The sequence below is a fragment of the Sinohyriopsis cumingii genome, chromosome 6 (assembly GCF_028554795.1).
Source record: "Sinohyriopsis cumingii isolate HCF-2022 chromosome 6, ASM2855479v2, whole genome shotgun sequence".
NCBI classification, from domain to species: Eukaryota; Metazoa; Mollusca; class Bivalvia; order Unionida; family Unionidae; genus Sinohyriopsis; species Sinohyriopsis cumingii.
Window position 1 is genome coordinate 46091823 of NC_142966.1, and position 144179 is coordinate 46236001.

Sequence of the window (144179 nt, forward strand, 5' to 3'; positions counted from 1 at the left end):
CGAAACAGATCATGCGTACACAGAAACAACACGTTTCTTTGTCTTTACTACCGAAATAATCTTTAGACTTTTTACAGATCTTCCTCCAGCAACTATTTTGCAATAATGGCGGCATTTTTAATTTGGTCCACAATGCTACGAAACTGCATGGCATTCCAGGTTAACTTGATATGAAAGCTACCGATACTACTGTTATGATAAGGGATTTTTGTATATCATACCTTCTTTTCATTTCTTGCTATGAGAAGGAATTACTCATTAGTTAAGAAATGTCTTTGCCCATGGTGAGAGAGACTGGAAGATAACTCCATAGTTCAACCTTTCTCATCTACTGCAGACCCAAAGCAGCTACCTGCAGGAAATGAGAAAATGTCGTTCTACCTCATTAGTACATATTTTGGTAAAAGGAGCCTTAAAAACTGGCCGTATGAAACAGGTGACCGTTTAATATTGCTAACGTTCAAATCATGGAATCGCTGAAATTAGGATGTAATGCAACACATGAAGGGGACGAAGGACAGAGTACATTGTCACTAGGAATAAAAACAACCTGTTCAGAATATGCCGGTTTATTTCGTTGGTAAAGGTCAAATAATAACGAAACGTCTTTAATGTGCGCCTTATTCTGTCGATCATGTAAGAAAATTGGAAACATGAATCATACATGTTTCTTTGTGTGTATTCGACACGTTTATTTAAGTTTTACCTTCATGCATGATGCAATAGTGTGACTTAGCATATTTACGGGAGGACAATGAGGGATAATATTTGATCAGTTGTATAATAAAATGTAATTAAATCATACTTAACTTCCTTGTGTTGATTTCATTATACAATCACGTGCAAGATATTTGAAGAAATGATCTAATTGTATAATGTTGATATTTAATAGTCAAAGTCCACGCCACATGTCTGTAATATGCAATAATCTGCTGATGCAATACGGAATACAAAATTTTAAGTTTCTCTTTTTTGTTGCAGACGCTCGTACTTTTTCGCACTTCGAACAATAATAATTTCTTCAAGAGTCCAATATTTATTTTCCCCATAAGTTAACTCCATTAAGATCTAATTCTTTTATATGGGGCTCATTACTTCCATATAAATTTACTCCCCTCTTGCTTATATGTAAATCTAGAGAGCTTGTGCCAGGATCGATTTTAAAACTTTATGAAAGATAGTACCAGCCTACATATTCATAGTAATTATCAAGGAAAAGTTTAAGATTTTTTTATTCTGAACTCAATCATTAGAAATCTCTACCTTCATGAAGGTCTTTCAAATTTGCAGGAAAAGTGGGAGAAAATAGTCAAAGCCTAAACACTTGTTAAATCGTCACCAATAACTTTGGATATGTCGCATTTCAATATGTTGTTTTAAATCATCATCAAAAGCGGTGGACATCACATTTCAAACTTTTTATTTTTAAATTATCACTAATAGTTTTGGAGATGTCTTATTTCAAACATTGTTTTTAAAAAAAATCATTATTATTATATTTTCATTTGAAACATTTTAAAATCATTACCAATATCGTTGAAGATGTCTCATTTCCAAACTTTTAAATTGTCACCACTATCTTTGGTGATGTCTCATCTCAAACGTTTTAAGACTATGACCATAAGCTTTGGACATCTCATACAAAAGGTTCAAGTAAATTCTAAGTCTAATTCTGGATTAATTACACAATTATTCACAATTGAAACGCATCTATGTGCACTGACTGCTAACATTCGCAGCAGCTGCAGGTGGAAACAACAAAGAATGTATTGCAGCAATCGATAAGTTGTTTGCAAAACATCATGTATCGGTTCTTAGCGGACATAACAGCAAAGATCACAATCAGGTGGTTGTGGAACGATTAACCATACAATTGCGGAACAATTATTTGGGAAAGAATAGTTGACTCATTATCGGTCTCTCCAATGGGTGACATTACTTCGGTAGGTCACAGCATAGTTGGGTAATGAAACCACATGCGCAACCACACTGAAACAGTTTCGTTCGGTATCTATCTTGGTTGGACTATGGAAAGGAAGAAAGTGCTTGTAAGGATTAAATGATCATAATGGAGTATTTATCTAAGTGTAAATTTGACCTAATCACACTCAGCTTAACAAAAAGTCATTCCTGCACTACTAAATAGTTCAACTACACAAGACGTAGAACTCAAATTTTCGCATTCGAGTCCTAATATCTTGCATTTAAGTATCGATGTTAAACTGTTCCAGTTTCCAGCCTATTTCATATGTCTTTTAGTTATGAATGCTGGAAAATTAACAATCGTCAGTTACTTTTCAGATGATTATTTTAAGAAACGTAGAGTTTGTATCACATATTATGTCTTATATAGTAATAAAACATAACCGTTCTTGTTGCCACAGTTAGGCTTAAATATTTATTCACTAAATACCTGTCAAGAATTTTGTTTTACAAATTATCTTCAATTTTTCTCTCTCTGTATGAATGATTGGACTTTTTAGTGCACGTACATTGGATGGTTTGCTCCTTCTTACCAAAATGTGCTTAAAAATGATTGGATTTGAAAATCTAGCATTTCTAAGGAAATTAATACAGTGACAAGCTATAACACAGAATTACATCAAATTAATCAAACGTTAGAGATTTACAATCTAGGACCAGTGTCGCTAATAGCGGCAGCTATCTCCTGCATTGTTTATACCAGTCGTCACAGCTCCTTGCCAAAATAACAAATAAAAAGACCAACTAAAGTGCTCTAAAGGAATGGAAACTCCTAACCTTGGTAAACAGAACTTGAAACTTAATTCCCACGTCAACGCACAAACCTCTTTAATATTCCACTATAAAATGAAATGAAAACGAATTTTCAGACATGCGCAATCTTTGTTCCAAGCAAGGATGACACACTCCTTTGTTCTGTATCTAAATCTTTCATAGAATATTTACTATTGCTACAATGACCATTGTATAACAACACTAAACAAAACTGGCTTCCACAGGTTTTACATGCTTAAAATGGACATCTCTGAAAGAACATTTTTAGTTTATCAATTAAAATTGTAAGTTGTTAGTAATTTTAGTACTTGGCTTTGAATTTAATCTATGAATGTCATTAAAAGTGAGATAATTAACACGCAAAATACAAGCCTCTGGAATAATATTATCGAGTTTTCATTTGCTTATTACTAACTATAAAATATATTTGGACCTATGCCAATATTACTTTCCTTGACGCTTTATCCCAGATAAATAAAGAGATGCGGTTTAGTTTTCAAGGTCATCTTTATTTTCGACAAATGTTTGGATGTTTGCCAGAACCGTCTTATCAGTGATGAACATCCCTAGGAAAGGATGTGAGTTTCGACTTCTAATGGCATAATTTCTTTAGTGAAGATTGCACACTTGCAATACTCAGTATGACCGCACTGTTGTTTGTGCAATACACATGTGTGGGCACTCGCACACACAAACACATACAAAGAGGCATAAAGAGAGAAAAATGTAAACTGACAGATGCCATGACATAGCAAACTGCCAGGGAAGCATCATCTTTTGTTATTGTCTGAATACAAAATATGTTAGCAAACTCTGCATTGCCTAGCTATGAAATTTTAACGGACATTGATGTTGAACAATATTATCTCATTAGAATTCGCCATTAGAAATTTGATATTATCTTCATTCTCGGCATCATCAGGGTGTATGGTCTCATCTAATGGGTCCTAAAAACCGGTAGCATTGTAACGCTCTCCAATTATATGTGTATTTTATTTTACACTGTATGGCTTTGTGAATTATCATATTGATTCATGGAAAGAAAGACGGAAGTTATTATTCTTCCAGATTTGTGCAAAGGCACATAAAGAAACAATGATTAAATTCGTAAAATATTGCACATGTAGTATTGGTGGTGGTGGCGGTGTAATTACATATATTGGTCTTTGATTTAAACAAATGTTCACCGACATGCAAATGATATCCAATTATATGCTAAGATAATAACAAAATGTACATTGAGATGGCAAATTATATCTAACTCTATACAAAGCGAAAAATCAAGGAGAAAAACCATATCAATAAAGAAAGCCTGTCGCATAAGATTTAAAATGCACATATATTTATTTTTTTCATTATGAAACATTCATTTTCATTTTCAGAAATCTTATGCGATTCTTTAATCCAATAATATAAGACACGAATATGACGTGTTTCATGATTATCATGTTTATTGTAAAACAGGTACAAAGGTGCTGTACCAATCTCTCGTAACAAGATTATTGTACACCTGTATATTTTCTTGGAGTTCCTTCTTGTTCCTGCTTTGCTTTGAGGGGTTTTGTGTGTACGGTATAGATGACATAATTCGGTTCATCCTTGAGGTTTCAGCAGCACAATATTGGGATTAGAATGACACCAGATGTTTCATCAGTACAAGGTTAATAATAGCTGTTGTGTTACATTTATACAAAAGTTAGTGCCGATGAATTTCTAAAAAGAAAAAAGCGAAAGTTGCAACGTATACCAAATTTTGTACGCATGTTTTGTCTAAATGAGTAGTAAAATTGAAATAGTCTTGGTGCATATGAACTGAACATCATTAAAAATGTTGTCAAAGTAAGAAAATACAACCAAAAAAAACATAATGCAACTCTGGTCACGTAATTTACGGGTCCATGCGCCGAGGAATGTTGATATGAATAGACTATTTTTAAGCATGTGTAATAAGAATCACTAAGGTATCTTGAACTGATTAATAATGCATACATTTTTCATTTTAAATATTTTATGGAACTCAAGAGGGTGTTGTTGTTGTTAATGGGTTTAACGTCATATTTCGGCACAAGATAGGCTATACATGGCGGCCAGCATAAGTGGTGGAGGAAGAGCCCTGGAAAACTCCGGGAAGAACCACCGACCCACGAGAAGATCCTGGTAAGCTTTCTCACGTACCCACGTTAGCCGAGCCTGAGAATCGAATCCACGCAGACAGAGCAGAGATGACAGTGATAATGAACGGTGAGCGCATTTGACCATTCGGCCACTCGGAGCCCCCAACTCAAGAGGAAATATTTGAATCTGAAGATTATAATGATTTCTAGGGTGTCCTTTAAATCTTTAATTCTCAGGGTTAATAGTATTTCTATAGTGTCCGGTAAATCATTAATTCTTAAAGTTGATAGCATTTCCAGTGTGTCCAGTAAATTTTTAATTCTCAAGGTTAATAGTATTTCCAGTGTGTCCAGTAAATCTTTAAATATTGCAACCGTGAATGCCAGTCATCCTAAAATAATCATTCACTATGACGGCCTTATATTTACAACTTGCCAGTAAAAATCTATGCCACAATTAGACACTTAAAAAATTAACTAAGTAAATAATGAATAATTAAGTTCAGTGCTATTTGTTATAGAGATGATGTTCGTGCGAGGGAACAGCGGAATTACCATATCTTTCTAAATTACAGGACTTTTTCAATTCCTTGAAAGCTTAATTCTAATATGAGATAATTTCTGTCTGAAAACATCTTTAAAATGGATAATACATCACTAAATCTAATTTAAATTTAATTTTAAAGAAAAAATATAAATTTATGAAAAACGTTTAAAACTTAAATTACGTTTTACGTGCAAATTTAAAACACACAACTAGCAAATTTTAGGCAACAAAATGGATCAATGATATTTAAGACAATTGGTAGCTTGCATGTTATAACACGTGATCCAACAGCAGAGAAGCGTGTTAGCTCATAGTAACCTTTTCTCTTTTTCTATTAAAGCAAATTGCAATATGCATGTTCAAAAGTCAATAGGTGTACATACTAAAGAAACAATGACAACTGCTATGTTCAAGATTTATTGTGTCGGGTACTCAATCCATTTGTTTTCATAAGTAATAATATTGTCAGATAACTCATTGTCTTCGAACCAGTTTCATGCTTAATAGCACAATTGTTATTCATTTGTTAAAGTCAGTAACGGTAAAGGGTGGCAACTGCAGTTCTCAGGAGGTTCTTTCTCTCTAAACAGTAGTGTTAATCTCTCTGATGATGACAAAAGCAAAGTCTTTCAGATACTCTATCACACTGATGATGACATAAAACAAAGTCTGTCAGGTTCTCCATCATATTGATGATGACATATAGCATTGTCTTTCAGGTACTCTATCACACTGATGATGACATAAAGCGGTGTATTTCAGGTACTCTACCACACTGATGATGACATAAAGCGGTGTATTTCAGGTACTCCATCACACTGATGATGACATAAAGCAGTGTCTTTCAGGTATTCAATCACACTGATGATGACACAAAACAAAGTCTGTCAGGTACTCTATCACAATGACGATGTCATAAAGCAGTGTATTTCAGGTACTCTATCACACTGATGATGACATAAACAGTGTCTTTCAGGTACTCCATCACACTGATGATGACAAAGCAGTGTCTTTCAGGTATTCTATCACACTGATGATGACATAAAAGCAAAGTCTGTCAGGTACTCCATCACATTGATGATGACATAAAAGCAAAGTCTGTCAGGTACTCCATCACACTGATGATGACATAAAGTAGTCTCTTTCAGGTAATTAATCCCAGTTTTTAGTACTAACTAATCCTGCTGACTTTTGCCGGACATATTGGATATTTCCGAATGAGGTTTTGGTAGCTATCTCACTGCCGAGGAGCATTTTAAGTCAATCCAACTCTTCAACCTTGTTCCAAATACCAAGCCAGACCTGAAAAGAGATAAGGAATGTTTCTTTAATCTCAAATATGACTAATATTTAGATTAATGAAGTAAGCACGTGCTGATGTGGAGATTGTAAATTATATTAAGTGTTCCTGCACACACCAAAAAAAAAAAGGAAAAAAATATTAAACTTCGCATAATGCCACTCAGAAATGTGAATCAATGAACGTGTATTAAAGTGAATATACATCCCGAACATATATGAGGTTCCCAAAAATATGCTTATCATAAAATGTAGGGAGGGGGAGTTTGATCATATATGCATCAATTTGTACATAACAGTATAGAGGGAGATTGAATAAAAAAAGTACTAAATTAAAAAATATAAACCATTAGTAAGCTAAGTCATGACACATTAAATGTCGACCTATCAAGTAAGGATACAGTCAGAGATCCTACATCATCAATTAAATGTGAAATTGTTTCCAACATATCTTAAAAATGATGTACAATGTTCATGCAGGGTGTGTCCAAATGTACTTGCTATAATTAATTGTAGAGAGTTAAGTCAACTGATTCGTTCGAACGTTCATAATATATATATATATATATATATATATATATATATATATATATATATATATATATATATATATATATATATAAGAGTGTTATTGATTACTATGTAAAATGGTTAATTAAAATGGGATGATAGCTTATGCCACAGTTCCGCAATCTGTCAATCACTGACTTAAGCAATATTGACCACGAACAGGAATGTATTTTGTGTTACACTTGCTTCATTTTGCCATTTTCCTTCACCCAAGTTAAGTGCATCTTATCTCTTTGACATATATTATATTCTATTTCTAAATTAACTTACACTACAAAATGGCTTATGAGACTGACGGAAAGTGCGTACAGATAGTATTGTTAAACTGACCGAAAGGGCGTACAGATAGTATTATTAGACTGACCGAAAGTGCGTACATATAGTATTATTGACTGACCGAAAGGGCGTACAGATAGTATTATTAGACTGACCGAAAGGACGTACAGATAGTATTATTGACTGACCGAAAGGGCGTACAGATAGTATTATTAGACTGACCGAAAGGACGTACAGATAGTATTATTAGACTGACCGAAAGGACGTACAGATAGTATTATTAGACTGACCGAAAGGACGTACAGATAGTATTATTAGACTGACCGAAAGGACGTACATATAGTATTATTAGACTGACCGAAAGGACGTACAGATAGTATTATTAGACTGACCGAAAGGACGTACAGATAGTATTATTAGACTGACCGAAAAGGTTACACTATCAGGTATTCATCTCCAGCACCTCCTCAAATGCCAGATACATTTAGCTATGTTTATACACAATTATTATACGGTATATAATCAGGTATGCATTATTAACACTTGACTCCATCAACATCACATAATTTAAAGACCTGATTCCTTAATAAACGATGTAAATGACCATCATACACGATGTTAAGTAGAGTCATATTTTATGTTCTTTGAATAAATCTCCCATCCTGACCTTTAGAAGATGAAAAACTGAAAATGTGGCTGTAAAATGAGAGTAGAAAAACAAAACAATATCACTTAACTTTATAACGATACAAATAAAATGAAGCAATGCTGTTAATATTTCAATATTTAATATTTTTTAATTTTTCAATTAACAAATTTATTTTTGTTTAAATATCAATGTATACAGTTTTAGTGATGAAATATGCAATAAATTTGCGAATATTCTGGTTTGTGGCTTCCGTAGTGAGCTCAGAATATGAGATTTTAGGACCGTGTTCAGCCATCCCTACCCTTTAAAGTACCACTGCCACGTCTCAGTGCACAATTATTGTCCCCATAGATTTGAACTCTTTGTTTTATGCAAGCCTGTGAATTAGTGGATTTTTCAAGAGACATAATTTTATTAAATGATTGAAGTGAAACATCAAAATTATTTTTTCACTGCAGTTAATATATAAATGCGTTTGCTTGTACTAAGTGAATAAGGTATTCACAGAGTGGGTAAAGAAAATGTCAGTATTTTTGCCAGTGGTGAACATGTTGTCATGTTTAGTTTATACTTATCCGTAAAATAGTGGGTTTTCCAAGAAAAATAATTTTGACAATTCACTAGAGTGCAGTGAATTATCAAAAACAGTCTTGTCACTTTGGTCTATAGACATCGAGATCATTATGACCCAGCAACTTGATGCGCCATTGTGTCACCTAGCGCAGTTGTAAGCCTGACACTTGTATCAAGGTGAAAATCCCGCGATATACTGATTTTTTCTTCAATTCTTTCTTTCCGTGATGTTTCACGTTGCGTTAGAAAAGACAGTTATCTTACTAATGCTAGTTTATGTACGAATATACATAAAACACAACAGAACATAAACCGTAAACAGCTTTTGGTGACATTAACACGAAGAATACCGGAAGAAACTTGCTACATCAATCAATCGGTAACACGCTTTAGCTAGCCGATACGCTTGAGCATAAAATAAAAATTAAATTGCTTGTATCTAGTGAATAATTGTGTGAGCGGCGGAGCCACGTGTGAAAATACTCGAGTATTTCAAACACGCGACGAAATATGTCCGTCATTCACTTTTCTATATATTCTCCTCGTTTGCGTTTCAGTGCTGAAATTCCCAGTGTGTCCAAATCCAAATAATGTATTAACCAAAAGTACCTTCATAGACAGATTTCCATTTAGCTTCTTGAAGTATGTTATAGACCATTCTTAATGAGATCCTCATGAATATTAATATATCGCGAAAACGAGGCTACGGTAGGCAGACTGAGAAAAAAATATTGCGTCTTACTGTACATCGAGTAACGATCTGAGCTGTTTGCCAGATATTTCTTTTACATTCGTTGAGAATTTCATCACGGGTGTCTCCAGCAGTTCAGGGAATGAACAGATGACAAAAGGATTCAAGTATTACAGTGAGGGATATGTCCATTCTCTTAAAGGTAAGTTGATTTACGTCCTATCTTGAGTGTACTTTTTCTCTACTGCACACAAAACACAAGTTAACGATATAGAAATGAAACTATTTAAAGCATAATTTTTTTTTCTGAGTAGGTCTGATTTAAATGTACAGCTGACAGTCAGTACTGTGGTCAAAACACGCGGTCAAAATAAAACATTTACAAAACGTGCATAGTGACACAAACTGCCCTTTTAACCAACCACGCCCCCTTCCATCACCAGTAGAGACTTTGTGGTGCGCTTTAAATAGTTTTGGGTACATACCTTGCATTTTAATATGTATCAAAAGTACACAACCTGACATTTTTATATTTACCGACAAAACAGCAGGATTATTTGTTCAAAGCTGTTTTATATCCATTCATATATATATATATATATATATATATATATATATATATATATATATATATATATATATATATATATATATATATATATATATTATCAAAGAGCACCCTGCCCCCAAACACACAAATTGGTCCCTTATTTATGTGAACTTCTTCATTGTTCATTGATTATAATTATTATTAGTTTTGTGGTGTTGGTAGATGGATGAATTTTAACACCCAGTATGTAACTGCACACATTAGATCAAGTAAACATAATAGGGAATAATCGTGTCTAAACAATATAACATTTTGTCATTTTATGTATGGGATATTATGTCAATCTGTTTATTAAACTGAGTTTCTCTTTTATTTTCACTTTATAGAGATGGAAATGAATGCCTTGTCAAGGGACAGTGTTTTAGATCACAAAAGAAGAACGAGTCACCACATGTTGTTGAGGTCATTTTCATTCATATTTATATTATAAATTATTAAAATTATATTCAACATGCACAAATATTTTTAATATTTCAACACTTAAAATATTATTGAAATTCAGATCTTGCATAAATGCTGTCCACGATACAGTTTGGCCATATCATATTTCTTCAAATAAACTTTCCTGGGCTGTCTATTTTCCTAAATTAGGATTGCTTTTGGAATACAAAATGAATATGCTGTAAAGAAAAGAAGAAAAGAAAATTATCCGATTTGTATCCTTTTTAAAAGAAATTTCAACAACAAAAATTTGTAAAACCTGCTTAAGAAATCAAGGAAAATAATTTGTATTACATAAATGACACCCCATTGTGTAGGAACATTTTATTTGAATAAGAAACAAAACCACCCTTTAAATTATTGCGATTTATGATTTTGGTTTGTTTTTATATATAAAAAAATAACTTTTTTCTTCTAGAGAATGAATGACAATGTCAATCTGTACCCAAGTGGCATAATTGTGAGCCCATTTTGTTATTGGCTTGCTGCAACTCCTGATCGTAAAGTCTACAACCCCAACAGGACCCCCCCCCCCTTTATGGTTTGTTGGAGATTAAATGTCCAGTTGCAGACACTTTACTATCTCTGAAGTACCTTGCGGTCTCTAATGATGCCTTGAAATTGAAGACAAACCACAACTACTACTACCAAGTTCAAATGCAGTTGGCAGTTACAGGACTGGAATGGTGTGATTTTTGTGTGTGGTTGGAAAATGACTTTCATGTTAAGACTATTCTGTTTGACAGGGAATTTTGGCAAGCTGTCAAGGACAAGCTTGATCTCTTCTGTTATAGATTCTACCTCAACTAGTACGTTCTCCTGTTTGTATATATGCATATGAATGTTTTGTAAGATATATTAAAATGAATTTTCTATGCCTTTACATTATTAAATCATTCTGACAACTCCAAGCAAAATGGCTGCAAGTCAGTTGCCAATGTGGACTTTGTTGCACTGCTTTTAAAATCTACTTACATAAATTGTCAATTTTAAATTCAGCGTAGCTGGTTTTGCTTACTATATATGTATATAGGCCGGAACAGTCACACATAGATGCATTATAGAATTGTGTATCATTTTCACATGAACCCTTTGAGTAATTGTGTGTGTGTATATATATATATATATATATATATATATATATATATATATATATATATATCGACATACACACATCTTACCAAAGGTATTTGCATGAAATTCAAGATGTCATTGAAATATTACACGATGTTACTAAAGGTGTTTTAAAAAAACTTGTATATTACTGAAATGTTAATAAAATGAACAAGATTCACACATCTAAAAGGTATTTGCATGACAAGATGCCAATGAAATGTGGCATGATTTTAAGGTCTAAAAATAAACTACTGAAATGTCAATAAAATGAACCTTATGTGGTACTTTCATAATGTCTCAGTATCTTTGTTTTCATTCACAAGTTCTACATGATACTTCCATGTCACAAAATGCTATTTCTTTTGTTTAATTAGTGGTCATTTGAACAAAGTCAGTACATTTGCTACTGTCCACAACTGATTTATTGACCCAGAAATTGTCAAAGGCACCACAGACTGTAATAACTTTGTATTCTTTCACCCTCTTAATGTATCTTTACACATGTATCCTCAGGCTTGCAATTTTTTGATTGGTTTCCACCTGGGAAGCTGTGAACTGCCCATCACTACACCGAAAGTGTGGTGTTGCAATGGAAACACCAGTACCTTCTAAAACTTTATGTAAAACAAAACCTTTATCTGCCATGATTTGGTCCCCTGGTTCTAACAAATCTATAAGCCCTGACAGCTTTGTGATCTCCACATCACTCATGCATCCCGAGTGCAAGGAAGACACACGTGATTGCACCGTGTGGGGCTGTCCCTACCAAACCTTTTCAGGTGTTGTTTGTTTTGTAGTTTGAATAAGTCTTTGATGCAAGCACTAGAGATGAGGGTCTTTCTGTAAATATTTCTGTGCAGTCAATAATAATTCTAGTTCCTGGGTAGGACAGTTGAAAATCGAGAGGCATATTTGCTTGAACCTGCTCACGACTTGGTAAAAAATACAAATAATTTGTCCAGATGATTATTATCCGACTTACAGAATACCTGTGAATATTAAATCGAACAGACATATCTTCAATCGGAAATCCACATCTCAATCTACACAAAAACATCAAAAGTTCATCCACTGGGTCCATTGCCTTTTGCCGTCCCCTGATGTTGATGTCATTCCCTGTGCTGTAATATAAGCTCTTCATTCTAAATGCAGTAGGTTTGATGCTATTGAAGAAGGTTATAAAAACCTCATATGTGGGAAAACCAGTGTAAAATTCTATCATTTCATCATCATCTGTAAATCTGTTTAATCCAAGCTTCTCCATGTTTATTTTTTTATTAAAATCTTGCAGTTGCCTTTCCTTCTCTTCCAATTCTGTTACTGCTTTCCTCAGTCTCTTCTCCAGCTCTGTAATTTTACTTTTGCATGCTATATGCAACTCACAGGATCTGAAGAAGATAAAATAATAATGTAGCTTTTCATCAACATTTGTTAACTATAATGGAGACAAAAAAATATAACTAGCAAAGTTACCAGCTTCACTATAATTTAAAATTATACAAGAGTTTTAACAGAGGCTGCTTTCCACTGATTGTCTGCTCTCTCTCTCTCTCTCTCTCTCTCTCATACACATAAACACACTGTGTCATGCACACACACACCATGCACACACTATGAAATAAATGTGTAAAACAAAAGTTACAAAGCTATGGTTTGATTAAATATCAGTGCCATCTGGAGGAGAACAGCAAGCAAAATAAGCCCCACATAAATCAGGTCTTTTCAGAGTAAATAAGAGAAATTATGCAGTGATGTTTTATCAACAGCTTCATTAATTCTAATCCTCTCTCTCTCTCTCTCTCTCTCGTAATTTCATTCAACTTGCACTCTCATCATTTTCATTGTACTGGTGCTATCTCTCTTCTCTATCGTGGTCATTTACATTCTACTTGTTTTTTTAACGAGGTAATAACTTTACCTTTTCTGTACTTACTACTCCTACGCAAAATTCATAATTTCTTATAAAAATGCGCTGCTTGGCGGTACGCCCAGTTTTCGATGACCCCGTTATGTGGAATGGGACTAGGGGTAACATTTTTAGAAACCTGTCATTATAAAACACACATACATACAATCATTTACTTCATCGACAGAATCTATTTTGCGTTTGGAATTCTTATTCTTACATCATTCAGTTGCAAGAAAATATAAACACACCAACAATCATCCAGTTTTCTTGCCTTAAAATTCAGCCCCTCATCACCACGTATTGCAACAATCCATTTTCTACGAAGCTCCATCTTCTTCACTGATGGGATATGGTGGAAGCTTAAATCTATGTGAATTCTAGCATTCCCATTGCACAACGGAACACAACAATAATTGTCACGATTTTTTCTGTTGCCGGTATCAACTGTAGCAGCCATGGTTGCGAGGTAAAATGAAACTGGTGCCTATATTAGCCTCGTTTTGGATTCGCTGACCCAGGGTCACATGAATATATGAATACATTTTAAGAATGGTCTATAGAGCTATATTTGTGAGAGTCTGAACTGTGAACAAAACATCGTGTTATGAGTCACATATTTCACTTCCGGGACAGCATCAGTGCCAGATTACTTGCTATGCACTGTAGAGACAAAAACACACAATCACACTAAAATCTTCATATTCTACGAAATAAATCTATTTCTTTTAAATCATTGTCAAGAATGCCAAATTGTAATCCACAGATCTCCTTCAAAAATGAAGGGAATACCTATTGTACAAAAATAGATCGTTCGTTGGTACTGATCCAGCAGTAATAAGCGTGATCCATAAACATACCTATAACCGAAAATATGTTCAATCAGCACGTGAAATTCGTATATTTAAAATTGGGATACATTACTAATCAATACGTGCCACTGTCACGGAATTAAACTCTTTTATTTATTGAATACATACATGTACTCGGGTTTCGTTTTTTGTGTTCAATGAAAACCGATACTGATTTATGTATATTGTGTCGTATTTCGAAATAGTGAGTTCGGTTCATCCCATGCCGCAAGTGCGAAGTGCTCTCGATGGGACGAACCGAATTCCTACAATGCACAGACTGTCTGTGTATAAATACATCACCGTATGTACATTTCTTTACAATACGAAATAGTCTTGTCAGCGGGCAGTCTGCTTCAAGGACATGCGTTTCGATCCTGTGCAACATAGAAAATGCCACCTAAACAGGCTGCCGGTAGCATGGGAGCGAAGAAATTATGCAGCTGCCTACCACAAGCAAACAGGAATGAACAGGATCACAACGAACGGACACGAACACGGACAACGATTTATGACTACGGACTACAACCCACAGATGGATATCATTCACTAAATAACCCACTGAAACAAAACGGACTACTAAAAACAATGACGACTTGGAAATGGACTTGGACTCTGAAGTGAACATGGATATTATTAACAAAAAAAAAACACTTAAACAAAATGGACTGCCAAAAACAACGACGACCTGGAAATGTAATTGGACTCTGAAGTGAACATGAAATTTACCTACGCATGGATACTATTAACAAAATAATCCACTTAAACAAAATGGACTGATAAAAACAATGACGACTTGGAAATGGAATTGGATTCTGAAGTGAACATGGACTTTACTCACACATGGATCTTATTAATAACAAAAACCTAAAAACAGAATAAGAAACACGGACTACATATATTCAATGCTTTTTTTATAACGAAAAACAATAATTATGGAATGAAAGTGGACTACGAATGAGGACACGGACTGACTATATGAAAGGAAATTAAATCAATACTAAACAAACCATTTGATAGTACCTCATAGAGGTATAACCAGTAACGAAGACTCTGTAACTGAGCCACACCCAGCATCACATATAAACCATTAACAACACACAGAGGGGAACGATAAACCGTACAGAAAAATAAAATCGACACAAGGGAGGAAAAGACTGTCATGTATAATGGCTAACAACGGCTTCTGCAACCTACGCCGCAAGCGAGACATGAACGAGACTAACCAGAGCAGAGGAAAGGAGAATGAGTACAAACCGGGACAACAGACGAACTATACCAATAAATAATACCTGATTACTTACTAAATGACCACATTTTATAAATCTTAATAGGACTTGAGAATAACGCTAAGGTGCAGAAAAGCTAATTAACACAGATTGGAAAACAGTATACCAAGATATACAGAACAACTAACTAAAAAACAACAAAAAACACTCATACACACAGAAACAAAAATACTCACACCTCAAAAACTTACTAAAAAATACTGTTTCGGCAATAATAATTTTTCAAATTATACACCAGGATTACACAGGTAATAAAACCAAAATGAATATGAACTAAATAGCGCTGTCCAACATAGAAACTGGGAACAATAACAACAACACTCTCACAACCAAGCACCACATATGGACAAAAATGACTCTGGCAAAGTCACCGCGCGAAGATATAATACCCACATCAAAAGGGAGGGAAACCAACCCTGAGACTTGAATGCTCTGGGGGATGGGGGGGGGGGGGGTAGTACCAACCTAAGTTCCAGGCTAGGATGACCTTGACCCAGGCCCATTGCCAGCTCAGGCATAGGGAAAGGACTTCGTCACCCAGCCTATACTGGGATAAAGAAACTTAGAAATTTTACGAACAAAACTGAAATAAACCTTTACAAAGTTCTTCAACTAACCGAAAACAAAAACACAAGCAATACAATTGGCTGGACAGGGAAACCTACACCTACACACTTTGTTTTGGCTAAATAAGGGTGCCACATCTGTGTCCTTACTAGCTGTATGTTCTGGGACGGGAACCAGAAGTGCCAACACTCGCTTCAAGGACTTGCACATCTTCAGCTGTAGAGGTATGTACGTTTATTAATTTCTAGTCTATAAGTTATAACTACTGTATTAAAACGTTTATTTTTGTATGTTTGCTATGTAGCTTTGGTTTACGCAGTATAATGCACATATTTCTATTCTTGTTTTCGACCTAGCTAGGGAGTTTTATTAGTAATGTAAAGCTACACCTTTTTTTAGAACTGTTTAATATAGTAGGATTCTTATCGAACATGATTAGGTTTATTGTTGAACCTGTCATTTAATAATTATTGTGCTGATAATGTAATCTATATAACTGTAATCTATATAACTTACCGTGTATAACGTCAATACGTTATTATGCCCGTGTCATGTATAGTACACAGTATTGGATATATTTTCAGCTGTCTGTGACCGGGGTGTCCGGAGTATCCGGAATGTCTACTGTCTACTATCTGATGTCCTGGGTGTCCGGAATGTCTACTGTCTGTGACTGGAGTGTCCAGTGTCTGGAGGGTCTAATGTCCGGGGTGTCCGGAATGTCTGTGTGTGACCGGGGTGTCCGGAATGTCTAGTGTCCGGTGTGTCCGGAATGTATTGTGTCTGTGACTGGAGTGTCTCTGTCTGTGACCAGAGAGTCTCTGTCTGTGACCAGTGTGTCTGTGTCTGGAGTGACCAGAGTGTCTGTCTGTGTCTGTGTCTGGAGTGACCAGAGTGTCTGTGTTTGAAGTGACCAGAGCGTTTAATGTCCGGGGTGTCCGGAGTGTCTAATATCCGGGGCGTCCGGAGTGTCTAATGTCCAGAGGGTCTAATGTTCGGAGTGTTCCGAAATATTCCGAGTGTCAGGAGTCTGTAGCAGCTGTGAAGCTGAACTGAAGCAGCTGTGGAGCTGAAACAGTGTACTGATGACGGAGTGTATCTCCGTACATGTAATTTGTTAGCCTTTTGGGGTTCGTAAAACCCGGTCTATTTTTCGGGATAGACCAACAAGTTGTTCTCCACCTTTTTTTTTTTTTTTTTTTTTTTTTTTTTTTGTTTGACTGGCGGCGGAGACCAATGTTATTATGCACTACTTGTGCTAAAGCCGTCTGCAGATGTATCTGCGGATGATCGGGCCGCGCGCTATTAATTAATAAATTGTTTAGACTAACCTTTGTATCCAGACGGTAAGTATAATCCCTCTTCTAATGATCCACAGCGTTAAATTTAGGACACACTTTTTTAGTATAAATCCCTGTCAGAACAGAACACCTGTGTATTCATCGGCTGTTGACCTCAGATTTGAATTACCCACGCATGCGTGTAAAGCAGCATCACCACATGGAAAGAGTAACGCGTGGAAACCGTCTTGCGAGGCATATATCACTGGGAACTTAAAAATGCTTGGGTGGGAACTGAATCGTTACGGCAGAAATTTAGGAGAGAGTCAGACAGCGACGTCATGTCAGAAATGTGAGATAGAGTGAATGATAAATAAATTGTTTTTCAGGACCGGCATGGCAAGTTAAAAACCAGCAATATCAAATGGAATGACATAGTTCGCAGCGTTCTTGGAGCTACCTCGGATAACATCCCTGTGTTTACTGACAGCGGAAAAATCAGAGACTCAAGTATGTCATTTATAACCATCAGAGATGAAATAATACAGAGAGTTGCTAATCGTTTAAAAAATACCGGTGACACAATGACAGGTGAACTCAACATGAACGGAAATAAAATAGTGGTGTTAAGAGATCCAACATCCGACGAAGATGTCGCAGCAAAAAAATGTGGACGTTAACCACAGCACCGTTGACGGTAAATTATCCACGTTGCGGGCCGAGTATGACGTTCACGTCAGGATGTTTACAAATCTCCGCAGAAACTTTAGAAAAATTAATGAAACCGCAGAAGAATTCTTTGGTACTCTGCTCACCGTTGACGCCACGCAAAACTCTCTGATATCAAAACTAACATTAACACGATCAAGAAAACACTCGAAGATGTCGTAAGTGGAATTCCTGAGATTGTTAACAAAATTAGTCTGATTAAAATCTCACCCGGAGTTACTGCCGGGCACATTATCAACATCGTATACACGACATCATCTGGATTCGCAACATGGTCTAAACAAAATAATAATATCAAACATACCGCAACAGTTACTGGTGTGTATAGACTGTCTTTGTTCAGTGCTGCAAAATTTGAGATATTTACAACGTATCCATGGCGGCATTGCACCGACAAGTTTTCCGGGGTTGTGTCTATCATATTAAATAGCGGAACCGAAGAAACATTTATACTGGAAGCAGCTGATAAGAAATTAACTGCAGCATCTTACTGGTGGTGTCTAGAATTTGTAGCTGAAACACCTCATATGTTTACTGCGTAAAAAATATAATGGCCCTGACGAAGTCAATGACAGCGTCAACAACAACATTAGATGCACAACAATATAGATACGATCAAGTACGCGAATGGCAATCAGAGTTAAAATATATCATCAACGAGTATACGTTGAAAGTAAAAAAAATACAAACGGCGTGCAGTTGTCATCGATGTTGCAGTATACTTGGTATCTGCGTTTGTTGCGTCCACCGGGGCAATATTATCAGCGCTAACTGCAGTAACAACTGCAGTAGCAGTAACAATATGTGTTTCATCATCAGCGGCATTTGCAGGTGTTTTTAATATTATCGCGAAAAAGATATCAACGTGCATGAGCACCAAAATACACGATTATGTCACGCGGCTAAACACAGCCACGAAATTATCGTCGCTGATATCATCAAGCATCGACGATACAACCATATCATATTCCGAATTCGCGCTCATGGTTAAGACATACAATGAAGACCACGTTTTGAAGGAAAAAAAATATAAATAATGACAGAACTACTTCAGCAGATAGACGCAAATACAAGTCCGGTGAAAACCACGAAGATAACAACAAGCTCAACCAAGCCTAAATTCAGCATTAATTTTCCAACTGCGACTCCGGTAAGCGAGATCGCGCTAGCACAGTTGCGAGTATATCACAGCTGGCCAAATATCAGATCAAAATCATTTGGTGGATTACCAGCAAATAATCCGTTTGTGTTTGCAAATAAAAATAAACAAGATGGTACTCCCGACTGGAATGTTGTTGGAATACTAACCGGGAGCTATCAAATCGAAGAAATCAATGAGAAATTACAACGTCGAATAAAAAATATCACAGGAAAGGAATCCAAAATAGCAAAAACCGCTCATGAACCAACTCTGTCATCTGCAATCGAGATAAACTCTCCCGATTACGCCGTGGATATATATCAGAGTTCGATCAGAACAGTGTTAGGATGGCCTGAAATTCCACCACCTGAGAAATCGATACCAACCGAACCAAAAAAGTCTGATTATACCAAAGACAATAAATCATATCATGAAACTATTCCACATTACAAACCACATTTACTTAACATAAAAAATGCAACTATAGTTAGTAATTTTGACTTATATGATAAAGACCGTATAAATTGGGAGTTTATTTATGACCGTGGTGACATGGGGGGGGGGGGGCACTTCAAGCATATATATTCACCTAGGTCAGATTATTGAATATTTTCAAGAAATTAATCAAGAACGTAAAACACGACAAGAAAAACAACGGCAAAATTTCCAAGAACATCTTTTTGTTATAGCAAGTTCACGCAAAGAAATCATCAAACAAATAGAAATATTAAATCAGCTTGTATCCGACATGGAATATATTCATCAGCGATTAATCCAGGCAATAATTGATTACACTGACGATATAAATTTTATAAAGAAAGAGTTTTAACTGCATACAAGATAACAGAAGCTGGTCTGTAAATTTCAAATTAATTGGTATAACCCAGCTGAGTTTAAAAAAATCAGTCAGTGATGTAATCAACGAAAACTTCCCTGATATAATTGAACAGTGGAGAAAAACACTACCACCGGCAACCATTCTCCGGCACAACAATAATCCACAGGGAGAAGGACGATATGTATCCCCGGAAATCGTAAATATAACCCCGGTGGTCGCGGTCAATTTTGTGTGTGATGTAATCGATGGACGTTACAGCACGGACACAACAATGTCAAATCAAGCGCAGCAAGGATTTATTCTTTATTCGTTCACACTGAAAGAACCACCCGGATTTTTGATTGTACAAGAACCGATCAATCCGGTCTATCTACGATGCCATAATCCACTGTTATCAAGAATAAATTTCAAACTAACTGACCAGTCCGGCCACTCGCTGGATTTGAGGATTGAGACTGCAAATAATAATTTACTTGTGAAGTCCTGAGGATTTCCAATCGCAAAGATCTCATCTTAAGATTTTCAGTGATCTTCAATCGCAAAGATTTTCAATCTTCAAATCTACGATTTTCAAGGATTTTCAATCGTAAAAATTAGGCTTATTTCTCAACGTTGATGGGTATTTATGTAGTTAAAATCATGCAAATCTAAAATTTCAGTAAAAAAAAAAAAAATAATATTTTACTGAAATCTGTAAGTGTACAAAAATATTATAAGAAATTTATTTTTTACTGGAAATCAGGCTGATTTGTTAATTCTGAAGGGGTAAAGGGTAGTCAAAATCGTGTGCATCGACTGATTTCTCAACGTTGAAGGGTATTTAGGTAGTCAAAATCATGCAAATCCAACAATTTCCTGCCGTGTCTCAAAATCAGAAATAAATTTTTCAGGATTTAATTCATCTGATATATTTATACCGTCGTGTTCTACTTTTTTAATAGCAGAAACTACATCATTGATATTTTCGTAATTCATTATATTATCTATTATATATTTAAAACAAAAAGAAATTTACACCAAAAATAAACAGTACATGATGAGCGGTTATCATTCACGGGTCCACTTCACTGGCCTGTGTGTCTTTCATAGGGTTACTTTTCTCTTTTTTTGAGACTTTTCTTCTATCTCTTTTTGAGACCCTTCTCGTACCCTATGACCGTTTCTTTTTGGCCGACATTCTTTCTGAATGCTTTTTGTGGGGTACCCAAGTGACTTAGAGCTTATGCATCCACGCTACTGTTTATTTTGGGGGCGTCACAAACATGCCTCCAGCGAAACGGAACGTCAGAATATTCAGAAGGTTGTCTGTGCATTTCAGTTCATTTGCACATGATTTGCCGCCCCCCACTATATAGAAAAACCCTATTATCGGTATCGTCGACAATAGGTCCGTTACGAGATTCGAACCACTGACCCCCAGAACGAGAATCAGTCACTCCACCACTGCGCCATTGTTCCAATCTACTGGTATATGATTCAAAAATTATTATAAAGTTACCTTTATGGGGAATGTGATACAGACAGTACTGAATAAAATTACCAATTTCTGCACTGATAAAATAACAGTTACATCATGATACATTTGTGAGTCTCGAAGTCCATATACCTCCGGCTGTTTCATCAAATGATTCAGATTGATAAAATACATTGTATATTTCTGCAACGGATCTAAAAAATAGCTCACTGTATTGTACTGTACAATGTAACCGCAGTTATTTTTTCTGTTTGTAAGTTAGAAACCATAAATATCCTTCTACGTTACATCACTGATATTAATTACGACGTAGATAGATAATTAATTAATTACGACTACAAAATAAAACACGATCTACGGTGAAAGCTATGTTACAGAATTATCTCCCTTTTTCTGGTCGAAAAAGAAGTAGTATGTAAATAGGAATTTTTGACCAAAAAAATAAAAAATTAAATAGTTAGTAAATATTATCGAGGTAACTACATCTTAGCTTGACAGTTATCTCTCTTAACGATAATGAAAACTAATTTTTTGTTTATATTTTTTTGAGAATGTGGATTTGTATATATTTTTGCGACTTTTCGTACTGAAGGTTTGCAAATATCAAAAATATTTGCCATCTGCATTCATTGATTGAAAAATTCTCTCTTCGCCAGTCTCTAAATTTATGGATACAACTGCTTTGGTGCTCTTATCATTACAGCCAGTATTACCAGACTTACAATTCTGACTTTGCGTGACAACTCTCAGATTGGATAAAGAATTGTTCTGAGGGTTTGGGTCAATATGATCGATCACAAGACCATCTTTGATCACCCCAAAGAAACATTCGTATGTGAATCGATGACAGAGATCCCTTTATACCCAACACTTAATCTAAGATAATCAGCATTATTAACTACACCAACTGGTTTCTTCAACCTACAATGTCTGATGGTACCATCACCATTTGCTTCATAATCCTTGATGATGGGATGTCTGACAAATTCTTTTTTCTCCATTTATATATAATTTTATTTGTCTAAATTATAACTTATCTTCAAATCTAGCTATATAGTCTTCAGGAGTTCTTATAACTTTGTCCTTGACAGAGTTGTTATTTTTCTTGTCATAATAACGTTTTAACTCTCTATACCGTTTACCACCACAACGCGCGCACAGCTGTGTTTTACTCTAACTCCGACACCACATCTTAAACACGGTTGTGGACCAAGACTGCCTTTCCTCACAATTTGCGAATGTTGCCCACAGAATTCATTTACACATGATTTGCCACATGGAATTGAAGATCCTACCATAAGCCATTTACACTGATTAATTATATATCATATTTTTTATTTAAATGCTTGTCTGAAATATAGCATGGATGAGTTTGAGAGATTATCCATGATCAAGCCTTGGAAAGCTTCAAGATTCGATGTTGACAGACTAACCCCTGACTCGCGGAGGCGATCTCTGACTGATTTGATTGACATTATTAGGGATGCCAAAAACGAATTTCGTGATGATGGTGCATCTCACACGTGGTCGACATTTAAAATTGTACCGAAGACAAAGTCATTGATGCTACAATGAACGATACACGAGCGAAAACGATTAACGATTACCTCCTTGAGATTCAGAAATATTTTTTCAGAATAAAGTTTATTGTACTAGCAGAAGATTCCGATAATTGGATTATCCGTGACAAACGTGACCCTGTCCTTGCTGGTGGAAAAACCGTTTTGTTAAGTAAAATTCCAAGCCAGGAACACTTAGTGGTATTGACAGACCATATTACGCTCGAGCGTATCCTGTGACCGCAGTTGTTTATGGAATTTATCAGCTAAATGATAAACCCAACATCGATGATCTTGCACCAATGAGATTTTCAAAGTTGAATTGTGTAGCCGAACGAGTAATGGAATATTTTACAAATGCGAAACGTGGAAATGGTCTGACTGATCAGCGACGTGAAAAAATAGCGAAGTGGGCTGAATCGGTCAAAGATACCGGAGCTACAATAAATGATGTTGCCGAGTTATCAGGTAAATTAAAATTTCCAATGATAGTTAAAACGTTAACCGGAGAGATTTTATATGAATCGCCGAATAAATCGAGAGGAGCTCCTATTGAAATTATTGATCATAATGCGCACGCGTGGACTAGCGCAGTAACAATATTTCCACGAGATCGAACTGTAAGATTTTACCCGTCGGAAAACATGTTTGATTTTATTCACGCGTTAAGTAAAACCTATCTTGTGTCAGTATAAGTCTTCCCGATGGAAAGTATGATCAATTTGTAAGACCCAACGGTGATTTATATCGTCAAGAATCTCTTTACGAGGAAATGAAAAAACTCGCGCAGACATTTTCAACAGAAAACACCGAGCAATTATTAACAAATTGTTTCACATTTCCGTCAGTCGCGGCTCATTTTGCCAAAGAGAATAATTCGTGGAAACCAACTCGAACTCGATTTCTCGAGGATGTTCAAGCTAGTTGTGTCGAATAAGGGCATGGCGGTTTGTGGAATACCAAGTATGATCGTGACGGTATGATATCCGTTGACATGATTGCCTGTTATCCTGGAAGTTTTCTTGGTTACGGAGAATGCGCTAGGTATTTTAAAAGATTTGGACATCCCATGAACGAGATGACGAGAGTTGCCATAAACGGATCGTTACCTGATTTTGACCTAACTGGATTCGCTTGTGTAGTGTCGTTCGAATTTGCTAGGGATCTTCATCCGTGCTGTTATGTTTGGTTTGGCAGACATTTCTCGGAGCGACGCTGGGCACCAATAGTGTTATTACGATATATGATTGATTGTAAAATACTTATATCGATGACGGTCAATGAGGCAAATATATCATATCGGAAACAAACCGAAGTTTGGTTACCTACACCACAACGTATCAGTCTTGATGAGGTTACTGAAGAATATAAACAAGCGTGTCCAAATCTCCTATTGATGTCATCGTCGATGATGCTCATAATATTCTTAAGATTAAACTCGGTAACAGTGAAAAAACCGCAAAGGATCTCGGTAGAAGAATAATCGGTAAGTTTACTCAAGGCGCTGCATTTGATCATCAACGACATTGTTCAAGATTGATTATGGATCCCGCCGAATATAAATTCGTGGTCGCTGATGCAACAGCAAAGGATATATATTGTAATCGGGAAGATGTTTACTTATCCAACGGAAAAACGTTAGGCACAATTGTTAGTTACACTGATGGAGAATCTCCTCAGTATACTCATTTAAGATCTTCAATACTTGATTATGTTTCTATAAATTTATTATCGATGATAAATAGATTCCCCGACACCGCGGTCAGAGTTACCACGGATTCATTTTAATTGAATAAAAAATATTTAGAATTACTGGATCGTTTTACGAGTACTGATGCATCATGGGGTTCTTGGAGAATAAAAGAAGAAACGTTACATGATTATGATTTATCCGCGGATGTTACGATTAAAGATAGCTATCGCAGCGATCAGATATCAGAATTGTCGTTGGCGCCATCCGTGTATGATCCACTATCCTTGCACAAGACGGTTTATTTAAGCGGACCGGGATGTTCTGGTAAGACAACTCGGGTGATCGAATTATTTCGACGTAACCGCGATGATGTGATTGTGCTAACACCAACACATAGACTGACCAGGGAGATGAAACAACGAGGAGTTAACTCTTGTATTTATCACAACTTTTTCAAATACAGCGGTGGCATATGGACTCCCGACCGAATGGGAGAGAAATATATTCCTGGCAGCATTATTTGGAACGAGATATGCACGGTGTCGTTGTAAATATTAAAAACATTTCTTGATTGGTTATTAACAAAAAAAAATACAGCTGTGATAATGTGCGGCGATCACTGTCAACCACCTCCGTTTGTTGGACCATCTCCACATCATTGGCTAAAGGATTTTGTAGATTATTACTCGAATATAACTGATGATCACAAAGCACTTGATGAAGAATTAAAAGAGTTAAAAATATTAATCAGACTACAACCGAATAAAATTCAGAGTGAAATAGCGCGTAAAATAATTCCAGAAACTTCTTTGAACGACTTTTGGGAAAGGTGGAGACCAAACGATTTGATAGTGGCAAGTAGAAAGATAGTCAGAGACACACTTCAACGGGAGTTGTTTGAAACGCATAAAGAAAAATTCTCAGCGTTACGTATACCGTTGTGTTATAGACCAACTAATACACGACTACAGAATATCGACGTTGATATACCAGGACAACCCGAGAAACAGAATCTTGTATTAAATGATATTGGTTTGGTTCCTGTCAATGTTGTTGAAGATGCGATACGCGCTGACGAATCTCTGTGGATGCTAGGATACGCAACGACCATTCACTCATCTCAAGGACGAACTTTTTCTGATACAGTTGTTTGGATTGTTGATGATCGTATCGAATGGTCAAACTTAGTTTATCTCGCAGTGTCTCGAGTCAGAAGAATTTTTCAGTTTGCGAAGAATTGTCATGGACGCGTCAGAAACCATTCATGATGATATTGACAAGGATATAATGAGAAAAAAATTAGCTAGTTATAAACAAAGTGACAAAAAAATAATCTGGAATTTGATATCGATGCTGAATTTATTAACACGTTGAAACAGCAGCAGAATAATTATTGTGCAAGTTGCAATTGTATAATGATGTGGCAGTACTCGAGTAATAATCAAAGACAATTTACCGTGGATAGAAAAGATAGTAGTCGCGGTCATACACGAGAAAATGTGATGCTGACCTGTCCTGAATGTAATTGACGTCGAGGTGCTAGCGCCTTTGGTGCTAGTTAAGTGATTGCGGTGGTAATTAAGTGTCTTCGGGAATTACTTGTAATTGTTCACGTGTGAATCCACGTTGAGAAGCAGTTGAATCCAGTCTGTAGATTGCTGGCCTACCCAAGCATCTTACTATGTTAGAATCTTGTGTGTGGTAATACTCCAAATAGGATCTGTCGCTCTTTTTTGCCACCTTCAAGTTCACCGGGCTCATATAAATATCTTACAGTCACATTGCCCAGTACTGGCTGTGCTGAAAGATCACTTCGTTGTACGGTTATATGTTTTTGTTGTGATTACATTAATTGGTTTCAACGCACTTGTTCGAGTTATTTCATTATTTAACGCAACTATAACACTTGGTAATCTTGCAACCCATTCGCGTGATCTCCTGTCTTGAATGAATTCCTTCGCGTACTGATATCCAAATAACCGCTCAGCAAGTGTTCGATTAAATCATTCAACAATTGCCTGATCACGATGAATTGCAGTATGTCCTCGTCCGATGGTGACGTTATGTTGCTTCATAAGCGATGATACCGCACCCTGAAATTCTTTGCCAGGATCAACTTGTAGCAGATGTGGCCATCGTAGACCACCACGTTGATAAATTCGTTCAAACACAGAAGCAACTTCAGATGATGTTTTCGTTGATAGCGGCTCTGCATCTTTATATCTACTTGCAAAGTCAACGACAGTTAGCACGTATTTATATGTTATTTGACGTCTTCGGATTTTAATGGTATCATGTGGTAAAAATAATATATCAGCTTGATGAACTTCATTAGGAACACTAACATTCAAAATGCGCAAAGTGAATTTGCTTAGGTGGTGGTAGATAAAATTTTCCATATTGCCTGTTTGGATAATCATTTTTTAGCAGTAACACGTGTAACCTTTGCTGCTTCAGCGAGTTTACTAATTGCTGCGTTACCCTTCCAGTATCCTCTTGGGGAATAATAAATCGATTCCATTATAATAAGAATCGGTTGATCAATTACTAACGCGGGAAGTTCCACTTCCAAGCACTAATTTACCTTTCATTGCGGATCTTACTAACCAATTAGCCAATGATTCCTTGAAAGATTTATTCGTAATGGAATTTAACGCGTGAATTAATTTCACATCTGCTATGTGCCTGTGCTGCAAATGTTTACTTTTATAAGCTACATCATGAGCATGACACGCTTTATCAATAGCGTTTATCGGATATTCACCTGGTTTTGGTTGTACTTGGTTGTCAAGTCTGATATCAAGTCGTGTTCCAGGCCACAGTAATTATATCCTGGGAGATGTTTTTCTCCTGGGTATTTAGCCCACGGTTCCCCTGGTAACTTTGTTAATTTTGCTGCATTATCACCTCCTCGTTTTTTTGTTTAAATAATATTATTTGACTTTGATTGTGAGGGAATAAATTTAATTTTTTTTGTACCACATCGTTCACATTTACCCGTAACCGCGGATCTGTTATTTTTTGTTGTAATAGTTGTTAGATCACCTGTTGGTGTACGCGCCCTGCATTTCACACAATATAAATCCATATTCTTTTCATATACCATGAATGTAATTGATTGTTCTGCGACAAGAAAACAAAAGTCAGTCAAGCATCATGCTGCTCTACCAAATTATGTTCGTATGATTATTATAGGACCATCTGGAAGTGGTAAAACACAACTGCAACTTAATTTGATAATGAGATGGCTCAGGTGGGATAAGTTGTATTTGATTGCTCCGTCTGTAGATGACCAGTGGTGCTATGATGTACTTAAAGATTTTAATGAAAATGCAAAATCTTTGGATGAGTCCGGAGACGATGTTATCGAGTTTATCACTGCTATTGATGAAGCGCCATCTGTAGACGATCTTGATAGAGTCGTTAACAATTTAGTCGTGTACGATGACATAATGCTGGACAAACAGTCCAATCCAGCTAGAATATTTTCTCGAGGTAGACACAAAAACACTGATGTGATTTATGTAACCCAGCGATATACACAAATTCCTATAGTGATCAGGCATTATTGTAATATTCTTGCTGTGTTTAACTGAGTGGATACACATACGCTGAAAAATATTCATCAGACCTGGTGTAGGGGTGATATGGACATAATTAAGTTTAGAAATTTATTTAGTCAGGCTCAGTAGCAGCAGAGAGACTGAGCCCACCAACTATTCCGTCCAACAGAACCCTCTATCGAGAACACTCTTGATAGAGGGTCTTATTTCACAAAAAAAAACCCTCTATTCAGAAAACTATGATAAATAAGCCTTCTCTGCTGACTAAAAAAGTTATTTCATGAAAAATAACTAACTATAAAAATACTTCTTGACTCCGGGGTCTACTAGACGAAGCACTTGGTGGCCTAGTCTCTCTGCTGCTATTGATTTAAAAATTCTAGGATTTCTGCTGTGAATTAAAAATTTAAGTTAACAATAATGGCTAACATTGAAGAAGCACATTCTGCTAGACTAGCTCGAGAGCGACTAGAAGCAATAAAAAATTTATTCCTGTGCGAGACAGTGTAAGACAAAAATTACAAGCGAGGCAACAAGCATAAATTGAATTTGCAACAGGTGCAGAAGAATTATTTAACCCAATTACTGAGCCAACCTTAAAGATCGCTGAAGCCTCAACAGCAACACAGCAAGTTATCGCGGAATTACCAAAACAGATCAGCGAAGCAATGGAGTCTGCTAATAAAACACGTGCTGAAATCAAAGACGTTAAAAATATTGTCGAGAATCTATCTACTAAACCAGAATTAAAAACTAAATATTTTGCTCAGCAGGGTTATGCAGAAGTTATAGCCGATCATGTTAAGGTCGTTGCAGCGGGATATCAAATGCGTCATCAGCTTCTAAAGCCAGAATTTTATAATACTCCAGAACATGAGTGGAACGCGAGGGTATTTCGTGAGTATAAAGGTATTTCACAGATGAGCAAAAAATATAAGCGCGAATATGATAATTTTGTTGAGCGAGTTAATGAAATGAAAGGGGGTATTTCAACACCAACGAAGCAGCGATCTCGACCACGAAGACAACCATCGCCTGACCCGGGTGTAACCGGTAGTGGTTTGGGGGGGGGTAATTTTATTCCCTGCCCTGATAATATCATCAATGATGTATCACGGCTAGAAGTTCTCTTAGGAGGAAGGCGTGCCGGAAATAACTCACCAGAAATAATTAATGAAGCGGCTGATATCTGTCAGCGATTATTTCAAGGCGGCATCATGGATACTCACATCTATCAAGAACTTATTGATGAACTCGTGGACAGCGACTAAAATGTCTTTGACATTTTCAAAGTCGTCGCGATTAGATAAATAACTAATTAAATAAAATGATCGTACACAATTCTCATCGTAGACCAGTCATGGTCAGGGTGGTAAATTCACGAGTACCCGTATACAGGATGACTTATGGAAACGGATTAGGCGATGTTGTTCAGGGTTTATTTGCGAGAATGGCACCTAAAGCAATACCGATCGCAAAACAATTATCAATGAAAGCCATTGATGTTATTAAAGATAAAGCTATTGGCGCTGTTGGTAGCGCTGCCAGTAAAGCATTCCTGGCAATCAAGGACAGACTAGCATGACTGATACGTAGAAAACCTCCGCCGGTAAAATTACCAGCCACCGCAGACATGCCAGCAAATGTTAGTAAAGTAATGAATGAAGCCGCAAATCAAAAACTAGCAGCGCTGATAAATCCTGAACAAATAAACACAAGTTTGATTGCGGGAAGTGGTCTTCGTTTTAGACGATAGCTTTTATAATAAAATGTTTAAACGGGAATCCGACCCAGCATTCGACATAGACGAACCGGTTCTTAAAAATGAATCAGTGCGTGATTATCAGTATTATTCTTATGACGCACGAGAACCAAATAAACGAGGACGAATTGAATTGCAAGTTCAGGATACAAGTAGATATTTCCTGCCCGCTGAAGCATTTATTGAGGTAGAAGGTGAAATTATAAAAACCGATGACACAGAATACGGACCCAATGTTAAAATCGGTTTTGTCAATAACGGAATTATGGCCTTGTTTGATAGTGCTATCTACATGATTGATGGAAAAAATATTGAATCAATTCAAAAGGATGTCGATGTTGCTACGACAATAATTGGTCTAGCGAGATATTCTGATGATTATACAAGATCAGCCGGTCCATCAATGATGTTTGCCAAGGACACTTCTAATTTTGCTAACAGTGATCAGTACGATATTAGACGACCAAGAAACTTTGCTGATAATGCTGACGCTGATGTGTGGCCGGTGGTTCGTGGTGCTAATGCAGAATTTAATTTAGGTTTCGCTGCACGTAGACAAATGCTAAAAGGTGATCGTAGAAATGTTTCATGTGCCATTCCGCTGTCGCATATCTTTGGATTTTGCAGAGATGTCAGAAAGGTGATTTTTGGAGCAAAACATACAGTCGTGCTTGTTAGAAAAGCCGACGACAATGATGCGCTATGGCGACGCTGGTAAGGTAAACATAACAAAACTATCACTGTGGATGCCGGTAATGACTCCTGCAATTACTGAAGAACAGCGACTGCTTTCTTTTATGGATCAAGGTGGTAAAGTGCTGCTATCGTGGCTTACAACAACCACAGATAGTATTCAAAGTACCAATAACGGTTTATTCACGTGGCATATAGCATCACAGCAGGGGGTTGCCGCGCCGCGACATACTTTCATTGCTCTTCAGGATGTTGCACGGGTGGGTAATGAAACACGTTCGCATATGATATTTGATCAACTTGGTATCACTGACGTTTCTCTGAGAATAAACGGACATCAGGAACCATCTGAGAACATACTGTTAAATTTTGGTAATAATCATGTTGCACGTGCATATCAACGATTGACAAAATATCTAGCGCGTGATCTAAATATCGACACTGGTTTGCAAATATCACAATTGGATTTTATATCTCATTGTCCAATCTATTACTTCTCGCTGGAGCATCTTGATTTAACCAGACAGTCTGTCGTTGATATTCACTTTCGGGCTACCGTGAATAGAGACGCAGGAGTTATAGCTAATTACAGAGCAATCGCGGTCATACTTTCCGATAAAGCAATGTTGCTTGAAGGTGCTGGCTGCCGAATGATACTCGTTGATGCTCCAGTAGAAAACTTGTAGTTTTCCGAAAATATGTAACAATTAGATCAATCTCGTATTAAATAAAATGTCATACAGTCATGTTAATGTTACTCTGACTCCTGGTCAGATCAAGAAATTAAAATCAAAGCAAGCATCAGCGTCAGGAACGTCAATAACACTTAAACATGAACAACTTAGTGGTGGTCAAAATAAGTTATCGGTTACTCAAACACAGCTTAATCAAATCAACAAGGCTAAATCGACAGGAAAAGGAATCAGACTTGATTTTAGTGCCGCAGCTGTCCATGATATGATTAAATCCGGTGGAATATTTCCACTTATTCCAATATTACTCATTTCACTTGCCGCAGCGGCGCCGGCGTTAGCAGCAAAAGCTGCAGGAGCCGCAGCACTTGGAGCACTTGGATATGCGGGTAAAAAAATAGCAGAGAAAGCAACTGGGGGAAAATATAAGAAACAAGGAAATATACTCTTGCCACTCATGGCAACAAGTGCACTAATGGGTAACAGAGGAAGAATATTCTCACCAGGAGCTTTAGCTCCTGCGATACGAAATGTATTTTCCATGCCTGAAGTAGTGTCAAAAATGCAACAACTTCCTGGCCTCATAAAAACACTACAAGCTACAACTACAACAGGATCCGGATATAGAAAAAAAACAGGCCGAGGTCTCATACTTCCAGGAACTCCGCCATCATGGTACCCAAAAAGGTTTTGAAAACACAAGGTGTTTCTGTTTCACTTCCAGCGTCCAACTTTGATCTACTTGATGCCGCTAAACGATTACGCGTAAAACATTTCAGAGGTGTCTTTATGCGAGATCAATTACCAGCACGACCGAATAATACAGAAACCGGAATTATTAATCTTGATAACAGTGATGGTCAAGGAACTCACTGGGTTGCTTACGCGATCGATCCACGTGGAATTATCTATTTTGATTCGTACGGGCTAGCACCGCCAGTTGAATTCATCCGATATGTATCTCCGTTGACTTCGTCAGCAAAGGTTTGGTACTCAACGCTGCCAACACAAACTCTGACCGATCCTCCGATATGTGGCCGTGAAGTATTAAATGTTCTTGATGCAATCTCGAAATCAGCGAGTTCTCCTCACAAAGTCGTGCATGAATACACGTTGAAATCACAGATGTGATTTCCAAATTTAAACAACCCCATAACTAATAATGGTTGATATTTACGGAAGATCAAGCACAACAAAGGAAGAAAAAAAAGATATCGATTTATCGAAGTATGCGACCAAAGATGAAATTGATAATCTTTTAACGTTAACCGGGATAGACCCAGATGAGGTTGTAATTTTTCAAGATCGACATGGCAAGCTAAAAACCAGTAACATTAAGTGGAATGACATAATTCGCACAGTTATTGGAGCTACCACGGACAACATCGTTGTATTCACTGACAGCGGCAGAATCAGAGATTCGCTGATATCAATCGCGGCGCTTCGAGATGACACACGAAAAGCCGCAGGGGAACGTGTAGCGAAGACCGGTGATACAATGACAGGTGAACTCAGCATGAACGGTAACAAAATAAGCGTTTTAAGAGATCCAACCTCGCCGGAAGATGCCGCAAACAAACAATATGTAGACACGAGTGTCCACACAAGCACTATCACCGTTGACAGTAAACTAACCACGTTGCGGGCAGAGTATGATGTTCACGTGGGCGCGTTTACAAGACTTCGAAGAAACTTCGCAAAAACTGGTGAGGCCGTGGATAAGTTCTTTGGGACTCCTCCAGTCATCGACATGAAACTTTCTGAAATCATACCAAATCTTACTAATAACGCCAACGATATCAATAAGATTAATACCTGGTTAGGTGTAGTCAGAACAGATAGAAGTTTTTCAGATCAAATCGCGTTGATACAACAAACACAGCAGGATATCGTATCGGGAATTCCTGAGATCGTTAACAAAACCAGTCTGATTACAGTCCCCACTGGAGTTACTTCTGGGCATATCACCAACATCGTATATACAGTATCATCGGGATTTGCAACATGGTCCAAACAAAATAATACTATCAAATATACAGCAACAGCCACTGGCGTGTATAGACTGTTTGTATTCAGTGCTGCAAAATTTGAAATCTTCACAACATATCCCTGGAGATATTCCACTGACAAATATTCCGGGGTTGTGACTATCATACTAAACAAGGAAACCGAAGAAATATTTATACTTGAAGCCGCAGACAAGAAATTAACCGCAACATCTTACTGGTGGTGTTTGGAATTTGTAGCTGAAACGCCTCAGTTGGTTACCGCGTAAAATAATAAATGCAAAGTGTTTCGGCATCAACGACAACACTAAATGCTCAGCAATATAGGTATGATCAAGTACGCGAATGGCAGTCAGAGTTAGAAACCGCTATTGACAATTGTGCAACAAAGATAAAAAAAATACAAACGGCGTGTAACTGTATTAGACACAATAGTGTATTCGGTATCCGCGGTAGTTGCATCCACGGGTGTCCTATTATCAGCGCTGACACCAGTGACAACTGCAATCGCGATTACAATCAGAATTTCAACATCAACGACAATTGCAGGAGTTGCTAATATAATTGCGAAAAAAATATCCTCGTGTGCGCTAACAAAATTGCACTAGTATGAAAAGTTAAACAACGCGGCCACAAGCACCTACTCGAAATTGTCCTCTTTGATATCATCCAGCCTTGACGATACAACAATATCCGATTCCGAATTCACGTTGATGTCCAGCGCATACAACGATTACAAAAACACAAAGTGTTTTTCAAAGTACTTTGATTTGAAAACGATGAAGATAAATAATGACGGAATTACTTCAGCAGATAGCCGCAAACACAGCTCCGGCAAAAATATCAATGATAACAATATCTTCAACGCAACCAGAGTTTAATATTAATTTTCCAACTGCAATTCCAGTAAAAGAAATCGCACTGGCTCAATTACGAGTATATCACAGTTGGCCCAACATCAGGTCGACATCATTTCACAGACAGTTGCCAAAAAATTCATTTGTATTTTCGTATCAGAATAAACCTGACGGTACCCCCGACTGGAACGTTGTCACGTTACCAACAGGGTCTTATCAGATAGAAGAAATCAACAAAGAAATACAGCGTCAAATGAAGCGTATCACCGGAAAAGAAGCAAAAATATCAATAACCGCCCACGAGCCAACGTTGTCAACGATCATCGAAGTCGCTTCACCGGGTTACCACGTAGACATTTATAACAGTTCAATCAGAACAGTATTAGGATGGCCTGAATCAAAACCCCCTGATACACCGATACCACCTGAACCTAAAAAGTCTGATTATGTCACTAACGAGGAGGAATATCATGACCTTAGCAAAGATGATAAAAGACGTTTCATCCCGGTAATAACGCTTTTTGATCGTGATCCAGAATATTATTTTTACTCCAGAACAGGCAAAACCAACTGGGTGGTAAGATACGATAAAGAATTTAAATATTCGCTGGATGATATTACTGATCTATTTAATTATTATCGTGAATTGCTCAATCAACGACTAAAGAATTTACGTTCGCATTTTCAATCACATATCAGCGATATAACAAGGTTCACGTGATAATATCATCAATGAGATCAAAGTATTAAATAAAGTCGCGAGTTACATGGACATTTTGAACAACAGAGCAGTTACTGCTATAGTCGAAACGATCGAGCAACAAAAAAGAACAGTAAGGGATGCTTTAGAAAGTGAAGAATTCCACAAGACTATTTTTAAAGAAAAAGATCGTCCACAGGGATTACTAGAAGCTGTGGAAAGAAGAAAAAAAGAAGAAGATGAACTGCGTGATATCCGAAAAGCATTAGATAGACTTAAAATCAAAGAGGATGAACTTGCAAATTATAAACTACCAGGATATATTTCTCCGGACATCTTGAAAAAATCAGTTACTGATGTCATCGATGAATACTTCGATGACATACTTGACCAGCACAAGCGAATATTGCCATCGCCAACTATCCTCAGACATGGCAATTCCACAGCGAGCGATGGCAGACATATTTCTCCGGGAATCGTAAATATCACTGATGTCGTCGCGGTCAATCTTGTGTGTGACGTAATCGATGGCAGTTACAACATAGACACAACAATATCAAATCAAGCCCAGCAAGGGTTTATATTATATTCATTTACTCCTAAAGAACCACCTGGGTTTTTGATTGTACAAGAGCCAATCAATCCAGTATTTCTGCAGTGTTTGAGTCCAACACTGACAAGGATGAATTTTAAAGTCACTGACCAGCAGGGTAGACTTTTGGACCTGAGAAATGCAACTATTAGTATTAATTTGCTGGTAAAATCCTGAAAAATCTTCGATTTTCGGGACTTTCAATCGTGAAACGATTTTCAATTAATAATATCATATCATAATAATGTCCCAAAAATCTTCGACTTACAAGAAATGCAAAGCGTTTCCGAGAAATTCGAAGAATTACCAGAAGTATGATGATGATGATGAAAATGTCTCTGACAGTGAAACACAAAGTGTTTCTGGAAACGCTAGCGTTTCCGACGACAGTGATTTTATTGTTAGTGACAGTGAAACACAAAGTGTTTCTGGAAACGCTAGCGTTTCCGACGACAGTGATTTTATTGTTAGTGACGACGATGAGGACTCTGTCATTAATGACTCCATCATCACCATCAATGACAGCACTGTCACAATAAATTATATTAAATGATAAAAAAAAATATAGCATGTATCAGCACGTGAAATGTTCCATATACGACAAACAAACACTTGAAGAATATATCAGGAAAATATTCAGCGGTAAAAATCATTTGATAGGTGAAGTTAAAATAGTTATTGATAAATACGGCAATGATAATTTTTTACTGACAGAATCGCAGTTGAAACAACTACAAGAAAATCATATCATAGCGATCACATGTTTTCCAGACCAAATCATTAATTATGCTCACTCGTGTATTTCGCGGGATCATCTTGATAAGATACTGCAGTGAAAGTGCAAGCACTTTTGAAAATCCTTTAGGATTTTAACGCTAGCGTTAGAAATGTCAAAGACATTTCCAGAAATTCGTTAGAATTTTCAAATATTATATATTTTTTTTTTAACACTGACAATTTCGCTGATTTTCATAGGGTATTTGCTGGTAGCAACCAGAGAAAATGTCCAAGTTGCTAATCTTGATAGGGTATTTGCTAGTAGCAACCAGGGAAATCGGACAATTGCATAATTTGGACAGTAAAAAAAAAGTAATATTTTTTTTTACTTTCGATTTCACTTCCAAGTACTCGATTTCACTTCCTTGATTTTATTGAGGTAAAATGCAAAGCATTTTTGAAAATTCTTTGAAAATCCTTCGGATTTTTCGAATTTTTAGATGAGGTATCTACTTCAAAATCAGAAGGATTTTCAGCGGACATACAATGTTTCAATTTTCGGACGCGATTATTTATTATCTTTTTCATCTCATACTCGCCTGCTAATGCCAGCCTGATTTTTTCATTTGCACGAGACAATGGAACAAATTCATTTATTTGTGCTTCTTCTACGCCAGCTAGTGATTTATGCAAATTATTTTGAATCATCTTTATGAATCGATATTGAGCAGGAAGAGTATAACGCCCTGCGCATTTAGCTTCATATAATGATTCAAAATCAGACAGAATTGTTTCAGGATTTAGTAATATATTAAATCCTTGTTTTTCTAATTTTTTAATAGCATCAATCACATTATTGATATTTTCGTGATTCATATTTCTATATATTTTTATATATTTGATGAGCGGTTAGTCTTATACTGGCTTATGGGTCTCCACGAGGTCCTTTCAGACTTGAGATTTTTTACTTCCTTGATTTTGTCATTGAAACACCTTGTCAAGGTGATTTTTTTATTTTTCAGATTTTTTTTATCTCAGTCTTACAGAGCTTTTCTTATAGCTTCTCGGCATCCTCGTGATCGGTTCTTTTAGCCATATTTTGTTTTTGACCGTAGAGCTTATGCATCCAATGACTACTGTTCATTTTTGGGGGCTCCAAGCGAAAGTGAAACTGTCTGTGTACATACCCCCCCCCCAAATCGAATCCCAGGGGTAAAACGTACCCCCACGATTCGACGTGGAGGAGATATGTACACAAGGCCCCTGCTGGAGCCCCCATCTATTATAAAAAATACCAAATGGGCCCGTCGAACAGTATGTCCGTGACGAGGACTCGAACATGGCATTTGATAGCGTCGGGACGAAAGTCAAACGCGTTACCACTGTGCCACTGTCTAATCTGATAATATAAGATTTAAAAATTATTATATACTGATCTACCTGTTGTGAAATTTATACAGGTATGCCTCGCTTAAAGGTAAAAAAATACACCTTAAGATATTGTGCAGAAAATCGTCTGCTCGTACCTGTGAATGCGGAAGTGTTATAGCGCGCTGTCATCCTTGAGGCTGTCAAGGTGACAAGGGGGAAATAATTGTATCATTGACTTCAAAAATCCTTCGGATTTTCACACAGTCACTGCAGAGTTATCTACTAAAGAAAACATAATCCAGCTCTCAAACTTACGTGAAAAAGTTGATTTGATAATATTTTCTGCAACACGTTGAACCGAAGGGGGGTTAATACCGAAATACTTTGCAGCTAGGCCCATTGAGCGAAATATATTTTCTTTATTAGTATTTTTGTTGAGAGATCTGACAGCTCTGGGAATTTTTATAAATTTACCAGTGCCACCTCATGCAGAATTCTCGCTCTGTGTGATGGCTTGTAAATTTTGGAGAGAGTTATTAAGTTTATTATTATCCTTATGATCAATTACAAGACCGTCTTTGATCTCTCCGTTAAATACCTCAAACACAAACCTGTGAATGTGATAAGTTTTTTTCCAAGAGTAAATCGGAGATAACCAGTATTATTAACAACACCAACTGGTTTTTTCAATCTGCAATGTCTCACTATTCCCTCGCGAGATGCTTCGTATTTCTCGATGGTTGGATGTCGAACAAATTCTTGATTCATTTATATAATAATATGTTTGTCTAATTTATAATTTGTCTGAAAACTTAGTTATATAATCACTCTCGGATTTCAGCGCATCTCCATTATTTTTTTGGTTGTAATATCGCTTGAGTTCACGGTATCGTTTCCCCCCGCATCCCGCACATAATTGTGTTTTACCCCTGACGCCAATGCCACATCGCAGGCAGGGAATAGGTCATGTGCTTCCTCGTTTGATGCTTTGTATATGTTCACCGCAGAATTCCTTCCTGCAAGGCTTATTACAGACTGTTACGGATCCAACTTTTAACCACTTGCAGTTATTCATTGTATATATATATATATAATATTTCTTATTTAAATATTTGTCTTAAATATAATATGAAGGGTTTATTTGGCGCTGGGAGATTCGATCTTGACAGGCTAAACAGAGACTCACGACGGCGGAATCTAACTGATCTATTTAATATTATCAGGGACGGTAAAAAAGAATTCCGCGACGACGGCGCTTCTCATGTATGGTCGTCATTTAAAATTATCCGCGATATTGACAATTATTGATTATCTATTTGATATTCATCAAAGCGATGAACACAGTAAGAAATATTTTTTCAGAATAAAATTTATTGTGCAAACAGATTCCGATACGTGGATTATCCGTGACAAACTCGACCCTGTTCTTGCTAACGGAAAGACCATTCTGTTAAGTAGTGGTTGTAAACCAGGAATGCTGACCGGGATTGATAAACCATATTACGCTCGAGCGTATCCTGTAACCGCAGTCGTTTATGGAATCTATCTGGTAAAAAAAAAAAAAAATTGATAAACTCACTCCGATGCGAATGACTACGTCATCAAAATCCGAAGGATTTTCAACGCTGAGCGAGTAATGGAACATTTTAAAAACGCAAAACGAGGAAACGGTTTAACCGACGTGAAAATTAACAGCATGGGCTGAGCAAGTCAAGGATACTGGGGCAAAAATAAATGATGTTGATGTGCTATCAAGTAAATTAAAATTTTCAATAACAGCAAAAACACTAACCGTGGAAATATTATATAATTCCAAACATTATAAAAAGTCAGGATCACCGATTGAAATTATTGATCATAACTCTCATGCCTGGACTGATGCAGTTACAATATTTCCACGAGATCGTGTTGTCAAACTTTATTCCGGAAATATATTTGATGCTATTTACACACTGAGTAAAACCGACCCTGTGTCAGTGTGGTTGTTTAGGAGTTCCGAAGATTCCGAGTATGATCAATTTGTAAAACCCAACGGGGAATTATACCGGATGGAGTCGTTGCAACAACAAATGAAAAAACTCGCAGAGAAATATGTGAGAAACGTAAGCGTTTCTGAAGACATTGAGCAGTTATTGGTTAATTGTTTTACAGTTCCAAGTGTTGCCGCTCACGCCGCCAGAGAAAGAAATTCGTGGAGACCAACCCGAAGTCAGTTTCTTTCGGATATACAATTGAGTTGTGTCGAGTATGAGCATAGCGGGTTGTGGAATACCCGGTATGACTACCGGGATATGATTTCCGTGGATATGATTGCTTGCTACCCAGGAAGCTTTCTCGGGAACGGCGAGTGCAGCGAATAGTTTAAGCGATTTTGACATCCCACGAACTCGATGACACGCGTTGCTATAAACGGCGTTTTACCCGATTTGATTTGACAGGATTTGCTCGTGTGACTTCGTTTGAATTCGCCGCAAGACTTCATCCGTGCTGTTATGTTTGGTTTGGCAGACACTTCAGTGAAAAGCGCTGGGTACCAATAGTGTTATTGCGATATATGCTTGACAGCCGAATACTGGTATCGTTGACTGTCAGTGAAGCAATCATATCATATCAACCACAGACCTCAGTTTGGTTACCAACACCGGAGCGTGTCAGTGTAGATGAAGTTATTAGCGAGTATGCACGAGAGAGTCCAAATACCCCGATGGATGTCATTGTCAGTGAGGCTCCTAAAGTTCTCAAGATCAAACTTAGCAATAGTGAAAAAGCAGCAAAAGAGCTTGGACGAAGAATAATCGGTAAATTTACTCAGGGTGCTGCATTTGATCATAAAATGCATCACTCGCGACTGATTATCGATGATGCTGAATTGGATTTTATAATTGCTGACGCTGTTGCCAGAAATATATTTTGTAATCGGGAGGATGTGTTCTTGTCCGACGGAAGAAAGTTGGGCACAGTTGTAAGTTATATCGACGGAGAATCGCCTCAGTACACACATTTAAGATCTTCAATGCTGGCTTATGTTTCTATAAATTTACTATCAATGATAAATCGATTTCCTGACACCGCAGTTAGAGTTTCAACGGATTCATTTTATCTAAGTAAAAAATATTCAGAATCACTGGCTGCTATATTGAAATCCGCAGGATTTTCGGATGAATGGAGTTCGTGGAGAATAAAAGCGGAGATGTTACACGAATATTGTGAATCCGCTGATGTTGCAATTAAGGATGATTATTGTAAATTATCAGAAATGTCAGAAATGTCGAACGCACCATCTGTGTATGATCCAATCACTAGACACAAAACCGTTTATTTAAACGGACCGGGAGGGTCTGGTAAAACAACTCGAGCGATTGAATTATTTGGAAAATCGGATATGATTGTGCTAACACCTACACACAGGCTTGCCAGAGAGATGAAACAGCGAGGAGTCAGTTCTTGCACTTATCACAGCTTTTTCAAATACAGCGGCGGTGTGTGGACGTCAGATCGAATGGGAACAAAATATATTCCCGAGAAAATAATTTGGGATGAGATATGCACGGTGCCGCTGGAAACGTTAAAAACATTTCTTGATTGGCTGCTAACGAAAAATACTGCAGTGATTATGTGCGGCGATCACGGTCAGCCACCTCCGTTTGTCGGCGCATCTCCGCATGACTGGTTGAAAGATTTTGTTGATTATTACGAAGAAGTGTCTGATGATCATAGAGCACTTGATGCAACGTTGAAAGAATTTAAAACTTTAATCAGATTACAACCGAATAAAATTCAATGTGAAATTATGCGCGAGATGATTCCTGAAACTTCGATGAGCGACTTTTGGAGCGTGTGGAAACCAGACGATTTGATAGTGGCAAGTAGAAAGATAGTCAGAGACACACTTCAACAGCAGTTATTTCAATTACAACAGGAAACGTTTCCAATGCTGCCAGTGCCGTTATGTTATAGACCAGCTGATACGCGGTTACAGAATATAGATGTTGATATACTAGGACGCCTGACTGCGTCAGGGACAGACAAACAGAATTTAGTATTGAATGATATTGTGTTAGTTGATATTAATGCTGTCAAAGATGCACTAAAAATGAATAAATCCCCGTGGACGCTAGAATACGCAATGACAATTCATTCATCTCAAGGACTAACTATCAGTGATACAACTGTCTGGATCGTTGATGATCGAATCGAATGGTCAAATTTAGTCTACTTGGCTGTGTCCAGAGTCAGAAGAATATCTCAACTGCGAAGAATTGTCTTGGAAGATTCAATAGCTGATAAAATTAATAATGAAAACAACAGCATCACCGATGATGATGTAATAAGAAAAAACCTCGCCGGTTACAAACAGAGTGACAAAAAAAATAATCGCGACTTTGATCTTGATGTTGAATTTATTATTGAGTTAAAACAACAGCAGAATAATCACTGCGCGAGCTGTAATTGTATAATGCTATGGCAGTATTCGAATAAACATTTAAGACAATTTACCGTAGACAGAAAAGATAACAATCGCGGTCATACACTTGATAATATCATGTTGACCTGTTTTGAGTGCAATCGACGTAGAGGCGCTAGTTAAGTGATCGAAATCACTGAAGTGATTTTGGCGGTAATTGCGTATCCTCAGGAATCACCTGTAATTGCTCACGTGTGAATCCGCGTTGAGGAGCAGTTGAATCCAACCTGTAGATTGCTGGTCTACTAGTAGATCTTGTCACAGTGGATATCTTGTGTGTAGTAACACTCCAAATGAGATCAGTTGCTCTTCGTTTACCACCGTCAAGTTCACCGGGCTCATATAAATATCTAACTGTAACATCACCCAGTATCGGCTGCGCTGAAGAATCACGTCGTACGGGTATATGTTTTTTTTGTAATTGCTATGGCAGGTTTCATGTTGGTTGTTCGTGTGATCTCGCTATTTAGCGCAGCTATCACGCTTGGTAATCTTGCAACCCATTCGCGAGATCTTTTATCTTGAATGAATTCCTTCGCGTATTGATATCCAAATAACCGCTCAGCAAGTGTTCGATTGAATCGCTCAACAATTGCCTGATCACGGTGAATTTCAGTATGTCCTCGTCTGATGGTGACGTTATGTTGTTTCATCAGTGATGATACTGCACCTTGAAATTCTTTGCCAGGATCAACTTGTAATAAATTTGGCCAACGTAGACCACGTTGATAAGTTCGTTTAAACGCAGAAGCAACCTCAGATGCTGTTTTAGTCGTTAACGGTTCAGCATCTTTGTATCTACTTCCAACATCAACTACAGTTAACGCGTACTTGTATGTACGTCTTCGGATAGTATCATGTGGCAGAAATAATATATCAGCCTGATGAACCTCATTTGGCACACTAACATCAAAATGTGCAAAGTGAATTTGTTTAGGGCGCGGTAGATAAATTTGCCATATTGCCTGTCGGGATAACCAATTTTTAGCAGTAACTTTTGTAACTTTTGCTGCACTGGCAAGTTTACTAATTGCTGCGCTACCTCTCCAATATCCGCTTGGGGAATAATAAATCGACTCCATTATATACCAGCACCTAGCGCTAATTTACCTTTCATTGCGGATTTTATTAACCAGGATGCTAACTTTTCTTTGAAAGATTCATCAGTGATGGCATTTAACGCATGAATTAATTTCACGTCCGCGAGATGACGCTGTTGCAAATCCTTACTTCGGTAAGCTACATCATGCGCATGACACGCCTTATCAATAGCGTTTATCGGATACTCACCTGGATTGGGCTGATCTTGAGCATCAAGTCTGATATCAAATCGGGTTCCAGGACCGCAGTAATTATATCCTGGAAGAAGTTTTTCTCTTGGGTATTTAGCCCACGGTGTTCCTGGTAGCTTGGCTAACTTGGCTGCGATATCACCTCCTTTTTTTTAAAAATAAATTTAAACTTTTTTATACCGCATCGTTCACACTTGCCTGTAAGCGCTTGTCGATTATTTTTTGTTGTAATTGTTGTCATATCCGCAGTTGGGGTATGTGCTCGGCATTTCACACAATATAAATTCATATTTATTTTATGATATATCTAATGGAGATCACTGACTTTTCTGCGTCAAAGCGACGAGAGCCAATTAAACATAACTCAGTGCTACCAAATTCAATTCGAATGATTATTATAGGCCCATCTGGGTCGGGTAAGACGCAGTTGTTACTTAATTTAATAATGAAGTGGATGAAGTGGGATAAATTAAATTTGATAGCACCATCAGTGGACGATCAGCGATGTTATCAGGTATTAAAAGATTTTAACGAAAGTGCAAAATCAATAAGTGAAGAAGATGTTATTGATTTTATAACTTATATTGATGAAGTACCGAGTATCGATGATATTGATGGGAGTATTAATAATTTAGTCGTGTACGATGATATCATGTTGGACAAACAATCAAACCCTGCCAGGATATTTTCCCGCGGCAGGCATAAAAATGTTGATGTGATTTATGTAACTCAACGGTATACACAAATTCCGAAAGTGATCAGAGATAACTGTAACGTTCTCGCGGTATTTAACGGCGTTGACGCACACCCGTTACAAAATATTCATCGAACTTGGTGCAGCGGTGACATGAACATAAATAAATTCAGAAATTTCTTTAGTCGTGCTCAGGCAAAACCATACGGATTTGTAACGATAAATTTACATGATCCTCGGACACGGTATCGAGTTGGGTTAGATACAATTTTTAACTAGAAATTCTAGGATTAGAAATCCTTTAGGATTAGAAATACTTTATATTTTGAGCAGCAGAGAGACTAGGCCACCAAGTGTTTCGTCTAGTAGACCCCGGAGTCAAGAAGTATTTTTATAGTTAGTTATTTTTCATGAAATAACTCTTCTAGTCAGCAGAGAAGGCTTATTTATCATAGTTTTCTGAATAGAGGGTTTATTTTGTGAAATAAGACCCTCTATCAAGAGTGTTCTCGATAGAGGGTTCTGTTGGACGGAATAGTTGGTGGGCTCAGTCTCTCTGCTGCTTCAGTTAACCCCACATGGATTTATAACAAAAAACTTAAATGATCCTCGAACACGTTATCGAATTGGTCTTGATACAATTTTTGGATAATAGCAGCAACGAGGGCGCTGTCTCGAACTTGACACCGACGTGATCGCGTATTTTTCTGCGTTCAGCGATAGGCTGGGTAAGTCAATTCGTTGACAGGGTTGTCTCATACTGGATATGGCGATTTTTTTGCGGTTTCAAGAAGGCTTATTTTGCGAAACGGAGAGTGGACCAATTAGAGCCTGTTCGCCCTCTCTGCTGCTTTTGTAAATGTTCTCTGAAATTTCTGGTTATGCCATCACACAGCGGTTTTTAATCTTTTCTGGGCCTCTCCACCCATCAAATGCTAAAATATCACATTTGCAGAAAGTTTCAAATTACTAAGGTTGATATCGACTACCCACTGAAAAATGCAAGGCGACCTAGTTTGGGATCGCGGCACAAGGGTTAAGAACCAGTGGCATAATACATTATCTAAACGATATGCGCGAGCGGATTACCTGAGATATTGTTGGGTGGGACGAAGAAAAGCGTATTGGAAGAGAAATGGAGTGACTTCAGTACCAGTTTTCTCAAGCAATGCACACAGAGTATCACAATTACAATATCTGAATGATTTATTGTATGTTCGCGGCTTTCTTTCCAACATTCATATCATCAACTTTATCTTTTCCGCGTAGGTCACATATTTCCCGTTAGACGTTTCTTTTCCAACTTCCTGTTTTTTTTTTAATAAAAAAAAAATTATGACTTATTTCTGGATTTAATTCGTCAAAATGGCTCTCTTTCCAATTCCACTGATTACATATTGTCTTTTCACAATTCGATGTTTCCTTTCATTTTTCAATTCTAGGACGGCATAATAATTTCAATTGGCAATATCCGTCCTTTTATGTTATTACCTGACTGAAAACCAAACTTTTCCTCACATTAATTCATTTGTTTGCGCAGTTCAAGATTCACTTTTATTATTGTAAATAGGACTGCAATATAAATAGTCACTCTATAAAATCAGACACACACACACACACACACATTGTGATACAGTGACAGTGATATTCATTTATTCAACTGGGATATGTCAGACAACTTGTCATTCATAAATAATCCCGTCCTTAGAATGCAAGTTAACGAGGGTTAATAGAATTTGTCACACGGGAAAGTACCGACGATAAAGCTGTCGTGTCCCAATAACACGATTTAGACAAATATGTACATATACAAACTTAAGTGTTTTAATCTGTCATGCGCAATCTCTTGAAGTAGAGCCAAGCATTAAACCTAGAGTCAGCTCATGTATTTGTTGGCATTTGTCCAAACACTCCTAACGTCTGACCTATAAGGATTTTGGGTTGTGCTATATACATGCATACGCACGAAGAACGTCCCGTTTAAATTCAAAGTACGTATACGAATCATTGAAATACAAGTTTTCTATCAGTTCAAGGAATGGCTTGGATTGTTACATTTTTTCTAGAAACTGCATATCTCATCAAAGTTATAAACAACTTTTAGTAAAGTATCAATCGTGCCTGCTAACAACATTATTTTTTTCGCATTATAATATAATACATGTGAGAAATAGTGTTAATGTTTGTAAACAAATCATAACCAAAGTTTGCACATTGTAATTGTGTGGTAACACAAGTCCATCTATGAAGCTTGGCAGAGGCGGTGTTAGAAGTACGCGGGGCCTAGGTCCGATCATAACCGTGCGGGGCCAGAGTATCGGTATCTCGATTGGTATGCTACTGCAAACACTGATTATGTCTAGACTGGATCAACTTTCGCGATTTGGCGCACGAATTTAGTTGGCGTGCATTACTTGCGGCCTGTATCAGCGTTTCCAATCTACCGGAGACTATAGCTTGACAAACTCATAAGGACTACCTTAGGCCTGAAGCGCGGGGCCCCCTCAAGAGCGGGGCCTGAGGCGGTCGCCCCACTTGCCACCCCCAAACGCTGTTCATGAAGCTTGGGGAAGGGGAGAGTCCACAGAAAACAAAGCTGTTATGACACCAAAAAGGAACCTATCTTTTTTTAAAATGATACTTGTTTTTCATATCTTACTGTGTATTGTAGATTATTGTATTGCCCAAAAATGTTCTGAAATATGCGCTTTGCGACGAGAACGCGTTTAATCACGCAAATAGATGTACCATCATTTTCAACATTGCTCCAATCACTTTTCTTTCTGTTCTTAATAACCTACAGCAGAAAAGTAAACTACGTCGACACATTTTAAAGGCGCGATGTCTGTAATTTTCAAAATTATAGCATGCAATTTTGCCACTCTGAAATTGTATTTCCTGTGTAAATCTGTATACGGAGATAACGTTGCTGTTCATGTGGTCATGTGAACGTTTCGTAGCCGTTCGTGACCTACAAATTTCAATTATAGCGGCCACCACCTCTAAAGTATATGATCTGGTTTATTTATTAGTTTCTTGATTGAATGTGAGAAACCATATATTTGTATGAATAATTTCAACTTAAAAAGTTGTACATTAAATTAGTATAATGGCATTTTATGTTGACAACAATACATACATCTAAAGACATTGCCCCTTTGATAGTATTATGTTGGATGCTAGCCTAAGGTTTAAATGCATCATCACGAGGATCTCAAAATGCATGTACATTAAAATATTTACATGGTGTCTGACATAGAAAACAGTGTTCTAATTTTTAGGGAAAAGATTTATTCTAAAAAACAAAACAGAACCTTAATAAGTAAGCATCCTTTCATTGGATTAACGACATGAACTGCCGACATAGAGATCGATTAAAGGACAAAAGTAGTTCAGATTATACTGAAACACTGATCATCATAGAATCGTCTGACACACAGAAGTTGATCTTCCAGAAATACACAGTAGCAGCCGACCGCAGACACACAAAAAATGAGAGACTCTTTGTAGTCGGAGCAATATTAACGCCAATCATAAACGAATACCATTTTTGCTCATCTGGGCCCTGTGTTAATAACAGGTACATAACGTATCAACATCAACTTGAATATAGGTTTAAAACCTGACCCTGTTACGAGTTTGATGGAATTTTCCATCTGAAATAACCCACAGCCAGGGAATTATGTTGCGTCACAAATCAGGTGACAGTCTGTATATAAAAGATGTGGTAACAAATTAATCATGCCTATTTTAATATCAGTCTTTGGGAATCTATGATCAGAGTTTGAAGTTGTGTTCGGTTATGATTTGAGAGGAATAATTTCATTGGAAGTACAAGGTGCTCGTGAAACTTGCTGGTTTCATAGAGACGTAATACTTAAACGAAAGACTTTAGACCAAAAGAGTAATGTTAAGCCACTGTCAGTTTAATCAGTCTCACTCTTCTCAAGTTAGGCTATTTCATTATTACTATTATTGTTATTATTATTATTACTATTATTATTATTATTATTATTATATTGTTGTTGTTGTTGTTACACTAGTGGCAGTAGTTTCAGTTGTAAAAATTTCGAGTTTCCACAACCTACGCTTGTAATTTAGCACATTTATATCATGGCTTCTCCTAGTTGCAATTATATCCAGGCTGTAAGGCTACACGCGAAAAATCTTACACTGCTTTATTTGGCGCCATATGAAATGTAATAACTGGGTCACGTTAAACTACTTAGCGATACTGTGTTTATAGATTGCATGAAAAAATCTGACATTTGGTTGATAATATATCCCATGTTAGTTTGTTATTTACTTGACTTTAAACCTCTTTATCAATTTTCCCTTTATACAAATGTAAATACTGGTTCGTTGTACGCGTGTCATTCTGTGTGTGTGTGTGTTGTTGTTGTTGTTGTTGTTGTTGTTGTTACAAGTCTATGCTCTTAAAATAAGTAACAGAAAAGAATGAAGACAACAACCTTGGTAAAATTTAATAAATAATTTATTTTCCCTAGAATGAGAAAAAAGAAACTTACGGTATTGCGAATTAAACCCAAAAATAATCAAAGAATTAAAGAAAACAAGTCCTAGTAATAATAGCTTCTGAATAAAACTCAATTCAAGTCCAAAAGATATCCTAAATTAAAGGTAATGACGTGTCTGTTATGGCCTACGAAGTACTGATGTGTCAACAGTCTCTTGTTGAATTACAGAAACATTATTCCCGGTTTGAATTCAGTATAAATTCCAGTGAATGTCTTTATCCAAGAATTTTGTCAGAGCACTTTTGTATTTCCAGAGAAAATCATTACTTGAATTCAATAATTTGAAGAAAATAAAATTCAGCCCAAACTGGTCACAACATAATACAACTTAAATTGCTAGATGTTAAAGCACGACTGGTAAAATACTCACAGCCACAAGATAATATAGTGCTCTGCTTGACCTCAGGTCACATTTGCATTTTCTAAAGCAACCATTACCTAATGGAAAGAAAAACCTTCTAGAATGATCTAATGAGCCTTGTTTATTTACAACACAATAGCCTAAACTATTGACATGGGAATCTCCAAAAACCCTGACCCTGATCAACATATTTACCACTTCTTGTTTACATGAATAATAATTCGGTAATAAGCTTATAAACGTAGAGAATAATGAAGCTATTACTTGCTTACATAAATGAAATAAAAAAATCAATCAGGTCAAACAGAAATGAACTCAGTTTTGGACAAGGACAAGTCCAGCAAACAATGCTACATTACTATAACATGTAATGAAATAAAATAAATTAAAATAGACAAACAATTAAATTAAATATATATAACAGTGTGATTAGTCGTTTTACATTTAACAGTGTAATAACTTGCCTTTCATAATGCAGGACTGGCCAGTAGGAGGAATATTCATTGTTAAATTAGTAATAAATAGTAGGCTAGGTTGATTGGAGGGGGAGGGGGAGGCGTTGCAAGGGAGGGGAGTAAACATACTTTAAAGACTTTGTTGGCTATATCAAGCCGAGGAAATGAGATCAATGTCCCTTTCATAAGGCCACACCAAGGCTGGTATGGAATAGATTTTGTGGCTGTAATGTGCATCAATACTTAGAAGTTTAAACCAGCTAAATGTATTCTGTGTGTGTTTTAGATTTTTAACGTGGCTTTAACAAATTTTCAGTCATATTGCTATGATGTCTGCAGTGTAGCAATTTACGTGTAGCATCATGTCCCACCCAGTCACATTATCCTGACACCAGGCCGACCAGTCCTAACACTAACCTTTTAATGCTGAGCACCTAGCGAGGCAGCTGCAAGTACTATTTTTATAAGTCTCTGATATGATTCGGCCTGGGCTCGAACCCGCGACCACCTGCATTCGAGGCGGATGCTCTAACCACTTAGGCCACGTGAGCAGTTTAATATCTAAGTTATTTTATTTATTTCAAATGTAATGTTTGTTTCTCAGCGGCAATAGGTATTCAAGAGCAAGAATCACTTTTCAATCAAGCGTATAGTTCTCAGCTACACAAGGGTCAGTTTTAAAACATATGGGTAGCTTTCAACTACAACGTGTATACAAAGATCGGTTTCATTCCCTATGCGTAGTCCTCAAATATAGCATGCATACAAAGTCAGTTTCAAATCCAGTGTGTAATTCTCAAATAAGTCGTATTATACAAAGCCATTTTAAATTATGCGTGTAGTTCTCAGCTACAAAGTGCATACAGAGTCAGTTTCATGTCCTATGTGTAGTTCTCCGCCACAACATGTATACAACGTTAGTTTTAAATCCTATGCTTAGTTCTCAATAACAACGTGTTTGTAAGTGCCGGTTTTACTTAATCAAATTCATTTATGAATTTGTATTTGAATTATACGCAATCCACTAGAACTTGACTTACTGAAGACAACTAATTTGCATTTCCAGGAAATGTTTTATGTGCATGCTTGATTTTGATGTTCAGCGACAAAGGAAACCAGAGTACCCAAAGAGTGCCAGTTCTTGAGATAAATTAAAAACGACGTGAACGCTGGTCCTTTGAGGAAGTATGCAAGTTATTTGACCGCTAAAGAATCAACTCCTAGATGAACCCTTTTAATTGTACATGAACAGTAAGCTAAGACTTGCGGTACTAATGGTATGGTAAAATGGGAACCAGTCTGGAAATGGGTGGAAATAAAATAAAGTAGTAATGGGTTTGGCTGGCCAGGATTGGTTAATAATGAAAGACAGAATTTAGTCAAATGAAAATACTGAGACATTGTTTTATTGATCCAATTTCAGTCCTTTAGCAGACTTGAATTTTGAACACTCATTACTGAAATTAGCTCCTGACTCGTTGTTACGGAATTGAAAGCACATATTTCAAACACACGTAGATCCAGAAAATTCCGTGGCTCATTTGGTTTTCTCTACAGAGATGTAGTCATCCAGGATGCATCTATACTGATAAAAATATGTTTGATCATGAGCACTCCGAAATTTAAAGTTATTGAATTTTAAATATCATGTTACAATGGGAAATGAAATAGTACCGTAATCCCTCAAGGACTGCCATGTACTCTTTTGACCTTTACAAAAAGGCCTCAGTTCAGATCATACAGGTATAGGACATAAGGATGAAAATCCCCGGGTGATATAAATAGAATTTAAGTAGTCAATGAAATGTCCTACGCGATAGGACATAAGGATGAAAATCCCCGAGTGATATAAATAGAACTTAAGTAGTCAATGAAATGTCCTACGCGAGGAATGAATGTATGTATAGAATCTGATGGCATAAGCAAAATCCTTGATATATAGTAGCAAAGAAAAGCAAGGTAGCAAAGATGATAACGCAAATAATCTGGCAGAAACATCTATCAAATGTACCAATCTTGGCTACGCTTATATTGTTTTGGAGCAAATACTGTTCGGTATGTTGAGGCACATAATGTTGCATTTCCATACCTTGTCGCAGAGAGAGAGAGAGAGAGAGAGAGAGAGAGAGAGAACATGTATGTTAATAGTGTGGGGATCTGAACAGTTACAAAGATAAATATCTATCAAATTTCTTCGTCCCATGTGTGTTGGCATAATCTTCACCACTGTTCCGTCAATTATCTATGTTTATAATTTTAACGGTGTTAGAGGAGTTAGTCAAATTAAATACATACGAACCTACGTAAATACACGCACTTGCATACATAGGTACATACTTAGGAGACAAATCTACGGAGCGTGGAATGCGGATAAAGGTAAAGACACCTTAATATTCTCAGATGACAAGACACATGAACACAGTCCGATATATGTTGCCACTTATCGTAGTCCGATATATGTTGCCACTTATCGTAGTCCGATATATGTTGCCACTTATCGTAGTCCGATATATGTTGCCACTTATCGTAGTCCGATATATGTTGCCAATTCTCGTCTGAACAAAGAGATTTAAAGCATTCGTGATGCTGGCATGAAATAATCGTATGACCTTTAACTGTGCTGTTTCGAACAATGTCTGTCAAAGGCATACAGCATTTATTTTAATATTGACAAGGATCTGCAAATACAGTATTAAGTTATGACAACCATGTAGTTGGAAATTAGTCCATGTGACATTTCAAGGGAACCTCTCAAGGAATCGCAGTTCATACTGTTCTTTGTCTTAAGAAGTCCGATCTCTGACACGTATTATAAAGAATATCTCTCTATACCCACCCCCTCTTCCCTATTAGCGATTTCAACAGTTTGTTGGGGTTCCTATTCAAGTTTAGACCTCTACCAATCAGAAGTTAAGCTCTAATTTCCAGACAGATTTTAACCGTCATTACTGAAAAGTTTTAAAAGAATATCCTTGTCAAGCAACATATAAATAATTTGACACACAAATTTAAAATAAATTATTATTCATGAAACACAGGAGAAAAAAATGCCCTGCAAGAATCTAAGTGAGAAAGAAAAAAAACCACGTTCTATTCATGAATTTAAACTTGAACCCTTATTGTAGAAACTGTAGTACTAGGTCCTTTGTAAAAAAAAGTACCCCTCCCCAACCTCAAGTGCTGGGGTCGTTACGCAAAATTGTCCGTGTTTATGTATATGCTTATGTTAGTTTGTAATACTGGGATAAAATGAAAATGGCTAACACGTATGTTCTGCAGCTTTGATAATTTATTTCAGCAGGTACGTGTTTGTTTTTCTTAAATTTGATAAGATGAATGAAAATCCTAAAAGCTTGAAAATCATTCTAAAAAATGTTTCGCTCATAACCGAAAGCTATATTTCATATTTGTCTGATATTATAAGATAAAAGTCACCGTTATGTGTAAACTATATATATGTATAAAGGACTCCCCAATATACTGAGGCTTTCCTTATGATATACGGACTTGATATGTTTAACTTTCATTAAATATACATTTTCGAGAATTTTAACACCTTTACGACTAATTTATTTGGAAAGGTTAACTTCTTAATTTTTATTTCAATTCAATATTACGTTTCTCGAACTTTACCTTCTGTTGCCAATGTATATTAAGTGTTATGCTGAGGTGCGTAACGACATACATCAGTACATTAATACATGCTGTCGCTTTTTCTACAAAGTAGGTCAGCCATTGTTTCAAAGGACTTGATGTGACGTAAACACCGATAAATTATGTACTGAGGTACTTTCTGTACACTGACAGACTGCAATGACTCGATGTGACGTAACCACCTGCGGTGCATTTTATACCCGACAGACTGTAAAGTGTGGCCATAATATATCTTCTTATTAACAAAAATACCCTATTAGACTCCGCGCTCAAAAGAGTCAGGTACACTTTATGTATAGCACTCGAGCTGAAACATCTTTTAGATCACCCCCACCCACATTTCAGCAGGCACTCCTTACTGTGTCTAGACACAAATCTATTCTGGGTCATGTGTCCTAGTTTAAAAACCCAAGAGTACAAAGAACCAGTAAAAGTCACAGCTTATGCACATTTTTTATGAATTGTTGAAAAAGAAGTCATAAACAAACATTCTGACTGCATGCGATCATTCAGATATATATGTTTTTAGTGACATCTTACTATTTAATGTTTTATAGGACTCCACTAACCATTATGCAACACTGTTCAACTATTTTAATCTATCTATACACTTGTATTAAAGAATAAATATTCATGAGCCTTTGCACTTCATTGTATTCATGCGCCTTCATTGATAAGTTTTAATTCGCCGATGTAAACAAGTCCTAGAAAGACTGTGAAAGATTGCACATGATAACTCGGGGTTAATCTGATGACTTTAGGATATACCTTGTGGGGAGTCACTATTTAACAATAGCACCTGAGCTTAGTGAAATGGAGAAGTTTTGTGAAATATATTGACACGTGACTTTTTGCATATATTAATCTTCGTGCATTAAAAATAACATCATAGGACAGTCCATCCGAAACTTACCGACTTACCGATGAAAAAGGTCCATAAGCGTGTTTATACAATACAAAACACCTTAAGCATGAAAGAAGAAAGACATGGAATAGAAGAGGAAAGCAGGTAAGGTTTTGGGATTAACTGGACAAACGAGTAATTTTGTCCACTCAGATCACAGTTCAAGAACTGAATATTGTCTCAGTATGAAAATCTTTCAAACAAAGTTTCCAATCAGATGACAAAAACTGAGTAATTATTCCGTAAATGCGATCACATGATTTGGTGGAATTTTGCAATACCGTGAAAAATGGTGCAAAACATTTGTTCTGGGATTTTCTTTTAAAAGTGAGACAACGATAGACAAACTTTGTTCATAAAAATAGCTGCATGTATAAGGTTTCTAAGATATTTAACTTTTCATTTAATTAGGGGATATTTCATTTTTTTAATAGTTTTCAAATATTTGTTTCTTACTTATTTATAAACGAAAGTTACTTTGATTTCAGATTCAAAATTATTAATTTTGTATTAAAAAGTATTGGCATATGGCTCTTTTGTTAAAAGAAGATATCGTTTACTGTGGACAAAGTATAAAAAACAGCTTTAATAATGCTGGTGCTGGTAAAGTTCATTCTTCTATAAAAACAAACATTTTCTTCACAGTCTGAAACATGATGATGCCAAAGATTTAGAGATGGGAATGCTTAAATAATACAAAATGTACACGTTGATAATTTTACAACTGCTACTTATATCAAGAATAACGTATAATTAAATGGCAAAAAAAACCGACATAAAAACACGATTTCCAAATACTTCGTTATGTCACGACCTTGACGTACACCCTGCATGGAATATATATCGATTTCAAAGGTGCCTTATCTGTTTTATATATAAAGATATATTTTCCCTTCTTTGTTTATAAAATAACTAAAGTTATTGTCCTCCACACTTAAAGATGATCAGTATAAAAATCGCATATTTTTAAGTACAATTTGTTACTAGAAGACACTATTCATATGATGCTTATAACAACTCACCAGCTGAAAAGTGATCGTGAGTAGCATACATTTTCACATTTAGAATTATTTCGTTGTTTCATAGACTTTATTTATTCCATCATATTGACGCTTTGCATGCTAAAGTGTACAAAGCTACACTGAAACATAGTTTTCAATTAATCGATTGTTTTCTTCTGCCATTATAATAATGATGCTACATTTGAATACTATAATGTACTCTTACGACCTCCACGTGGCTAATTTCCCAAATCAATAAAAGCATTAATACCATACTGAGGAATAAGACACATTATTATCTTAACTTTACACGGTTGCTTTTGTAACTTATTCATCAATACGATAGTGCTTTAACTTTCTTCAAAGTATTTTATTTATATTTGCCTTGAAAGCTTTCTTTGTAAATGAGATGGAATGTCGGCCCCTTATGACATTAAACAATGGAATGTTTAACGAAACAATCATATTGAATAATTTACGCAGGTGTGTGCATCTATTATCACAGACATCTCTGGCAAAACATCTCTGCAAGATACGTCGAATCATTTGTGCATATGTTAAGTCTTATTTTGCAATAAACCTTTTTGCAGTTTATATTAAGAGCAGTGTCTTATGACTCTGAGTCACGTTAAGCATGTGACAGTCACGCCATGTCTCCCATTGGCTGAAGCTCCGACGTATTTGTCCTATTAATATCTCTTTTTGCACTCTTGCATCAGATTTGTCAATGCAAAGTAGTCTGCATTCATCTCTATTTGTAATGTAAAATCTATGGTTAGAGTGTTCTCTCTCGTTTCTATGCGATTGCAACCCGACATATCTGGATATATATTTCACGATGTTGGAAGGTTCAGAGGAAATTTCAGACTTAATGTATTATATCACCAGGGGCACAGCCAATTGGTTTCCCTTTATATGTAATGTAAATGTAATTTAACAAACCCAACACGTATATTTCTTTAGATTTGAACGAAAATAAAACAAAATATTTATTAGGTCGTTAGTTTGGAAAATATTGTTAGCATCGCACCTCATTCCCTCCCCCTTTCTCTCTCTCTCTCTCTCTCTCTCTCTCTCTCTCTCTCTCAGTTTATTTACTAAACTTGAAAATGGAATGATAAACGTATAAAACATTATGAAATTTATAAATTAAAACAGTCTGCTAAAATTGTATTGTATCTCTGTTATTAAATGTAGTTTGGTAATGTGTAGAAATCATGACAAAAGTGGATACTGACAGAGACGATCAAAACCAGTGGGTTAAAATTAATAAATGATTGGCATTATGTAACTATATGCAACGGTATTTTTATTTTTCTAAATCAAATGTTGGTGGGTTCTTTTACGAGTTGAAGCTTTATGTAAATGTGCATCTCTCTTTTCTCTGTTGTATGCAGCTATAATGTTCTCAGATCAAGCACTTGCTGCTTGACTTATTCTTTGAGTGAGTGTGCGCATATTTATGTACATTCTTGAGGATATATACATACATGCAACGAGTGAGTGAGTGTGCGTGTATTTATGTACATTCTTGAGGATATATACATAATACATGCAACGAGTGAGTGAGTGTGCGTGTATTTATGTGTTTTCATGTACATTTTTGAGGACATATACATACATGCAACGAGTGAGTGAGTGTGCGTGTATTTATGTACATTCTTGAGGATGTATACATACATGCAACAAATGAGTGAGTGTGCGTTTATTTATGTACATTCTTGAGGATATATACATGCATGCAACGAGTGAGTGAGTGTGCGTGTATTTATGTACAGTCTTGAGGATATATACATACATGCAACGAGTGAGTGAGTGTGCGTGTATTTATGTACAGTCTTGAGGATATATACATACATGCAACAAATGAGTGAGTGTGCGTTTATTTATGTATATTCTTGAGGATCTATACATGCATGCAACGAGTGAGTGAGTGTGCGTGTATTTATGTACAGTCTTGAGGATATAAACATATAAGCAACGAGTGAGTGAGTGTGCGTGTATTTATGTACATTCTTGAGAAGATATATTCGAGGTTCAGTCAATAATATCACACAGTATTGGCAGCCCATACCGTCAATGTTTAGTCGCAGTATGCTTACTGTAATGCCTTTCTCATTACGGAAGCATAACCCAGTGCTTGAAGTTTCGAACTCTGTTCGGTGCCATTTCAGTTGGTTTAAAAACAGTAGTAGATGCGGAATCGGTTAAGTTAAGATTCATATTCTTTAACAAAATAAATAGGTCTGATAATATTTAGCTAATTGGGATTAGTCATATTCATTTTGCAAAATAATCGTTATTCCCAAAGTACCCAAAAATGTGCTTCCGATCAGCCAACCGTCCCTGTTTTTCGTTACCGACCCTAGTACTATTTTCATCCAAGGAATAGAAAGAAAAAAGAAAAAGAAAACTCCCAAAATTGATTTGTCGATCCGGTGTTATTGTTTTGTTTGTTTGTTTGGGCACTGTACTTTGAAGGGCTTAGTTTATTATACACACTAATAATTATATATATATATATATATATATATATATATATATATATATATATATATATACACACACACATACACACACACATATATATATATATATACACACACATATACACATATATCTATATATATATACACACACACACACACACACACACACATATATATATATATATATATATATATATATATATATATATATATATATATATATATATATATATATATATATATATATATATATATATATATATTATTTTCTAGGCCCAATCATAAATATCATTGTCCACCACGTTGTACTGGTCTGACTGTTTCTCTGATCCTAGAGAATTCAAAACGATCCAAGATTCTTTTCTTTTTGCTGGACAAATCATTGACAACAATATAACCTGACATTTCTCTATTAATCATACCAGACTTGACGAAAAAGTAGGGTATCCATCTAGCCAAAGATATCTCCTACAGTCCTACAGACTCGAGAATTCTCCCCTTTTCTTTCTTCAATTTTTATGTTCCTTCTTCTTATCTGCCTCTACCTTCATAGTCTTTGCGCATACACAATGTATATCTACTTCCAGTTGAGAACATGTATTTCTTTGTGTGCATATTATATGCATTTTGATTTTAATTTGAAGGGTATGGAATGAAACTACATTATGTGATAACCAGGAAGTATATCAACTTAAATACTTACCAAAATGAAAGTATATCCAATCTATCCAAAAAGTATTAGAAATTTATAACAAAAGCTCCTGATGAATTTGAAAACATGTTTCACAACAAATGTGACACGAAACTATTCCTCTTGATTCACCATAAGAACATTTGCCACCTTGAGTTTCAATTTTCCAAACAAAATGGCGGTAATTCTTGACTTTTCAAACATACTCTATAAATAGGTCACAGGTCACGTGATCATGACCAATAATAACCGAAACATGTATTAATCAACTGGACATAAAATTCTGCATTCAGACATTTGCATAGACGGCACTAAATCAAAGAAATGAATTAATTATTTTGGAACCAATCCCAAACGGGAAAAATAGAGTGCATATGGGTTTAGCTGGCCAGGATTAGTTGAAAGCGAAAGCAAGATTTTAGTAATAAGAAATCTTAGAGCTTATTCTTGTTAAAACTATTTTTTAAAAAATAGATATTGTTTTATTGATGAATTGCAGTCCTTTTACAGATTTGAGTTCGGAAAACTTATTACTGAAATTACCGCCGAACTATTTGGTGTGGAACTGAAAACAAGTCTTTCAAACAAATATAGACCCAGAAATTGCCACGGCACGATCGGCTTTATTTACATAGAAGCTATCATACATGTGTGACTATCCTGATAAATAAAGGTTCGATCATGAGCTTTAAAAAATTTAAAGTTATTTTTAATAGCATGCTATTTGCAAAGCTTACTATGGGACATAAATTTGTGATATATATATATATATATATATATATATATATACGAATTTCTTTTCTCTTGCGTACGACAAAACCACATGGAGTTATCTCCCTGTAATCTCTGATATGCAGTTGCTAATGTATCTAACATCATCTGTACCGTGTGCATGGCCCAGATTCTCGTGTGTGCACCATGGAACAATGCGATGTCTGATGGTTGTTTGTCTGTAACAGAAAATCATTTTTTTATTATTTTTTTAATTTTTAATCAAATAAATGCTTAGGACTGACAATTTAATTGATGCTTCGCTTAGTGCTTGACGGCACATCAACACATGTAGTTCATTTGGTGTCAAGGCCAATCACTATGTTTTGTCAAGGACACACCATTGTAACTGACCGCGAACCCGCACCCTATTAGTCGCGAGTCTAGCATGAAAATTAGTATACCTCCACGGCTGTATATATAATTTAAATACAAAAAAAAAAATCAAAAGAGAACTGTAATAATAATAATGATAATAATAATAATAATAATAATAATAGTTATTATTATTATTATTATTATTATTATTATTGGTATCATTTATATGTGTATGCAGATAAAAGAAGTCCCCAAAAGCAAGCAATAAAGAAAATAAAAAACATCGGAATATATAGATTAATACAGATTAATATTAACTTTGTAACCACTATAGAATGTTTGTTTTTGTTGTTGTTACGAAGTCAGTTCATGATCTGTGATGTCATTATTCATCACATAGTTGGAACACTTTAGCTGTGCAGTGTTATATTTTTATATTACAACTTGATGAAATATCACGTTATGCGATTCTGAGTGGTCCAAATAAGCCTATGAAATTCTTTCGCAGTATTCTCTGTATTGTTTGGATGCGATTGTTTTTTAACTAGCTTACTGGAACGTTTTGTGTTTACCATTAATATTAACATTTTGACGGCCATTTTCTCGAATCGACTTCCCAAATGGAATCGTGGAAAAAAAGGTCACGTCCGTCTGAATATGGTCCATTTACCCAACATGGCCTAGTTACGCTATTATCATGCGCTGAAGAATGGCGTTAAGCCCCATTCAACAACAGCAACAACAAATAAAACTAAGGAAATTGGTCAGCTAATAGCAGGAGTGTGAAAGGAGGTGGGGGTATACATGTAACGTGGAATCCACCATACATACAAGAGCGGTTTAAATGTTAACTTACAGGAGTAAATAAAACCACCCCTGTTCACAAAGAATGTGGGCATAAACCGGTCTCCAAATTGAAAGAACGTTATCTATCCACAGCATGTTTACGCCAAAAAATAGCTCTTATTATGTGATATAATAAAACTAATAAGTGTAATTTCTAAAGAACTGAGCAAAATGTCCAGGAACTATTTTGAGCAATAAATGAGAGGCGCAAAGCTTGAGTCAGACTGAATTAAATTATTTCTTCTTCTTTCAGTCATATATCTATTCAAATAAAAATTATGTGATAAACATAATCTCAAATGGGTGATGATTTAACATTAAATTTATGTAAGTCGTTGAATAATGTCCAGCTTTTTCCCGCCAAGAATCGTCAAAGCTGTACATTATTCAACGAGTTTCATAAATTCAATATTTAATCATTATCCATTTGAGATCCTCTATTTAGTAGACATCCAGGAATATACATGAGTAGTAAGGTGGGATACATTAGCGACAATGGGAATTAGCATTACAGAGACCCCTGGGTCAGATTAGCGACAACGGAAATTTAACATGGCGAAAAATCGTGGGTCAGATTAGCGACAAGGGAAATTAACATGGGGAATAAATCGTGGGTCACTCTAGCGACAAGGGGAATTTAACATGGAACTATAGTGTGGGTCTGTCTAGCGACCAGGGGAAATTAACATGGGGAATAGAGTTTGGGCTTTTGGGATTTTTTTTTTTTTTTTTTTTTAAATTTTTTAAAAAAGGGGTAGGCAATTGAAAGGCTATCTCTTTTCGAGAAATATGGCTGGCCCTGAAAAGGGCCTTTGGGTTTCTTCTTCTTCTTCTTCTTCTAACTCCTTAACTTCTTCCACCAAGTCCTCACTTTTTCCATTATTCCTTTCTTCTTCTTTTTCTCCTCTGGCATCCAGTCTGGATGGCCCAAGGCTCTAAACTTTTCCTGGACTTTGATCCAATTCTCATTCATCCTCTCAAACTCTGTCTGTTTCTTTTTGCTTTCCACATCTTTTCTTTCTTCCCTCCATTTCACTTTAATCTTCTCTACTTCTTCCTCCATTACTTTTCTCATCAGATCTTCCCCTTTCTTCACCTTTTCCAATCCCCATTTTACATTTCTCCACTCTGTCCAGTACAATATTTTTTCTAGGAAGCACCGGACTTGGATGACATGATCCAGTGCTTCCTTCAAACTTCCCACTCTGAAGTAAGGTGGGTTAATGAAGCCTCTTGACTTACTGACTTCTTCTTCAATCATCCCTGCTATGATATCTCTTGCTGTCTTTAGGCCTTGAACTTGACTCGTTACAAAGTCTTTCATATCTCCATGCCTCCATTCCTCTTCTATTCTTCCTAAAACATATTCTACATCCATTATCCAGAAATAGATGTCACTCAATAAATTAAATAGAACTGATACTTGAGTCATTTTTGTCTCAGTTATTCCTTAGAATGGTTCCAACATCAAACTTTGTGGGTTCTTATAGTGAAAGCGCGGACGTGATGGAAAACATCCCCTAAAAAACATAAAATTGTTAGTTAGTTAGTTAGTTGGATTATAGTGGTTTTCGTTCTTTTGAACATGTACCACTTTTTTATTCACGCACTGCGTGATTTTTAATTACTCCTGGGGGAAGGAAAAGGAGCCTCATCCCCCAGGCTTTTATGTACTCAAAGAGTACTTTTTAATTTAGCCACTCAGGTGTAGGACTAACTAGTCCTTAACAACCTGACTGAAAGGCTAATAGACATGAGTGGGAATAGTCACACCACACACTCGTGTTTCTTAGTTGGATTGAAATGCCCCAGGTGTCAAACCAAGCAGTATGTGACTCCCGCCACGATTGGTCGGCAGCGATGAGGTCACATTAGGACACCCGGTCTTGTGGCATTGACGAAGTGGCCCGCTTTTTTGATATCATCAATTGCCTTTCCCAGTCCGATATTCCGGTAGACAGAGCCTTCCTTTTTTCCACTCTGTTTAGGTGGTGCAGGTTCATCAGCTTCATCGCCGCTGGATGATGATACTTCCAGGGCCGCTGCCAGCGTGGAAGTTTCAAATTCTTCAGTGTCGTCTGCCAACATTGCCTGGATTTGGCTGAGTATGTTAGTAGAAATAGCTGTGGAAGCTTGATTTAAAAGTTCAGCCAGATGTTGTTTAAGAGACAAGGAGACGGTTAGGAGTATTTTTTTTTTTTTTTTTTTTTATTCATCAATTCCTTATTTATTTTGATTCCCTATCTTATTGGTTTGGAATGAAAACTTGTTTTTATGGTTGTTTGTATGTTATTATGGAGTCCTGTTTTAATTAATTCCTATTTTCCTATTTTAATTTTTCGTGGCCTTAATTGGTTTTTATTATTCGGGGTATGAACGGCTGTGTCAGTTTGTGAACCTACGAGACCTAGCAGGCCGTCATAATTCCCAAACAGTGATTTTGTAATATTCGTCCTTAACTGGTTTTTATTATTCGGGCTATGAACGGCTGTGTCAGTCTGTGAACCCACGAGACCGAGCCGGCCGTCATAATTCCCAAACAGTGATTTGTTATATTTTTAACTGGTCTTTGATTTACTTTCTTAGATTTTTTTGAGTAGATTGGATTCGTGTATAAAACTTATGATATTTTTGAATGTTAGATTAATATTGGGGTTTGTGTTCATCAAGAATTCTGGGTATGTTGTAGGGGATCCAATTTTATGCTGTTTAACGTTAAACTTAGCCCTTTCTTTTTCAAGTGTATGGTAGTTGTTAAAAATATGCTCTATGTCTTCTGGGACCCTGCAGTGGTAGCAGTTAGGGTTATGTGGTTGTGGTCCTATGTACTGTCCGAAGCTGTTAGCCAGCTTGGTTTTGCCCGTGAGTATTCTATTTATGAATTTTTGTTCACTGCCTTTTGTTTTGGGTGGTTTCCTATTTCTACATACTTCTTTAATGATGGTTTTTAGTTTCCTGCCTTGAGTGCTTGTGTTCCATAATTCCTGCCATTTATTATCAATGAGGGTTTTAGATATGCTATTGAGTTCGCATATGCTATAATCTAGGTTGATGTGAGTGGTTTCGTTTAGTTTTTGTTTAGCTGTTATATCTGCCATATCGTTACCTGGTATGTTAATATGGGATGGTATCCACATAAATTCTACTTGTAAGTTATTATTGTTCAGTATTTTTAACAATAAATTGGTTTGCCTAAGATAGTTTTCTCTTGATTTGGTGTTGTTATTAAGTATTGAGTTTATAAAGCTTAGCGAGTCACTTATTATTACCGCTTGGGGTATTTTGTTCTCTTTGATCCATTTGAGTGCTTCAAGTATGGCCCAGAATTCAGCTGTGTATATAGAGCAGAGGTTAGGTAGTCTTCTTCCTACTTTAATGTTAAGTTCGGGGATTACGTAAGCTGCTGCTGTTCTGGGTGGTTCTGTAATTTTGGATCCATCAGTGTAAATCTTAATGTAGTTGCAATATTTTGAGTTGATTTCTTCTGTACAGATTGTGTTTAGTTTGAGTTCCTGTTCGTTTTTATTGCCATATTTCGTAATGAGGGTGTTAACTGTGGGGTTGATATTTATCCATGGTTCTTTGTCATAGTGATTTGCAATTTCTGCTTGGAGCTTGTCTATAGGAAGTTGTTCAACTAATTGATGGACTAATTTCCCTGCTGGTATGTTTTGTGATAATTTAGTTCTAAAAGGTATGTTGCATTTATTTATAGCTAGCCGGGTGGGGTGTGTGTCGGGGTGTGTTGTTAGCCTGGCTGCATATCTGAGGGTGAGTTCTTGTCTTCTAAGGTGGAGCGGCAGTTCTCCAGTTAAGATTTGAAGTTCCACTAGTGATGTGGATGGTAGTACACCAGTGCAAATAATTAGGGCCTTTCTTTGTATGCTATCTAGTTTTTTGAGGTTATTTTGCGGTGCCGAGTTGTAAATTTGGCATCCGTAATCTAGTTTAGATCTAATTAACGATTTATATAAAGCTAGTAAGGTTTCTTGATTGGATCCCCAGGTGGTTCCTTTAAGGGTTGTAAGGAGGTTAAGGTCTTTATTACACCTTTTGACTAGTTCGTTTATGTGGTGTCCCCAGTTTAGCTTGGAGTCATAATGCATTCCTAAAAATCGTGCTACATTTACGAATTTAATTTCTTGATTTTGGATGGTGAGTTTGGGAAACTGATTTTGTAATTTACGTTTGGTGGTGAATAATACTGCTATGGTTTTTTCATGGGATATTTTGAAACCCCATTTATCAGCCCATTTTCCTATTTTGTTTAAACTTGTTTGAATATCGCTGATTACTTTGTGGTTGGAAGGGTTTCCTGCTCTCCATAATCCACTATCATCAGCAAATTGTGAGAGTTCAATTAGTTTTGATGTTAAGTTGGTGTCCAAGTCATTAATCATGATGTTGAAAAGGGTTGGGCTGAGTACGCTCCCTTGTGGTGTACCGTTTTCAAGTGTGTGTGTGGTTCAGAGTAGGTGTCGCCGACTCTGGTTGATATTTTACGGTCAGCGAGGAAGTTTTCAATGAATTTAAACATTCGACCTGTGATGGCGTAGTGGTTGAGTTTGGCTAATAAGCCTTTGGTCCATACAAGGTCGAATGCCTTTTCGAGGTCAATAAATACTGCAATTAAATTCCTATCAGCTTTGCGTTTGGAGTTGAACGCCAATTTAATTGCGGTTTCTAATCGTATTAGTTGATCCGTGGTGGATCTTTTGTTTCTAAATCCGCATTGATTATCGGAGATTAAATTATTGCTCTCTAGGTGGTGTTTGAGTCGGTTGGTGACTATGGTTTCCATGATCTTACAAATGTTGTTTGTTAGGGAAATGGGTCTGTAGGAGCTAATATCGTTAGGGTCTTTTCCTTGCTTGGGTATTGGAATTACTATTGCGTGTTTCCATTTATCGGGTAGTTTGCCTGAGGTCCATATTTGGTTTAGTAATTTAATAATTGTTTGTTTAATGTTATTTGGGATATTTTTGTATATTGTGTATCCTATTTGATCTTCCCCTGGGCTAGTTTCGTTTTTGGTTTTCAATGCTAGGTCCCATTCGTAAGTTGTAATGTCTTTATTTAGGTTCGAGACTTTGGGACCGAGGTCTTTAAAGAGATTACTGTGGGTTCTTTCTACTTTGTCCCTATGTAATTGAAATGCTGGGGTGTGGTTGGTGTTGCTACTCATATCTGAGAAATGCTGAGCTAGTCGGTCAGCCTTTTCTTTATTAGTAATGGCTCCAGCTATTTTTGGAGTGGTGTTAGTTGTCTTTCCTCTAATTGATCTAATCTTATCCCAGACTTGTTTGGTACTAGTTGTGATATTGATATTCGTGCAGTAATTATGCCAAGTTGATTCCTTTGCCTGTTTAATTATGTTTTTAAGGTTTTTCTCCTTTTGTTTATATATAGTGAAATCAATAGAGTTTTTAGTGCGTTTGAATTTATTGAGGGCTTTTCTCTTATCAGTGATGGCTTGTTTGCATTCATCATTCCACCATGGGACTCCTTGTTTATGTGGGTTACCACTGGTTTTGGGTATGTTAGTGGTGGCTGCCTTTAGTATGGTATCAATCAGGTCTTCGTAATATTTATTAATATTATCATTTTCTATGTTTTTGGTGTCTATTTTGCTTAGTGTTTCATTAAATGAGGTCCAATCTGCTTTTGAATATATCCATCTAGGGGTTCTTTTTAGCGAGTTGTATTGGACCGTCATCTGCAGGGTGACTATTACTGGAAAGTGGTCACTGCCCAAGGGGTCAGTTTGATCCACTCTCCAGTCCGCCACCTGGGTTATTGATGGCGAGCAAATGGTGAGGTCGATGGCGGACATGAGACCGTTTTCTGGGTTAAGGCGTGTTTTTGTACCGTCATTTAAAATGGCTAAGTTAGATTCTGCGGTCCATTCTTCAATCAATTTGCCTCTTTTGTCCGTCACACCGCCGCCCCCCCCCCCCCCCATAGCTCGTTATGGGCATTGAAATCTCCACAGATGACGATCTGATTTACTCGTTTGTGATCATTTATTTGTTTGTAAGTAATTAAGTTAGCTGTGCCTGATGTTCCCCCTGGGTCATAAATATTGAATATTTGTATTTGACCCTTGCCTGTATGAATTATGAGGGACTGAATTTCGAATGCTTCGTTGCTACCTGGGGTTGGTGTTATGGTTATTGTTGTTACATTCGGGATGTTATCTGCTATATAGATGGCTAAACCCCCACCTCCTTGTCCCGTGGTTCGATTTTTGAAGTGACCTGGGGCATATCCTGGGAGTTTGGGTATTTGTTTGGTTCTACTTGTTATTTTTGTTTCTTGAATGCATATAATATCTGGTTTGTGTTCTAAGCTTTGTAATTTGGCTTTGAGTTCACTGATATTACTTATTAAGCCTCTAGCATTCCATTGCCATATTATAATGTTCCGGTTTGTTGTATAATCCATTATTGGGGTGGTCATTTATTGATTCTTTTGTGTTGAGGGTTATTATGTTAACTTCAAATTTGATTCGATTTTGCTTATTATGCTTATTATCTGTGTTATTTTATCCACGATGTAGTGGTGGTTGTTGATAAGTTCGGCTTTGATCTCTGTGAGTAACTTTTCTATTGTCGGGTTTGACAGTGATTTGTTTTTGGTGTTAGTGTTATCTGATTCTTCGGGGTGGAGTTGTGAGTCTTTGTGGGATTTGATTAAGAATGTATCTTGTTTATTTAATCTTGTTTGATCTTGTTTGACCTTGTTTGACCTTGGTAGGTTGGGTGTTTGTGCTGTGGTTGCTTCAGTTGCTGGTTTGTTTGGGGTCATGATGTGGTAATTTTTATTACTGGGGGTTAGTTTTTTCGCCGCATGATACGGGATTTGCTTGTTGTTCATGATATCTATGGTTTGATATTCCTTGATAGTGTTGGGGCATTCGTGGGATTTAGGTAGGTGCGGGCCCCTGCAGTTGGTACATTTGGGTGTGGTTCTACAACATACATCTTTGTGGTTTCCCCCACATTTGTAGCATAGTTGGGTATATCTACATCTGTTAGAGAAATGTCCCCAGTGTTGGCAGTTGCTGCAGAACCTGGGTTTGTTTATGTATGTCTCAAGGCGGTGGCGTGCCCCAGAGTGATCTAGTCTTATCATGGTTGAGAGTGGAGAATTTGATTCTAGTATCGCTGTATTGGTTTCCTGTCCTAAATGATTTTTGAGTTTATACGCCCTATTTATGGGGGTACCACTGTCTTTGAGTTTGGCAGTGAGGGTTTCATTGTTTATCCCTTTATTTTGTCCTGTGAGTTTTAGAACTGCTTTAAATGTGGGGGTGTTCGTGCGGGAGTATGTGGCTAAGTCATTTGTTCGTGTGTTATTGTTTATTGCCATGAGGGTCTGGTTGCTATTGTGTGTTTTGGTTATTATGTTCTTTGTCCCTATTTGTTTGTGTCTTTCGACGTTAACCCTAATGTTGTTAATAATTTCAATTTCTAGGAATTTGGCCATTTGACTGCGAGTGCTGCAGTGTACTATTATGTATCTTGTGTTTGGCCTAAATATTTTGAATTGTCCTTGATGAACCCTAAGGAGGGCCTGTGTGAGACTGTTAACAGTTAAGTTTATCAGTTTATTGGAGTTGCTACTGATATAAAGTGTGTGTTCTATGGGGTGGTATGAAAATTTGGCCTGTTTCTTTGGTTCTTTGTGGGGGTGTGAGTTTGAATTATTTTGGGGGGCAGGTTTGTTCTTGGTAAACATGGGTCCCTTCCCTTTACCCTTGTCATCCCACACGTTAGGTTTTGATTTAGTGGTTGGGTTAGCTTGTGTTTTGTTTCGGCTGCTGAGTAATTGTTCTTCAGTTAAGGGTTTTGATGGTCCAGGGGTCTGACTGTTAGGTTTTGATTTAGTGGTTGGGTTAGCTTGTGTTTTGTTTCGGCTGCTGAGTAATTGTTCTTCAGTTAAGGGTTTTGATGGTCCAGGGGTCTGACTGTTATGATATTTCGGTTTGTTGTTACTGATATGAATGGGTGGAGTTATCGTTACCATGGGCCCCATTTTGGGTGTAGTTTTTCCTTTGTTACATGAGTTGGGCCCTATTTTCGGTGGGTTTCTTATTATCATGGCTATATGTTTTTTTTTCCGGGGATTGTGCAATGACCATGTATTTGGGGGTGGGTGGCTGGTCTTGTTTTTGGAGTGGCGATATTGGTGTTTCTATAGGTATTGTATCATCCAGGTCCTTGTTTGCCGATGGATCTAGTAAGTTTTTGAAACTTACAGTTGAGTTGATACTTAAGTCGGCTGCTGATATTTGAATTAGTTCATTTCTCTCAGGGGTGGTTAGATGCGGTGTTGTTAAATCTTTCCTTTCAGGAGTGGATGAGAAGTTGAGATTCTTCTCGCAAAGTTCAAGGTGCTTGGAGTTTTCACTGAGATCCAATTTCCCCGTGATTATTTGCGGGTTTGGTGTCATAGGGGTGGGAGGTTTATGTGATTTCATTTCCTTTTCAAGCCTATTGTTTCTCAGAATTTGTTTTCTAGTGTTAAAGTTAAGTTTGTTTGTGATTGATTGAGACATTCCTACTTTGGTTTTGAATAAGGTTTAGGTTACTTATTGTTGTTAATAGTGGTTGTGGTTATGAAGAAACAATGAGAGATGAGATTCTGTTACGTTCCGTGAATCGGAAAATCTCACAGCGGTTAGCTTGTGCTTGTAATTTGTGAGATTCTGACCAGGCGTGGTATCAGTGTGTTTCCTAGTGCCTGTTTTCGGGAACAGTGCTAACAGCTAGAGTTGTTATTATAAGAAAAAGGTAGTGGTTAGTTGTGTAATTTGTCGACATAAAATTGATCTTACCTAGATCATGACCAAACAACGCGCGGACGTGAAGGAAAACATCCCCCTACTTTCTCATTTCATATAATAAAACCAAAACTATACTCTCCACATACGCTAAGAAACAATAAACAAACCCATAATCTACTATTTACACAAACTTACGTGAGCAGTTACAAACACAAACACAAACACACAAAATAAACAATAAAGAAACCCATAATCTACTGTTCACACAACCATACCTTAGCTCTTACAAACACCATCACACAAACACATACCCTCACATTTTTTTCAAAAAGAGTTAGTGTTTATATTCACACTACTCTACCTACACACATTGGCAAATCGATCGTTATTTCTTTTCTAGAGTATTGGGTAGCCCTGAAAAGGGCTGTTTTTTTTGGAACTTCATGGACACCTGGTTAATGGTGACACCTTCCAGGCCTGGCGCCACATACACATCTTGTCCCCCAGTTACTTTTTACCTTTTTGGGGGAGAGAGCAGAGGCAGGATATGTGGCTTCAGAATCCCAATTTTCGGTTTCTGGGATTCTGAAATTTTTTCTTCTTCTCTCCTTTTCCTCCTCCTCTTCTTTGTATCTTCTCTCCTCCTCTTTGTATCTTCTTTCCTCTTCTTCTTTATATCTTCTCTCCTCCTCTTCTTTATTTCTTCTTTCCTCCTCCTCTCTCATCCTTCCGTCTTCCACAATGGTTTCCGCGGCCAGTTCATTCAACAGGCGCCTGGCATATTCCAGATGCACATGAAGTTCCAACAGTTTAGACAGTCTCGTGTTCATTTTTGGTGTTGATCAATCAACAAGGGTAGCTAGACTGCCCAGCGAGTTTCAATTTATAGTGAAAGCGCGGACGTGAAGGAAAACATCCCCCTAAAAAACATAAAATTGATCTTACCTAGATCATGACCAAAAGAAACAACGCGCGGACCTAAAAGAAACACTCACTCCCTTTTTTATGCTACCCATCACTATTTTAAATTTTTTTATAAATCACTTCAATAGACTATCCACATACGCAAAGCAATCCAATCTAACTCCAAATATACACCTCAAACACCAAAAAAAGACATCATTTTAATCTACTATCCATACCAACTTACTTAAGCACTTACAAACACAAACAAACAAACACATATCCTCACATTTTTAAAAAAGAGTTAGTGTTTATTTTCACACTACTCTACCTACACACATTGGCAAATCGATCGTTATTTCTTTTCTAGAGTATTGGGGTAGCCCTGAAAAGGGCTGTTCTTTTTTTGTTTGCTATGGCATTCTTTTTAGTTTCTAAGAATGCGATGTCCTCTGAGGATAGACTTTCTGGCGATAGATCTGCTTCTTCGAAAAGAGAAGAAGAACTCTTTGGTGTCGATACGACAATCGACAAAGCCTCTGTCAGCTTCAGGTTGCTGCTGCTGTTGTTGTTGTTGCTCCTGTTGCTGCTGTCTCTGAAGTCTGTACTTCTCTGTCCATTCTTCTTTTTCCCTGTTCATTTCTTCTCTGAAGAGCTCTTCTATCAGGTCTTCAGTGATTTTTAACATTCGCACATTCTCTATTTCTTCTGGCTTCGGTATCAGACTGTGTCTGACCCTATGCAAATTCACGTAGGCTTCGTTGAGCTTAGCTAGTTTGGAGCACATCTTCGTAGGAGGATGAGTCGACAATGGATGGTTAGACTGGAAACAACCCCGGTTCTTAAAATCAAAGCGAGGACGTGAAGGAAAACATCCCCCACACGGTTTTTGAGTCGCAACGTTCAGTGAGTGTCATGAGAGGGATAGTAAGAAATGAAAGAGCATCAATCCAACATTCTTATAGCTAAACAAAAGACAAAGGCATTTTTTTTCAAAACACAACATTTTTTATTCAAAAATCACTTAACACTAAACAACAACTCTAACATTTTTAACAATAATCCAACAATATAACATCAAACAATTTTTTCAAAACACAACATTTTTTATTCAAAAATCACTTAACACTAAACAACAACAACTCTAACATTTTTTAACAATAATCCAACACTAAAAGTTTCTCCACTAGGTAAAGAGGGATAACAGTCTTCCATGGTTTCTAGTAATCTAGGATGACTTCTCTCAAACTGTTGATTTCTATCGTATTATCGAATTCTGCATACAGGATGACGTTCACCGTTTCATCAGGGTCTCGGTCTTTAAACTGAATTTCCACACGAATCTGGCCGGATTTTATAGGGTGGAAATGTCCCTCGTCGCTGCCTTGGTCTGGATTGAAATCGAAAGCCCACAAAGCGTAGCCTCCTGCATAATCCTCGTACGTAATACCGTGACTGGTATTGGTTCCTAACTGTCCGGTGGCTTCGTACAGGGACAAGTACGATCTCAAGTAATTCTTCTTGGTAAAGTCAGGTTCGAAAGGTCGGGTACACAAGGTCTTGCCATCGCGACTGACTTCGATTTTGGACACGCCAAAGTGTTGAAAGTAGAAAGGATTTTTTTCGGCAGCTCCGTTGAAGGCTGTATTCTCGACGATACCAACGATCAAACGTTTGGGTAACTGTCCTTGGAACAGATGATCTTCGATCATGGATCGCTGTCCCTTGGGAATGGTGAAGGTTTTCACTTCCACGCGTCGTATGGGATACTTGGCAGTCGTTCTGCTCAACGTCTGACTGATGTCGTTTCCCACTTTAGGTAACACTTCCACACGGCGTACGTAGAGTCTGGCTTCTAGGATTTTGGTTTTGTAACCGTCACTATCAGCCATCAAATGGAAAGCGGCACTGCTACGATTCAGTCTCAGGCGGACATCCACCCCGTTCAGCAAATACTTTTCTTGCAACCACATGTCCAAATGCAAACGATCCATCAGTTCTAAACTTGTGTCGGCTCCCGTGATTCTCTTTCTTCGTTCTAGAAATCCATCATTGTTGTCTTTCTTTTCATCAGTTTCCAATATTTCAAACTTGGTAGGTTCGTCAGCTTCCCATACCACACAGGCATTGAGATGAGTGTTCTTGGCATCTATTCCGTACGTCAAGAGATTTTCCAGGTAGGCACGATAAGGGTAAGTATCCATGCTGCTACTGACCAGTTTGTTATTCAAGTACAAGTCCACTCCACTGAACAAGGAATGCATGAAATTGTTGACGGGAGCTACTGCTTCATCGTCTATAGCACCTCCAGTCTCATCTAGAATTTTGACTTTCAGGTACAAGTAACTGCTATTCAGATCGATGTAATCTTCGGGCTGTCCTTTGATTTCAAACTCGATGGGAACGGAATCCGTCAGTGAGGAGACGGGGTGAAATTCCACCCACTGGGATTCTTGCATGGTCATCATGGTAGGGGGCATGGCAAACAGATCCAGTTCCGACTTGGAACAAGCGCAAGACTCTCGGTGCATCATTTTTTTGTTCTTTCTCAATAATCGAAAACGTCTAAGTCTCGAACGGTTCTTCTTTTCTTGGCCTTTCTCGCTTGAAGTCTGGTGAAAGGGTGTTTTCTTCGTCGTCTCTTTCTGCCTTGTCCTTGCTGAATGCCTGACTCGGTAGCGTGCAGGGCATTTATAGGTGTGTCTTGTCGGCCCAAAATGTCTTTGCCCGTTTGCAGCAAGACGTTTTTGCCTGCCCTCATGAAGGCTTCTTTAGGGTTTTGTTTGTCGATGATGACATTTTGGAGAAATTCTTTGCCTTGCGTCAGTGCCGCATCTTTCAAGGCGTGCAATCCGCGTGTCACCATCGGTTTCAACACTGGGGCCACCGAACGAAAGGCCGATTTTAACATGTCTCCTAAACCGTGTCCTCGCTGTCGAGCAACCCCTCGGTACACTGGATACATGACTTACTTACGAGTCGTGAGAGAACCGTTTTCGAAAATGGAGTTTCACCGTGACTTTTCCTTTGGTGAATGAAATATTTTGTCCCAGATCTCCTTTTATAGCAATGTTGACCGTGTCCAAATACGACTTGCTGACCGGCAAATAGTGAGGATGGACAAATTCGCGGTGGACGTGGTAAGTGTTTCCACCTTCCTCGTCAGCGTTCGTGACAGAATCTACTTTGAAAGGAATGACACGCAGTAACGGTACGGAGGTGTGTCCCACCACGTTGTACTCCACCACATCGGAATACACAAACATCAAATTCAGTCCTTGGTTCAGTTCTATCGGGGCACGAAATAACTTGCTAAAAGACTCGTTGTCGTAAACGATGGGTAATTCGTTTTTCTTGATCATGGTCTTTCTCATGTCCATGTCTCCGCCCAACATGTCATACAATTCAGGACAAAATAAAATGGACATGATTTTACTCCGTTCAAATTTCATCAAGAAGCGACGAGCTGCTTTGTGGTACTCCATGGTGACATTTTTGTTGACATGCTCCAAAGCTTTCAGAAACACGACATTAAACCTGGAGGCTATGGTGCTGACCAAATGTTGACCACTAAAATAATAGCCTGGGGGAATGAACAAGTGATAGGTGGTGTACTTTTGTGTACGGGTTTTCTTGTCATATTTGACATTGCTATCCATCCACTGTTGCATTTGCTCGTCATGAACTTCCATATCAAAAAAATTTTCATTGGGAAGGACATTGAGGACTTGGGTCGGGTGAATGATTTCTACTAAAGACACTTCCCAATGGGCTTCGTGATCTAACTGGATGGCTTGAGGTAATTTGGCCGTGTAACAGCACAACGTGTTCTTGGGAAACACCTCCATGGAACTGTCACTGGGTAAGGTTAAGTAAAATTGGTTTTGGTGACTCATAATTCCAGAGTTCTGTGGCTGTCCGAGGGGTTACTGGACGTCAGAGGCGTGTCTCCGCCCAAAATGGGGTTCTGGTTGTGGTTGTTGTTGTTGGAGTGGTGACTGACACTGGCACTGGACACAAGGTTCCCGTGGTTCCCGTTCGAGGAGAATTTCAGGGAGGGATTGGGAAGAAGGTAACCGATGCAACTGCTCAATAAAATGGTCCACAATTGTTTGTCTCCTTGTTGCAAACTCAAATTGGCAATGGCTGCCCCGATGACACAATACACCACGAAGATTTGGCAGAAAAAGACGATTTGCGTTTTAGGCACACGTTCTCCACACCACACCCACAAGGGTTGTTTTTGTAAATCTTGCACAGAAGAACTGGGTGAAGGAGGAGTGGTCAACGTAGCTGCGTTTGATGTGTGAAAGGGCATGATGGTCACTTCTTTTTATAGTCGATGACTTGCGAAGCGTCGATCCAAGAATCGAAACTGGGCGGATATCCTTTCCAACGTACTTTGACTTCTTTGACACGTCGTTTGCCCACTTTACGGGTTCTGCGTTCGAGAATGCTTTCGATGTCGTACACGTCGTCTTCTTTTTTGGTGACACGTTGTAACTCGGGCAAATAAAACGTTCCTTTGAGCACTTCTCCGTTCATGTCTTCCAATTTATAGACGGCAGGATGACGGCCATGCACTCGTCCAGTGACGCGAAACAGTTCGGTCGTCCAGTTAGGTAAGTAACCTTTGTCAAAAGTGCGTTTGGTTTTGCCAATGCGCACCCAATCTCCTACGGCCAACTCTCCACTTTTCTTGGGGACAGCCCTCGTCGGGGACGTACCAAACAGACGCTCGAACACCAGCACTTCCTTCTCGGGAGTCACGTCTTGCGGAGCACGTCCGATGCTTCGATGGTAAGATTGGTTGTACGCTTGCACCAGGTGCGGTAAGATGTCAATGTACTTCAGAGTGTGGTGATGCGTAAAATATTTCCACATGCGTTCTTTCAAAGTGCGTTGAAAACGTTCCACGATGCTGGCTTTGGTTTCGGGATTCTCGGTGGTAAAAAAATGAATGTCACGTTTCTTTAATTCTTTTTGGAAAGCTTGGTTCAGAAATTCGGTACCTTTGTCCGTTTGCCATCGAAGAGGGTGACGACCGCTTTGTTTCAACACCCGTTGCAGGGCTCGCACTAACTCGCTGCTCGATTTGGAAGTCAAGGGTACGACCCAAGCAAATTTGGAAAAGACGTCGATGACACAAAACAAATATTTGTAGCCACGATTGTAGCTGGCCAAATGAGAGACATCGGCTAAATCGGCTTGCCATTGATGATCGATGCCTTCCACTCGGGTGCGACTTCTAGCAAACTTGCGTCGAATGGGTTTGTGTAAAGTGTAGGTAGCTTGTTCTTGTAACCATCGTTGAACTTGAGGTAAACGGAGACTTTTCAGTTGCGTTTTGGCAGCACGATACAATTTTTGAACTCCTGCGTAACCTGCAGGATGGGAGGGATCGTAGTAAATGCTGGCTAAGACTTTTTCCATTTTTTTGTGTTGGTTGGTGTGTTAATAAGGCACCCACTCTTGGAGGATGCTACTCTTTTTCTCTTGGGGTATTTTCTTGGATTGCAATGCTTTGCGTGTGCGACCGGCAATAGGTGTTGAACAGGAGGAGGATGTCTGAGCGGGGGATATCGGTTCTTGTTTCACTTCTGTCTTCACTTCTGTCTTCACTTTCTTTTTCTCTTGTGATGAAGAAGGGGTGGCCATCATCTTTTTAATCCATCCAATTCTGGAGGTAGGTGGTGTTGTTAACTTGCGTACTTTTTCGGGTGGAGTTTGAAACCCTTCTTCTTCTTCTTCTTTTCCTTTTTCTGTCTTGGTCACTGGTACTGGTGGTACTGGTACTGGTACTGGTGATGGTGCTGGACTTTTCATCAAGGTCTTAAAATCTTTCAGAGTGGGTAGAGCTGTTTCGTCTAAAGCTTTCTGGTGAAAGAGTTGCATTCGTTGCAAGAGTTGACTGTACTTTTGCGATTTTTCTGTTTCGGACAAATCTTGGCGATCCATCAAGGACTGCAATTCGTGTTGTAACTGGGACATCTCGCTCAATTGGGGATTGGGAGGTAAATGCGGGGTGCGTTGTTCTTGCCACCGATGGTATTCCATCCATCGTTTGTAAGGCACTAAAGCTAGTTTTCGTCCTTCCATGGGGTTGTCAGGGGTTGATTCTGAGATCTTGGGACTTCCGAGGCCTTTTTATCTTGCTCCCACCAGTCCTCCCAACATGGTTCCCAAGACTCCTTTCAGTATGGGGCCTAACAAGAGAGGTAAAATACCTCCACGTTGCACTAACATCTTCTTTTTTTGACGAATGGGAATTTTCTTTTGAACCATTTGGCGAAGAACGTGACGATGTTTGCCTAAGCATTGTTTCTGGTGTTTGGACAAAGGGATCGTGCCTTTCAAAACGTTCAAACAACATTCGCACACGGTATCGATTACCTCTTTGGAGGCCGTTTGAATGAGTTTTTTTCGTAGGGGTGGAGAAGCTTTGGACAGGACAGATAACATGTCCCCATGTTTGGCTAAACGTGGTGGCAGTCCTTTCCTTTTCTTTCCTTGGGGTTTTCTGGAGGGTGACATATTTGAGTCTTCAGGACCACCAAAAACACTGATACCCCGACTTGGTCACAGGCCTTTTTTATACTGGAACGCATCGCCACTGATTGTCTTGACGTCGTATTAGTTTGAGGACAGGCATGACACGTCGTGCAGGGGTACGTAACGGACTAAATCGAGCCAGTTCTTGCTTGGACAAATCCAGTAAACTTTGTAACATGCCCGATCTTTCTTGAACTTTGATTTTGGGAGAAGGTACTTTGTGAGCAGCAGCCACTGCCACTAAATTGGAAGGTCCTGCCACTGGGGAAGTTCTTTTGGTGGTCATCAACGGAGAAGTTCTTGGTGTGATCAACGTCTCCAAGTACTCTTCAGTTCTGGGTGTCATTAACGGAGAAGTGGACAAACGTGAGGCTGCCGGAGACGCAGTCACTGCCGTGGCAGGTCGTGGTTTGCGAGTATAAGGTTGCGTCCTGGCCGAAGTGCCTCTCTTGCGACTAGTTTTCTGTGGACTTTTCGTTTTCTGGGGACTTTTCCTCTGTTTCTTTTTCTGGGGGCTTCTTTTCTTTTCCCGGGGTGGTGGTGTCTGGTCAGAGGAGGGTCCTGCCACGGGAGAAGTTTTCCTTGGGAACCTGGTCTTTTTCTTCTTGAGGCTTCGTTGGACTTTTGTCTTGGGTATAACTTTGGGGGCATTAGGATCCCATCTTAAGAGTGAGCGAATGATGACCCCTCCTAGAGTACCGCTCCCTCCAGGTTTCAAAATGATTTGTTTTTTGGTTTGAGTGTCGATGCAGGGATCGGCCATTTGGACCAAAGCGACTTTGTTTCGATCAAAAAAGCGTTTGGTTTGATGAGGAATCTGAATGATTCCTTGGAGTAATTGACGTGCCGTCACCGTGAACCATCGTAAGACTTCTTTGAGACTAGCTTCTAAGACACGAGCTCGTGTTTGTGGATCTTTTTGACGGGAAGATGCGACTGAAGGGACGTCATGTTCGCACTGAGAGTGAGACAGACGAAAAAGGGTCTGAGGTTTTTATAGATTTTTTTTATGTGGAGTGAAATGAAGTCGAGGACGGAGACGTGTACAGGACAGGCCCTCCGTCTTGGCACCAGTGGTGAAACAAGTGGGTACGAAATCGCAAATCCTCGGGAGTCGTAGGTTTCAAATCGACGAGTAAATAGGCGTGTGGAGTTTGAGTGGCATCGTCGTACGCCTGAGTCAGCCAAGGCGTTCCTAACTGTTTGGCTAAGACTTGCACTTGCGATTTATCTCGAGGGCTTTTAAACAAGACCACGTAATGCGCATTGAGACTGATGGTGCGATGGGCTTTACTTTGTTGAAACAAATTTTGGGTGATGTAAACGACACTGGCATTACGGTGATGCCCTTTGCGCGTGAACCACAGTTTAATTTCTTCTTCGTCTTCTCCTAACATGTCGTCAAAAATGACCAAATGGGTTTGACGGGAGTCAGAGACGATGCCGTCTTCTTCTTTAGGAATGCCTTCCACAAACACTATGGAATCGCCTTGACTTTCTCGCAAGAGGCTGTACGCCGATTGCCACTCTTTGTAACACCACACGATTCGTTGAGGGGGTCGATCGATCAAATGATGTTTATGTTCGATCAAACGTTTGACGAATTCGGTTTTGCCTGAACCGCTAGGTCCAGCAATGAGCATGTTAAAGGGATGGCGAAGATACAAAGCCTCCCAACTGGCACGATCTAAGTGTTCGTCGATGACTTTGACAGTAGAGGAAGAGGGAGCAGAGACAGCAGAGGTAGCCATAGTGTGAGAAATGTCACTTGTGACGCGAAAACAAACAAGACAAGAGTTTATATACTTTTTTTTCAGAACACGTTTATTGAATGTTTTTTTTTCAAACGTGAATACGAAAGACAAAAATACATAAAAGCCAAAGGCTTAAGTACAAGAATAAAAGGCACATGATAACCATGAACGTGGAATAAACACAAGTGTCTGTACAACATGTTTTGGGTAAAGTTCTAACCAGTTCTATAGTAGGGGGTAAGGTCACACAAGTGTCCTCCCGAAAGGGTCTTTCAGGCCTGTCCACGACAGTCCCGTCCTGGGTGACGGGTTCTTCTGGCACCGTCACTAACACGGGTTGAAAAGTAACTTTTTTCCTTGAATAACTCTCGTGCATACTGGGCCACCTCTTGGGTCCAAGCCAAACCAATCTGGTTTCTTCTTCGTCAACGACATGGTAAGTTACTTCAATGAACAATGAACTATCGATCTTGCCCAGGGTTCCATTTTATATACAGACCAATACCGACGTGACCGTACGGCAACGTAAAGTGATTGGGAAGTCGCACTCGCTTCTGGTATACAATTTGATAGACTTTTTCCAAGAGTCGACTGACAATGTGGTGAGTGGGTAAACGTACAATCTTGTTCGGTTGATAGGTGGTCACTTTAAAGTTTCCATCCTCTCCCGATTGCAAGGCTTCTTTCAATACCCCAAAGTTGACCACTCGACTGGTACGATGATTCAGAGTCAGTCATTTCACTTTGCACGTCGTGTGCACTTCTCCTTGTTTGTCCCGGTATTCGTAGCCGTAATTTTTGGGGCCGCCACTAACGAAACTTAGAATCTTTTCGTCGGGATGCTCGTCTGTCCAGGCTCCTAAACGGTCTCCTTCGATGTCAGGGTGATGTTGAATCGGGTGATGGATGTAAATGCAACTGTCCGTGTCAAAGTACAGGACGCGTTCTTCTAACAGTTCTAAAGCTTCGTACAATTTTAAGCGAGCATGAGCTGTCACGTAAGCCGCAATGATGACATTTCCAAAAGGGTCGTCTTGTACAAAGTCCAGATCTTCTTCGTAATTGACCAAGATCAAATCCTCTCGAACGACGTCCACGTGTTCCATGTATTTGGTTTTGTCGTGAATCATCTGGAAGTAGCGGGAAGGTTCTGTCAAATATTCCGTCTTGGGTAAACACGGTCGTTGTGCCATTTTACCCCACAAGCAATTTAACATCACCTTGGCAAACGATGGCCTGCCTTCGTTTTTTTCGATGTGGTCTAAAGAGATGCCTTCTTGTTCGTAGTATTTCTCTTTGAATTGTATTTGGTCTTCGGGAGTGTGACACCAGGAAGGATAGCCGCTGGCTTCTTGTTTCAGTTTCAAAAAGGCATCCACGTAGTCGGCGAAAATGCCTTTCTGAGTAGGGTCACACTTGTGGTACTGTTGTGTCTTGGGAAAGTGGCAAATTTCGTACACTTCTAACAGTTGGTATCCCATGTCCAGAGCTTTGAACAATTCCACGCTGAGCCAGGTTCCCGTCAAGGCACGTTCTTCCTGGCTGTGATGGCAAGGTTGGTCCTGGTTGCACGTTTCGGCACAAGTACGGCACAAGGGAAACATCACTTTGCCTTGACAATGGTGAGGTAAGACGGGATGGTATAGGTTCGTGGGAGGCAAAACTTTACACTTGATCAAGCCTTCGTATTGTCGAATGTTTTTCAGGTCGATGTGTTCCGTCAGCAATTGCGGGTGCCCTACGGGAAAGCGACAATATTTGCACACGTAGGGATACAGCGAACACACGTCCAAGTATTTGATTTCTTCTCCTTTCTCTTCGTCGGCTTGGTACAGCAAACAGGTGGCATTGGTCCTTCCTCCGTACAAACTATCCCTCGGGTTCAACCGGTCCATGAACTGGTAACTTTCCACGAGGCGTTTAAACTCGGGATCGGTTTTCAAACGGTGATCGTACTCGTGTTCCCACATTTCCACCACTTGGTATCCTTGCTGTTCTAACTTTAGGCGTCGCTGACAAGTGTCCTGGTACAAGTCTTCCATGGTTCGTTGCAAAAACTGATTTTTAGTGTCACGGTCAGGGTAACAGACGGGACATCCATGAAATAAGCAACCGTTAAACTCGTACACGATATTGGGGTATTCTAAGTCCCAGCCATCGACCGAATACGTTCCGATGGTCTTTTCGCCCCCTCCGTTGCGGGCATGCTGAATCCATTTGTCTTCCTTGTCGCACAAGTAATGTAACCAGCGTAGGGCTTTGACCGAGTATTGACGTTTGACAAAGTGGGTCGTTTGAGGACTGATGACAGCCACGGTGTTTTCAGGCATGAATCGTTGGCGGTACACTATGGAACACGCTTTGGCAATGGTGCAAGCTTCTTTCAAAGGATCAACCCCTCCGTGTTCCATGAACAGTTCTCGAAATTTTCCACAGCAACGTCGTAAAATGTCCACGTCGGAACGACAATACTTTAGCATTTCTTCCTGAAAGTCGAAGGGGTCAGAGGCATGAGCCTGGTACCAAGCGTAGAAAGCTTCTCGTTGTTCGGTACGCATGTTGTCGGGGTCATAATAGTGAGCCTCAGGCAAATGGGGTAGAACGGCATGTTGATTGGCTTCCGTATTGAAAAAGTGTGGAAAGTACCCTTTAGCCATTTCTGTCATTCCAAACGTTTTAGGCATTCGGCTCAAAGGCATGGCCAAGTAACTCATCGAATCTTTAAACTGCACTTGTCCCACTTGCATGAAAATGATTTTGGCTCCGTTCAAAGTGACTTTTGGACGTTCGGTGCCTTGTTCCGTATAGTATCTCAGAAGAAACTGTCCATCGTATCCGGAGAAATTGTGAGCCATCACCGTGGCATGACGATGACAATCTCCGTAACGTTCGATGTCCTCTTGGCTCCACGTCTTGTCGATGGTGTCTAAGACCCATTGGGCAAAATCGGCTAACGTGTTCGGTCCCCGAAAGATTTTTTCACGTCCTCCAGGAATCTTGCTGCAGTGAGGGCAATGACTGAAGATAGGTTCTTGAATGCACTTCTCGCACGCTCGATGAGCCACGCAGAAATTAGGAATGTGAATGCCGGTCTCTTGCATGCATTCGAAATCGAAAAAGATGAAATTGCCTTTCTTCTTGTGACCGTCCTCTTTCTCTGGTGGGGGTTGGTATTTTTGCACGTAGCATTGGTGTTCCAAGTCCACGATGTGGTGACAAATGTGACATTTTTTCTTTCCTCGACATACGTGTGCCTTGGCATTATTGGTAAGTATGCTTTGTCCACAGGTAGGGCACAATCTCAGGAGTTGACAAGCACATTTCTTCTGTGAACGTTGTGTTTTCAAATGTTGTTGGTAAAAGGTAGGACTAACAAACGTGCGCAAACAAGTCGAACAAGGCACTGGTCCTTCGCTCAGACAGGGTGGAGAGGCCAAACATCCTGGGCATTTCATTCCACAATGCTTGTGTTGCTCTCGATTGTTATAACCATAGTCACATTTCTCACAATAATAACCGTATCCCAGGAATCCAGTGATACTGGTAATGGTATCGAAATGTTCATCGTAATGATAAAGGTGAATGTATTTTCCGTCCTTAAAATCTTGGCCTCGAAACAACAGAGTTCCACGCATTTCTTGAGGGTGCACTTTCAAGGTGTAGCGTGGAGCTAGGGCATCTTGCAATTTTTGCATCTCAGGAATGCCACAGGGTGTGTCTTTGGACAGTCCGGCTTGTTGTAACAGGAGTTCTGCTTCGTTTCGTTGTTTGGCTCGATCGCATCGTTGAATAGTTTTCCAGGTTCTTTTCCATTCTACCGTGTCGTTCTTGTTGGCATAGGTTCGTCCCACCACGATGGCACGGGCTAAACACATCTGGTCTTGAGGGTTGTTAACTCGGACGAGACTCTTTTTGGTGTTGCGAAGGTCGTCCACCAATAACATCTTTTTGCATCCAGTTCCTTGAGGAGGAGAGACGTGGGCCATTTTCAGTGTGGCTTTACCATCGGTGATGTCAAACTGGTCATTAGATTGTTGCACCTGTTGTATCTTGTCCATGACTTTGGAAGGGGTCAGTTCTGCGGGTCTGCTAAACTCGATCCAAACAGGGGATTTCAAACCGTCGTGATCTATGGATAGTGTCAAGCGATCGTCTTCTTTGGCTTGACATTGTCGCTTGAGTGCGGTGAGCAAAGAATCCCACATCTCGGTGATAAACCCTTCTGCTTTCTCCAAGGGTACGTCGGACTTGAAATCTTTAAACTTCACCGTGTAGGTGTAAGCCGTGGTTCTAAATTTTCTAGAGGAGCGCTTTTCCGTCTCTCGAATGGAATAGTACTTTTCAGGGTTGACTAAGGGTGGTGAACTTGGTTTAGAGGGTTCTGATTCTGGTTCACTCATGTCCTCTTCAAAATCACTGGCATGAATTTGTGCCAAGATTTCAGCCCTGGTACGAGGCGATAGATCACGTTTCTGCCTCTTACTTTCTTCTTCTTTCTTCTCAAATGAATAGGATCGTTTCATCTTGAGTGCAAAACGTCAAAAGACTCAAGTTTAAACACCATAGACTAATTTATAGTCATGGCAAACCAGCGTATATAAAAAGGGTGTGTGTCTTGTCCTTTCACTATTCATTTCACTCTCAAGCCGAGCGCAACGATGGAAGAGACTACCCAGATGGAACGTTTCGTCAGAGCTTTGCGAGGGGTCATTAGAAAATTCTCTTCAGACCAGCCTACGGACTACTCTCCTTCCTTTCGAGATAAAAGTCAAGATACTTGCTATATCTGTCAGAAGAAAGGGCATTGGTCTTCCGAGTGTCCAGACCGTCAAAAAAGAAAAAAACAGGGGCTAAAAAAGACAAAAGTCAAGATACCTGTTATTATTGTAAAGAAAAAGGACATTGCCCAAAAAAGAAACAAGAGGAATCAGAAGAAAAGAAGGATTCTTCAGAAGAAGAGAGGGATTCTTCAGAAGAAGAGAGGGATTCTTCGAAAGAAGAGAGGGATTCTTCAGAGGAAGAAGAGGAAAAAAGAAGACAATTCTATTTAAAAGAAGCAAAGAAACAGGAGAAGAAAAGAAGAAGGGAAGAAAATGAGGAAAAAACGGTGAAGAAATTCAAAAAACAGAGAGACTAAACAAGGAGAAAGAAGAAGTCAATGAACTTTTAATTAAAGTGTTCTGTGGTGAATTGTGAATTGGATTGTAAAAAATGGATAAAAGAATACATGAATGATATAAGGCAAGTGTCTTTGAGTTTTGATTTTAAAATAAGAAGCTACACTCACGCACTCATACACAGACACGTACTATAAGGGTAAAATGGGTTGTTTATTTGTTTTGCTTTTTTGAGTTATTGGCAATTAAAATTGTATTTCTTTTCGAGAAATGTGGGTGGCCCTGAAAAGGGCCTTTTTATTTTGGTGTAGGGGTGAGTTTAACCAATCAACTTTAACTGCCTTAAGCCTTTGCCACGGCCAAGGCCTACTTCTGATGATTGGGTTGAAATCACTAAGGGTGGTACGATAGGCTTAGTCACAGGGTTGGCGTGTTTAGCTTGGGAAGGTCGTATTCTCTTCGGTCGTGATAAAGAAGTCTGATACATTTGTTTCAGACTTCTTAACTCCGCTAAAATGTCCAACAGTACCGTAGCCGTTTGATTTTCACCCTCTTGTTTCTTTGCTGCTACTTCTTCTTGCTGTTGTTGCTGTTGTTTTTTTTCTTACCTCTTCTTGTTGCTGTTGCTGTTGCTGTAGGAGAAAAGCTTGTTCCGCTTCCTTTTGTCGTTGCATAAATTTCTCCAATTCTTCTTTCTGTCTTTGTCTAAAATTCTTCACTTGCGGTAATGAAGAAGGTAACGAAGGTTCCGGAACAAATTCTTGCGAGGTAAGAAAATCCACAAAATCCCAATGTACCTCTTCTGAAAGTAAGTCCGGGTTCCCTTGGGCAGTCTCCCATGCTGGTGCACCCCAATGGATCGTTTTCTGAGTTTCCGTCATGTTGAATCACTGTCGCATAGATTGACTGCACACAAGCGCTAACGAATCTATATAGACCACGTGACGTCACAGACTGCTCTCTTCGGATTGGATGCGAGCTGACTGAATTTTGTAACGCGTGTTCGGATTGGTGAATGAATTCAATCCGTTTCAATCCTTCCTGTACCTATAAATAAGCGCAGTTCACTGCATTGGTTCACCTATTCTCGTCGCTTCAAGATGTGGACCACAGTTGAGTCATCCACCCTTGTGTCTTCCATGATGTTTAGGACGGACATGCTCATGTATGTCAGGTCCAAGTGGACTATTGTTGATAGGACAGATACTAGTCAATGGATGAGGAGAGTTTACATAGAAAGACAAGGATGTCTCAAGAGGGTACTTGTGTATGGACCGGCAGTTAGAAGGAGTTTAAGAAGAAGAAGAAGAAGATGTGACAGATGCCATCTATGTTAATATTAATATTAACATAAACCCAAAGGCCCTTTTCAGGGCCAGCCATATTTCTCGAAAAGAGATAGCCTTTCAATTGCCTACCCCTTTTTTAAAAAAAATTTAAAAAAATAAAAACAAAATCCCAAAAGCCCAAACTCTATTCCCCATGTTAATTTCCCCTTGTCGCTAGACAGACCCACACTATAGTTCCATGTTAAATTCCCCTTGTCGCTAGAGTGACCCACGATTTATTCCCCATGTTAATTTCCCTTGTCGCTAATCTGACCCACGATTTTTCGCCATGTTAAATTTCCATTGTCGCTAATCTGACCCAGGGGTCTCTGTAATGCTAATTCCCATTGTCGCTAATGTATCCCACCTTACTACTTACATGTGAACATTATGAATCTTGATATAAAGAAAGATGTGTTACGTAACATTACCTTATACTTTCAAATATCTCAATTTTACCTTTCACTTTCAATTATCAACTAATAATGTTCTTATTTTAATAGTATTGATCTGATCAATTTGAGTTAGTAAGAGTTATGACTCTGTGTTACTCAAGCAGTAAGCTACATTTTAAGAGGTTCTCCCCGGGGCGCGATCACGTGATTCGCACAATATTTTTATGTATTTGCGCACTTGGAAAACGGTGATGCACGAGAACTCGCGCAAATTAGTTTCTATTTGAGCGTATGAAATGCAGTTTGCGCAGTATACAATTTTATTTAGCCGTTCCATCTTAAAATGCTTGTCGCAGCAAAAGTTATGCTGGTAGAAATATTTTCGCACTTTTCGCTATATTTTTTTTTTATACCTATTTGCACACCAAGGTTTTTCCGCTTGACATGATGGCTCTTAAACTAAATCTAATTGGCACATTGGGCCTTGTAACAAGCATTTTTTCGTAGTTTCAACCTCGCATCAAGGAAGTTTACAAATGCGCGTTTAGAATACGGGCTATCTTGGTGATCCAAAATGGCTGTGGTTCATCTTTACATAATGAATTCGTTCGGCAAATACTGGCTGATCATAGTGATGAAGGCAATTTATTTTTCATCTAGGAAGTATATCAGATTATTGGAAGTAGGAAAGTGTTAATGGAGATAGCAGTGAGTGATTTTAAACCCGGACATGGCCTATGTAAATGCTGGATGAACAAAACCAGACGGTATGACGATCAATCCCTCGTTACAGAGGTATGTCGAAATAAATGTAGAAGATGCTGTTTGCCGAATTAAAATACAGGCAATTTAAAAGCAGATTTTGTTTCTTCTCGCGTCACAATTTATCCCCAACGTATCATGTGTTACAAAACCATATAGCCCCAGCAGAACGTTTAAGATAAATATAATAGTAAAAATCTAAACATGAAATTATGGAGTAAAGCTATTTTTTATATATCAAAATACCTCTTTCTGTACAAGTAGACAAGGGCATTAATGGACAGCAAATCCTAATACGGTATTATGGAAAAGTAAATGTGGTAGTCAATGGATTGCTAAGAAAGTTATACTTTGGCAAAGCTTATATTAGTGAAAAATCTTATATTAGAGCAGAAGTATCTAAAAGACAATACCTGTGAGCTGTGGAAAATTGTACATGAGAACCATAAAGAACAGTTTTCAAACCTGTTGCAGCAGGCTTAGCTAGCTATGTATATGCCCCTTCAGATAACACACTGAAAGGGTGTTCTCAGTACAGAACAATATTCAAACCCATATAAGGAACATATTAAGCTGAGACAGATTAATGCTTATAGAACTAGAGGCAAAGCGTTTAAGGATTTTAATTTCAGTCGGGGTCTTACAGACTGGAACAGGAAGAAAGAGATTGATATTAAAGTGTGATGTAACTATTGTTATTCTCCCCCTTTATTTTTTGTGACAAGGGAGGTAATCCCCTTATGATGAAATCCTGGGAGCATCTCGGCATTTATGACTATGTTACTCGAGCGTTTAGCAACATTTAGATACCAGTCTATCAGTTTTTAGCGATACAAATGTGTGCGTAAATAACATTTTTATTTTTATAAGTGGCGTGGAAAAGATATGAATACATGATGACATGCAATATTTGAAGGAACAAAAAAGAAATTATGACTCAATCAGTGTTCAATTCTGTATGCCCGCTGTCCCCACCACATTCTCCTTTTCTATTAACACATCTTTGAACTTCTTGGGACTTGGACATTTTAGACAAAGCATTTTTAGCATAATTAAGTGAACACAACTCGAGGTAGGTATACAAAATTTAATGGGACTATTTTTGTATTCATATGTAAATGATTTGTTTATATTTTGTGATCATTAAAGCATCTTGTTTAATTTTGTTATCAGATTTTTAACTTTTACTTTTAAATTGAAATTCTTGATAAAGACCTTTTTAAGCCCCATTAAGCAAAACGCACTTAAGGCAGACAAATGACATTTTTGTTTACATAATTCTTTACACAAGTAGATGACATAAGTTTAAATTTTCATGATATATATATATATATATATATATATATATATATATATATATATATATATATATATATATATATATATATATATATATATATATATATATATAAGTGTTTATTACAGATTTCAAGGATATGGGCCGTACGATTCCATGCCGTGCCAATGAAGGCAGGGTTTATAAGGGAGGTAATGTTTGTTCTAAGTGTGACAAGTGCCCCGGAGGCCATGGACGGGACATGTCCAAACAGGTGAATATCCAAATTATCATTACATTCAATGAATCGAATTAATTTTCCCTTATCCAAACAAATCAAACTGTATCAGAAAAAATACTTTGATAACACAGCTTTCAATATATCTTCACGTACCATATTTATACAGAAATGATCTCCATGTTTTGGCTTATTACTGTTTATTCGCAGAATACTTACAGTTCTTTCCACATGATCATGACTTACCTGCCATAGATTTTATACATACAGAAGGTTTGAAGGAAACGACAAGAAATTTAAGTTTTAGACCATCGTCTTTAGACAAATGTGCTTTGTGTAGAAAAAAAGAGACTAGAAATAAAATTGTATAGCTTTGGTAAATCAATATTTTTGCAGGTAACGAGGAAAGTACTATCTTACAAAAGCACGCGTTACTATCTTAAGGTTGAAGTAGAGTTCAAGTGTTGCATGTGGACGCAGATATGATAAGCAGATATAATAAAACATGGCATGAAATTAAAGAAGAGAAGAAAATTAAATTAATAAAAAATTTCAAGCTATTTTCTTCAATATTAAATTTGCCTTTGTTCCTTTTTAGACGTCATGCTACGATTTATCCTGCAATCGTAATCCATTTTTGATCCGTTTCTCAACCTAACAAATACTTTACAAAAATCCAAACGATTGTGGGCAGTGGCTATGTTTTGGGTAAGCCAACACAGCGAACTGCAAATGAAAATAAAGAAACTATCTAAACTAAGATTTTTATTTCAAACATTAATGACTGAAGCGTAAATTTAACCTTTAATTTTGAATTTGTTCTATTGACTCGTAAAAGATGAAAGTCATCAATACCCCATACGTAGTTTCTGCAATGCAGCCCACTTTTACACAAATGAACATCTTTGTAGGTCCTTAATGCTACAGGAATTTACGGAGATATGGAATGTATAGAATGTAAAGTGTGTCCTCCAAAGACATACAATAATGGCGGTAGGAGAGGCTGCAAGAACTGTTTTGAGGACTGCGCCCACCGAAATCGTCACAACTGCTCTGACAAAGCCACACAGCCGTGTGGAGAATGTTTCAGCGGGTAAGTATCTATGTTGTCTTTTCTGAGAGCACGCAAGTACTCCAAAGACTACATCAGGAAGAATCTGATTTATATAACTCATAGCAAACTTATACCAATCTGAAGCGAAAAAAGCTCCACATTTTACTTCCTTGTTTCATGCCCACTGATTGGTCGGAAACTTCCATTTTTATGAATTAATTGAAGAGTCCGAGATTCGTTTTTCCCCGGAGTAGATTTTACTCCAGGCAAAATGGTTATCACAGATTTCCTCGGGGGGGGGGGGGGGGCGCTTTGTCCAACAATAATCATTTCTCCTCTCAACATCCACATTTTGCGAGTAAAAACTACACTATAGCCGTTTTCTCCATGTGCTAAACTAGTATAGAACCATTATTCCTCATGTGATAAAATAGATCGACTTTTCCAAAGGAAAAATGTCCCCTTTGCAGAATATCCCACAGAAATTTATTTACGTCATAGCCAATAGCAGAGAAAATAATATAGAATATATGTTTTGTGGACAAAATTTGCTAAATAATTATTTTTCTCAAATTATGCCAACAAAGTAAAGCTTATGAAGTATTTAACTCAACACTATAATATTCGATTCATGCGTCACGACACAGGCACATGCTTTCATTAAATTCCGTTGTTTTTATTTAATTATACCTGGTCTATAAATTTTTAGATAAACGTTTTGAATGGGTGTAACTGATAATGGAGTAGACTTTTTCTACTGAGCCCAAATTCTAGTGGGAGAAAGAACTATATGGCGACTTTTCCAGGGGTGCGGACAATCTACTCTAAAGTATAGTTTCCCGGGGTGGGGGAATGACTTGAATCTTATGAAAACATTTCTGAATTGGGTGGGGTGGGGAATCTACTATCTGGCTATTTTTCGGTAGGAAACTCAGCTTCAGACACGTCATGGTAGATCGTTATGGAATCAAACACGAAATTACGTTGAATAATTTTTTTCTAGTAATTTCTCCTCGGGGTTCGAGCAATGGTTCAAAGAATATTTTTTTTACAAATTGATACCTGGACAGGATGTCTGTGATGCATTGTAGTTTTTCTAATCATTCGTGTCTTTTTAGATTCTACGAGGAATATCAAGTACCAGATGACCCCAGCACGTGCAATCCATGCACAGGAAAAGAAATTGATATGTTTCCGGCATGCGCCAACTTTACTACTAGAGCAGCGACTACATGGGCAATAGATGGCCATAATTTTGCAAAAAACGTCTCTGAAACAGATGTTAAGAAAGCCATAGAGATTAGAAATGGTATTTTTATGTGAGACGATTAATAATTCTATCATTTTTTCGTGAATTCAAAATGAAATCACTTTTGACAACATATATAGCAAATGGATACAAGATCTGGTCTGGTGCTTTATGGAACAGTAGCCTAAGTATCTTATTTAGTGGCAAGGTAATAATAGTTAAGCGCCTTTCCCAATGACATACCACGGTAGCTAACCCTGGCTGGTCCCATGGTAGGATTCAAGCCTGCGTCCTTTCGGTTGGAGCAAGTGAACTTGTACCCAGTTATAGAAGTATAGACATAAAAAGCCATTTTATTTCATGCAAAGATGACAAAATAGTACCGTAGCCAGTCGTAAAGAGATCATCAAATGTTCACATATAGCTAGCCAGAGATGGATATTTCATCAGACGTAGGTCATTCCTTTTCTCAGCCCTGAATTTTTAATTTAACGCATTAAAAACTAGATCAAATCAAGAAAACACGATGGTGAATTAATACTAGTATTTTATTTAAAAATATATTTATTTGCAGGCCATTCTACCGATGGAACTAGCCATACGTACGGCGGAATAAGCACTCGGATGGACATAGTAATTGGATTATCTAGTATCTGTAGTGTGGTAGCCATATTGGTCGTCGCATTTTTCATATACAGATACTGTAAAAAGAGGAGGGACAGGAGCGGAGGAAATGATCACAACCGAAACAACCCACAACAAACAGGTATGTTTGGAATTGCATGAAAGAGAAAGAAAGAACTCTGCCAAAGTCTGCCTCATTTATGTGTTGACACACTGCTTAGTTGTTTGGTGCCAACAAAAACGTGAATCCACAACTCTTGGATCATTCCAGAGTATAAATACAACTATTTTCCATTATAAATACAACTATTTTCCATTCTGTGTCTGATTTTTATCCGACACATTCGTTAAAATGTATGATTTAGATACGAAACCGATCATACAGTATTTGATCATGAAATTTCAATGTTTAAAATATATGAAAATCATATTTTACATTTATTTGTCTACCTCGAGCCAGAAATCCTTGCTTCCTCCTATCGGACTTCATCCACTACCACTTATGAGTACCGTGTAGAACACGTACATACACTTTAATAATTCCCGTGCTGAACACATACATGTAATTTAATGATTACCGTGCAGAACACGTACACATTTTAATGATTACCGTGCAGAATACGTACACAGTTTAATGATTACCTTGCAGAACACGTACATACCCTTTAATGATTACCGTGCTGGACACATACATGTAATATAATGATTATGGTATAGAACACGTACATGTACTTTAATGATTATTATATAGAACACCTTGCTGAACACGTATATGCGCTTTAAAGATTACTTTGTAGAATACGCACATATGCTTTAATGATTACCGTGCTGAACACGTGCATACACTTTAATGATTAATAACACGCACATACGTTTTAATGATTCCCGTGCTGAACACATACATGTAATTTAATGATTACCGTGCAGAATACGTATACACACTTTACCGACTACCGCGTTGAACACGTACACACACTTTAATGATTACCTTGCAGAACACGTACATACACTTTAATGATTACCGTGCCGATCACGTACATGTAATTTAATGATTACCGTGCAGAACACGTACATACGCTCTAATGATTACCGTGCTGAACATGTACTTGTAATTTAATGATTACCGTGCTGAACACATGCATACACTTTAATGAGTACCGTGCTGAACACGTATATGTATATTTAATGATTACCGTTCAGAATACGTACATACACTTTAATGATTACCTTGCTGAACACATATATACACTTTAATGATTACTGGTCGGAACGCTTATATTCACTTTAGTGATTATGTGCAGGACACGTACATACACTTTACTGATTACCGTGCTGAACACATACATGTAATTTAATGATTACTTTTCAGAACACGTACGTGTAACTTAATGATTACCGTACAGAACACATACATGCAATTTAATGATTACCGTGCTGAACATATACATGCCATTTAATGATTACCGTGAAGAATACGTACATACACTTTACTGATTACCGTGCTGAACACATACATGCAATTTAATGATTACCTTTCAGAACACGTACATGTAATTTAATGATTACCGTGCTGAACACATACGTACACATTAATGATTACCGTGCTGAACACATACATGTAATTTAATGATTACCGTGAAGAGTACGTACATACACTTTAATGATTACCGTGCTGAACACGTACATACACTTTAACCATTACCTTGCAGAACACATACATACACTTTAATTACTACCGTGCAGAACAAGTAAATACACTTTCAACATAAGACCTTTATCAGTACACTATTTTAATTTGATTTAATCTTTTAGCAAATGTGTGTGTGTGTGGATTTGCTTACTTCATTCCGTTTTATCTACTGTTTTCTGTTTGCCTTTGACGTTCTGTGTATAAAGTTCAGTTTGAGCATAATCAAGTCAAAGTTAGAAAAGCTATATAAAAATATGCTTCATTATTTCTTCTTTTCTAGCATCAGCATGTCCTCTTCTAGTTGGCAGTTCGGATGAATCAGGTAATAAACAAGAAGAAGGCATGATCATGGTATAGCTAGCTATATTATTTAATAAGCTCCAAACAATAGTAAAGATTAAGTAATGGGAAATTGCACATATGAAATGATATTAGAAAAAAAATGTTTTAATATTTGGGAAATTACAACAAAGCAATATCACATCACAAAAATAGAATAGTCTGACATAGACAGAAAGAGCAATCTGGCAAACAAAAGTCAAACAGTGGGCTTCAAGAACTACGTCAAAGAATACGTAGCAATAGTAAACACTACTTCATTGGCATTCTTAACTGTATGCAACAAGAAAACAAAGCACAATGACTGTCATAAATGGCAATCAAGGCAGACTTTAATGGGGTGAAAAGATGATAGCAAATTGGGTGAGATAAAGTTTGTCTATGTAGCAAACGTATATTTTATTATTCTGATCTGTTCACAAATGTAAAGTCCATATACCGTATAGTAGATATTATATCATACGGATCTGTTCACAAGTATAAAGTCAATATCCCGTATAGTGGATATTATATCATTCGGATCTGTACAGAAACAAAAAGTCCATATCCCGCATAGTGAATATTTTTAACTTAATTTTTGAGTTATTTGTTAGCGACTGCATGTCTTGTGAGGATATAATATAAGTGTTAGATTCTAATAGGATTTATTTTCACGATCTCTTTTCCGGACCGCTAAATTGCTTAACTTTCTTCGCAGCTAAAACTAGCCACTTTACGGACTTTTTGCTAGGGAAAAGGTCAGAAGATAAAATACCTACTTTAGGGTATATAGACTTTATGTTTGTTGACAGATCCGAATGATAAAATACAAATTTCTTTTCGCGTTGATACACACAGCTGTGCTTGAACAGGATAAGTCCTTATTAAACAACTGTAGAAGCATATAATTTAATGCAATCGATTTAATCTTTTCCATTCAGTATCTGTGACTGGGCCACGTTCTGACAGAAAGGATGATGAGAGACCAGGTATAATACTCCTACTGAGATACTATCTACACTAAAGAACTGTTACTTCGTACGTTTGATTCAATAATTATTTGACTAATATATAACGCAATCCTATCATAGCTTCAAGTATGATCGAAAAACATTCATCGAGTTTCAAAAAATGGAAAGATAAAAACTTCAAACAGACCGACAGACAGATAACTCGTGACCAACACATCATGTGTAAGGGAGACAACTTCACCGAAATGAAAATGTACTATATGTGAAGTAGTATCCAGCAAATATAAAATGTGAAGAAGTCAGTATAAAGTAGAGACCAAATGTGATACAAATATTTTTTTAAGCCTTTGGTGAATCTAGGTCTTCAGAACAATGTTGTGGTGTGCTTTTATGCTAAACTGCCTGTTAGTTTAAATTTGTCCTTGCTTACTACTACTGGTGATTCAGCTAATGCTAAAATTATGATTAGAAGCATCATGTAGCTGTATACAGTGATTAGTTGTCGGAATTTATTATTTTATGAAGATCTATCACAATGGCAAACACGGTGGCCAGTAAGAGTATCAGTGACAAGAAGCAACAGTTGTTTCCAGTAGGAAGCAGTAGTTGTGGCTCGTTAATCATTTGCGACCAAGAGATGACATAAATTATTTCTACTTTGCCAACGATCGTGCGGCTTATTTGTACCTATATTAATCAAGTAACCAGAATATACTCTAGTTTGAATTCGTAGTACTATAATATTATGACTGCAGGTGCCAAAATTGCAGGGACATTTGCACCTTGGCTATAATTACGGTAAAATCATTATTTTTGACTGTTTGTTTTTGTTTCGTCTTAGGCTCTGAAATTAAGGTGTATATCGAGGATACAGATTCTGATCCAGAAAAGGATTCTAAAGCTGGTAATTTTGAACCATGAACTATTGTGAAAACCGTTTAGACTCATTGACACATACAATCACACACGCACACACACACACGCGCACACACGAACACACACACATACGGTAAAAGCAATGTATAGGTCTTTGCATTCTTTTATAAATATCTAAATTTAGGTCTATTTTCAAAGAGTCTGTCAAAATGAAGTAATTTTGTCAAATGCACAGGTATAAATAGCTTAGATTCACGATGAACCTATCTAAAGCGTTTGCCATAAGGTGTGTGTATATATATATATATATATATATATATATATATATATATATATATATATATATATATATATATATATATATATATATATATATATATATATATGTGTGTGTGTGTGTGTGTGTGTGTGTGTGTGTGTGTGTGTGTGTGTAGTTGTACTGAATCAATGAAAAAGAAAGCTTTAATTTCACCCATTCACATAATAAAATAACTAATAAATATTAAATAGCTTGAACATAACGGAAGATAAACGCTAGGATACTGATATGTATTCATGCAAGCAAACTTTCAAAGGGAAAGAATTTTCTGTATAAATTGTTTTCTCTTAGATAGGGCTTCGTGCATAAATTATTTTCACAGGGAAAGGGCATCCTGTATAAATGCAAATTACCACCTGATGGTAGTCCTTGCATAGGGCAACCTTAATCTCGTAATTAGGTGATTGTAACCAGGTGAATTGTTTTGTTTTTCCTTAAATTTTAAGTTACAACAACTGTTGATCCAGGAAGGTGGGAACATCGCAGAGAGCTGCTAAGATCAAATAAGAGAATTTGGAGAAAATGTGCCCAGCAATGGATAGAGTTGGGTAAAGAATACCACGTACTAACCATACCTTCTAATACCATTAAGCAACTTAAGAAGGAAAAAGAAGACAAACAATGGACGAATGCAGAATTTTGTTATGAAATTCTTAAAAGCTGGACTCAAATTAAGGGAGAACAAGCCACAGTTAAAGCCCTTTGTGATGCTCTCTTTGAAAATGGATATTATGAAATAATCGGCATCATTTTGTCAGCGGATATATAAAAGTTCGCTTATCAACGTTTAATTCAATAATGCTTCTTTTGTTTTATGTCTTAATTAAAGAAATAGAATCGATCCAAACATTTCAAAAGTATTATAAAGTGTTTTGCTTAAATTTAACTGGTGTATGATTCATATCGTGCTGTATTTCTTCTTCTCTATATTTTCCAAGTGTTTCTTCTTCCATTGTGTTTAATACTTAAAGGGGAGGTTGTTTTGCTTTGTTTTTGTTGTTTTTTAGTTAGAAAAGACGCAAAAGTAATAGAGCAAAATGCGTGCAAGATATTACGAAATTTGAATTTCACGAGACGGTTTCTTAAAATTGTGCTCAGTTTTCGCTTGTTGAATTTGTTTTCTTTTTCATGTTATGTATTGTCCTCTTTAGAATATTTTTAATATTGTAAGTTAAAAAAAGATTTGCATTTAGAAGATATCTGTGAAATTAATTAAGACAAGTGCTTTGATGAGAGTACATGTATACACAATATTTTAATTAATTTTAATTCATGTCTTCTGAGCGTGTTTAATCAAGCATTGTCTCTGATATATAATAACCGATCCTGTAGAATTGTGTGATGTTACGCATTAAGAATGTATGAAAGGCTTATTGCACCTCATATATAATAAAATGTTTAAAGATTAATTTTATATAACAAAAGCACGACATTGTCATTTTATGTCAGAATTGATACATACATGTAGAGTATCTCATGTCATTTTATGTCAGGATTGATATACACATGTAGAGTATCTCATGTGTTCACATAGCTACACCTGAATATCTGTATTGACCAGTGTGTACTGACCAGTCATAGACATATATAGAGTATCTTATATGTTTAATGTATTGGCCATGGGGTTGAGTAGTCAGAGTGCTTTATCTGTCTGAACTGAAGGAAATTTAAATCCAGTGCTCGGCATTGGTGTATCCTTCTCAGACTGTTTCTTTATTTTATATTTAGACAAAAGAATAATCAAAACAATCATTGTAAAAGTATATTTTTAAAGTGCTTTTAATAATTAAAAATTATTGACCAAAAGAAAGAAATATAATTTTTAAAAAACAGATGGAATAACACAGTACAACTTGCCTAATAGAATTCATTCATTACATGTACTTAATTAGCAACATATAATTATTAAGCATTACAACCCTGAATAAATGCAGCTTTCATAAAGGTATTCAACTTCAGTACAAATTATTACAGGTGCAAACTCCACAGTATTAAAGTCAATGTTACAAAAGCCCTAACAACCAATGACTGACATGATCACAAAACAACATACGTGTGTTTGTCCTGAATGGTGCGGGGAAAAACAACTTTTTGATATGACCTGGGATACATGGAGGCCGTTATCCGAGACTTATTCATGAGCTATTTCACATGAGTTCTTTCCTTCCCCCATCCCAACTAGGAAAAAAAGCATGAAATCGGTTTTGTATCTATTACATACCCCCTCTTTGACGCCTTCTAATCTTTTACGCCTTCTGAATCTTTGTAGTGTTACAGTGTGAATGAAATTCAAAATGAATTGGGATTTATGCAAGTTTTATTCTCTTGCGCGTACTTCAGTGAAAACACCTAAATAGTTACCATCCGTACTGTGCGATACGGAAGTTCGGATTGAACATCAGTATCGAACGGCAGATTAAACACGTAAGATTAAATGCGTAAGCAAAATATGTCGTAATGATGGCCACGATAACAGACAACTTATATTTATTAACCAGGCGTCGAAATAAGTCGGTGTTTGAATATCGTAGTAACTAACTCCTGACTTTTGTGATGACACGCTATCATTTCATGTCTGCTTGCTTTGATTAGGGTTTTTACGACACAGCAATACCTTTAATGTTGTACCATGCTGAAGCAAAAGAGTAGGGTGCCTTACTCAAGAACACATCATGGAAGCCGACTAATTAGATGGTCGGAATCGAACCAAAGTCTGCTGGCCACGAGTCCAATACCACTGACAATGAACCACCGCAGTTCTTGGGGAATAATTATTTTATTCAAAGACTAGAATTTGTTCTCAATTTGATCAATCAACACCAATGACAGAAACTAGAAATGTGTTGTCAAAGACTGACAATTGGCTTTCATTACTTTGGGAAAGCAGATGATACCGATCAAACAATGTGTGGACAAATACTTATTGCAAGCCAGTGTCTTCATATTTTGATCGTGTAATTAACTCTTTGTTCATTAGTGTTATGGAATATGAACATTTATAGAGTATTTAAATCTATTCTACAAGCTGAATCTGAGTGCTTCAACAACTGACTGTTTAAATTTGTACTGCATACCAATTTAAACTTGCATTATTGTTATGAAGTTCAGTGTCTCTTCTGCATCACACGCCAAGATGGAAACTATCTGCGTGTTTTCCCTTACGTTTGCTTGTTGATATTCTTAGATGCACCAAAATTTAACTTTTATAAATACCAAAATTAGTTTAGAATTTCATTCTTGCTGTAAGGCGAAAATGTTCAGAAAGCCTAGAAAGGGGAATTGAGAAACACAAAACCGCATTCGTGGTTTTTTTTTTCCTAGTCAGGAGAAAGAACTCATTTCAAATGGCTCATGAATACGTGTCAGCCTGACGGCCTCGACGTACCCCTACACCATATTTATCTCCTACTTTCCGTCGACTTATAACAAAACGCGAAATTTAATTGTGTATGTTTAGCATGTGACATACCTGCTGAGTGGTTAATGCCGATTGTACAAACTTTATATTCAAGCTGTGAATTTCATAGTATATGATTTATCATTTATATATTTCTTGTCATCTTAGGAAATGTATTTAGGCTATCACCGGTAAGGATGGATATTGTATTGTTGTCTGGCAAGATGTTCAGAAATAAAAAATGTCAACCCAAAGGAAATGTTATTTTTATGTCTGAAAAATGGGCATCGAAACGGCGAATTAAACTAATCATGACCATTCTTACTTAATTTTCATCAGCGACGTATCCTAGAAAAATGTCTGAATGTCTGTTCGATATTTTTGAAAGCCAAAATTCAGATGATGTGGGTACCATTTAAACTTGATGTGTATTGGGAGAATTCAACTTGATGTGTATTGGTAGAATTCAACTTGATGTGCATTGGTAGAATTCAACTTGATGTGTATTGGTAGAATTCAACTTGATGTGTATTGGTAGAATTCAGCTTGATGTGTATTGGAAGAATTCAACTTGATGTGTATTGGTAGAATTCAGCTTGATGTGTATTGGTAGAATTCAGCTTCAGGTGTACTGGTAGAATTCAACTTGATGTGCATTGGAAGAATTCAACTTGATTTGTATTGGAAGAATTCAACTTGATGTGCATTGGTAGAATTCAACTTGATGTGTATTGGAAGAATTCAACTTGATTTGTATTGGAAGAATTCAACTTGATGTGTATTGGAAGAATTCAACTTGATGTGTATTGGTAGAATTCAACTTGATGTGTATTGGTAGAATTCAGCTTGATGTGTATTGGTAGAATTCAGCTTCAGGTGTACTGGTAGAATTCAACTTGATGTGTATTGGTAGAATTCAGCTTCAGGTGTACTGGTAGAATTCAACTTGATGTGTATTGGTAGAATTCAACTTGATGTGTATTGGTAGAATTCAAGTTGATGTGTATTGGTAGAATTCAACTTGATGTGTATTGGAAGAATTCAACTTGATGTGTATTGGTAGAATTCAAGTTGATGTGTATTGGAAGAATTCAACTTGATTTGTATTGGTAGAATTCAACTTGATGTGCATTGGTAGAATTCAAGTTGATGTGTATTGGTAGAATTCAACTTGATGTGTATTGGTAGAATTCAAGTTGATGTGTATTGGTAGAATTCAACTTGATGTGTATTGGTAGAATTCAAGTTGATGTGTATTGGTAGAATTCAACTTGATGTGTATTGGTAGAATTCAAGTTGATGTGTATTGGAAGAATTCAACTTGATGTGTATTGGTAGAATTCAACTTGATGTGTATTGGAAGAATTCAACTTGATTTGTATTGGAAGAATTCAACTTGATGTGTATTGGAAGAATTCAACTTGATGTGTATTGGTAGAATTCAACTTGATGTGTATTGGTAGAATTCAACTTGATGGGTATTGGTAGAATTCAGCTTGATGGGTATTGGTAGAATTCAGCTTGATGTGTATTGGTAGAATTCAGCTTCAGGTGTACTGGTAGAATTCAACTTGATGTGTATTGGTAGAATTCAACTTGATGTGTATTGGTAGAATTCAACTTGATGTGTATTGGTAGAATTCAAGTTGATGTGTATTGGTAGAATTCAACTTGATGTGTATTGGTAGAATTCAACTTGATGTGTATTGGTAGAATTCAACTTGATGTGTATTGGTAGAATTCAACTTGATTTGTATTGGAAGAATTCAACTTGATGTGTATTGGAAGAATTCAACTTGATGTGTATTGGTAGAATTCAACTTGATGTGTATTGGTAGAATTCAAGTTGATGTGTATTGGTAGAATTCAACTTGATTTGTATTGGTAGAATTCAACTTGATGTGTATTGGTAGAATTCAAGTTGATGTGTATTGGAAGAATTCAAGTTGATGTGTATTGGTAGAATTCAAGTTGATGTGTATTGGTAGAATTCAAGTTGATGTGTATTGGTAGAATTCAAGTTGATGTGTATTGGTAGAATTCAAGTTGATGTGTATTGGTAGAATTCAAGTTGATGTGTATTGGTAGAATTCAAGTTGATGTGTATTGGTAGAATTCAAGTTGATGTGTATTGGTAGAATTCAACTTGATGTGTATTGGTAGAATTCAAGTTGATGTGTACTGGTAGAATTCAACTTGATGTGTATTGGTAGAATTCAACTTGATTTGTATTGGTAGAATTCAACTAATGTGATATTCTTAATTCCAGCACTCAACATATTTGTAATGTGTAATAATTGATTACAACTGGAGAATAGTACATTTTTACATTCATGTGTCATCATGCATATATGGTTGTGTATGTGTAGTGAATATTCGTACACATTCATGTACCAATATGGTAACTTTCATTTTCTCAAATACCATTCATCATCAATATGATAGGCTTTCTTACATTTCCCGCCAACTGCGCTGAAACAGTTAGATACTGTTTTTAACATTTGCAAATATTATTTATTTTATTTACCTTTTGTTACAAAGAAAACTGAAAGTAATGTAAAATATATAAATCTATGCATGATGGTGTAAGAATTCCACTGTCGAGCAATGGCTGTAAATATAATGATTTCATTACTTTTAGAAATAAAGAGTACAAAATTTAAAAAAAATTAATTAAAACTAAACAAAACATTTATTACATGGAAAATGTAAATAATGCTAATAATATTATATTTGATTATTAGTTACTTGAATATTTCAGTGTAAATTTATCAGTTTGTAAATTTCAGGGGAAAATGTTATAGTATCTTAAAAAATGTGATAAGGTAGATACATTGAAAATAACGGTATTCATATATGTACAACTTTAAATCATACTGAATACGGCACGCACTATATTCACTTGATATTACACTTTCTACAAGTTAATATCTTCTAAGTGGAAAATTGAAAGATATTTAGTTTTGTACATTAATTTTTATCGAATGTTTCAGGCTGTAAAAATCAGACAAATTAATACTGTATTTGATACCTCTTGAATCTCAAGTGTTGCCAAAATAGATAAGATAATTTTATTTTGCATAAATGAAAATAGATGAGGATAACTTATAGTTCGACGCCTTTCTTTGACTGTTTGTTTTAGACGTTCATTGTAAACACAAAGTTGCATGATGGTGTGCAATTTGACAGGATCCCCAGCTCACTCAGATCGGGTGATTTTTCATACCATAGTGTCCAAAATATAACACGATCCTCCAGAATCTCAGCGATTATGTTTTCCAAACATGTCTGAGCACAATTACAGAATAAAGAAGCATTTGACCAAATTTTATTTACCTAGCAAGACTTTAGAATATGCGCGAGTATACATATGTATACATATAAGTGATTCGGCAGTCAGAGTAGATCAAGGTTAACTCGGGTGTTTATTTAGCTGCTCATGCGCAAGCAAACTAGAAAATACAATGCACGGATTTGCTGAGAAACATGTTCAAGATATTGATGTGAAGTTTCTTGTGAATACATGCTATTTTAAGGATGACGTTGTTTCAAAAAGATCTTGATCTCAGCCAGGATTGTCCAAACTGAGGCCAGATAAATGTTTCTATTTGGCCCACCATACTTTCATAACTTGTGCTGACTGGTACTGGAACACGTAGGACAAGTTAATAAACAGCCCTGTGAGTGAGAAAAAAGTAATGCGCCCCCTTATGCGAAAAGGTTGGTCACCTCTGATCGAAACAAACTGGGTGGGAATCCTGTAAGATTTTATGACGTCATTGACCTAAGAATTAATGCTGAACGTCCACTCAAGCAGCAAAATTTCGGTAACAAGTATTAATGCGTCCTTCGTTAAGATGAAAACTAGCTTATATTCATAAAACTGTCATCAACATGCAACGGAACATGGAGAAAGAAAAAAAAATAGTAAAGTATCTTCGAAGTTAAATTTTATCTTACATTTTTATAATTTATTTAATTTCTCACCAAAAACGTTTTCATATAACATTTTTACCTGATATTTTTGAAAGATTTCAATATCTTTGGATATAAAGGTTTTACATGTTTACGTTCGTTTGTCTTTTTCCTAAAGTATTAATAACTATTTCTGTATTCTTTTACATAAAGAAAGAACAATTTCCGATGTTACCGCTTCATGGCAGCTTGTACTGAGTTTAAAATGTCAATAACACATGATTTCCCTACGCAGTGAGCGTTTCATTGAACACATTTACCATTGGTTGTATCATATTGATTTATTGCCACTTTCATCGATTGGCTATATTCATATTAATTGTTTGCAAGTTTAAATTCGATTGGCTCTATTCATATTAACTGTTTGTAAGTTTAAATTCGATTGGCTATATTCATATTAATTGCTTGCAAGTTTAAATTCGATTGGCTCTATTCATATTAATTGTTTGCAAGTTTAAATTCGATTGGCTCTATTCATATTAACTGTTTGCAAGTTTAAATTCGATTGGCTATATTCATATTAATTGCTTGCAAGTTTAAATTCGATTGGCTCTATTCATATTAATTGTTTGCAAGTTTAAATTCGATTGGCTATATTCATATTAACTGTTTGCAAGTTTAAATTCGATTGGCTATATTCATATTAATTGCTTGCAAGTTTAAATTCGATTGGCTACATTCATATTAATTGTTTGCAAGTTTAAATTCGATTGGCTATATTCATATTAATTGTTTGCAAATTTAAATTCGATTGGCTATATTCATATCAATATATTGGCATTGAACACGACTTCGTATTGCTGCCTTTATTCACTGGTTGTAGCGCTCCGAAAATCGTATGATTTTTCATTTCATTATCTGTAAGTATTGTACAAGATAACATCAGTCTGATTAAAATCAGATCTCGACTGTCCTACCTGATCTGATAGCGACCACTTTTAGGGCACGTGTTCTGGTGACCCTTGAATTAGCCAATGGAACTGAAGATTTCAAAAATATGAAAGTGAATCAAATCGTTCGGCAAACATTGATGCTCTTCAGCCACACTGCTTTCCGGAGCAAAATAAGAATTTGTATGTTTGGTGAATCTCAAAACTTCAACAACAACACAACCAAATTTCAAAAACAACAATGAAGACAACACACCAGCTATTTACCTTTTCCGAGGCAAAACATGTATAAGAAATTTTGGCTTTTTGTTCCTCATTCTCGAGACTGTAGTCAAGTGTCCTCTCAAAAGTTTGTTTTCAATCTAAACTTGACTTTATGTACACATAGATAGATAAAAAATATAATAGCATGTCGTTACTAATTTAAAATTATTTTTGCTTATCTCGTCATTGAGTTCATTCTTTCGATAAAAACTCTTCCTAAAGAGTGTCAGGATATTGTACTTGTTCCACGTCAGTCCGTCGGTCACGTTAACTCTAACTCCTCTTACATTTTAAGATGACTATTCTCTGATGCACACGCCCGGGGGAGAGGGTGTAGTGTCATGGTAAAGGTCTCAGCTAACCGGTATATGAATTGAATAATCATTATAAGGATATTATAAAATACGTTTTCTGCCGCCAGAAAAAAAACAAAAAAAAAAACACCTTTAGATTTAAACCAGACCCATGTTCTATCCTTACCCCATACGTGCAGAGCCCCAAGGTCACAACAAAAAAACTGCTACGTTCACCTACTATAAATCAATGTATAAGCCTACTGGGCATGAAAAGACATATTTAGCAATCAACCGATATTGGCCCATGTGTTTATCCTTATCTCACACTAACTCACCACCTTCCCCATCCCAGACCCTACCCCTTGATGGTAAGTTAGAAATGATCGAGATCTCCATCATAGAGAAACATCTACTGCTATTGGGCACGAGAAAGCAACCGCGTCTGTGAAGCTGACATTGCTATTTGTGTCTGTCTTTATTCTCGTGAAATTAGCTACTATGCTTAAAATTGGAGTTGGAATCAAACAAGCAAGTGTGGAAGTATGCTTTACAAACATGTAATAATAATAATAATAATAATAATAATAATAATAATAATAATATCAATAATAATAATAATAATAATAATAATAATAATAATAATAAAAATAAAAATAAAGTCTTTAATTTATGAGTGTACACATGAGCAACTAAGTATGGATTTATTAAACAGAGCATTGTGTATACACACGTGCTTGATTAAATACCTTTAAATTCACACACACACACACGCACACACATACACACACACACAGAGTGACATTGTATATAATATATACATATTCAAATATACCACAAAGTTGGCAATAAATGGTTATAGTCATTATCTGGATTGCATCCATTTCAAACATCTGTGATGAAAGGAAGGCACTGATAATGCTTATTTAACATATTTTGGTAGACACTTTCAAATGATTGGACCCAAGAAAACCAAACTATCTTATTACATAATTTAGTTGTCGCTTAGGAAGAAGAGAGTTATTAGATAACACAGAGCGCAGCATCTATAGACTAGAAACTGTAGTATTATTATTGGTCCTTTTACTGGATATATCATTCATATCGTTGGGCAAGACCCATTGGAAACGTTATAGGTAAATTTAGCTTTCTTTAAAAAAATATTCTTTGATAGATATTCGTGATCTTCAGATCCTTTATACATTCATGGACACTATGAGCTTTGCTGTCATGGATAATTCTGATGGCTCGTTTTCGAAGTCTTTCAACTTTTAACAGATTTGTTTTAGAAGTATTACTCCATATTGTGTTTCAGTAGTCCAGATGAGGTTGAATATAACTTTTGTAAAATAAGATACTGTGGTTAAGGTAGAATTTAGAAATTCTTTAATTTCTGATAGTAACAAGATATTTTTAACCATCTTTTTGGTAACATTACTGATATCTTCTGATCATAATATATTGTTACCAATTTGCACTCCTAAAAGTTTATCTTGAGCAACATTCTTCAGGTCCACGTCTTTAAAATGCATGTGGGGAATGTTATCGTTAATTCTGTTGCCTATCTAATAAGTTGTTGCCAGCATCGCTTTGGTTTTGTCTAAATTAATGACCATGTTTACACCGTTTGGAGAGTTTTACAATTGGATTATGTAAGTTTCATTCAATTGTAGGTTTAGATGTGCTTATATCAGATAAATTGGTGTCTTCAGCATGGAGATCAGTTTTAGTATTTACTGTATACAAATGCAGATCAATTATAAATATAATAAACAGTATTTGCCCTAAAACAGAGTCTTGATGGACTCCACATGTCACATGTTTTTCGCCTGACATGACGCCATTTATGTCAACGTTTTGTTTTCTTTATTTCATCTGCGTCTTTAAACCACTTAACGAGTTGTTGTTGAGGTTGTGAAGTTTCAATTTTTCAAGTAAAATATCATGCTCAACTAGATCAGAAGCTTTCATAAAATCAACCAGCACAACTAAGACACACACACACACACACACACACACACACAAAGCTGATGAGATTTGTAATGAAAAGAGAATGAAAGGAATGCTTCATTTACTCGTAAAGTGGAAGCGATGTGATGAATCGTTTAACAGTCGAGAAATATCAGAAAACATGATTCCATTAACATAAAAGATGGAATCTGAATGTACATGGAGTAATATCAAGCACAAAGAAAACTCTTAGTATTTGAAACATAACGAGTCTCTAGACTGCGACAGATCCAATTAAATCACAGGGCATTTGGGGAAAAAGTGATTAATATATATGAACTATATTCAACAAACGTGTACTTCAGAAAAGGTTGTCGAAGTGAGTTTGTATAAGATAAACGGGAAATAACAATTGCTTGTTATAAATATAATCCGTTCAGTTCATTTTCCACTATTTTAATGCCCCCGCCCCCCTTTTCCTTTGCTCTTAGGTGTAGGAATACTATTCTACATGAAACTTACGCTGGGCACCAGAAGAGGCTCTGATTATTACATGTAAGTATAAAACAAAATGGAACGATACAAATAAAAAAGGCAGATTTATAGACGTTCATCATGATAGCCATAAGAACTTCACCATTTGTTCAAAAATTATCAACTAACAGGTGAACGTTTAATTAAAGAGTACCTATCTCCCCATCAACTAAAATTAATTAAGGAAAATCTTGGATCTTCCTCTGTTGTTAACAAGCTACTATATTCCGTATATTGTACGGAAAAATATATAGTACACTAGAGATTATTATAACTATGCCTTAATAATGGTGTAAAATTAATGAACATGCATAGAGCTATGTTATTCAAACACAGAAACCATGATTATATAATGAATTTAATTAAATACTAAATTATGTACTGAAAAAGATTACCTTTGTAAGCAAAGTCAATTTAATCTAAGTAAAAGAAATTAAATTTGGTAGAGCATTAGAAAATGGTTTAGAATGTTTTATTTCATATGGCTACAGAGTCCTTAAAATATAATGAATATGTAACATAAGCGAATATCATAAATACAACAAAGCAACCGATGAGTATTTTCTATTTGCAGAAATTTCAAACAAAAATCAAAACATAAATATTTAAAGAACATAATACAGAAATTAGTTTACTTAAATGTTAATACATGAACAGGTGGTAATATATCCAGTTTGGTATATTACAATATCTTTATATCCGTTCTATCAACAGGTATTTTACTGGTATCATCATTTTGCAACAAAAGCAATAAAACCATTTGAATAAGAGAGACTTTTGATTTCTAATTAAATATAATACGATATGAGCTGGATTTATTTTTTTAAATAACAAATTGATGCAACTTTACTATAGTTAGATAATATTTAAATATAATAATGTTAATAAATATTTATCGAGGAAATGCTAAGCTGTCACGTGACTTTGAAATATGGCATTGTAGAAGTTATTATTTAACTAGACTAGATTTTATGAAAATTAGTTCAGTATAACAAAATGGCATAAAACTAGACTTTAAGTATGATTATAAATATAATAAATGGAAACAGAAATCATTAATATTATAAAATATACTTATTCTAATTTTACATATCAAAATGGTATATATAACTTTTACTTTGGAACTTTAGTACCTACTAGAGTTGCCTATTTTAGCGATAAACAAATCGTGCTTTATGTTCTTATTTATGGTGTTGACGTCCTGTACACAAGTTCCACGTTCTTATTTTTATTAACCATAATACAAAAAGTGAACGGTTTATAAATATGGATTTATTAACCATATTAAAAATAGTGAACGGTTTATAAATATAGATTCATTAACCATATTACAAATAGTGAACGGTTTATAATTATGGATTTATTGCTTAAACTATGTCGCTAACAATATTCAAAGAACTTTTTTATTCAAAATTTTCTAGTACAATGTAATGATTCTAAAATAATATAATGTACAATGTTCTACTATGACAGGATAATTCGTGAATGTGAAAAATGGATACAAGTTTATAACTTCTCAAATTCGAAAGGTGATGAGAACATGAATTAAAATCTGTAAAGAGAAAATGTATTGAAATGATAGTTGTATGCCATAAAAGTTCACATACATAATTTTAAATTAGTTGTATGACCTAAACGTTCACAGACGTAATTATACCTTAGTTTTATGCCCTAAACGTTCACAAACATAATTTTACATTAGTTCTATGCCCTAAACGTTCAAAGACATAATTTTACATTAGTTCTATGCCCTAAACGTTCAAAGACATAATTTTACATTAGTTCTATGCCCAAAATGTTCAAAGACATAATTTTATATTAGTTCACAAACATAATTGTACATACTTACATCTAAGGAAATGGATTATAATATTCCCCCATCGTTATTTGTTTGTTATAAATGTAAAGGACAACATTATTCTATATCGGAAAATAGCAACGGAAATTATAAGTAGGAAAAGAAATTGATTCAAAACGCTCAGTGCAGTGTTATCATAAAAATAAAGTAAAAGCTTTAAGCAAAAGGAGTTGTGAGTGTAGTGCGTTTATAACAAACAAAAAAAGTTGATATAACAATCACATTAAACATAAAATATTTGAAGGGCATAATCCAGAAATTATTTTAGATATTAGTACATCAAATAACTAGCTAGTATAGCCACATGGTTCACATTCTAGTGGTTTTAGGTGTCTTGCCTTATGATTGGATGGTTAAAATGACGTTTTGGATATCATGTTTATTTTACTGAATGTGTGGAATTTAGGAGTATACATCTTTACATTCAAAAAGCAATCAGGATGCACATCAAATGTTATGTTTTATTTTTCTTTATTTTGAAATGTATTTATTCCTTTATATATCAATTTAATGTTTTTCAATCTGTTTCTTTAGTTAATTCCATTCCTTAGAATGATGATTTATCCATTATTTAGTTTCATCCTTTGTCACGTAACATGATCTTTGGATAGCATATATTTGTAACAATTGTCGATAAATTCTGCAATGGCTCTAGTCGGCTCTTCTTTCATTATTTCTGGTATTTGTTGTTACGTAGAGGAAGTTTGAAAAATAATATCGACTGGATAATTACTATTATCAAATATTAGCTGGTTTTTTCTCTTCATATTCTTGTTCAAATGTCGTCATATTCAACCAATACAGATCATAATCTCTGTCCATACTTTAGTATATTGCCAAAGTCATTGTGCATACAAAAGTTTCATAGTTCCAGTATAAAAAAACTTCCATATATAGGTGCTTTGGCCTTTAGTCACGGTGTCATCAGAGTAAATTATACTGATTATCACTTGAATATAATGGTGAAATTTCTTGTAATTGTACAGTTGCTTGATACACTGATATGAAAATACCTAAATCTCTATTTATAATTGGTATGAATCTAATTTGCATTGAGCATAATTTAATGTATACTTCCTAATGTGTTATAATATATTTGGGGACCTTCATGAGCTGGATATTATAATATCTTTATTTTATTAAAAGAAGCAATTCTCATCATTATTTTGTATTACAGCTTGTTCCAGTCTTGTAGTATTTGATGTTTATTGAGTGCCTACCAATACAAGTTCTTAACAGCTATCTAAATATTTTCTTTAATATTACTCAAATTTCATGTTGTGCAAATATATTCATTAGTGCCAAGTGTTACATCATTGCTTAATTCCTTGTATTTTCTTTATAAACGAGAATGTTTATATACATTAAGTAATGTTTTGTCTATTATTATTAAAAAATATTAACCCCGAACTATTTTCAACATATGTATTCCAATTAGTACATATGAAGTCCAATTAATACATATGCATCATCATTTTTTATGTTCTTTGTTGCATTACTTTTAAGATATTTTGTTTCATCTATTTAAAGAATAATCATTGATTCTTTATCTCTCTCTCTCTCTCTCTCTCTCTCTCTCTCTCTCTCTCTCTCTCTATATATATATATATATATATATATATATATATATATATATATATATATATATATATATATATATATATATATATATATATATATATATATCAGCTACAAAAGGCACAGTCTTTCAGCCATCAACTCCAGGTCGAAAATGTTAAATTATACCCAGCTTCAGAGCTCTGAAAAGTAAACATTTCATCTGTAAATAATCTAATAAAATATATCATCTTAACACCCTCTTTTTCCGCCTGAGATTTCTATTTTATGTCTTTTTACGATTTTGTATATGGTATTAATATTTTGTTTCAATTTTTTGTGTGAAGATTTTCTTTTACTAAATTTATTTTCTTTTACTAAATTTATTTTCTTTTACTATATTATAGAGTACTGGCACACCAATAAATGTCTTATACAAGATTCATAGTAATAAAATGAATTTCTTTTCAGCTATGAAAATAATATATAAAAATGGCGAATATGTCCAGAAAAATCTATTATTTATAATTTGTTATACAAAAGTACTTGAAAAAATTACAAGAAAGGTTTAAAAAGACAAGAATTTTAAATAAAAATGTACTAAAAATTACAAACAAGACAACAACAAAAATATGACCAAAATCAAAGAATGAACTCTCATGGTGTATTCTACTTACAAGAGGAATATCTTTAAAACAAAACTAAACAAATTTTAACGAATATTTGCTTCATAGCTCATTCTATTAACCTCCGAATTTAGTGATTTAATATATTCCTTTCAAAACTTTGTGTAACGTTCTCTCCAAGGGACGTAAATCTTGCAGGAATAAATTTATAACGAATCCTTTATTAAATCCAATAAGCCGAAAGGGCCGTGATGGTCTCGTCTCACTTGCAATAGTAAGATATGTATAGTTCTCCACTCTCCAGACTGTTACTGCTGCTCACTAGACCGTCTCAACACGTTCCGGTGGACTTGACGATGCGCGTCGCCTGCATATTTGATTTGAAAACAGACAAAGTGTACGGGAGTTAAACCCAGACGTTTTCTTCTTTTCTTATTTCAAGTCAGTATTCGCTTCTGTGGATTCGCTTCGCACGATGTTACTCTTCGCAGTTTTAATAAAATTTCATTCTAACATTCATATCGTCTACGTGAGGTTAAATCTCCCTTCTTAAAATTTGTCAAAAACGGAGACCTTTTCATATCATAAGATAAAAATAAAAGTATTCTAAAGTTCAGCTGGCGATTTGATCGTATGTTTTAGTCTGACTTATTCTATGTCCGTTTACACCTAGCCTGCGAACTAGGAAATACTCTTCAAAATTAGTTTTAAAAAATAAGGTATTCTGTCCTATTTTCTGACAAACGAGATTTCCTACACAACTACATATGGCGTGTTAGATACTTATATTTACGGTCTGTCGACGCAATATGAAGAAAACATGACCAGCTAAACGTTTCATCCAAAATATTGCGAGCACACTGTTTCTTTATAAGACCTGGCAATCATTCTGCGCGCAAATTTCCGCATTCGAACGATATGGTACCTACTCTGAGTATTATACCAGGAGCTTTCGCTACATACTGAATGCTTACTTGATCTGCCACATATGGAATAATTAAATGAACTGCCACTTATGGAATGTTTAATTGAACTGCCACATATGGAATAATTAAATGAACTGCCACATATGGAATAATTAAATGAACTGCCACATATTGAAAACTTAAAAGAACTGCTACATATGTAATGCCAAAACGAACTGATTCACACAAACATAATCGTTCCTGCATTCTTCTTTAAATCACATATGATCTCTGTACAAAAAGGAGTGGAGTGCGGAGTGGAACCAGAAGAGGACTTCAATCGTTCCGACTACTTCTTAGGACGTTTCGGTGCGAATATCGAGTACGGAACAGAGGAACAGTGCAGTCTCTTATTATATTTGCCTCAAATCATGAAACTTCTAATGCATTTAAAGTTGGTTATTTTTAGTTCTACAAATGTCAAAAATTTTAGTATGTTGTAATTTCATAGAGTTTCTATTAAAATCTCTTCAGGGCCAGATTATATAAATCTGTTTCTTTTGTAAATTTTGTGCCATTGAGTGATCTGAGTGGAATAAAGTTATGTTCTAGTCCAAAGTATTTTAAAAAGGAAGTCAATCGACCATTTTTCGACTCACATTAGTACACCAATAGATCTAATTACAAAAATAATCTCCTCAAAACAAGGAAAATACTGATCGGCACTGTTTGCTGTACATTTTTAAACAGTACAACGTATGTGACATAAATTAAGAGATTTATAGAATTTAACATTCAAAAATTGTGTCACACTTATCAAGATGAATGCATTAACATACGACCATGTCAACTTAAAGTTCGAGGAAACGCTCTAATGCAATTTTATGTAAGAATATATGAACGGAAGCCATTTCTAACACTTTCTAAGACTAAAGTTAAGAATATTCGATACAGTAATTTGCCATGTGCTCTCTGCTTGAAACAGTATGTAAGCATATCGCCCCGGTATCGTCAAAGATATTTATTAAACCGTGAAAACATCTTTATACGTAGTATTTCTAATTACAGGTTTCCAGGCATACACACACACATGTATGTATGTAAGTAAGTATGTATGTATGTATGTATGTATGTATGTATGTATGTATGTATGTATGTATGTATGTATGTATGTATGTATGTATGTATGTATGTGTGCATGTATGTATGTATGTATGTATGTATGTATGTATGTATGTATCTATGTATCTATGTATGTAGGTAGGTAGGTAGGTAGGTAGGTGCGTACCTACGCACGTACGTATATATATGTGTATGCATGTCTCTGTGTGTGTGTGTGTGTGTGTGATATTGATTAAACCGTGAAAACATCTTTATACGCAGTATTTCTAATTACAGGTTTCCAGGCATACACACACATGTATGTATGTATGTATGTATGTATGTATGTATGTATGTATGTATGTGTGTATGTGTGCATGTATGTATGTATGTATGTATGTATGTATGTATGTATGTATGTATGTATGTATGTATGTATGTATGTATGTATGTATGTATGTACGTACGTACGGATGGATGGATGGATGGATGGATGGATGCATGGATGCATGCATGCATGTATGTATGTATGTATGTATGTGTGCATGCATGCATGCATGTATGTATGTATGTATACATGCATGTATGTATGTACCGTATGTATGTATGTATGTATGTAAGTATGTGTATGTATGTATGTATGTATGTGAATTTGATTTAATTAATATTTGATTTAATTTAATTGTCTGTCAGTTTTAATTTTTTAAATTTCATTACATGTCAATGTAATGTAATTTTATTTACTAGGAATTTGATAATTTACAGAAAAATCAGTTTGACCTGAAAGTTTTCATAAATACGTAATAATAGAAACACCGTGATTGAGAAATCACTTAAACAAGTAAACAACTTTTTATTTTTATCTTATTCTTAGAGTAAAATAATTTGTTTTTGTCAAGGTCACACTGGGCCTACATGCTTGAGGTCGTAAATACTTCTCGAAAATTCTGGAGAGTTAACTCTCATTCGGAATTCTGTTTTGTGTTTCAAGTTACTGTATAGCTTTTGTTTATAGAGAAACTGGACAGATGGGCTTCTAAACACTGGGACAAAATGGTGTTTCTTTTGTTGTGTCATTTTGGAGTTATATTTTAATTTTATTCAAATTATTCGGATTCAAAAGAATTAATTATTTTTCCTGAAAATATTGGAGTGCTCATACATAATTCTTGGACAAAGACATTTCATTAATTTGTACTAGGAATTTCAAACACCTCATTATTGAATAACAAAGAACTGTAGACCATACAACACCACAAAGGCTACCGTATATGTTATCGCCTTCCATCATGGATTTTTCGTTGGGACTCGAACTTTAATGTTTTAGAACATTTCATTACTAGACTTCTAAAATTTAATTTGTGGATTATTCTTGGATTATTTTGGGATTTGATCCTTAAAAACCGTAAGTTCTTACCTTTTCATTTTTAAGGTGTTTCTATTACTCAGGGAAAGAAATTTATAGTATATTTTTCAAAGCTTGTTGTTTTCACTCTTTCTTTTGTTGCTGTTTATTAGAGCCTAAACACGTAACATAAGAGTATGTATGTATGTATGTATGTATGTATGTATGTATGTATGTATGTATGTATGTATGTATGTATGTATGTATGTAACTACAATTGGTATTAATCATGATCATGAAGTATGCCCTAGAATTTTAGTCCCTGAACGAACTCTAAAAATGAAAAGGAAACACGGGATGATAACTAACATAGGTGTTTAATAAAACCTGGATACCTGGCGACACAACACCATGCTTCTCCAAATCACTCACCTGCCGATTTCTTCTAAAGACCTTTGTGCTCCACTTTTCCTGTTTTGTATTTCTCCTTCTAAGCCATGTAAGTGATGGGTGTAACTGAACCAAATATTTTACCGTGACGAAGACTTGGTTTCTGTCGCGTCATATTGTATTCACTAAGCAAATTAAAACTGATTCAAATCCATTTTAAGTTATTTATCGACCACACAATGCAGTTATGAATGACTGTCGTCTGCCCTTATGCAAGTACCACTCAGACAATTACGTCAAGGAATGTCATTACTACTTCCCTTCCGGCCTTTACAATTTGAACAACTTTACCTTAACAGAATTATGCGTGATCCAGTTCACATGCTTGCCTTGAAAAAAACCGGAAGTTGTGGACATTTTTTTAAAATTTGTGACCTAAGCTATCTTCACGTTCGTTTAGCAGCTGGCACAATTTGTCTGGTGTGCGTAATGAATCTAAACTACTGGAACTGTTGCAATGGTATACAATTAACGTTGCAACTCTAAGTATCGTTAATTCAGCAGTATTTTTGCCACTAAACTATAGCATTTACCATTGCAACAGTATTTAAATAATGGTGGCATTGCAACTATAATTATAATTGTTACAACAGTATTTATACACTGTTACAACAAGATTCAAAGTATCGGTGTGAAAGTATTTTGTTGTTGTTACAATGTTATATGGTATCACTGCATATATAATTTAGAAAAGAGGGATTACCCATTAACTGTGATGGAAGACTGTACATAATAAGCAGGTTGATGTCTCACCTTTGACTTCTTGATACTGACTGGGGGACCAAATTTTCACAAGCTAAAGAGAAATGGTCCATGTCAGGCTCAGATTTGATACTCAGGGAACAATTGTCAGCAAAAGGTTTTAACGATAACGAAACGTCATTTCCTGTAACTTCGTCTTCGGAGATTTTAGATCGTGCCATTAGTCCTGTATCTGATGTCGACCCCCAGCGTCAGAGTCACGGAAGCGATCTGTAGGCATGGCAAAGAATAAGATAGTGAAGAGGACTGGGGCCAATGCGCAGCATTGCTTGACCCAGCTAGTGTTTAGGAATGTTTGAAATGATACTGCCTTCAACTTGCGAGCGAGCATCTCATTACAAAATTGCCGAACCATTATGACGCCATATTTCACCTGGAGTTAACGAGCTGCAGACACCACATGTGTGGTCCCTCGTCTTCTCATAACGCCACAATGACTATCAGGCAGGAGCCCTTGAGCGATGCGATGCGTACTGGTTTCAGTGGAATTCTAGCTGGCCATTGATAGTAAGGAAATTCCTCAATGATTGCAACACAATTGTCTGTTGCCTTTCTACTTGTAAAGTGGACGATGGCTGTACACTTGTTTTTCTGATGTACTGTTCTTTGACTCCAAATTGACTGGAAGAGTTCAGTCAGTATTTGTATCATGTATGTTTCTCAGCATTGCAGACCTCTGCTCGAATAGCTCCAAGTGCTTTGCCACTAGACTACTATTACGCTCAGTTGGCGCTCTACAGTTTCGAATTTTGCACAGTGTTACATTCTTTTTAAAATCAGAATTCGCCCTGGTTTGCTCGCTGGTTTAACTGGCTATTTAAAACCTTATATATCTTAGGTATTGTTAAAATAATTTTTAATTCCCTTTGTTGTGGTTTTGATTGATGGATGTAATATGGGTTATGGAGTAAATATCTTGGCCTTACTTCAGATGTGTACCTATAAAAAAACTACTAGCTCTGCTTGGACATTTACACTTCCTGGACTTCAGAGGTAAATTGTAAATAAGAGCGAATAATGTTTTGTACCTTTATATATTTGATAATTCATTCATAGTAATTTCAGAAGCTGTGTTGTCTAGTTTGGCAAAATTCGTTATCCCTATTTCAATCAATGTAAAAAGTAGTGTTCCTTAGAATAACTTAGCTGACGTTTTGAGCACATATGAGCAGAAGTTTTGGTTAGCTGTGTCCTTAGATCATGTGCAATTTCCACACGTACAAATTCAAAGATATTTCGACCACAGTACACTAAAGTAACATAGAAGTATGCTAACATTCTCTCCACTGTGCATGTTGCCAATGTAAACAACTTCCCCTTGCACCTGTCATTCACTCAGAAGTTCAGAACGTAAGTAGAATGCCTCCTTACACAACTTACTCTTGACTATTCAGATGCTTACTCAGGACTGCATCAGATATTTAACATACTTGCTCTGGATTACTCATATGCTTACATTTACTTACTCTGGACTACTCAGATCCAACAAACCTTACTAGGGACTACCCAGATGTTTACACAACATATTCTTGATTACTCGGATGCTTACAAAATGCTATCTGGATTACTCAAATGTTTATGTAACTTATTCCTGACAACCCAGATGTTTACATAACTTATTCTTGATTACTCAGGTGCTAAACACAACATACTCTTGATTACTCAGACGCTTACACAACTTACTTAGGATTACTCGGACCTTTACACAACTTACACTTGATTACTTAGATGATTACACAATTTACTCTTGATTACTTAGATGATTACACAACCTACTCAGGATTACTCAGATGCTTACACAACTTACTCTAGGTACTCAGATGTTTATGCGAGGTCTTACGATGTGGAACAAACTCCTGGTCGAAATGGAACGTATTCACCGTCGAAGAGTTATCAATGCACTTGCGTGAACCAGACATTGAGATCATGAACAATACACATTCCAATTCAGTGTTCTGATGTATGAATGGCTAATATGGAACTACTGCACAATGATTTGCGTCAGCTCCATTAATTACAGCATGATATCACTACACTTAGGATGGTAATATGGGGACACATTAAAAATGTATATTTTTGTTATCATCTCGTAAAAGACAATGAATTATTATTGTTGTCTTGATCTGTTACAGGGAATGTGTGAAGGCATTAGCATCTGTACGTGAATTAAATCCATCTGACACGAGCAATAATAGCCACGAAAGTAACCATTTTCATGGTATAAAGTACGAATTTCCGAGAACATCTACTGCACGTATATCATGTTCTTATTCATTGTGCATTGTTAGCATTAACATTTTAAGACCTTGTCAGGTTTTGTCCATTTCTTCAAACTTTTAACTATGACGAGAAACTGTTTTGTTTTATCTAAACCAGAAACTAAAAGTTAAAGCGCACAAATCTGCCTTTTAATTTAGATCGTGAATCTGTGCATGCATATTATATATAAATTACCCCAAGTGATTCTAGCATGTAGGAGTCCAGAAATTTTCGTAAATTTTGCGTTAAACGTTTGTTTTGTATATTTATCTTCTCCCCTGACGAAGAGCTTGCTTAGCCCGAAACGTTATGAAACCATTTTGAATTGCGCCGTTTTCAGGTTTCATATATATATATATATATATATATATATATATATATATATATATATATATATATATATATATATATATATATATATATATATATATATGTGTGTGTGTGTGTGTGTGTGTGTGTGTGTGTGTGTAAATGTATGTCTTGTTTTATTATTTCTTATTTCTGAAGATATAATCTATAGCATATAGCAGTTAATCAGGTATAACTTTAATATGTCAATGTATAGATAGTGATATCATTATATTTTATTCATAAATATGATCTGTTTGGTACAGTCTGAGAATATACCAAAATTTTATTTACACTCATGTCACAAATGTGACACGAGGCCCTTCTTTCAACAAACTGTAACTAAAAACAAAATGCAATAAAATACATTTCTGGGTTTCAAATTTTAAATTATAATCCCAATAAAATTTTGCATACGTTCATTATCGCATCAACACTACCGCCGCAGAGGAATATTTATGACCTCAGAATGTACAAGTCTACGTTTGTTTTGAAGAAAAGATTATTGTAAATAGTTTATGAGAAAAAGGAGAACAATAATGGGGAAAAACGTTCCACCTTGTCTGACACCAAATTTAAATGCATTTTTTTAAAAACATTTTTGGTTCGAAGTGCATTACACAACTTAAAATTGCCATGTCTGTTATATACAATTGTCATGACCTTACCCGTGTTTTTTTATTGTATAGATGAAGCTAAGATGAAGTTAGACATCACAATTAGGCATTACAATATCCAGTGATGGCTACCTGGACAAAGAGATCACTGCGAGGATCCAAAAGGCCATTCAATTACTCGGACGACTCCGAAGCAAAGGTCTTGCAGCACAAAGAGATACGCCTGTCAACAAAGATGAAGGTGCACAATGCAGTTGTCCTCGTGTCTCTCTTGTATGGCTGTGAAACATGGACTGTCTACCGAATACATATCAGTTAGTTGGAACAATTCCATCAGCGCTCCCTGAGATCCATCATGCTGAGCAAGTGGTAGAACCGAATCCCCAACCAGGAAATTCTCGATAGAGCCAAAACAACAAGCATCGAAGCCAAACTAATCCAGGCCCAGCTTCGTTGGACTGGCCATGTCATCCGCATGGATCAAAACAGAATCCAAAAGCAGCTGTTCTTTGGAGAGCTAGCTCAGGGCAACCGAAAACAAAGCCGCCCTCGCAAGAAGTACAAAGACAATCTCAAGACGCATATCAAATGGGCAGACCTTCAACCCCACCAGCTCGAGCTCGCTGCCTCAGATAGATGTCACTGGCGAGCCCTGACCAGAAAAGCCAGTTCCACCTTCGAATCTGACTGCCGCCAGCGGCTTGCTGCAGCTCGTGAGAGACATCATATAGCTGTCTCCCAGCCACCCACCACCACCGGTGTCCCATGCCCCACTTGCAACCGCCTGTGTGCATCGGAATTTGGACTCCGGAGCCACATGCGCACTCAACGTCGATGAGATCGTACAACTTGTCTTCCTCACCCGAAAGACTACCAAGGAAGTTAAGAGCAAAGAACAGAAATTGAGAAATGTGGTGTCTAAAACCAATACATCGAGGTAAAAACAAAGGGATCAAATCTTCTAAATCAATGATGCAGAAGAATCTGCTGCGATACATTAATATCGGGCATTACGAGGGACCTCTAATTCGATCTGACTGAGGAACTTTTGTCAAATTTGCCACGAAATAAAACACTCGAAACAGAGTACTTAAGATCAGCAAGTGGCTGAAAGATATCCCAAAAATAGAAAGTGTTTTTACCGGATTTTTAACGGTACCTTTAAAACAATGCATATACGTCATGTCGATTAAATAGGAACTAAGCGACTTTCCTAAGGACAAACCAAGGCATTCGACTCTGGTAGATCTAGGCGTATATTGAACGTGTGACCCTTGAATGATTAATCTATCGCTTTTCCAACTGAGACACCGCGGCTCCCTCAAAATGAAATTTACCTAAATGAAGATCTAGCTAATAAGAACAACCAGATTACTTATGAACCTCAACAGTTAGTGATATCCAAAATGATGTATTCTGCTTAGTCCAAAGATAGTACCCCCACCGAAATTTTTTTTATTAGGAGTCAGAGTGACCTGCTTCTCTGCTGTTATGATACATTAGAAAATGAAGACCATGACGCAGTGTTGGTGCAATTACTGACAATAAGTGTGTCATTCGTCATTAATTAATTAAGATCATATAAAGCCTGTCCACACCTTATGTAATGTAATTCGTGGAATATATATATATATATATATATATATATATATATATAATTCCACGAATTACATTACATAAGGTGTGCACATGCATATTGATGTAACATGTAAATGCATGCTTAATGTATCTGAATATGCATATCAAAAACCATTGTTTATGAATTTAGTTATGATTAATCACAATTTCAATCCAATGTCTGAAAATGTGTAAAAAGTTCGAGACGATGATGCATCATTTTGCGGAAAAACAAACATGAAAATGTAAATTTTCGTACATTAAAATGACACATCTCAGGTCCGGTGCTCCAAAAAAAAAAGAATTACAAAATACGGACAACAAAGCCCGAGGTTAGGGGGTTCTCCAATCGTATTCAACACACGTTTATTTGTACAAATTTCTACAATGTCTATTTTCTTGTCATTGTTTTGTTTTCTGCATTACCGGCAGGACATGCTTTCTACATACTTGGTATCTACCATCAGGTGTGTCCAGTTGACTGTGCATGGTAACACAAGTCACTATTTATCTAAGTTTATCTAAGAATCTAACTAATCCATGTAGAAGATGTTGATATCGACTGTCATAACTGCATTGACCCCATTGACACATTTTCATCATTATCAATCGAAAAGTCGACAAACCGTTACAAACTTGGTAAATATTTACGATAGTCAATTAATTATAGCGACAATAAGCTTGTCAGAGGAAAATGGCTGGCGTAAGCAATGCCTGGTGTCGCTCACTGATTGGTGTATCGATTACTGTGATTGACGAGTTGCAATAGGTAAATTTACCCTCCTCGTCCGGTGTAAATTGCCCCTCCTCATAGCCCGGTGCAAATTGATTTTAAATGAATTAATTTTAGTGCTATTCTCAGTTCCATGCAATATATACCTACCAATATGTCTTGATTTTATTTGTACTTTAGACCTTCACAATGAAAATTAGTCAGGCCCACTCTCCTGTTCGAAATGTTTTATTTCAAAAGCAGCTATTCGGAAGCGTACATCGAATTAATACACTTACGAACACGTGACTTGAAGCTAATCAAAATCAAGACAGGAGTTTATTTTATATATAATAATATCACTGGATAGTAATTAATACTTGAGTAATTAACTTTTACGAAAATATAGCCCGAAATATTATTTGCGGTGTTAAACGCATGTGATGTACTTAAATTCGCAGAATTTGCATTAAGCACCAAAAGAAGAAAAATAGAAAGAAACGAGAATATTATACAAGAAGGAAACATGGAAATATACGGATGTGATATAGATAGCCATGGAACAAGACCAATCGGATTTGTACACTGTGACGATCCATATGGTTGTGGTGGGGTGCTCCCAATATTTTATTTATTCTATTATAGAAGTCCCACTCAGGCTCAATTTTGTTGGAAGCTAAATTTAGTGGAAGATAGATGTAAAGTTCCAAGCCCCCAGTCAGCAGTACCGACGGTTAGATGGTTAAATATACAAAAAAAGGTTGAAATTGAATGAATAACAATTTAATAACAATTCAGTAATCAAACGACTCAAATTTCCAATTACACTCCTTCCGCTCTACCCTTTAATAAGCCTATTGCACCACTTGATTAGCAGTGTGAGATTGATTTCCACCTGTCCTTGTATTTCTATTCATCTGTTGTATCTTTTCTCTCTCATATTTTCCCAATTCCTTCACCTCTTCCTCCACGACCTTTCTTCTAATTCTTCTCCTCCTCTTCCTCGACTTTTTCTCAACTCCTTCTCCTCCTCCACTTTCTATCCCATGACTACGCTTCTGTCCACTTCGACTGTCTCGGCTTCAGTCTCATTCCATTTCCAACTCTTGAAGACTTGGGACCCAATGGAACCGGAAGTTCTCTATCTCCTAAAAAGCTTCATGTGAAAACACAAGTCCTTAGTTCTCTCATCTCACGCTATACACAGCCTATCATCAGATAGCGGCTATTAAATATTCGGTCACGTGGTAAACTTCACATCGAGATGCCCATTCGTTCTTGTATGGTAAAACAAACGTCATAATACATCACGGTAACAATTACTTCTTATACATACATCAATAAATTCTGTCACATCAGTACAAATTCCTAATCCCATTATACTAAACAATATCACAATAATCAGACGCATTTCTTTACCTTACAACTCATACAAAGTACGCAAATATTCAAACATCCATGCTCGGATATATGTATACGTCCGTTGTAACTAATCTTACATACTTCAACCGTGTTTCCAAATTCACAATTCAAGCATGTGTAAATTCTAACATAACGCATTAATAAATGCACTAGTTTACTACGAAGTAACCTAATAGCGAATTACAACATTAATTCTAACCGCCATCTACATAATTGCGCCACGCATCGAATAATTTTCTACCTAAGCCTCAAGCCCATTTCTTAAATATGGATGTAAATGAAACACTTAAAAGGTAATTCTACATACTAAACGATCCTAGTAATAAAGTGTACATACTGCAAAGAATTACATTTATGATGCCGTAATATTCTACAAAATCGGTCAAATAAGATACTGCTCTTTTCAAAGCTTTATCTTTCCTTAGAACCTACCTCTAAGTTATCCCGCCAGATTACGAGTGGCTTCTTTCTCGGAGTAAACTCTATTGATCTGAATCCTTCCAGGCGAATAATAAATTACCGTTACGATTTCGGAAGGTGCCATTTGCTTCTGAATTGTAATCACGCCCTCTATCTCAATTTTTGATTGGATATTTCTATAGACCGATCAAATCAAACTTAGAGGGCAACGTCCCCCTTGCTGTCTGTCAACCTTGGGACGGATAAGAACACACCCCGTTCACTCCGTAGAATTCCCTTTCATCCTTGAACGAACCTTTAACATATAGGTGTAATTGCGGCAAGCCTTTGTTTAGAGACGCGAGTGGAAGCCATTGCCGACTCAAGTTTCCGGTCTCTGTCTGGTCATAGTAACCTTGCGTAAGAGTTCGACACTAATCCCGCAAAAATCTTTAGAGATCAAACACAAGGCCGCGTAAATATTCCCAAGAAGGTTCATTATAGCTTATACATGACTTTATAGCTGGAGCTTAGCAAACGTGACATACAAGAAAGCATTATGTAGCACATAAAATATAATCTTGATGGCAAATGTGTATCAGAAATTGCGAGTATGACAACTATCGTAGGCGATCCAATCGGATTTGCTGTCGAAGCATGTTACATCAGGTCGAAAGTCCCACAAGAAAAGTCTATGGAACACAGATTTACCATAAAGTCCCTTACGAAAATTCTGAGGCAGACAGATTTACGGTAAAGTCCCAGAAGAAAAGCCTAAGGTAGAAAATCTCACCATAAAGTGAATGAAGAATGTATTTAACTATCATTAAGCTAAAGATATGGTCATAATATACAAAAGGACTCGTATCATGACGCAAGGCCCTGCAATGCATTACATGAAATAAAAGGGTCACGTGATCACTTTCTAGAAACAGATCGAAACTTCAAATGCTTAAAATCACGTACTCCCAGTCGGTCTCGATTTCACTCTTATCAATCACACAGTAAGAATGAATAATAAAAAAGTTGTGTACTTGATTCTCAATCAAGGCCAGGAGCTAGGTCAGCTTTTAGATGCAAAGTTCTATGATTAGCTGTTTACGAAACAACAGTCAGGTAAAACTAATTTCTGGAACATGTCAAATTCCAGTAAACAAAATTACATTATTATAACATGTAATGGAAGTATAAAATAATAATTTTAACACTAACAAAAGAGAAGCTAAATTAATTCAAATATAAATTAAATCAAATATATACCACAATAGATAAGTGTGACCTTGCATAGATACGTAATAATAAACAACCCAACATAACCCTTTCATAATATTTTATTTACCATAATAAAGAAGATTTATTGATATTAAATGTAAAAAGTACCGCGTGTGATTTTCGTTTACGTCAATGAAACAAGCTGCATGTACATTGTTAATAAATCTGAGTTAGAAATGTTTATCTCATTTTATTGTAAGTTGTATTAATTTTGAGTCTTACATTCATCCCTCGCACTAAAATAATACACTGAAGTATACGCAAGTACACAATATTGTGTATACATGCATGCATACATACATACATACATACAGACAGACAGACAGACAGACAGATATACATACATACATACATACATACATACATACATACATACATAGAAGTCGCTAAAAGACGGAGTAAATAAGTCACTTTAACAATTTTACCAGAATTCGTCCGTGCATTTTTGCAGATTTTGTATGAAACACATTTTCACATCATAACATTCGCTTGTTTTAAATATGTCAGTATTTGAATATTAATTATTAGGAACATAATTATGAAAAACAATGGAGTAACTGTCAATTTTGGAAAGGAGCTACTATTTCAAAAGTAGAAGACCAAGGAGCTGTAACGGAAACTAATCAATATCATTACACGTACATGTATAAATATGGCCTGGCGCAGTTACTACATACATACAATTGCACTTGCCGATGACATTCAAGAAAAGACTATCTTGCATAGATGTAGTAGGAGAAAGCAAACTGATGTTTTATCTGAATAACCATGATACATTATAGGAATAAGCACACGTATAATTTATGTAAATAATATGAAGATGGTTATTGATGAAACTAAAAGGCAGATGAAGATTCCTAAATTAAAAGCGAACCATCTCTACGCCATAATTATTTAAACTCGCTAGTGATGTTAGCTGCAAGCATGCTCTCAAGAATAGATACAAAATAATACATTTCGTCAAATCAAAATTCAAAGTTACAAACCTTCTCAACAATGCCACACCATGAATTATTCTGAAAGAGTTGTTGCGAAATGTTAGGTGATGCGTTGAAATATTGATTCGATGGGAAAGATAAGCCAGAGGACGAATTAGAAGATAAGAAGCAACAACTGGAACATGATGTGTCCAAAATTCCAAACAATATCCAGAAAGCTATTGAGATTTTGAACCAATTAATGAAAGACAACAAGAAAGAAACTTGCAATACACCACGCAACATATACCACGGGTCATTACAGCAGAAGTGAATAGTTATAATTATTATATTTTTATGGAGGGAGATCAGACATAAGAAATGAAGAGTTTCATACAGTTCGGTTATAATTCGGAAGGATCGAAAGATTTAAAGAATAGACAATTCTACAAACTAGTGTTTGAAGAGTTCATGAAGTTAATTGTATTTGCATGTTTTAATGAGTTAAACAGGGACTATCTAATTATTTCAGGTTTGTTGTCAGACAGAATATACCCTTTTCTTATTGCAAGACTAATGCGAAGCAGCATTCTCTTTGTAGGATGCATACGCAGTTTTGTACTGTAGACAACTCGTATACTTGTACTTAAGCATCACTATACATTACTTAGTATTTGGAATATGAATATAAAGTCTGTGTAGGATTACTTGTAAATCATTATATCCCCCCTTTATTTGGAACATGAAATGACTAGTGTAGGAGTACTTGAAAATCATTAGACCCCATCTTGTATTTGGAAAATGAATAACTAGTGTGGGAGTACATGAAGATCGCTAGACCAATTTTTGTATTTGGAACATGAATAATTAGTGTAGGAGTACTTGAAGATCATTAGACCCCACCTGGTATTTGGAATATGAATAACTAGTGTGGGAGTACATGAAGATCACTAGACCCATTCTTGTATTTGGAATATAAATAACTAGTGTAGGAGTACTTGAAGATCACCAGACCCCATCTTGTATTTGGAATATGAAATAACTAGTGTAGGAGTACTTGAAAATCATTAGACCCCATCTTGTATTTGGAAAATGAATAACTAGTGTGGGAGTACATGAAGATCGCTAGACCAATTTTTGTATTTGGAACATGAATAATTAGTGTAGGAGTACTTGAAGATCATTAGACCCCACCTGGTATTTGGAATATGAATAACTAGTGTGGGAGTACATGAAGATCACTAGACCCATTCTTGTATTTGGAATATAAATAACTAGTGTAGGAGTACTTGAAGATCACCAGACCCCATCTTGTATTTGGAATATGAATAACTAGTGTAGGAGTACTTGAAGATCATTATACTCCACCTTGTATTGGAATATGAATAACTAGTGTAGGAGTACTTGAAGATCATTAGACCCCACCTGGTATTTGGAATATGAATAACTAGTGTAGCTGTACTTGAAGATCACTAGACCCCACCTTGTATTTGGAATATGAATAACTAGTGTAGGAGTACTTGAGGATCATTAGACCCCACCTTGTATGTGGAATATGAATGACTAGTGTAGTAGTACTTGAAGGTCACTAGACCCCTGCTTGTATTTGGAATATGAATAACTAGTATAGGAGTACTTGAAGATCACTAGACCCATTCTTGTATTTGGAATATGAATAACTAGTATAGGAGTACTTGAAGATCACTAGACCCATTCTTGTATTTGGAATATGAATAACTAGTATAGGAGTACTTGAAGATCACTAGACCCATTCTTGTATTTGGAATATGAATAACTAGTGTAGGAGTACTTGATGATCACTAGACCTCACTTTGCATTTGGAATACGAATACATAGTTTAAGAGTTATTGAGAATCAAAAGGTCACACCTTGCATTTTTGTGTTTTCAGTGTTTGTTTTTTTTTGGGTGGGGGTAACGCAATTTTTTAGCACATGGTAGTCTATTCATAGCGGCCAGTATATTGGGTGCAGAAAGAACCCGGGAAGAACAGACGACCCACGGGAAGCTGGTGGCAAGCTTGCTGAGATACCCAGATCTGTAAAGAGATGTCTGATCTGTAAAGGCTAGCGTCTTAGATCAAGCGGCCACTCGAATGTTTGTATTATAGAAATGGCAGATTATAGGTTATCCCTTTCTTTTATCTTGATTTATGTTTAGTATTTTGTCAGTGTAATGGTTTTTGCGTAGCAGCAAAGCAGTTTCTAATTCTTTCATAGTTTTGAGCTCAATTTGATTTTACTATGCCACTTTTGAAACTTTAATAAATGAATCAAAATACAAGTGGGGGTCCCAGAACTCGCCAAGTCTGTACTACTATAGTTTATTGTCTCCGGGACATAGAGCAGGACTTAGCGTTTGCTTTGAACAGTCGAATCGTGTTCGTTTTAGAGCTGAATGAGGATCTCCACGCCTCTTTCAGTGTGTTAAATGCCTGGCTTGTCCAATGCTGTTCCGAATGTCTTGATCGGTCATTCTCTTTGTAGATGAACTGTTCAACTTCTTTCAGTTCTACTCCGTCGAGTTGCATTTTTTGTTGTATTTTGTGTTGCTTTTCGTTATTTTTCATTTTCCTGATTTGAATATGAAGTCCAGTCTTGTCTGCATATTTTGCCAAACAGCTTGTCTTGGCCTGTAAATAGGCTTATGTTTGTGGGACGGAAGGCCCAGGTCATCTGCGAAGTCAATGTCTTCTAGCCGTTTTGCGAAGGTCATCTGATTTCCTATTCGCCAGTCCTTAGTTGTTGCCTTCATTATACATTCTATCACCATCAGGAAGATTATTGGCGAGAGGATGCGTCCCTGTCTAGTTCACAAATAAATAAATAAAAACATAGTTTTCAAGATCGTAATTTCACTCGCAAGTACTCGATGATCACTCGAAATCGAAATATAAAAACAGTATTTCCGTCTTATATATTTCACCCTCCAAAATATATTTCGCTAAGCGTCATGTTGTAACTCTGTATGACGTAATAAACGCGTGGTTTCGGTCCAAAAATGTATGCAAAATACAGATGGGGTGTGTACGGTAAATGAGTTTCTTGCTATTCTGACGAACTTGTCATTTCTACTCCCCACGTACTTCAGCGAGTTACAAGTGAAAAGGTCTTTATGTTCGCAATATGAAACAAGACAGACTTACATGAAACCTGTTTTTCTTTTCAAAGACATCCCGCGGATTTATATTCCGAGTCATCATTCTTGATAAAAGTGTCCATAAATCAAAATCAGACAGTGTAAAAATAGAACACCTTTTGATAATGAAAAAAGAACAGCTAGGACAAAAATGTAAAACAAAATTGAAAAAGAACTTACCCGAATGGCCTCCGAAGCTACTTATTGGTGATTGCACACCTGGATACGTATTATTTTAAATTATGTGAGCGTGAAATTGAAGCCACGCTTCCATTCGCTCTATTTACATCTAGGTAAAAATCGTAGTTTATTTTATATTATTTTACTTCATTTTATAATCATAATCAAGAGTAAATGATAATAATCAAAGAACATGCGACAATGAACATATAAGCTGTGGGTCCAATATCAGCCCACGCCACCACGGGTATGTTACATCAATGTGTTATTTTGAAAGGCTCTTGGCTCCCATTTCGTCATCGCCTATTAAAAAGAAGAAGAAAATCAACCAACCAGAAAATGAGCTACATTACGGTACTTTAATTATTTTCAGCATTTAAATAAATGACCGTTTGTTATTGCAAATTATTAATAAATACAGAAATATAAATGTAATCAAAAGCTTCCAGTGTATAACATCATATTTACTCAATTATAAATGCGCGACGTCATGAAGAGTACCCACCTATGGTTCGATCCGCTTGACTTTGTAAATGGTAATTTGATCCAAAGCTTGAAGATTTTCACAGTGTTTTTCAGACAACCCTCAGGTAAATTATATTCAGATAGATCTCTTGTTACAAAGGTGTAAAATAAATTAAAACTCCGGTTGAAATTACTTCCACATTTAGACTATCGCAATGACTTAATTATTACTTTAACATATTATAGCAGCAAGTTAATGCCAATTAGAGAAGAAAGAAAGAAGAGAGAAAAATTAGAAACATTTTTAACTGAGCACAGGTCTTACCATAAAGCAAATACATTGAAAGAAATCAAACAAATTGAAATTTAATAACTGTGCGATTAGCTTCGCTTTTCAAAATTAGGGCGCTTAAAAATATTCTGTACAACCCGAAATATAACTGGTGTGTGTGTGTGTGTGTGTGTGTGTAGAGGCCGATTGTTTCCACTATTTCCATGGACACCAAGACAACAATCGCTGTCAGCGGAATTGACAACAGATCACAAAATTCTAATGTCACACACCCATATCTTTTCATGTTCAACATTTTTTCTTCTTACTAGCAGCTTTTCCAAGCCTAATACTAGCACTTACGTAATACAATGCAATGCAAAACACGACTCGAACACCCAACACAAAAATAATTATTCCTATCTTAAATTATAAAACACGTATACTTAAAAATATCGATAGAGTTCCAAGTGTTATGAAATAAGGGAATGTATATTTAACGAAAATAATCCATGCTGTCATAAGTCTAGTGATTACCAGACATTATGCCGGTTTTACATAAGGGTCTCCTATTACGTACTTTTGGTACTGAGGTTTGTCAAGGATAACTTTAATGAGTCCTTGAAACGCTTCTTTTATTCTCCAAATGCATGCATTTCCCATCAGAGTTCGCCATAGAGCAGCTGTTATGGGATCAGTTCCTCGGACATGCGGACGATGTGTACTGCCAATGTAACATGGGACCTCTGCAACAACATGAAAATGGATGGGATGCCGACCATGATACGAACCTCGGTATCAGGAATTTGATCTTGCTACCTTATCCGCCTAATCCTGCGTAGACAGCTCATGTGGAATTAATTAATTTGTCTGGGAATGTATGTGATAGACAGTGAACATCGCAGTGTCGTACATAATGGTGGTTAGCACTGCAGCACTGTATACTTTCAGCTGGGTGGTAAGGTTGATTCTTCTGTGGTCCAACCGATTCCAACGCAGTCTCCCGAAGGCTGGGCTTGCTTTGTCAATTCAGCTATTGATGCCCACACAAGTGAAACTGTTTGCAGCTCGTTGTTCTGACCTTTCATTGCAGTGTTCGGTTCGCAATATGGATTCAGAAGGGCAGGTTGGTACATGAATTCAGTTTTATTTGGTGCTGATCGTTAGTTCGCGTGCCAGTTTGAACCTGTCCATGCCGCTGCATATGTTCTCCTGAGCTAACACTGAGGGCACCGCCGTCAGCAAAACGGAAGTCCCTAATGACCGTTTACTTCACCTTCGTGATTGCCTGCAGTCACCTGGGGTTGAATAGCTTTCCGTCCGTCCGGTATCTGACATGAATGCCCGCATCGCTGTTTTAAAACTCATGTGTAAGTGTGGCATTGAACCTCGTGCTGAAAAGTGTAGGCGCCTTAATGCAGCCTTGTTTAATGCCATTTGTGATTGGTAAAGCATCTGAATGTTCGCCAATATCAAGTATGTGAGATGTAATGACCAACGACTATGATAAACTTATTCGGATAGCCAAATTGTACCATGATCTTCAAAACTTCATCTTTACTGACTGTGTCTAACTCCTAGGTCAGGCCAACAAAGATTATGATGAAGTCTCTGTGATGTGGTGCTGAGAATATCATGTCGACTGTCCCTCGACCTGATTGGGAACCATGCTTGCTTTCTGGGATTAGACACTTCTCAAGGTGGTGAATCAGACGATTGAACAGGACGCGAGAAAGTGTCTTGCCAGAGATTGACAGGAGGGAGATTCTTCAGTGGTAGTCACAGCACTGACTGTTGATCGTTCGCTAGTACATGTTAATCACAGAGGCATCTGTAAATTCTTGTGGGACCACTCCTTTATTCCACATTATTTTAAGAGGTATGTGAGCTTCTTCAGCAGTACAAATCTCACAGCTTTGTACGCCTGGGCAGGTATAGCATCTGGTCCTAGTTTTTTTCCGCTGGACAGCTGACGAATGGCTTTATTAACCTCTTGCACACTGTGTGAAGTGTTCAAATCAGCGTTAGTTTTCTCTTGTCGCTTTGTCGGTCACTGATGAAGGATGGTTGAGGACAACATTGAGGTGTTCGGTCCATCGTTCCAAAATATGAGCCTTGTCATGAAGCAGCGTAGTTCCATCTACATTGAGGATTGCAGAGGACCCAGGCGGGTGGGAGCCATAAACAGTTTTTCGGGCACTTTGAGTTGTTTCTATCTATATAGACCTGAATCTCGTCTGCTTTGCTACTGCGCCAGGAATCCTGCCTCTTGCGAAGCTTTGAATGCGCGTACTGGTGAAGGTTGCATTCTTGGAGGCTGATGAAGGGTCGTTTAGAAGGGCTCTGTGTAGACCGTATTTTCTACCAGTAGTGTCTTGATCTCCAAAGTATCCTGGCCAATCTGCATGTCTTTCAGTTATTATCCAGGACACTTTAGAGTCTTTCTGGAATCTGAGCTATTTGTCATCTTAAACACGAATAGTTTCTTTAGTCCTTTTCCTTTGGGGATATCTTTTGGTCTAGATGTGAAGGTTGAACATGAATACAATTAGCCTGTGGTCGGTCAAACGATCAGCAACATGCATGGCCTTCGTCACTCGTACTTCTGTCCGTCTTTCACCCTGGCGACAATGTATTTGATGAAATACCAATCCTTTAAGGGAGGGGGGGGGAGTTCACCGCGTCTTGTTTAGGGTACGTATGTGGAATAAGGTATTGGTGATGACGGGATCATCTGTTGTGCACATCTTGTACAGCAGTAACCGGTTGCTATTGAACTTCACGACCCCGTTTACTCCAATAATTCCTTCCCAGGTCTGGTGGTCAGTATCCACTCTAGCCTTGAAGTAGCCAAGAATGACCTACTTTTCCGATTTAGGGATGGATGAGATGAGGAAATCCTGTTCTACAGAGAACTTATCTTTCACATCATCTGGGTTGGTCGTGTTGGAGCATAGGTGCTTATTAACATCACACTCTTCTTGTTTCGCAGTGAGAGTTGGAAAGTCATTAGTTGACCATTAATGCTGTTGAGACTTCACCTCAACTCAGACACCTGTCATATTATGTTCTTCGCTGCCACAGCATCTCCAGAAGAAAGTATGGACGCCGCCCACTTCTGGCAGCTGCCCCTTGTCTACTAGACGAGTCTAGCTCAAAGTTATGTTCACATTTTAACGTACCAGTTCCCTAACAACCACTGCAGTCTGCCTCTCTGGTCCTTCTGCATTGGTATTATCGAAAAGAGTTCTCACATTACATAAGCCGAAGGCGAGTACCATCCTCTTTTATGTTTGCATGAGAGAGAGAGAGAGAGAGAGAGAGAGAGAGAGAGAGAGAGAGTATGCATAAAGGTCTCGTAGACTACCTTAGGTTGGGGTGGGGTGCTCCTATTATTATCTTTAAATATTACAGAAGACCCACCCTGGTTCGTGTTTTTTTTTAAATTGAAGTAGTGATAGAGATGCAAAGCTCAGAGCGCCCAGTCAGCGATTTGTTGTTGTTCTTGGTGTAGGGTTTAACACCATTTTTCAGCACACGATAGACTATAGTGTTATACATGGTATAGCAGTGTTAGGGACCAGCTTCGCACTGCTAAAAGAGACCGCCGTAAAGCTGAGAGGCTCTGGCTTTCCACTAGACCCACTATTCATAAACAAATCTATGAAGTCGCTAAGAAGAATGTCACAAATATAGTCCATGCAGCGAAATCAGCCCACTACACTACTAAAATCATGGAAAGTTTCAGCTGCAAAGAGCTCTTCGAGATTACTAACAAGCTAATGTCAAGGAACAAATCAACACCACTTCCAACTACTTTCTCTCCAGTCGACCTTCCGGACATGTTTGCAAATTTCTTCCGTGACAAAGTACAAACCATTAGAGATAAGCTTGACACCACAATTTTAATTGACTCGTCGTCACTATACAGTTGGGATACAGAATTTGAACAGCAAACATTAGCAGCATTTAAACCTGTCTCTATGGATTTCGTACATACAATCGTGATCAAGAGTGCACCAAAGTCATGTGAACTTGATCCAATTCCAGCATCACTGCTGCTTGAGTGCTTAGATCCAGTATTGCCTTCACTAACTGATGTTATTAATACCTCTCTCTCATCTGGGGAATTCCCATCATTTTTCAAAATTGCCATTGTAAAGCCTCTGCTGAAGAAACCAACACTAGACCATAACGATTTAAAGAACTACCGCCCAGTTTCTAATCTCCCATTCATTTCAAAAATCTTAGAAAAGGTTGTTCTATCCCAGCTTGTATCTCATCTAAATTCAAACAGTCTTTTTAGCAATATACAATCTGCATATTGCCCTTGCGTCAGTACTAAAAATACTCTTCTAAAAGTAGTTAATGACATTCTCTCTGCGTTGGATAGTGGAAAGATTACAGTCCTCACCCTCCTTGATTTGTCTGCAGCATTTGACACAATAGACCATGATATATTACTTCACCGTCTCCAGCATGTATTTGGCATTCATGATACAGCCTTACTGTGGTTCAAGTTATACTTGGTCAACAGGACACAAATTGTATCTGCAAATGGAATACACTCCAGCCCAGTTGATCTATGTTGTGGTGTTCCACAGGGATCTGTTCTTGGACCTGTTCTCTTCATTCTGTACACTCAGTCGCTCTCAAGTGTCATAGATCATCATCCAGTGTCTCACCAATTGTACGCTGATGATACCCAAATATACAAATCTAGCCACCCAACTGAAGTTGATTGTTACCATCCAAGGTGTAGAGAGGTGCATTTCTGATGTGAAATCATGGATGACTTGTAACAAGCTGCAACTGAATGATGATAAAACTGAGGCCATTCTGGTCACAACACAAAGACTTTCTCATTCACATCCTTTACCTCAAACAATAAATATCAGCAACGCCAACATTAACTTCACACAATCAGTACGAAACCTAGGTGTTACTCTGGACAGTACTCTCACATTGCACCAACATGCCATGAACATATGCAAGGCTGCATATCTTGAGCTGAGACGCATCAGCTCAATTCGCAAATATCTTTCAGTTGATTCCACTAAAACACTTGTGAGTTCATTAGTACTTTCAAGACTGGACTATTGTAACTCAATTCTGTATAGTTCATCTCAATATCTACTCCAGAAACTTCAAAAAGCTCAAAACACAGCGGCTCTGATCATACTTAGAGTATCACGATCAGAGCACACCTCCCCGCTGCTCTGTACCTTACACTGGCTATCCATTCGATCCAGAATCAAACACAAACTTTGTTCTCTGTGCTACATTTCACTGTCGCACTCTAGTCCAACATACCTATCTGACCTCACCCAAGTGTACACACCAGCAAGATACTTACGCTCCTCTTCTGACAATCGTATACTCATTATTCCCACTATGAAAACAAAGTCATATGGACAGCGTTCTTTTGCATACCAGGGCCCATCAACGTGGAATGAATTGCCCACTGAACGTAGACACAAAGACACACTGATCACTTTCAAGAGGGCTCTCAAAACTCACTTATTTCGACTGCAAGAACAAACTTAAAGAACTAATAATGTTTCCTACCCGAAATATTCTCAGCATGTTTTTTATTTTTTAATGTTTTTTTAATTTCATGCTGTTTGTTTTTGTGATAATATTATTATGCTTTTTATCTTATAAGTGTTGTCTAATGTTGTAAAGCGCTTAGAGCTTCTAAAGATTAGGCGCTATACAAAGTCCTCACTGTTATTATTATTATTATTATACATGGCGGCCAGTATTAATGGTGGAGGAAGAACCCAGGAAAACTCCGGAAAGAACCACCGACCCACGAAAAGCTACTGGCAAGCTTTCTCACACAACCACATTGGCTGAATCCGAGACTCAAACCGGCGCAGACGGAAAGTGCTTTAGACCACTCGGCCACTCGGGACCCCTCCAGTCAGCGATGCCGACAGTTAAATTAATGAATACACAAAAGGTGAAATTCAAATAAACAACAAATTTAATGTCATTCAATAACAGATAGTCCTTCCTCAATTGAAATTCAATATTCAAAACCCTATCACTCGTCTTTGACTCGAACAAGTGACGGCCTATTTCATCATCTGACTTAGTGGGATAGATTTTCCTCCTGTCCTGTGTTTCTACTCATCTGTAGTATTTGTTGACTGTTACCCAGTACCCCTTCTGTCCAACAACCACGTCCTTCACCCTTCCACTTCCTTCACGTCCGTTCTCTGCATTTCTTGTGTCCCAGAGACTCGCGACCAACTGTACCAGGGTATTTTCCTTCTCTGTATCGTACAACTCCTTCTGCTCCGAAAAGCTTCATGTCCGAAGCTCCTTTGTAATTCCCAGAATAACAATGTTTCCCGCCAATTTCGAATGACGTCGGAGGAGCTTATAACGTTCTTATGTAATTTCCGCAAGATGGTTTAGCGACTACTAACGTTTAATTTCAAGACACTAGATTTAAACTTGCGATTCCAATGGTGGCCACGTCTTGCTCAATTTCGAGTGGAAGTCATTTCACACATGGTCTACATAATTAGCAGACATTACCCATTCGTCAGCAGGCTGTCAAGGGTGGATTTAAGAGCCCCACTTGATGTTCCTTTGAACCTAACACCGGCAATTCATGCCACTTACCTGTGAATCGCACGCAGCCAAATAAGGCGCCAGCAACAAGTTCCTATGGCCATGTTATATACAACTGTATTCACAAATTGATAGATATGCAACACACAAAACTGGCAACGAATAGTTTTAAGTGGCCTACGCGCTTCCGGTTCTAGCTCAGTTTCCGTCGAAGGCGGATACAAAAGAGAAACAATCAACATGATCAATAAACACATACAACAACGTCAAATTTACTGACAAAATTTACATGGTTGTCTAATGGAAGCATCGTTTTTGAAAATTTTAGATGGAGCGCTGTATCATCGTATTTATACAAGTTGCATATCTGATAATTTGCACTTCCTGTCACAGTCATCTGAAGAAAATATGTTTTCTTGACACGAGTGAATAACGGGTCTACTCGTCGAGTGGGTGACAAACTCAAAATTTTCACGAATGTTTAAGCAACGAGTAAGAAGACTTCAATTTTTTCACCGATGAGATGAAATTTATCATTTTTTTAACTCGTAGGACGCAAATTTTGTTTCTGTTTTATACTCAAACGTATTGGTTAGAAAGATGAAGATATACCAAAGCAGATTTTTAGCTGGATCCCGCGTTATTTCAGCGGTGTACCGTTTTTTATATTCTGCTATGTTGTGTGATTATTCACAAAGAAAATATGAACAGTAAGATAATTTTCCTTTCAAATTCAAAGAAAAAAGCACATTTTAAAACAATTATTTAAACCTTGTTGAACTTAACTCGATTAGTCTTTAAAAGGATGATACGATGCCTACCGCTCGTTTACGTAAGCACCTAAGCATAACTTTGAATTTCTTGCTTATGATGTTATCTATATGTATTGACCGACAATGAAAAACATAATATTACTTCACCCCAGGGGAATATAACAAAGTTATTTCTCTCAGAAATCCAGTAATTCACAGAGAATAATTAAACGTATCAAGTGATTTCACTTTCCACAAGCAATAAGGTAAACCGGTGCATGGAAGTAATTTTCTCCTTGCACGTATTATACTATCAAAACATCGTATGATGAATAATGTCGAATTTGTTGGGGAGGGTGGGGGTTCAAGATTTGTTTTATTAAAATAATTCAGTTAAAAGTACACCTTGGATGTCTGCTAAAAGTGAAAATCCTGTTTTCATCATCAATATGACATTGCCTTTTACATCAGGCAAGTAGTTGGAGGTTTAAGTGGAATATCCGGTTCAGGGTGTAATATGTAATCAATCGATCTGTACAGATTTGAGCACATTGACCCTCCAATTTAAGATAATCAATAATTTCTAAAACATTTCCGTCATAGAAAGTTCTCCATTTGCTCGTAGAGGGCGATGCATTTGTGACATGTAACCGGCAGTTCAGACCATTCTGCATTATCGCTATAAGAACTATTGAACTGGACTTAATCGTTATGTGTGTGTATGCACATCTGTTTGTGTTTGTGCGTGTGTGCATGCGCGCGAAAGATACTAACAGGGAGAAAGAGAACGTGAGAGGGAGAAGCCAGGTGTGTATCACAATATTGCAAGTTTGCTGCAATTTCATTCGCAAATTGCCAGATACTTTATCTGACAAAACAACAAACATAATGTAAAGAATTAACCACTTTTATAACAAGTTGCCTGTATGCCACTGATCATTAAAACAAGAAAGATATCACACGCTGTGAAGGACATATAACGAGACAAGCCGACCATATGAAATAATATAGTGTATCCTTGATTAATCTACCGATCGGGTTTGTTAAATAAATAATGCAGCGTCTTAAGTCTATGGCATACTCACGCTAATTTATATAGCAAATAAACGAAACATATCATTAATAGTATGTGCATATATTTTAATTATAAATGAATTAATCTATTTCTCATATTTCTTATTAAGACATCAACATATGCAGTATTTCAACCGAGAACACTCGATCTCGTAAAACTTAAGTGTGTGTGGAAGAACTGATGTATCGCTTGTATAAATATAGAATCCTTGTGTGTACATATCTGCCATTATTCAGATTTATTTTAACTAATATCAATCTTAATAGCTAAAGTGCTCGTAAAAGTAATGGGAGTTAATTCAATTCAGGAGTTAATTCTATTTGTGTAGGAGTACCCGGATATGTGGCGCGGTCCTGTGATAATAACATTTCGCGATGTGTTTTAATTTTCTTATTAGTCACAGCTCTTGGTTCAATAGCTTAAGATTTGATGAGGAATAACATCGTGATAACCCGTTTAATGGCAAGAACTTTCCAAAAGAGTAATCTGATCCTTTCTGTGGGTTGTTTTGAACCAGATAAAGTGAATCGAAATCTATTTGTTGGATATACATGATAAATTAAAATATCGAAAATAAAATGACGAATAGATAAAATTCTGTTATGACAACTATGCAACAACATGTGTGATGTACACGTGGTATAAAGTGTAGATGGACGGAAATAAATGAGCTCGAGATCTGTCTGTATCGGATAGTAATCAGGACTTCATGGGAAATTTGGCAGGAACTTGCACGGCAAATCTAAACCATGTCATTATTAAACCATACTTAAAACTCTTTGAATGTGTGAATAAGTACTAGTCATTGTGTTTCATAACTTTTAGAACTAATGCAAACTAACCATCTCTTTCCCTGTGTTATCCTGTCATCTAATTATGAACCCTTATCAGCACGGTAAACGTGTCCCCTTTCGTTTACTATATCATCAAGTCACATTTTTCTCTCATGCTATACGAAGTAAATCTGGACGATCAACTAACGTTTCCAACAGTCAAAACTTGAATGTAAAAATCAAGCACTTTAATGATAGTCGTCAACCGGCCTTTCATCTAGTATATAGAGATCTCATAACACGATAGGCAAATAATAGCCACCCTGAACCTCTTTAAATATGGCCTCTTATAGCCTTGTTTTCTTTGTTCACCTTAAGTCCACCTTTTAATGGAGTTGTTTCAGAGATTTTAAAATCCCTTGCTATTGTTTCCTCTCTTTTCTAACTTACTGAAACGGAACACAAATTTCAGAATGAGTCATACGTATGGTTCTCCGCTTCGGAAAGCATACAAGATATGAGAAAGATAACAGAAATGTCTCACATTGATGTTGTTGTTGTTGTTGTTGTTGTAGGGTTTAACGGCATTTTTCAACACAAGATAGGCTATACCAGTATAAATGGTGGAGGAAGAACCCGGAAACCCCCAGAAAGAACCACCGACCCTCGAGAAATTACTGGCAAGCTTTCTCACATACCGACATTGGTCGAACCTGCGACTCGAACCCACTCAGACAGAGGTGAGATGTCAGTGATCCGTAACGGTGAGCGCTTTAGACCACTCGGCCACTCGGGGACCCTCACATTTACGTAATGCCATTACTGTACATTACTGTACACATATACATTTAAACCTTTGTCAAGTTAATCATTACAAAATTACTTTTGCTGAATGACCTTTTTCTTCAGTTGGTGTTGAGCAATTACCCTTTGAACTTTGTTTATGTATTATCACATTTGTCATTAGTACTGGCTTATAGGTTTCCTCTTACCCCACCCCTATACGTTTTATCTGCATTTCGCTATTTCTATGCCTCAAACAATATTTACTCTAACCTTTTATTTTCTGGGAAAAGGGAAAAAACAAGTCTAAAATGGAGTATATTTTCTTCAGTGAGTGCCATGTCACCCAAGATCTACTTTATATACCATCAATAGATCTCTTTCCCCATTGATATATTGGCCTGTGTGGGTATGTGAGAAGCTTGCCGGTAGCTAACCGCGGGTCGGTCGTTCTTACTGGGGTTTTCAGGTTCTTCTTCGACCAGCTATACTGGCCGCCATGAAAGCTATAGCTTACCAAGCGCTGAAAATGAATTTAAACAACCAAGCAAACTAAACCAAATTTACGCCAATAGGAAATGTGGCACTGGAAATATATGTCATAAATGAGTAACTCATTGAAAGGTTTGTCTCTACAAAAACTAGCAATGTTATCGAAATCTGACATGTAACCGAATCCTGTGGAAACTTTCCTATGTTCAATACATGGCCTTTACAACATGCTTTCCGTTTCTTAAGTATGGGCAACAAGTGCCTATAATCGCAGATGGTGCAAAAGAAAACAGTCCATTCCCGTTATATCATAAGTACGCTTGCCTTAACAACAGAGACATCGTGGCATTTGCATAATATTACATACAAAGAAAGAAAGAAAGAAAGAAAGAAAGAAAGAAAGAAAGAAATTACAGCACAATAAAAACAATACCAGATTAATTCACTTTTATAATCTGCATATCTTGTGTGGCTGGGTTTATTTATCAAAAAAGCAGGAAAAATGGCAATTTAAAAATACTCACTCGTAGGACATGGGACTGTGACACTAGGTGCGCCACGGCCATAACAAGTTCTTAAACAAGATACCCATCTCCCTCCCACACCCACACACAAGGCTAGCTACACCGAAAAAGGAAGACCGGGGGACAAGCGAGCAGTGGAAAATAAAACATAAAAGCAAACACACATAATATAAATAATAAAACCAGCAAACAAGGAGAAAGAATAACCAGAGCACCAGTTAGAATCGTCTAAAAGAAACCCAACCTAAATCACTATAACTCGTACAATCAAAGCAAACCAGAGGGGACGGGAATTGGTAATACTGGCTTCATCACGGTGAGAACTAGAACTTAAACAATATACCAGCCCCCACCCCCCCACATACCTACATACAAGGTCCACTAGTTGGAAGTGATAGACCGAAGGTCAAGTGAACAGGGGTAAAAGGGTAAATTAATCACAACAATAACAATAACAATAATGATAATACAAAATAATAATAATGCTATTTTTTATAAACGATAATTATAGAAAATAGAACAACCAGGATTAAAAATTAAGATTCCACACTCGGGTAACACAAAGGATAATAAATAGAGAAAAATGAAAATATTAAAAAAGGAAACAAAAATAAAAAGGCACTTAACATTAAGTAACCAGCGAACAGTTCGTTTAAATCAAGTGCAGCGCAGGGAAAGGTGACAAATGCAGAAGACAAAGAGCAGACATAAAGAAGATCAGGAAAGGAGCAGAATACAACAACACAGAAATAGGGACAAATACGACGGACAAAGAGTAAAACTAACGAAGATCATGGGGAAAAAAAAAGCAGAAGGACAAAACACAGGAATAGAGACAAACACGGTGGACAACAGCAGAAATATAGATCATGAAAGAAGAAGCAGAAGACATGAAACAAGCAAGACAGAGACTAAAGAATACATTGGGAAAGAAGGATTACTAAGCCCTAAAAGAAATGACCACCCCAAATAAATTAAATCAACGCCCAATCCAGATGACAAGGAAAATACCCCACCCACACCCATTGTAACAGAAGAGAAACATACTCATCTGCAGCAAGTATACACATAAGTACACATAACATAGATCCAAGAAAACAGAAGATGCACATCTGCAACCTATACACAGTATGGCACCCACAAACTCCACCAAAACTATTGCACACACAACACAATTATCAAATAAGGCTTTCATTCTGCCCAAGAAAGGAACATGTTGATGGTGTCATGAACTAAAGAAGATGCAAAAACTAAATTAAATTCACAAAAATTCACAAAAATCGTAAGGTTACCATGATCCAGCATTGATACCATTTCGGAAAACAACAAGTAGGCTCAGAAAAACCCAGCACCTAATAGGAAAGGACTATTTGATCAAAGAATGTATCTGCTTCATAGTTCGGTGTTTGGAAAATGAAAGCCGATATGATATAGATTTTACACCCCTCCACATTGTGAGAGCAGAGAGGCAAGTTGATTCGAGCAGAAGAATGGATCTAGAAAGACGAAAAGTCGAACCCGGGGAGTGGTGGAGCCTACATCTCTTTTCTTCCAAGGAAATATGTCTTGTTGGCATCCTTTTTTCAGCGGTTTCTTTGGGCGGCATTAATTATCAGCGAATAATCATAACATTAATCAATGCGTAAACACGTACAATTTTAAAGGGTCGCACATTCCGATCATGAGAAACGCGACGTGAATCCAAAGCAGAAACAACGTGATTGGACAGTACAAAAATTAAACAAATTATTATAATACACACGAGGATGCTAAAGATCATTTTAGTGGCACGCGGTTTTCATATTTTTATTAGATGGATCAGTAAACCAATAGTATTAACTTGTCACCCATATCGGCACAATAAAAATAGAACATACAAGTCAATTCAATAATCACACACAATTAGAGGACTTGAGGCAACAAAATAAGCCACTTCATAATCTGCACATTTTTTGAGGTATTTATGGTGTTTATTTTAGCTTTGTGTTTCTTTTCTATATATTGCAATATGAAAATAGTGAAACGATATCATGAGAATGGTCTCGGTAGGATTAGATTATTGAGAATTTTAAACTTGCAAGAGAAAAAAATCCACGTTAATCTAATTCAGACAAGCAGTTGCTTGCTTTCTACTCTCTCTCTCTCTCTCCCTCCTTCTATCTTTCTGTATATATATGCATGTGTGTGTGTGTGTGTGCGCGCGCGAAATATTTCAGATAAAAGCCTTCTCCTTTCCAATGAAAATGTTTCCCTGAAACTCAAAATTATTGCGAAATTAGTCCCTATCTAATTTTAGAATTTTTAATATGATTTTTAATATGATTTTTAATATGATTTATTTGGATTTGGACACAGAGGTTTAGTGCTGGTAACCATATGTAGAAAACACGTCGGAAAGAAAGGTTGCTCTAATTTGTTACATAATCTGTAAACTCCATGGATATTTATTGTACACTTGTTCACCACAATCTTTTCTTGAAAATACAAAGTTAGCTAATATATTTATCGGTTTCTAATTACTATTAGTAAGCATTAATTTATAAATAAGTTTCACCTATCAAACTAATGATCCGCCATGTTGGAAGAAATCGTTCGAGATATTTCAAATAGTGAAACAGTCATAAGGATCCGTTTATTTTAGGGGATGGGTGGGGACTCCACCTATTTGGGGCCGTACATTATCACAAAATCTCACCTCACCTAAACCCACTTCACCTCGATAAGTACATGGTCGGTCCTATAGCAATATATGACAGCTGCTTGCACATTATTCACACTGAATGCGAGGTTTAGATTGATCACTTCGTGGTATTTGTTGTCGATTTCGGTCATTTATGTTGTATTAGATGTTTTTATCGCCGATCTTTAATAATTACCGTCATATATCATACTGATTAGGAAACGTCTCTTATATCAATCATTAACATTAGGAAAGTCATTAAGAAACCCAAACTTTGATCGAAATTTAATCTGAATGTATTTATTGTCATGGTTACGAATTCCAACAACAAGCAATAGTAATTATAAATTTATGTTGCACAGAATATTCGCTAAATACATATCAAAAGGAAAAAGGAAATCAGTATTTAAGTTTGGTGTTAATATGTTGTCACTAACGTCTGTACTGTACATGAAAAACAACACTTCAGATTACTGTTAATAAAATTAGTGGCGAAAATAGTACACGTACTTTGGCAGTATAGAAGTAATATGAATAACAGCTATGATAATGGTAATGAATGGAGTTATTCAATGTTTCCAAATCTACAAGTTTGAGAATCGCCAAGGGCCGTTTTAATAACAATGAAATGCGGGTATCTTTAAATGTATATTCCAACTACTGCCAGCACGATCATGTTCTGTCACTTTATCCTGTTATGGAATTAATAACTAATTTTGACATACTGAACAAGGTCGAAGTCTGGAAACCAGCAGGTATCGATGTAGTCTTCTGATTTTGATAAGCAGCCGAACGTTATCTTGCGCTTTTATTGATTCGTTTGCTTAATATTATGTTTCAAGCTGATATAACTGATATTCTCTTCACGCCATGTTTGATATAAATGCCAAACAGTTCTTTCTGTCTCAGCAAGCGTCCAAGGTATTATTCTCAGTCGGAGACAAATTGCCTAGGTTTTACAAAATTATCACAAGACATACTTGTTATTCATCCCAAGATACTGCCTGTTGTATGGTAGGGAGCTGATATATAGGGCTTTAGTGATGCGTTTGATATGGAAAGAGTACGTAGAAACAACTTTATATTTGTATTGAAATATAAACTCGTCTATAAACAGTTTGCTATGGATGAATTAGGGAGAAACCATCCTAAATCAGAGTACATTATGAAGCCAATAAAATGTTGGTTGAAAATACTAAAGATGCCCAAGGAGAGACTTTGTTTGAATATGCATATACAATGGTTACAATCATCAGTTTGTAAGATATGGGCTCATGAAATAAAATGAGTACTCATTTCTTATGGTTTTGGAGACGCATGCTACAACCAAGATGTTGGAGATGAACTAATATTAGGAACATTTTAAAGCAAAGATATATTGATATTGACACACAAATGCAAATCATTCCTGAATTAGTCAGATTAAGAGTGTACCAATCAGTTAATTATATTTTAACCGAGAACTAGATATTATAGAAGATCCATTGTGTCTTAGCTTATTTTGCAGGCGTAGAGACAGTTAACTAAATGTTACAGTCAATATGGGTATATACGATATCACGCCATACAACAAAAGAGCATGTTTTATGTTAAGTAAAAGTGACATTGAAACGGAATACCACTTTATTTACCAGTGTAGAGCTGTTGAACTGTTTCATAAACTGTATTTACCTTAATATCTTCTTATAAACCCTTCAGCGAACACGTTTTTTGTGTGCAAATAACAGCAATCGTACATTCAGTATATATATATATATATATATATATATATATATATATATATATATATATATATATATATATATATATACTTAAGCGTAGATAGGTACTCCATGGTTCGTGTAATTTAAACAAATTACAAAACTAATGGCATAGATTGTTATTCGTATATGTGTATATTTTTGTACATTACCTCAATAAAGACATGAAACACATTACCTGTAAACATGAGGTTCAATTAGATAAAATATATGAACTTTCAAAAAAAATTTACGGGGCGAGATAAGATGCCTTTTCCAAGAAGGCCCATATGCGCATGTGATCGAAATAAGGGAATTTGTTTCGTTCCACTTAATATCATACGTTTTGACATTTGTAATTATGGAATATACCATCAGATACAAAGACCATAAATGAAGTTTTAAGATTGTGAAAGTATACATAAAAAATGTGAATGTTGAAGGTAATACAGAATTTGCTACAGTTCTTTTTAACGAAATGTTTCATTATTTGTTCTTTAACTAGGCAACTAGATTTTTTTTTGGGGGGGGGGGAATGGGCATATTATAGAATCTTGGATGGTGGTGGACTGCGTTTATAATTCTATCTGTATTAAATCCATGTATTACAGTAAATT

At 36.8% G+C, this 144179-nt stretch overlaps 2 protein-coding genes across 8 annotated transcripts; one reads left to right on the plus strand and one right to left on the minus strand.

Annotated features, from left to right (window-relative positions):
• Positions 1 to 5819: 5819 nt before the first annotated feature.
• Positions 5820 to 58686, minus strand: LOC149796856 (uncharacterized). 2 transcript variants are annotated; one of them, XM_089961500.1, is made up of 3 exons: positions 58480 to 58686; positions 12633 to 13031; positions 5820 to 6720 (listed from the first exon to the last, which is right to left on the minus strand). In XM_089961500.1, the coding sequence occupies exons 2-3, from the start codon at positions 12905 to 12907 to the stop codon at positions 6651 to 6653; spliced, it is 345 nt and encodes a 114-aa protein (XP_089817626.1). In that variant the 5' UTR covers positions 12908 to 13031; positions 58480 to 58686; the 3' UTR covers positions 5820 to 6650. The 2 variants fall into 2 exon arrangements, 1 of the variants encoding a protein (XP_089817626.1); XR_016421743.1 differs by lacking the exon at positions 12633 to 13031.
• Positions 51343 to 118833, plus strand: LOC149796857 (uncharacterized). 6 transcript variants are annotated; one of them, XM_089961494.1, is made up of 11 exons: positions 51343 to 54391; positions 87427 to 87551; positions 88427 to 88608; positions 89688 to 89878; positions 90393 to 90584; positions 92413 to 92454; positions 93392 to 93439; positions 94263 to 94325; positions 95063 to 95164; positions 105877 to 105940; positions 117820 to 118833. In XM_089961494.1, the coding sequence occupies exons 2-11, from the start codon at positions 87438 to 87440 to the stop codon at positions 117821 to 117823; spliced, it is 1002 nt and encodes a 333-aa protein (XP_089817620.1). In that variant the 5' UTR covers positions 51343 to 54391; positions 87427 to 87437; the 3' UTR covers positions 117824 to 118833. The 6 variants fall into 6 exon arrangements, 5 of the variants coding, with proteins under 5 accessions (XP_089817620.1, XP_089817619.1, XP_089817622.1 ...); XM_089961493.1 differs by lacking the exon at positions 117820 to 118833 and adding an exon at positions 108955 to 109258; XM_089961496.1 differs by lacking the exon at positions 95063 to 95164 and having other exon boundaries at positions 51344 to 54391.
• The last annotated feature ends 25346 nt before the right edge of the window (positions 118834 to 144179 follow it).

Coding starts and splice junctions, on each gene's coding strand:
- LOC149796856 (XM_089961500.1), bottom strand. CDS start 12,907: ATGGAGAAGCTTGGATTAAACAGATTTACAGATGATGATGAAATGATA. Junction 6,721..12,632: donor GTTCGATTTAATATTCACAG/GTATTCTGTAAG, acceptor ATCTCTTTTCAG/GTCTGGCTTGGTATTTGGAA.
- LOC149796857 (XM_089961492.1), top strand. CDS start 87,438: ATGGGCCGTACGATTCCATGCCGTGCCAATGAAGGCAGGGTTTATAAG. Junction 89,879..90,392: donor AGCCATAGAGATTAGAAATG/GTATTTTTATGT, acceptor ATTTATTTGCAG/GCCATTCTACCGATGGAACT. Junction 92,455..93,391: donor TGGCAGTTCGGATGAATCAG/GTAATAAACAAG, acceptor TTTTCCATTCAG/TATCTGTGACTGGGCCACGT.